At 45.7% G+C, this 144,179-nt stretch overlaps 6 protein-coding genes across 9 annotated transcripts; all 6 read left to right on the top strand.

Moving 5' to 3' along the window:
* The first annotated feature begins 5,086 nt into the window (after nucleotides 1-5,086).
* Nucleotides 5,087-6,022, top strand: LOC101734061 (olfactory receptor 51I2). The gene has a single exon (XM_004912422.2). It carries the CDS (start codon nucleotides 5,087-5,089, stop codon nucleotides 6,020-6,022), a length of 936 nt encoding a protein of 311 aa, XP_004912479.2.
* Nucleotides 6,023-13,693: 7,671 nt separating this feature from the next.
* On the top strand, nucleotides 13,694-14,299 carry or4a5 (olfactory receptor family 4 subfamily A member 5). Its single transcript, XM_012958274.2, has one exon. It carries the CDS (start codon nucleotides 13,694-13,696, stop codon nucleotides 14,297-14,299), a length of 606 nt encoding a protein of 201 aa, XP_012813728.2.
* A 1,819-nt stretch (nucleotides 14,300-16,118) lies between these two features.
* LOC100485506 (olfactory receptor 2G6) lies at nucleotides 16,119-25,233 on the top strand. The gene is made up of 2 exons (XM_012958273.1): nucleotides 16,119-16,163; nucleotides 24,259-25,233. Exons 1-2 carry the CDS (start codon nucleotides 16,119-16,121, stop codon nucleotides 25,231-25,233), a joined length of 1,020 nt encoding a protein of 339 aa, XP_012813727.1.
* An 8,800-nt stretch (nucleotides 25,234-34,033) lies between these two features.
* LOC100485649 (olfactory receptor 52D1) lies at nucleotides 34,034-35,005 on the top strand. The gene has a single exon (XM_002941561.1). It carries the CDS (start codon nucleotides 34,034-34,036, stop codon nucleotides 35,003-35,005), a length of 972 nt encoding a protein of 323 aa, XP_002941607.1.
* Nucleotides 35,006-40,459: 5,454 nt separating this feature from the next.
* On the top strand, nucleotides 40,460-41,993 carry LOC100485793 (olfactory receptor 52D1). The gene is made up of 2 exons (XM_031896247.1): nucleotides 40,460-41,328; nucleotides 41,930-41,993. The coding sequence occupies exons 1-2, from the start codon at nucleotides 40,460-40,462 to the stop codon at nucleotides 41,991-41,993; spliced, it is 933 nt and encodes a 310-aa protein (XP_031752107.1).
* An 11,123-nt stretch (nucleotides 41,994-53,116) lies between these two features.
* slco2b1 (solute carrier organic anion transporter family member 2B1) lies at nucleotides 53,117-123,666 on the top strand. 4 transcript variants are annotated; one of them, XM_031895617.1, is made up of 16 exons: nucleotides 53,117-53,206; nucleotides 60,899-61,048; nucleotides 79,560-79,663; nucleotides 96,663-96,800; nucleotides 98,835-98,997; nucleotides 101,961-102,182; nucleotides 104,064-104,162; nucleotides 105,895-106,025; nucleotides 111,668-111,770; nucleotides 113,934-114,098; nucleotides 114,894-115,092; nucleotides 118,414-118,573; nucleotides 120,489-120,649; nucleotides 120,738-120,802; nucleotides 121,580-121,700; nucleotides 123,171-123,666. In XM_031895617.1, exons 2-16 carry the CDS (start codon nucleotides 61,045-61,047, stop codon nucleotides 123,325-123,327), a joined length of 1,992 nt encoding a protein of 663 aa, XP_031751477.1. In that variant the 5' UTR covers nucleotides 53,117-53,206; nucleotides 60,899-61,044; the 3' UTR covers nucleotides 123,328-123,666. The 4 variants fall into 4 exon arrangements, with proteins under 4 accessions (XP_031751477.1, XP_031751478.1, XP_031751479.1 ...); XM_031895618.1 differs by having other exon boundaries at nucleotides 53,118-53,206; nucleotides 60,802-61,048; nucleotides 123,171-123,664; XM_031895619.1 differs by lacking the exons at nucleotides 53,117-53,206; nucleotides 60,899-61,048 and adding an exon at nucleotides 73,678-73,785 and having other exon boundaries at nucleotides 123,171-123,664.
* Nucleotides 123,667-144,179: the final 20,513 nt, after the last annotated feature.

Here is a 144,179-nt window from a genome sequence, read left to right as displayed (position 1 = left end):
AGCCCAGTGTGGTTGCTCCTCGGTCCAAAACGGTGAGTATTTTTTCAGGGTTGGGAAATTTCATGAGAATTCAATATAAATTTCTTTAGAAAAATTAAATCAAGTTTTCTAAAGATGATGTTTACTAGTGATTAGCGGATCTGTCCCATTTGCTTTGCCAAAAAATTTGCAAAACGGTGAAAAAAATTGCAAACTGTCGAAAAATTCATGATATTTCCATGGCAAATTTTTTCGGGAATTTCGCCATTGGCAGATTTTTTAGCAAAATAACCCCAGAAATTTGCGGCGAATCCATGCCTGGTGAAAAATTTCACCCATCATTAATGGTCAGTGCAAAAATAATCAGGGCACAGACCTGGTATTTATTTATAGGTAGGATGTGAAATCGAGGTTCAACTGACGTGAAGGAAATATAAGTACGACATGGCTGATAGAATCTTATTCGACCTTCTTGATTAAAATTAAATACAGGGATAACATTATGCTCGGCATCTGGGGGTTTTATGGAAAGGGATCGATAATTTGTAGCACCATACTTGAAGGGGCCAGTTACTAGCAATTTTTTTTTCAGATTCGTATTTTTAGCAGAAAAAAAAGTTGACTTTTCTGAGATTTACTATGTGTCAAAATGGCAAAAATTTTGAATCTGACAATAAGCCAGATAAAACTTACCGAGATTCTATCAGTGGCTGAAATCCCTTCCCTTTCCTGGTGGATCCTTCTTTCCTTTGAAACGTTTTTTTTTTTTTAGATTTTTTTATGCTGTTTTTTGGGCGACATTTCCAAAAAGTCACAGTTTTCATGCAACACATTGAAAAATTGGGGATTTTCGCAGATTTACTGAAACTCTAACATTTCTCATATTTTTATTTTGAAAAATTCGACTAAACTCATTTCTACGAATGTCTGACATTTACTACAAAATCCAAACTGAAAAAGTTTTTCAAATTGTTGCCCCAAAAACTCACAAAAACCAGCATAAAAAAATCCCCAACCACTTAAGTAGTGATTTTTTTTTTCGGCAGGCATGGATTTGCAGTGAATTTCCTCATTTTGCCACTGGTAAATTGTTTTGCAAAACTTCATAGAAAATCCGCCGTTTGGTGGCAAAGCTATACGGCAAAGCTATACGGGACAGATTCGCTCATCACTACTCTAAAGAAGGATCTTTCAGGAAAGGGAAGACATCGGCCTTTGGCTTCTACATGATCTCAACAAGTTTTAGCTGGCAAATTGTTGGATTTGGATAGTAAATCTTGAAAAAGTCACAACTAGTGATGGGCAAAATGTTTCGCCAGGCATGGATTCATGGCGAATTTCCGTGTTTCGCCATTGCGAAACGGATGAAAAAATTTGCTGCAGAAAAATTCGCAGAGGGTCTAAAAATTGTCGCCCATGACAACAGAATAGCCATGGGTGACAAAAGAATAGCCGTGCGACAAAAAATAGCCATGGGCGACAAAAGAATAGCCAGTGGCGACAAAAAAATAGTCGCGGGCGACAAAAGAATAGCCATGGGCGACAAAAAAATAGTCACGGGCGACAAAAGAATAGCCATGGGCGACAAAAGAATAGCCGTGCGACAAAAAAATAGCTGCGGGTGACAAAAGAATAGCCATGGGCGACAAAAAAATAGTCACGGGCGACAATTTTTTTTGACATGCGACATTTTCGCCGTTTCGCGCATTTTTCACCGTTTTGTGAATCTTTTGAAAGATTCACAAATTTTCCGGCAAAGCGAACCGGTACAGATTTGCTCATCACTAGTCACAACTTTTTTCTCCTCAACTTTTAGCACTAAAAAAAAAATCAGACGGTTAGTAAGTCTGCTAAAGATGATTTAAACACTAAATAAAGTTGTTTTGCCACCAATATGGATTCACACAGCTTAGTCAGGATCAAGTATAAACTACTGTTTTATTATTTCTGAGAATTTTTTTATTTAATCTGAATTATTTCCTTTAAATTACAAAAAAAAACAACTTCATTCAAACTGTAGATGACCATCTCCTGCAAGAAACAGGGGGGCTATTGTTCAACTTTACACTGGGGCGAGGGTCCCCCACAAATAAACCCTCTCTAATTTTATAGAAGACGAAGGAGCCAGACATTTGCAATGGCATCAAGATACGGCTTTAACATACATTGGTTTCTCCTATTCAGCATTATGTGCAGAGATTGGGAAATGATCCATATTAATCGCTGCCCCAATGGAGCTTGTAGCGCAGTTTCCCTATCCCACACAGAATTACAAGAGGAGATAACGAGGCTACGCTATGTTTCCCGCAGTGGGAATAAAGCAGAACATCAGCGGGATACCCACAGAGAAATGCAGGGAATGTCATTGGAAATGAATTAAAGGGCACCTATACCCTTTATAAAACCATCCCACTACTGTATAGTTGACCAAAAACTTAAAAAAAAAAAAACATAAATCACTAGTGATGAACGAATCTGTCCCGTTTCGCTTCGCCAAATAATTCGCAAATCTTTCAAACGATTTGCGAAACAGCAAAAATGTCACCCGCGACTATTCTTTTGATGTGCAACTATTTTTTTGGACGCGCAACTATTTATTTTGACACAAGACTTTTCTTTTGCCGCCTGCGACTATTTATTTTGACCCCCGACTATTCTTTTGCCGCTGCGACTACTTTTTTTGACCCCCGACTATTCTGTTGCCGCCGCTACTATTTATTTTGACACGCGACTATTCTTTTGCCACCTGCGACTATTTATTTTGACGCAAGACTATTCTTTTGCCACCTGCGACTATTTATTTTGACGCAAGACTATTCTTTTGATGCCCGCGACTATTTATTTTGACGCAAGACTATTCTTTTGCCACCTGCGACTACTTTTTTTGACCCCCGACTATTCTGTTGCCGCCACTACTATTTATTTTGACACGCGACTATTCTGTTGCCGCCGCTACTATTTATTTTGACACGCAACTATTCTTTTGCCACCTGCGACTATTTATTTTGATGCAAGACTATTCTTTTGATGCCCGCGACTATTTATTTTGACACAAGACTATTCTTTTGCCACCTGCGACTACTTTTTTTGACCCCCGACTATTCTGTTGCCGCCGCTACTATTTATTTTGACACGCAACTATTCTTTTGCCACCTGCGACTATTTATTTTGACGCAAGACTATTCTTTTGATTCCCGCAACTATTTATTTTGACGCAAGACTATTCTTTTGCCACCTGCGACTACTTTTTTTGACCCCCGACTATTCTGTTGCCGCCACTACTATTTATTTTGACACGTGACTATTCTGTTGCCGCCGCTACTATTTATTTTGACACGCAACTATTCTTTTGCCACCTGCGACTATTTATTTTGATGCAAGACTATTCTTTTGATGCCCACGACTATTTATTTTGACACAAGACTATTCTTTTGCCACCTGCGACTATTTATTTTGACGCAAGACTATTCTTTTGATGCCCGCGACTATTTATTTTGACACAAGACTATTCTTTTGCCACCTGCGACTATTTATTTTGATGCAAGACTATTCTTTTGATGCCCACGACTATTTATTTTGACACAAGACTATTCTTTTGCCACCTGCAACTATTTATTTTGATGCAAGACTATTCTTTTGATGCCCACGACTATTTATTTTGACACAAGACTATTCTTTTGCCACCTGCAACTATTTATTTTGATGCAAGACTATTCTTTTGATGCCCACGACTATTTATTTTGACACAAGACTATTCTTTTGCCACCTGCGACTATTTATTTTGACGCAAGACTATTCTTTTGATGCCCGCGACTATTTATTTTGACGCAAGACTATTCTTTTGCCACCTGCGACTACTTTTTTTGACCCCCGACTATTCTGTTGCCGCCGCTACTATTTATTTTGACACGCAACTATTCTGTTGCCGCCGCTACTATTTATTTTGACGCAAGACTATTCTGTTGCCGCCGCTACTATTTATTTTGACGCAAGACTATTCTGTTGCCGCCGCTACTATTTATTTTGACGCAAGACTATTCTGTTGCCGCCACTACTATTTATTTTGACGCAAGACTATTCTGTTGCCGCCGCTACTATTTATTTTGACGCAAGACTATTCTTTTGATGCCCGCGACTATTTATTTTGACGCAAGACTATTCTGTTGCCGCCGCTACTATTTTTTCCCATGGAATTTAGTTGAGTTTTCACCTGATAAATAGTTTTCCTAAATTGAATTGCGTCTCAAATTGAACCTCGTCCATGAGTTTTCACGTGATAAACCTATTTCTCACTAACTGAATTTGCCCCATTGTTAGTTACAGGGAATCTAAAGACCAGTTTAGTGAGTTTATCACGTGAAAACTCATGGACGAGATTCAACTTGAGGAGAAAAAACTTTTCTCCAAATTCCCCTTCCAGTTTTTCCCCATGGACTTCAATAGTCTTCAACTTTGAGATAAGTTTTTCTAAATTGAATTGCATCTCAAATTGAATCTCATCCATGAGTTTTCATGTGATAAACCTATTTTTCACTAACTGAATCTGCCCCATTGTTAGTTACAGGGAATCTAAAGACCAGTTTAGTGAGTTTATCACGTGAAAACTCATGGACGAGATTCAATTTGAGGAGAAGAAACTTTTCTCCAAATTCACATCCAGTTTTTCCCCACGGACTTCAATAGAGTCTTCAACTTTGAGATAAGTTTTTCTAAATTGAATTGCATCTCAAATTGAATCTCATCCATGAGTTTTCACGTGATAAACCTATTTCTCACTAACTGAATCTGCCCAATTGTTAGTTACGGGGAATCTAAAGACCAGTTTAGTGAAAAAAAGTTATCTCTAGGTTTATCATGTAAAAATTCATGGACGAGATTCAACTTGAGGAGAAAAAACTTTTCTCCAAATTCACGTCCAGTTTTTCCCCACAGACTTCAATAGAGTCTTCAACTTGTCGATAAGTTTTTCTAAATTGAATTGCATCTCAAATTGAATCTCGTCTGAGAGTTTTCATTTGTTAAACCTTTCTATCTCTTTGTGCCAGCTATGAGCAATGTTCTTCTTAATTTTGATTAAATCTTTCTGCAGGAATTAAAATCGCCAATAATGCAAAATTCCTCAGACCCCCACCCAGCGTTTTTCACCCTGGGATACGGGCAGCTTACATCCATACGGTACTTCTACTGCCTATTGGTGTCGGTGGGATTCTTGCTGAACGTTGTGCCCAATAGTCTCATTATCGTCGCTGTGATTATACACAAAACATTACATGAACCAGTTTATATATTTATTAGCGCTTTGTGCTTAAATGGAATTTTGGAAAGTGTTTACTTTTACCCCGGTATTTTTGCCGCCTTGTTCTACAAAGTCCAGACAATCTCCTACTCGTTTTGCTTGCTGCAGGCATTTCTAGTACATCTCTATGGCTGCTTTGAGATGACCACACTAACGGCGATGGCGTTTGACCGCTACGTGTGCATCTGTAACCCTCTGAGATACAACAACATTATGCTCCTCTCAAATGTGTACAAGATACTCGCAGGCAGTTGGACTTATTCCATTGTAGCCTTTGGAACTCATGTGTTATTGACATATAGACTCCCTTTGTGTGGATCAGAAATATTAAAGATCTACTGTGATAACTGGTCAATAGTCAGACTTTCTTGCATTGATACCACCATCAATAACATCTATGGACTTTTTATTGTCTCTACATTTGTCTGTTTGCTCTTAATGTTAATAATGTACTCCTATATAGAGATACTCAGGGTTTGTGCAAGATCTTCCCAAGCTGTCATTGCTAAAGCCCTACAGACCTGCACTCCCCAGCTCATAACCACCTTCAACTTAATAACTGCTTCAGGTTTTGATATATTCCTCTATAGATATATCCCTACTATTGTTCCTTATGAGTTCCGTCTTTTCATGTCATTGGAATTCCTTGTGGTGTCTCCCATTCTGAATGCTTTTGTTTATGGGCTAAAAATGTCAGAGTTGAGAGCAAAGATATTTCAACCATTTAAATTCCAGGGGACACCTTAAACCTGGTCAAGAATGAAGTAACAGGGAGAATAGGCAGAAACTAATGTAGGGGGAGTAAAATGCTTCACCAAATACACCTTGGTCAACCAGACAATCCTGATCCCAACAACCATCCAGTTCATCACTGGTTAGACCACAGATCCCATTGTCATAGGGGAACCATAAGAGTTATGACATTTATGGAAGATGTTTAGCTCAAATAATGAAATAAAATCTTCAGTATAAATCAGACTCTGTGATTGTTCTATAGTTGAGCTGTGGTAACAAGTGGCTCTTGCTGAAAGTACTGAGAAGTGGTTAAATGATGGAATGTGGTGGGTATTGGCTCATATGGAAGGGCTGAACTTGACAAGCTAATGTCCTTTTCAACACAAACTTACTATGTGACTATGGCTTTAAAACAAAACCCCAACATCAGCTTCCAAAAGGTCCATGAAATCCCTGAAATAATTGTTTCTTTCCCTATTGGGTGCTATGTTTGTTTACGTATTTCTTTTAGGTGCCCCTAAACTACTGGCATCGTCTACTCAACTTATTTAAGATGTTTGGCTGGAAAGGCTTGAGGTTAAAGACATGACATATGTTTAGTTTTAGGTTAATAGAGCTCAGCAGACCTTACAAACCAAAATGGAGATCTTCTATGACTTCCAGTTGTATGTTGGAAAACTAAATGATTTTCTTATTAATTAGATATAAGAAAAAGGGGGTGAAAATGAACTTGTGAAATGGACCAGAGTTCTGGGCTGAGACTGAGTAATGCCATTGACTGCACTGGAAACTATATGAATTGATTAGTTGGCCACTAGTTGCCGGTCCGGCGCGCTCCCTTACCTTAGCTTGCGCCAGCAGGCAGATGCTCTCCTGTAATGGCCTGCACTTCCGGGTTCGCGCAGGTTACAGGAGACACTGCGTGACATGCGCAGTTGCGCGCATTGAAGCCTTAGGTGCCGTCTTGGCATAGGTTTTTGTCCACTTCCGTTCCCTTACTGTTTTGGCTCCAAAATCTGCCTATTTAAACCCCTTCCCTCAGTCCCTCTTTGCCCAAGCTGGCTTCTGGTTGTACCGGTTCCTGCTCACGCCTGTTTTGATTATTCTGGTTTTCGACTTCGGCTTGTTTCCTGACCACGTTCATCTCTGCCCGACTCGACCTCTTGCCTGTTTCCTGACGTTGTACCTGCCTGATCCTTGTCTGTACCTTGATTCGGTTATCTGTTCTCTGAAGTTTGTAGAGCCCCAGCTAGGACCGCAGCAGAAAGTTCTGGGGCCCCAAAAGGGCGTTGGTGAAGACCGGGACTAGTTGGGTGCCTCTGCTTACTAAAGGAGTCAGATTTTCTCCAGCGGTACCATCCACTGGCTCCCCCCTAACTAGTACGTTACAAAGAGTGAGTATGCAGAGAATATTAAAAGGCCTAGGGTGGAACTTTGAGGAACCTCAACGAAGTGAGATAAGGGAGAACATGATGCCCCATCACTGAACAAGTGATTACTCTTGCCAGTTAAGAGAGAACCAGGACAGGGCAGTGTCAGGAAGACCAAGACAAAGGAGGGACTGAAGGGGCTTTTCAATCAACCCGCAGTGCAACTTCTTCAGGGGGTCAATGTCATCAATTCACCCCTTGCCATGAGAGACTGCTGATTTACTACAGTGTCTAATTAATGGATAAATAAGAAAGGGTTTTGGTTGAAACTTGCGGTCATGTCAAAAAAGTCACGTGTCAGAAAAAGTTGCACATTAGCCACATTTTCACGAATTTTTCCCCTTTTAGCAATTGTTTTTCACGGTTTCCCAACTTTTTTGGCAAAGCGTAACGGGACAGATTCGCTCATCACTATTTCTGACCCGAGAAACTGTAAGGAAGGATATCTAGACGCCACAATATCGAAAAGTTTCCATCATGTCTAAAGGAAATGATGAATTACAGTTGTAGCACATTAGAAAGGGGCTTCTCTAACAATGTAGGGCAATGTCTATTCCAGGGGTCGGGAACCTTTTTGGCTGAGAGAGCCTTAAACAGCACATATTTTAAAATGTAATTCCATGAGAGCCATACAATATGTTTGGCCGCGGATGCTGCGGGGCAAGGTAGGGTAGGTCCCAAGGATGCTGGATACGTTGCGGAGGAGGGCGTGGCCTGCGCTCGGCGGATAGAAGACGTGTTCTAAGCCTTAGAACGTCTTCTATCCGCCAAGTGCAGGCCACGCCCCCCGTTATTTTTTTTTTTATTAAAGATTTGGCAGCGAGCCAGATTCAACAAGAAAAGTTCACCCAGCACACCCTTGCCTCCTCCAACAATTCTTACTCGGTGCGCAGCCCAGAGAGTCAGCACTCCCAGTGCAGTCCAGCAAAAAATAGTTGACCGGCACAACGAGTGTAACAAGTGTAATTAAACACGCAGGGGGCCAAGCCCGCTTGCATTACACTCGTTGGGCCGGTCAACTATTTTTTGCTGAGCGAGCCAGACGCAGCCATCAAAAGAGCCACATCTGGCTCCCGAGCTGTAGGTTCCCTACCCCTGGTCTATACTATTGTAGAGCTGAAATGCCTTAACTGCGATCTTACTCTGCAAATTCGGCAAAATTTTCATTTTTTGTGATCTTTTATGTGAAGCCATATGCTCAGAGTTCCCTCATCATTACTTACTATATTTATTTACCAGCAGGGCTGACTTCAGAAATCATATGGCCTTATAACCCATGCCCTGGCCATATGGCACTATGCGCCAAATGCTCCAGGTCTACCCCAAAGTCTGCCATTCTCACTACCATCTCACTCCAGTACACATTACTCCAGGCCACCCCACTGGTACTGGGCCCCTGACAGGACTCTCACTGTAGAAAATATAAATGATGTCCCTACATACTCTTGGAAGAAGGCCTAGTGTCTAGGCTTCCGTAGCTAAATGTTAAAGAGACAAGAGGAAGAAGATCCCTGCTCCATAAAGTTTATATCTAAACATGTGGGTGACTTACATCCAGTAGTTACATAGTTACATAGGGTCGAAAAAAGACCAGAGTCCATCATGTTCAACCCTTCCACCCAGCACCCACAACTAGGGATGTAGCGAACATCGCTAAAAATGTTCGCGAACCCGTTCGCGGACTTTCGCCAAAACTCCCGAATATTCGCGAACTTTGCGAACCCCATAGACTTCAATGGGAAGGCGAACTTTAAAACCTAGAAAAGCCATTTCTGGCCAGAAAACTGATTTTAAATTTGTTTAAAGGGAGCCACGCCCTGGACAGTGACATGCAGGAGGGGGATCAAGGGCAAAAATTTTACTTTGTAAAAAAAACGCCAAAAAAAAACGCAAAAAAAAAAACGGATTAGGATTACCCAATGGCACATACTACTAAATAAGTATATTTATATGAAAATGGTTTATTTAGATGAAGCTGGGTTTTACATATGAGCTGTTTATGGGATATATTATTATATAGTTTGGGGGTATATAATAAAATACTAGTAAGTAATTCTGCAGGGGATATTATTCGAAAAATAAAGTGGATATGATTGTGTTTATGCCCAGTACCCAACATAACCAACCCAGGTGCATTGTAGTAAATCAGCATTTTACCCCCAGGGGAATATATCCCATAATGTATCATCTCCATGCAGATCTGAAATATACGCTCTCAGCAGTTATTTGGCTGAAACTTTCCATCACTGTGATTGGTCCATTGCCCCCTGTGATTTGGAAATAGTATAAATACTCTCTCGATAAACACAGGAGAGAGCGCAGCCCGGTCTGCCTGCAGTCTCACGGTGAGTATGTCTGGGGTTTTTTTTTACCATCTGGCAGTTAGAGACTCAATGAGAATTTACATTTTTCTTCAAAAATATACATTTTTCTACCAATCATGGCTACTAGCAACCCAACGTTACTCAGTTGTTACTGGGCTACAAATCCCACAATAATGTAACATATAATGAAGCTTGGGGCATGCTGGGAGCTGTAGTCCAGCAACATCAGGGCTGTATTCTTAAAGCAATATTGCCCAATAAAACTTTCCCCCAAATCCCCACAGCCAGCGACTGCTTTAACATGCGAAAAATCCTCCAATGAGAATCCCAGCTGATGTGAGTAAATCCGGCTCCCTGTTCTCTGTTCCTGCAATTGGAGTTGGGAGCAATAAGCACAGTTTCCCAGCACTGAACAAGTCTGTCCCTTTATCCCCATGTCTGATTCCTGTGCCATATAATGAGGGGAGAAAATGCCATCATTATCTCTATATGTAAGGTACCAGCAAGGGGCCTGACACAGTGCTGGGAATCAGCATTCTCATTGGGCAGTTCTTTTGCATTTATAATCAACTTATTTATCAGTACAATTCTCATTGGGGAATTTCCTTGCATCTATAATGATGGTTTTTGGCAACTTCTATAGCAACACTAGGGGGCGCCGTGGGGCAGCATCATGGCCGGGTTTGTATCCCCTTTTGAATGAAAAACTTGAATGTCTCAAATTTTTTGAGTTTAACGAGCTCTAAAAACTTTAAAAAAAACTTGAGTTTGAGAATATAACACGACTTTGCCTAGGACTCTCATTGACTTCTATAAAAACTCTGAAGCGAATTTTTATATTCAAGTTTTTGGGTTTTTCTTTGCACTTTATAAATACCAGACATTCAAGTTTTCAAACTTAAATTCAAGCTTTTTAAGTTCCAAAATTTTACAAAACTACACGGTGGCCCCAATCATTTTATGACATATTAGGGCCCTAAGGACTTCATGACTCAGTGTGGCACAAGCACCCCATGCTACATTTTGCCCCTCGGCATCTCTAATCCCCCACTGGGAATCTACCCATAAGCCAAAGTGCATAGTGCATACCAGCAGTAGCACCAGTGCCCCAACATGGCTGCCAGCTGCTTTGCACATGATTATAACTGCTCCTTGTATAAAATGAGATGCAACTGTCAGTCCAAAAAAATTTACACCCTTTATACCCCATTCAGTTCTCTATACTGTCTCTGCTGAAATCAGTTGCACTTATTTACTTGTATTTGATCACTCAGCGCTTCCCGCTGCCCATACTGCTTTGCCCTATGCACCCCCCCCCTCAGCTTTTTGACTACCCCCCTCCGTCTGGGTCCTGCCATTCCTATTCAGTGTTTCTGCCCCCTCCCTCCACTTTCATTGGTGTAAATCTTTCCTCAAGCACCTTCATACTCTAGACTTTTTTATCATCCTATCAAGCCCCCTTTCTCCGGCTCTGTTCCCCCCTACACCCTCCTCCCTCAGATTCCCAGGAGGGTTTGTCTGGTCATAGACAAAAGTGCACAATAAAGTTCCCCATAGAGGGTCGGACTGGGACACCAGGAAAATACCAAGCGGGCCCCAGCGGCACAGACCCGACCCTATCGCCGCTTCTTCTGGCCTCCGATTTCCTCCCCTGACGCATTTCACATACACGTGTTCAGGGGAAGACATTGGGCATGGGCCCCTGCGGGGGGTGGTTAGGGGTGCGCGGCGGGGGCCCCTGCCGGAGGAGGCACCTTGGGGGGTGAAGGGCCCCTGAGGCGGTAGCCCCGGTGGGCCCTGTCCAACTCTGTCCCCACTCGCTGCTCTTTTCTTTTCGAGAGGGAGCGCCAGTTTCTGCACCACATTCACCATCTCGAGAGACAAGAGTGTGGTGTAACAGTAAAAAGAGCAGCGAGTGGGGAACTTTAGAACTTAAAAAAGTGGAGCAAAGCAGGACATTTAAAAATTAATCCTGGACAGCACAACGGGGTGAAAAAATTGGGATTGTCCTGTGCAAAGCTGGACAGTTGGGAGGCAGGAGAATATCCAAGCGATGGAGATCTGAACCCTCCATAAACCATCCAACTGCTCCACAGTTCCAATAACCAGATGACGAAAACCTTGATAACTGAGAATCTGCCACCCAGGGTTTGCTTACAGGGGTCAAATAAGTCAGGGCTGCGTCAAAAGAAGATGACTTCTTTTGGCCAATTAAAAAAAGTCACGGGCTGCTTTAAAAAAGTTGCAGTCACATCGAAAGAATCGATACCTATGTGGCCGGACCATGACTTCTTTTCACGTGACCACAACTTATTTGACGGGAGGCATGGAATGGATTTGCCATGAAATTCTGCATTGTGGTATGACAAAAATTTGCAGGGTGAGGAAAAAGTCACAGTCACATCCAGTCTCAGGGGCCCACCAAAAACCTTAGACCCTAGGTGCTCTTTACAAACTATTTTTCCTCCTTTCCTCACCCACCCTTTTTATTCTCCTAGTCTCTTTTATTTACATGCTAGCATCTATTTTTCCCCTTTGTTCCCATTCAAAAATAGGGAATGACCATGAAGTAGGCCAAATGGTCAGGAGCAGAAGGGCTAGCATCTATTTCTCCCCTTTGTTCCCATTCAATAGGGAATGACCATGAAGTAGGCCAAATGGTCAGGAGCAGGGGGACTAGCATCTATTTCTCCCCTTTCTTCCCATTCAAAAATAGGGAATGACCATGAAGTAGGCCAAATGGTCAGGAGCAGGAGGGCTAGCATCTATTTCTCCCTTTTGTTCCCATTCAAAAATAGGGAATGACCATGAAGTAGGCCAAATGGCCAGGAGCAGAAGGGCTAGCATCTATTTCTCCTCTTTGTTCCCATTCAAAAATAGGGAATGACCATGAAGTAGGCCAAATGGCCAGGAGCAGAAGGGCTAGCATCTATTTCTCCCCTTTGTTCCCATTCAGAAATAGGGAATGACCATGAAGTAGGCCAAATGGTCAGGAGCAGAAGGGCTAGCATCTATTTCTCCCCTTTGTTCCCATTCAAAAATAGGGAATGACCATGAAATAGACCAAATGGTCAGGAGCAGGAGGGCTAGCATCTATTTCTCCCCTTTGTTCTTATTCAAAAATAGGGAATGACCATGAAATAGACCAAATGGTCAGTAGCAGAAGGGCTAGCATCTATTTCTCCCTTTTGTTCTTATTCCAAAATAGGGAATGACCATGAAGTAGGCCAAATGGTCAGGAGCAGGAGGGCCCACTGACACCTGGGCCCACTGGGAGTTTTTCTGGTGTCCTGGTGGGCCAGTCTGACACTGGTGGCATCAATAAAAGTTGTGATTGTGTCAAAAAAGTCATGTCTGCAAACTTTTCAACAGTTGGGCAAATTTTTCGGTGAAGCAAAACGGGACAGATTCGCTCATTGCTAAATATTCCCTTCAGAACAGGAGACACTATCTACGCTATCTTACCATCTATACTGGGATAATATAGTCAAGCAATTTTTTCTTATTTCAATGTGTTTTGCCAGAACTTCCAAATTGTCTAATACAAATGCCTCTTTCTGCAGGAACCAAAATCGCCAATAATGCAAAATTCCTCAGACCCCCACCCAGCATTTCTCACCCTGGGATACGGGCAGCTTACATCCATACGGTACTTCTACTGCCTATTGGTGTCGGTGGGATTCTTGCTGAACGTTGTGTCCAATAGTCTCATTGTCGTCTCTGTGATTATACACAAAACATTACATGAACCGGTTTATATATTTATTAGCGCTTTGTGCTTAAATGGAATTTTTGAAAGTATGTACTTTTACCCCAGTATTTTTGCCGCCTTGCTCTACAAAGTCCAGACAATCTCCTACTCGTTTTGCTTGCTGCAGGCATTTCTAATCCATCTCTATGGCTGCTTTGAGATGACCACTCTATCGGCGATGGCATTTGACCGCTACGTGTGCATCTGTAACCCTCTGAGATACAACACCATCATGTCCCACTCAACTGTGTACAAGATACTCGCGGGCAGTTGGACTTATTCCATTGTAGCCTTTGGTACTCACATACTATTGACCTATAGACTCCCTTTGTGCGGAGCAGAAATATTAAAGATCTACTGTGACAACTGGTCAATAGTCAGACTTTCTTGCATTGACACCACCATCAATAATGTTTTTGGACTTTTTATTGTCACTACATTTGTCTGTATGCTCCTAATGTTGATAATGTACTCATATTTTGAGATTCTCAGGGTTTGTGCAAGATCTTCCCAAGCTGTTATTGCTAAAGCCCTACAGACCTGCACTCCCCAGCTCATAACCACCTTCAACTTTGTGGCAGGTTCTCTTTTTGACATTTTCCTCTATAGATATATCCCTACTATTGTTCCTTATGAGTTTCGCCTGTTCATGTCATTGGAATTCCTTGTGGTGTCTCCCATTCTGAATGCCTTAGCGTATGGGCTAAAAATGTCAGAGTTGAGAGCAAAAATATTCCAGCCGTTTAATCTCAAGAGATTTGCAGGGAACACCTTGAGTGTGTAGAGCTCAGGCACGGAGCAGTAGGGAGAATAGGTGGAAACTATCCTGAAAAAGTAACTTGCTCCACCAAATGCAGCTTGGTCAACAAGGTCTTTGACCTCAACAACCACCCAGTTCATCATTGGTTAGACCACAAATCCCACAGTCATAGGGGAACCCATGTACCAAGATCATATAATAGTTTAGAGTAGGGGGGTGGTTTACCAACATTCAAATTCATATTTTTGGTTTAAAAACTCCAATTTTTGGTATTTATTGAGTGTAAAAGCTTGGGAATAAAGTTGCAGAGAACTTCAGGAAGTCTCCATAAGGGCCTGCTTGGCCTGGAGTCAGGACCAAGGAGGGATCTAAAATATAAGTAGCCCAACAGTCCAGAAACGAAATACCAGAAGAGTTACTCAGTCTCAAAAACATATTCAAGGCAGCAAAAAGGATGGTCAGAAACAGACAGGAAGGTCAAATACTGGTAGATCAATCAGAAGAAGCAATTAACAGCGCACCTAGGAGCTGACTTAGAAAGTCCCATTCTTGGGCATTGAACCTGGGTCCTTGGTGTGTATTCATTCCATAGTTCTAGACCTGGGAGGTCCTAACACAGATGTGGGCTACCCGGTTTAGATGCTCGCAGCCGAGCATTTTTGAGGAGTCATCTGAACATCTAAACAAATGACCAATAAACCCCATGAAATGTGGATTTTGTAAGAGTTTCTATCGGCTGATTTGGGTTATAACTTAAAATGGGAAAAAGTTTTTTACTTTGTATGCTAGTTTTTGTATTTCCTTTACGTGTTCCACATTAAAGTCTTCCATCCGCTTAGATGTATTTGTTTTTAGTTGTAAAGGCGCAAGGTAGAACCATAAGGGGCCGTCAGAAGAAGGTCTCGCCTGTTGAATTAATCTGGGGGTTCCCAGATCTCTGAAACCAACCTGGGAACTAGACTACAGGGCGTAGGTGCTAACTACCCTTACCAATTTTTCACAACAAAAAAATGTATGCAACTAATTTGGAAAGCCCTACTTCTCCCAAATGCGCCAATACCAAACAGGGTCGGACTGGGGGGTGCAGGGCCCACTGGCCCTGTAGGGATTTAAAGCCATGGGTGCCATTTAACCCTATGGGTCCCTACATTGTATCAAACACAGATACACCCCCTACAAAGGACTGATTTGGGGTGGTGTGGCCTCAGGTGATTTGGTTGAAAAAAATTGAAATACTTTGGCAAAAGTAAAAGTCCGGAGTAAGAATCAAAGTTGAGAAAGGCGGCAAGCTAAAGCCAAAATTCAAAGAGTTAAGAGACCTGCTGTATGCAGCGGTCTCCCTTCCAAGTACTAACCAAGATACCAATCAAGATCAGGTTCATTTGGGCCACAAAGACTTGGTTGAAAGATTTAGAAATACTTTGATAAAGTGTAAAAGTCCGGAGAAAGAATCAAAGTTGAGAAAGGCGGCAAGCTAAAGCCAAAAGGGCCATGACCAAATTCATAGAGTTAAGAGACCTGCTGTACATAGCGGTCTCCCCTCCAAGTACTAACCAAGGCCAGCCCTGCTTAGCTTTCAAGATCTATCAAGATCAGGTTTAACTGGGCCACAGGTGACTGGTTGAAATTTTTTAAAATACTTTGGCAAAGTGTAAAAGTCCGGAGAAAGAATCAAAGTTGAGAAAGGTGGCAAGCTAAAGCCAAAAGGGCCATGATAACATTCAAAGAGTTAAGAGACCAACTTGGATCCCAAGTGATCTGGGGCACCTTAGCTGCATTTACCACACATCTGGCCCCGCCCTTGTTCTGCCCCTCCCCCACTGCACCCCCTGCTTTAAACAATATGAGTGGACTCGGGGTGCAGTTTCTGTGCATTTCAGTCAGGCAGGTAAGTTCAGCTTTGGGTGCAAATGACTGACAGTGGGAGAGGGACCTGGTACTGCAGGAGACTGGGGTTTGGGTCTGAAATCAGGGAGACTCCCAGCAAATACAGGGGAGTAAACATGTCTGTGTACCTTGTGCTATAAGGGGGCTTCAGTTGCATTAGTGGGGGGGTATAAAAGCAGAGCAGGCAGTAACCCTCGGGGCAGTGGTTTATTGATTCTGTCACATTACTGGCTGCATTCAGCTGCAACTGGTTTGCTGGCACGGGTGCTTGGCAGCCAAAACACATTGTTGCTAGTTGCGGCACCCATGCAGTTGGTCTGCTTTATATTATCAGGTACTAAATCTGGCTGCAGTCTGTGCCGCTCCACTAAATACCTGCAGTCGAGACTCATTTTTATAGTGATACTGAGTAACAAATGGGGGGGGGGGGGGATATTTTACAAACAATCGTTTTGTCCCTGGCAGGTAAAGAAGCAGAGGGACCTGATGTACCTGATCCAATCGGCACAGAACTTTACCCTGTAATGTGGGTCAGTTAGAAAGAATAGGAGTTACATTCTCTCAGAGCAGCACTAGGGGGCGCAATACAGCAGCATAAAGCAAAGGAGAGAAGAATGGAAATCAGTGTAAAATATACACAACCCATATACTGAGAAACCTCTCTCTATCTGTCTCTCTCTTTCTGTCTGTCTGTCTGTCTCAAATCAAATGAGCTTTATTGGCAGGACCAAATACATTTAGCATTGCCAAAGCAGGTATAGGGTGTAATGGGTGGGGTTAGGGGGTCAGTATATGGCAATGGGGGGGTTTAAGGGGTGGGGTTATGGGGTCAGTATATGGGGACAGGGGAAAGTCCTCGCAGTCTATGGCAGTCAGTTGCGTTAAAAAAAACCGTGCGATTCACTACAGTATTATTGTCTGCGTTAATTAGCGCGCAACCACATGCGTTAATTCGAACACCGAAATAACACTAACGCATAATTCACAAATACATATGAAGCGTTAGATGAGCTAAATATCGCATTAATCTGTGTGAAAATTAACCCCTACTTGGGGCAGGCGGTAATTATAGAAAAGTACAGTTAATGAGTTTTTGGCAACACAATAAGGACTTTGCAGTGTTATTCAGTCTGTGTTGGCCCCAGAGTGACGCAGCCGCCAGTTTGTAGGGAAATGGGCATTTTTAATACAGTAATTTTCCGCAAATATTGGCGTGTATGGCTAACATGGCGTGCGTTTATTCACACAGCTATTTATACGTGGCGACTATTTATACGTGGGCGACTATTTATACGTGGCGACTATTTATACGTGGCGACTATTTATACGTGGGCGACTATTTATACGTGGGCGACTATTTATACGTGGCGACTATTTATACGTGGCGACTATTTATATGCGGGCGACTATTTATACGCGGGCGACTATTTATACGCGGGCGACTATTTATACGCGGGCGACTATTTATACGCGGGCGACTATTTATACGCGGGCGACTATTTATACGTGGCGACTATTTATACGTGGCGACTATTTATACGTGGCGACTATTTATACGTGGGCGACTATTTATACGTGGCGACTATTTATACGTGGCGACTATTTATACGTGGCGACTATTTATACGCGGGCGACTATTTATACGCGGGCGACTATTTATACGCGGGCGACTATTTATACGTGGTGACTATTTATACGCGGGCGACTATTTATACGTGGTGACTATTTATATGCGGTGCGTTGATTAGCGAATGTACCATCAAATACCGCGCGAAAATAGTCTTTGCGACTAAAATAACGCATGCAGTATTGCGTGTAAATTAATGCAATGATGCTTTTGGTGAATCGTGTGTTAAATCACAAAAATTTTTACCGCATGCTATAAATAGCGCACATTTTAATGCACTTTAGTGAATCGGCCCTTATGCCTGATACCCTTGTCACTACTGCGGTCACTATGGGCCAGGGCTACACAGCTTATCTGCCCATGTATGGGGCACCCCCCTACCCAACCGATATCTGGCCTAAACTTGAGTAGATTTCGATTGGGCAGGTTTGATTTTCTGATCAGATCAAGGACCATATCATAATGTTGATGTGGTCCTCGGCCTGCTGGTGCCTATGGCCACTGGTTTAATTCAATTGTTTGGCCCTAGGGAATCGAATTAGCCTGATATCCCCCACCTTAGGTGCGCGTATTGGGAGAAGATCTTACAGTGTATGGCCACCCTAAGGCAGCAGAGCCTGTAAGGAGAACACTCCCTCCTGTCCCTCCTGGTTGGAGCAAAGAAGCTGCTCTTCTAAATCTGATCTGATTCCCTTTCCTAGAAACTACTATAACATATATGCACCAGCTAATCCTCATTCTAGGGGTCCCCACTTTCCGACTTCACTAAGGGTGATGGTTTCCCTCAGGCCCGAAGACTTCTGGGCCGTGTAGCTCCCAGGCACATCCAAACAGATGAAGTGCTGAAGGCCAAAATGGAAGATCCCGCCCCCCAACCAAACACTATATTATATTGTGGCAGGAAGTGGTCATAATCTATAGGCCAATAATACACAGATATGTAAATCTGATAATAGATACAAGGGCATCTGCCTAGCAACAGAGAAATAAGCAAGTGGTAGGGTCCAAAGCCACAGGGGATGTTAACCCCATAAGTCCCTATACCCCATAGAACAGAATGGGGTTTGGCTGCTCAAGGCACAAATATTGATTGAAATTTTCCCGGACAACCTGGAAAGTGTTGGTAAATACGATTGTTAAATCTGACCTGACTCCATTTGGATTCTCCCATTCCAACATTAAAAGGGTGGTTTACCTTTAAGTTAACTTAAAAAATGGTTCATTCTAAGCAACTTTTCAATTGGTCTTCATTTTTTTATAGTTTTTTTTAAGTATTTGCTTTCTTCTTCTGCCTCTCTCCAGCTTTCAAATGGGGGTCACTGACCCCAACATCCAAAATACAAATGCTCTATAAGGCTACAGTTGTAAAGTAAAGTCATTGCTACTTTTTAACACTCATTTTTATATTAGAGCCGTCTCCTATTTGCATTCCAGCCCCCTCATTTAAATCGGTGCCTGGTTGCTAAGGTCATTTGCACCCTGGAAACCAAATTGCTGCTGGAGAGCTGCTGAGTATAAAGCTCAATAACTCAAAAACCACAAATAATAAAAAATGAAAACCAATTACAAATTTTCACAGAATAAACCTCTCTACATTATGCTAAAAAGTAATATAAAGGTGCACTATCCCTTTAAGAAATGTCCCCTCCCCCACCCCAGCAGACTGCCTTGAAATAACTAATCCTGCTCTGAAGGACTCAATCATCTTGCTGTCCTCATTCCAGGGTTGGACTGGGCCACCGGGACACTGGGAAAAAACCTGGTGGGCCCCGGTGGCCCAGACCCGATCCCTGTTGCCCCTCCCCTGCCCGCACTTGCCCCTCCCCTGATGCAACCAGGGGAGGGCGTCGGCCAGTGACTGGGGCCCCTGTTGTGGGACATGACTGATGGGGGCACCTTGGCCGGCAGCCCCAGTGGGCCCTTCACCCCCCATTCCGACCCTGCCTCCTTCCCTTCTACGAATCCCGCCCCCTGGAATGAACTTTTTGGAGAGAAAATATCCCCCCATTTTGACATGGGCTCATCCAGTTGGATCTTGCACAAAGGGGACATAAACATTGACCTGCCTGAGAGAAATATAAATGTAGAATATGAGAGTCTGACTGTGCTTGTTGGGACCAGGTCTCCACCCCCTTAGGCTCACTGAGGGATCAGACTCCTCCTCCCTTACCTTATTCCATGGTGAAGTGATGGATTCTGGGACTTCAAGTCCTTCTACTTTCCATTTCTGGGACGCGGAGGGACTTGAAGCCCCAGAATTTTAGTGGTTGAGTAAATATATAAAATCCTCAAAACATTTATAGTGATTTCCCTTCTTCTTCTGCCTCTTTGCAGCTTTCAAATGGGGGTCACTGACCCCGGCAGCCAAACCCTATTGCTCTGTGAGGCTCCAGTTTTATTGTTATTGTTACTTTTTATTCCTTATCTTTCTTTTCAGCCCCTCCCCTATTCATATTCCTGTCTCTCACCCAAACCACTCCCTGGTTACTAAGGTAACTTGGACCCTAGCAACCAAAAACCTATTGCTCTGTGATGCTCCAGTTTTATTGTTATTGTTACTTTTTATTCCTTATCTTTCTTTTCAGCCCCTCCCCTATTCATATTCCTGTCTCTCACCCAAACCACTCCCTGGTTACTAAGGTAACTTGGACCCTAGCAACCAAAAACCTATTGCTCTGTGATGCTCCAGTTTTATTGTTATTGTTACTTTTTATTCCCTATCTTTCTATTCAGCCCCTCCCCTATTCATATTCCCGTCTCTCATTCAAACCACTAACTGGTTACTAAGGGAATTTGGACCCTAGAAACTCTTTCCTGCTCTCAAATGGGGGTCACTGACCCCGGCAGCCAAACCCTATTGCTCTGTGAGGCTCCAGTTTTATTGTTATTGTTACTTTTTATTCCTTATCTTTCTATTCAGCCCCTCCCCTATTCATATATCACTTTCTCATTCAAGCCAATGTCTGGTCGCTAAGGTAATTTGAACCCTAGCAACCAGATAGCTTCTGAAACTCCAAACTGCAGAGCTGCTGAACAAAAAATTAAATAATTACAAAACTACAAATAATAAAAAATGAAGACCAATTGCAAATTGTCTCAGAATATCACTCTCTACATCATACTAACAGTTAAATCAAAGGTGAAATTCCCCTTTATGTTACCTATGACCTCTGGTTGAGATACCCTAGTGCCTCTTGCAGAGTTAACCCATTAGAAGTATTTCCTGGTACAACTTGACCTATTATATTCCAGTCATGTGACCATAGCTCATTCTGATCATTGGTCAGAAATAACTCTCCTATATCCCAACCCTATAGATTAGATGGACTTAAATAAATAATTAGTGATGTGAATTTCCCCTGTACAGCAGTTAGAATTCCGTGAATGGAAGGAGCTGGAACGTTTATATATATATTTCCTTATGTGAGTAGGAAAACAATTGTGTCTATATTTAAATGAAAAGCTTTCCGTATTAGTGTAATGAATAAACCATGGCTGGGAAAGTGATGCCAATTCCCCCCTAGAACTGTATAACCTGCTTTATTCCTCTCACTATCAGAGCAATGGGGAGTCCTCTCAAAGGGTTAGTTCCCTTTTAAATTAACTATTAATATAATAATAATAAGGGGTAATTATATCTTAGTTGGGATCAAGTACAGGTACTGTTTTATTATTACAGAGAAAAGGGAATCATTTAACCATGAAATAAACCCAATAGGGCTGTTCTGCCCCCAATAAGGGGTAATTATATCTTAGTTGGGATCAAGTACAGGTACTGTTTTATTATTACAGAGAAAAGGGAATCATTTAACCATTAAATAAACCCAATAGGGCTGTTCTGCCCCAATAAGGGGTAATTATATCTTAGTTGGGATCAAGTACAGGTACTGTTTTATTATTACAGAGAAAAGGGAATCATTTAACCATGAAATAAACCCAATAGGGCTGTTCTGCCCCAATAAGGGGTAATTATATCTTAGTTGGGATCAAGTACAGGTACTCTTTTATTATTACAGAGAAAAGGGAATCATTTAACCATGAAATAAACCCAATAGGGCTGTTCTGCCCCAATAAGGGGTAATTATATCTTAGTTGGGATCAAGTACAGGTACTGTTTTATTATTACAGAGAAAAGGGAATCATTTAACCATGAAATAAACCCAATAGGGCTGTTCTGCCCCCAATAAGGGGTAATTATATCTTAGTTGGGATCAAGTACAGGTACTGTTTTATTATTACAGAGAAAAGGGAATCATTTAACCATTAAATAAACCCAATAGGGCTGTTCTGCCCCCAATAAGGGGTAATTATATCTTAGTTGGGATCAAGTACAGGTACTGTTTTATTATTACAGAGAAAAGGGAATCATTTAACCATGAAATAAACCCAATAGGGCTGTTCTGCCCCAATAAGGGGTAATTATATCTTAGTTGGGATCAAGTACAGGTACTGTTTTATTATTACAGAGAAAAGGGAATCATTTAACCATGAAATAAACCCAATAGGGCTGTTCTGCCCCAATAAGGGGTAATTATATCTTAGTTGGGATCAAGTACAGGTACTGTTTTATTATTACAGAGAAAAGGGAATCATTTAACCATTAAATAAACCCAATAGGGCTGTTCTGCCCCAATAAGGGGTAATTATATCTTAGTTGGGATCAAGTACAGGTACTGTTTTATTATTACAGAGAAAAGGGAATCATTTAACCATTAAATAAACCCAATAGGGCTGTTCTGCCCCAATAAGGGGTAATTATATCTTAGTTGGGATCAAGTACAGGTACTGTTTTATTATTACAGAGAAAAGGGAATCATTTAACCATTAAATAAACCCAATAGGGCTGTTCTGCCCCAATAAGGGGTAATTATATCTTAGTTGGGATCAAGTACAGGTACTGTTTTATTATTACAGAGAAAAGGGAATCATTTAACCATTAAATAAACCCAATAGGGCTGTTCTGCCCCAATAAGGGGTAATTATATCTTAGTTGGGATCAAGTACAGGTACTGTTTTATTATTACAGAGAAAAGGGAATCATTTAACCATTAAATAAACCCAATAGGGCTGTTCTGCCCCAATAAGGGGTAATTATATCTTAGTTGAGATCAAGTACAGGTACTGTTTTATTATTACAGAGAAAAGGGAATCATTTAACCATGAAATAAACCCAATAGGGCTGTTCTGCCCCAATAAGGGGTAATTATATCTTAGTTGGGATCAAGTACAGGTACTGTTTTATTATTACAGGGAAAAAGGCAAAATTATTTGATTAAAATGGAGTCTATAGGAGATGGGCTTTCCGTAAGGATAAGGGGTCCCATTCCTTTACATTGTTTAGGGGGTATAGTTTCCTTTTAATGAGATTATATTCGCATGAAATATATTCCACATACAATTAATAAATATTCCATGGACAATAAGGAATATTACATCAGGGAATACACATTTTTTGACCTTGTTTTTGCATTTTTTTTCTAATTTATGACTATAATTATCTTTCTCCAAATGCATTAATTAGCCTTAATGACTTACAAGCTGAGAACTGGGTTTTGTCTCAAGGGGACCAAGCTCCATGGGTATATAATGCTCTCGGGTCGGAATGTGCCATTGGCACCCAAGCGGGAGGTGAGAGATGTGCAGATTATATGTACATAGGGGGTGATGGGAAGAGACAGTCTCGCAATGTAAGGTAAGAACAAGTCTTAATAACAATGTACATTCTGCAATTTTACCCTGATTGGGACAAAAAAAATCTTTGCAGCATTTATTACCCATTCTGCTATATAATTAATAAGTTAGTTAAATTTAAAGGGGATACAAACCCTGCTGCCCAGCGCGGCTCAACCCAACGTTACTCAGTTGTTACTGGGCTACAAATCCCACAATAATGTAACATATAATGAAGCTTGGGGCATGCTGGGAGCTGTAGTCCAGCAACATCAGGGCTGTATTCTTAAAGCAATATTGCCCAATAAAACTTTCCCCCAAATCCCCACAGCCAGCGACTGCTTTAACATGCGAAAAATCCTCCAATGAGAATCCCAGCTGATGTGAGTAAATCCGGCTCCCTGTTCTCTGTTCCTGCAATTGGAGTTGGGAGCAATAAGCACAGTTTCCCAGCACTGAACAAGTCTGTCCCTTTATCCCCATGTCTGATTCCTGTGCCATATAATGACGGGAAAATGCCATCATTATCTCTATATGTAAGGTACCAGCAAGGGGCCTGACACAGTGCTGGGAATCAGCATTCTCATTGGGCAGTTCTTTTGCATTTATAATCAACTTATTTATCAGTACAATTCTCATTGGGGAATTTCCTTGCATCTATAATGATGTTTTGGCAACTTCTATAGCAACACTAGGGGGCGCCGTGGGGCAGCATCATGGCTGGGTTTATATCCCCTTTAATAACTATTGTTAAACCAAGACATTACTTTACCAATCCTGTTTTCTTCTGTCCTTTCAGGAAACACAAGGAGAGGATACAATGCAGAATTCTACTCCTCACCCCGCGGTGTTACTGTTGGGCTTTGGTGAAATGACATCAGTGAAATATCTATACTGTTCCCTCATTCTCATTGGCTACTCGGTCATAATTCTGTTAAACAGCGCTGTTATCGCCGTTACCGTATTGCACGAGACGCTACAGAGGCCGATGTACATTTTCATTTCTGCCTTTTGTATAAATGGCCTGTATGGCAGCACCGCTTTCTTCCCCAGCGTCTTCATAAACCTTTTTAAAGAGGCCCAAACCATTTCCTATGGCGCTTGCATTCTGCAGGACTTTGCTGTCAATACCTATGGGGGGTCGGAGATGACTCTTCTGGCGGTGATGGCGTTTGATCGCTATGTCAGTATCTGCCACCCCCTGAGGTATAACAGTATCATGTCCCTACCGACCGTATTCAGACTCATTGGCGCGGCCTGGTTGTATCCATTTATCTTGGTTTCCATTCTGGTTCTGTTGACCGTTCGGCTTCCTCTGTGTGATTGGGTCATTCTAAAGATCTACTGCGACAACTGGTCGGTGGTGAGACTCTCCTGTGTTGATACGTCCACCAACAATGCCTATGGGATTCTGTGCACCGTGGCAATACTGGTGGTGATGCCAATCCTGATAGTCATCTCTTACATTGCCATTTTGAGAGTCTGTGCCAAGTCTTCAAAGGATTTCCAGGCCAAAGCCTTGCAGACCTGCGCTCCTCATCTTCTCGCCATCGCCACCTATCTTGTTGACGTCCTGTTTGAGATATTTCTCTACCGATACTCCCCTACGTCCCTCCCTCCTGCGCTGAGGGTCTTCATGTCGATACATTTCCTGGTGGTGCCTCCGCTTCTTAATCCTCTGATCTATGGTTTGAAAATAAGAGAACTTAGAGTAAAAATAAATAAACTTCTTCAGAAACAGTCTATTCCTCTTCGGGAGCCAAAGCACCCTTGAAAAGGGTGTAGAAATGTAGGTCCATTGTAAGAGTCACAAAAGTGTCGGGCTGGAAACCCAAGGGGCCCACCAGAAAACCTTAGAACATAGGCCCACTCTCCAAACTATTTTTCCACCCTTTGCTCAATCAACCTCTTTATTTACATTCTAGTATCCATTCTTCCATCTGTTCCCACTCAGAAATAGGGAATGACCATGAAGTAGGCCAAATGGTCAGGAGCAGAAGGGCTAGCATCTATTTCTCCCCTTAGTTCCCATTCAAAAATAGGGAATGACCATGAAGTAGGCCAAATGGTCGGGAGCAGAAGGGCTAGCATCTATTTCTCCCCTTTGTTCCCATTCAAAAATAGGGAATGACCATGAAGTAGGCCAAATGGTCAGGAGCAGAAGGTCTAGTATCTATTTCTCCCCTTTGTTCCCATTCCAAAATAGGGAATGACCATGAAGTAGGCCAAATGGTCGGGAACAGAAGGGCTAGCATCAATTTCTCCCCTTTGTTCCCATTCCAAAATAGGGAATGACCATGAAGTAGGTCAAATGGTCTGGAGCAGAAGGGCTAGCATCTATTTCTCCCCTTTGTTCCCATTCAAAAATAGGGAATGACCATGAAGTAGGCCAAATGGTTGGGAACAGAAGGGCTAGCATCTATTTCTCCCCTTTGTTCCCATTCAAAAATAGGGAATGACCATGAAGTAGGCCAAATGGTCTGGAGCAGAAGGGGCTAGCATCAATTTCTCTCCTTTGTTCCCATTCAAAATAGGGAATGACCATGAAGTAGGTCAAATGGTCAGGAGCAGAAGGGCTGTAGAAATGTAGGTACATTGTAAGAGTCACAAAAGTGTCGGGCTGGAAACCCAAGGGGCCCACCAGAAAACCTTAGAACATAGGCCCACTCTCCAAACTATTTTTCCACCCTTTGCTCAATCAACCTCTTTATTTACATTCTAGTATCCATTCTTCCATCTATTTCTCCCCTTTGTTCCCACTCAGAAATAGGGAATGACCATGAAGTAGGCCAAATGGTCAGGAGCAGAAGGGCTAGCATCTATTTCTCCCCTTAGTTCCCATTCAAAAATAGGGAATGACCATGAAGTAGGCCAAATGGTCGGGAGCAGAAGGGCTAGCATCTATTTCTCCCCTTTGTTCCCATTCAAAAATAGGGAATGACCATGAAGTAGGCCAAATGGTCAGGAGCAGAAGGTCTAGTATCTATTTCTCCCCTTTGTTCCCATTCCAAAATAGGGAATGACCATGAAGTAGGCCAAATGGTCGGGAACAGAAGGGCTAGCATCAATTTCTCCCCTTTGTTCCCATTCCAAAATAGGGAATGACCATGAAGTAGGTCAAATGGTCTGGAGCAGAAGGGCTAGCATCTATTTCTCCCCTTTGTTCCCATTCAAAAATAGGGAATGACCATGAAGTAGGCCAAATGGTTGGGAACAGAAGGGCTAGCATCTATTTCTCCCCTTTGTTCCCATTCAAAAATAGGGAATGACCATGAAGTAGGCCAAATGGTCTGGAGCAGAAGGGCTAGCATCAATTTCTCTCCTTTGTTCCCATTCAAAAATAGGGAATGACCATGAAGTAGGTCAAATGGTCAGGAGCAGAAGGGCTGTAGAAATGTAGGTACATTGTAAGAGTCACAAAAGTGTCGGGCTGGAAACCCAAGGGGCCCACCAGAAAACCTTAGAACATAGGCCCACTCTCCAAACTATTTTTCCACCCTTTGCTCAATCAACCTCTTTATTTACATTCTAGTATCCATTCTTCCATCTATTTCTCCCCTTTGTTCCCACTCAGAAATAGGGAATGACCATGAAGTAGGCCAAATGGTCAGGAGCAGAAGGGCTAGCATCTATTTCTCCCCTTAGTTCCCATTCAAAAATAGGGAATGACCATGAAGTAGGCCAAATGGTCGGGAGCAGAAGGGCTAGCATCTATTTCTCCCCTTTGTTCCCATTCAAAAATAGGGAATGACCATGAAGTAGGCCAAATGGTCAGGAGCAGAAGGTCTAGTATCTATTTCTCCCCTTTGTTCCCATTCCAAAATAGGGAATGACCATGAAGTAGGCCAAATGGTCGGGAACAGAAGGGCTAGCATCAATTTCTCCCCTTTGTTCCCATTCCAAAATAGGGAATGACCATGAAGTAGGTCAAATGGTCTGGAGCAGAAGGGCTAGCATCTATTTCTCCCCTTTGTTCCCATTCAAAAATAGGGAATGACCATGAAGTAGGCCAAATGGTTGGGAACAGAAGGGCTAGCATCTATTTCTCCCCTTTGTTCCCATTCAAAAATAGGGAATGACCATGAAGTAGGCCAAATGGTCTGGAGCAGAAGGGCTAGCATCAATTTCTCTCCTTTGTTCCCATTCAAAAATAGGGAATGACCATGAAGTAGGTCAAATGGTCAGGAGCAGAAGGGCTAGCATCAATTTCTCTCCTTTGTTCCCATTCAAAAATAGGGAATGACCATGAAGTAGGCCAAATGGTCAATAGCAGAAGGGCTAGCATCTATTTCTCCCCTTTGTTCCCATTCAAAAATAGGGAATGACCATGAAGTAGGCCAAATGGTCAGGAGCAGGAGGGCCCACTGACAAATGGGCCCACCAGGAGTTTGTCTAGTATCCTGGTGGGCCAGTCCAACACTGTTTGGAAAGACAGATTAACTCAAAAAAGAGGAAATTTGGTGGTTGGGTGTTTTAACCTGAGCCCCTACTTGGTTTTGGGGCAACTGGAATGGAATCATTAATATGTATTAATAATGTATAAAATTTGCCCTGGTTGTATTGGGGAAGGACCCATCATGAAATGCAGTCTAATAGCGATGAAGATCTCAAGGATCTCTAATTATTCATTCGTTTATCTATCTTTTTTTTTTCATTTCCTGGAGCAAATAGATTTCTTATTGGGTCTAGAAAAGCAACTGTTCAGTAGGCTTTTAGGACCACCCTTTCTATTTAACCAGTAATTTTGTGAGACTGTCAGGGAGACATTTAAACATAAACTTCAGAGTAAATTACAGACCTCAAGAGAAATCAAGAGCTGCCCGAGTGTTGGAGACCATATTCCCACCAGGAGCCACAAGAACTAACTGCATAGGGCACTCACATCCCACCAACCAACAGACAGTATGGAACACCCCAATAACAAGATCCTACAATTGATCTCAACACAGTTTGGGGTATTTATTCTGGACCCATAGTTGTGACATTGCATTTCATGTATTATATTCAGAGCTCATTTATTATATTGATTTGCCTACTCCCAGTTGTACATTGATTTCCTACCAACTATGGACAGATATGTGATTTCAGAGGTAGGTGGGGATAAGAAATAGAACTAGTTGAAGGCTAGAGAGAGAGAGAGATAGAGAGATATCGACTGCTGGCCACAGTTAGTAGAGATGGCTGTTCAAACTCACAGTGTTATCTCAACACCATCTTGTACAATGATCTTCAGCCTTGACCAATTGGGCATTTTATTGATTTCAGTATAGGCCTCAGAATGTTGCAGAACAAACCACAATTTGATTAAGTCTTGATGAGATATTGATCAGACTGTGGATATACATTGATCTGTGGATATATTCTGTGGTCCATAACTCTGTATAGGTCCATGTGCTTTGATCTTTGGCTTTATGGCTGGATGTTTGGATCAGTCCAGTTTGGCAAAAATTAGCCAAAGATCTTCTTGTCCGATGAGTTGGTCAAACCAACAAGTCTTCTTGTATATGGCTCACTCTAAACCAGGGGTCCCCAACTTTTTTTACCCATGAGCAATGGTTAACTATAATAAAGTTCGGGAGCAACACAAGCATAAAACAAGTTCCTAGGGGGTGCCCAATAAGGGCTATGATTGGTTATTTGGTAGCCCAATGTGGACTGGCAGACTACAGGAGGCTCTCTTTGGCAGTCTTTAGGCCTCCAAAACTTGACTCCAGGTCAGAAATTCAAAAATAAGCCCCTGCTTTGAGGCCACTGGGAGCAACATCCAAGGGGATGGGGAGCAACATGTTGCCCCTGAGCCACTGGTTGGGGATCACTGCTCTAAACCATTGATATCTTATCTATGCCCCGAACTAAAAAAAAAAAATAACAATTATTATAAGTACGGGTCAGTTTCCAGCTGTGTAAAAAATTCAGCAGCTGAAACCTGTCAAGCTTCTTTAGAAGTCAATGGGGAATGGAAGCAAGCTCATGGGTGCAAGAAGTTGCAAAGCAGCCTGGGAGCCATCAACAGGAAAAGGAAGCTGGAAAGCCTGGCAGAGGAAGCCAGGAGGGGGAAGAAAGAAGGCTTCAGAGGGCTGGGCGCCCAACAAGAAGATGTCCTACAGGGAAGGCAGATCCTGGAGAACCTGGAGAGACAGAGATCCTGTGAGGAGTCCTAACTGGAGGAACAACTAATGGCAGTGGGATCCCCAACTGAGTATCTAGAAGGAGCTAGTAGTTGCACTGCATGTCTGTAGGTGCTGGACTTACCTGAAGTTTCCGTGACTTGTACCCAAAGAGGTTTTGGGAGTATTAAAGTGACAGTAACAAGATTTATATAGACCAGTGGTTCCCAACCTTCCTAATGCCACGACCCTTTAATACAATTCCTCATGTTTGTGACCCCAAACCATAGAGGAGCGGTGTCTCAGTTCCTAAGACCATTTTCCGATGGTCTTAGGTTTACCCCTGTGAAAGGGTTGAACCCCAAAGGGTTCCCGACCCACAGGTTGAGAACCACTGATATAGACAATCTTTCTTTTAGACTGGTCTAAAGGACTTTACCCTGTTAGTTAGTGAGAAGGCAAAGGTGCAGTAGCTAGTGAGGCCCCATTGCCACCTTGTTAGGAGTGTTATATGTGTTAGGTTCCCCTTTTATTCCAGATAAAAACTTATTTTGTTTATCAAGTACTGCGTGTGCATTATTATTGTTCCTAGTGGGGCCCCCGTAGGTGCACTCCCAGATCCCACTAGGTGGAGGCACTGCCCCAATAAGTACCAGGTACCCAGTCTCTCCCAATAACCCTGCCGAGTGATTCAGGTTTGCCCCGTGCCATTGGGTAAGCACCACACATGGAGTGTAACATAAGAGTGGTGGGGAACTGTGCCTCCATACTGTGTAGAACAGGTTATGGCTGGAAGGGAAGGGGTTCCTGTATGTCTGGCAATGCCCATTGTCCCATGTAATAGTGCCCTGTAGGCCCCCCATGACTTCAGAGGGTAAATAAGCAATGGGGAGTGTTCCAGATCTCTCTCATTAACCCCTCTTGGGTTTCAGGCAACTGCTTATTCCAGAGCATGAGGTCAGGGTTGGGTTGGATCCCAGTGTAGAATTAGCCAATTAGGGGATAGCTTGCTAAGCAGCCTTAAAGGAAAACTATACCCCTGAACAATGTTGGTCTCTAAAAAAATATATTGCATAAACCGCTCCTTGCTTTATCTAAATTAGGGCCCCCCAACCTTTCTTACTCGGGAGCCAAAGTCAAATGTAAAAAGACTTGGGGAGCAACACAAGCACCATAAAAGTTCATGGAGGAGCCAAATAAGGGCTGTGATTGGCTATTAGGGGCCTCTATGCACCCTATCAGCTTACAGGGGCTTTATTTGGTAGGAAATCTTGTTTTTATTCAACCAAAACTTGCCCCCAAGTCAGGAATTCAAAAATAACTCCCTGGTTTGGGGGCACTGAGAGCAACACCCAAGGGGTTGGGGGGGCAACATGTTACCCCCAAAGTCACTAATCTAAATAACCCATTTTCATATAAATATACTTATTTAGCAGTATGTGCCATTGGGTAATCCTAAATAGGAAACTGCCATTTTAAGTACTAAGCCCCGCCCCCTGGGATCATAGGAGTCACAGTGCACACAAACAAGCCAAGGCACACATACATGCTAGGCCCCATCAGCCAATGAATGGGCAGAGTTATAGTAAATAGTCATCACCTTTATTGAACAGTAATTATATGTACAAGGGACATTCATTAAGGAAAGAGAGAAACATGGCTACATTGGGTCTGAACCCTCCCTGTTTGGGTTTAAGGCCACAACTTGTTAAACATGAATGCCTGGGGTCACCACCAGGGGGTGCATTTCATGTCATTTTGGGTAGAGTTTTGGTATTAGGTCGGGGTTGATCAGATGCATATTTTGTATATTGGGGCCCCATTCTACTTGCTGGCAAGGACCACTGTCCATGGACCCAGGCAACAGTTCCCCCTGGGGTCGGGCCATACAGGAGATCACTGACCAATCCATCCTCTGGCCGATCCATGTAGATTGCTAAATGGCATTGTTTCCCGATCTGGTAGGGAGTAACGAGACTCCGTGGCCCCTCTCCCCTGATTGGCCCATTCCCTACCCAACTGGTGGGCTATCAGCAGGTAACTTGTCCTTATGGACCTCATGAGAAATCATTGGATTGGGCCCTATCTGTACATCCCATATCTATAGTTATATATAGCGTGAATTCCTACCAATCCTGCCCATTGGAAGGTGCTGGATCCATGGGGAAACTGTCTCATTGGGCAAACAATTGCCCCCAGCATCCATTGTTCATTATTTCCCTAATACCCAAGATTCATTAAGTCACAATATAAATATAACCTGTAGCCTGGACCAATTCCCTGGGCAACTGGAATCCCATTCAGGCATCACTTAATGAGCAACATGGAAACCCAACTCCCAGACTGATCTGTGCCCTGTTGTGATTGGCTGGTGGTTTCCTTCAGTGCAATAGGAAAGAGATAAAAACGTATGAGAAACACATGTGTGAGTGAGAAGAACACAGCCCAGTCTCCTACTCCGTCCCACCTACACGGTGAGTAGGTCTCGCTCAGCTACTTGTTCCTCTGGGGGTGGGGGCTTCTATACATGGGAAGCTATGAGAAATGGAGATGGGATTAAATCAGTATCTTACATACAGTGCAGTTATATATTTTCTATGTACGACCAGATAGGTGCTTAGTTATTGTCCAACGTTGGGTTTGAGGTTCTTTGGGCAGCAGATCAAGGTGTAATACAACTAGTACCCTGTAGGGCGGGGGCACTGAGCTTGTGTTTTGTGTCTCTGTTGAACTCACCACTGTTACTGCCATATCCCCATTACTGGGCCTCATTTAGATGTTCCAGAACTTCCAAATTGTTCACAAACTCCAAAAATGGAAATCGGGGTATGGCCGTCTCATCAACAGCATCAAATCTATACCCCCCGGCTTCATCTAAATAAACCATTTTCTTAAAAATATACTTTTTTTAGTAGTATGTGCCATTGGGTAATCCTAAATAGAAATAGGCCTGAAGCCTTGTGCCTTTATATGGGCACAAAACCCCTCAGTGACTGCTAATATCCTTATCATTTACAGTAGGGGGTACATTATCCCTTATAATACATGAGTGATACTCAGAGTTCCCTGTATAACTCAGCCTGCAGCCTTGTGCCTTTATATGGGGGGCACAGAACCCCTCAGTGACTGCTAATATCCTTATCATTTACAGTAGGGGGTACATTATCCCTTATAATACATGAGTGATACTCAGAGTTCCCTGTATAACTCAGCCTGCAGCCTTGTGCCTTTATATGGGCACAGAACCCCTCAGTGACTGCTAATATCCTTATCATTTACAGTAGGGGGTACATTATCCCTTATAATACATGAGTGATACTCAGAGTTCCCTGTATAACTCAGCCTGCAGCCTTGTGCCTTTATATGGGCACAGAACCCCTCAGTGACTGCTAATATCCTTATCATTTACAGTAGGGGGTACATTATCCCTTATAATACATGAGTGATACTCAGAGTTCCCTGTATAACTCAGCCTGCAGCCTTGTGCCTTTATATGGGGGGCACAGAACCCCTCAGTGACTGCTAATATCCTTATCATTTACAGTAGGGGGTACATTATCCCTTATAATACATGAGTGATACTCAGAGTTCCCTGTATAACTCAGCCTGCAGCCTTGTGCCTTTATATGGACACAGAACCCCTCAGTGACTGCTAATATCCTTATCAGTTACAGTAGGGGGTACATTATCCCTTATAATACATGAGTGATACTCAGAGTTCCCTGTATAACTCAGCCTGCAGCCTTGTGCCTTTATATGGGCACAGAACCCCTCAGTGACTGCTAATATCCTTATCATTTACAGTAGGGGGTACATTATCCCTTATAATACATGAGTGATACTCAGAGTTCCCTGTATAACTCAGCCTGCAGCCTTGTGCCTTTATATGGGGGGCACAGAACCCCTCAGTGACTGCTAATATCCTTATCATTTACAGTAGGGGGTACATTATCCCTTATAATACATGAGTGATACTCAGAGTTCCCTGTATAACTCAGCCTGCAGCCTTGTGCCTTTATATGGGGGGCACAGAACCCCTCAGTGACTGCTAATATCCTTATCATTTACAGTAGGGGGTACAGTATCCCTTATAATACATGAGTGATACTCAGGGTTCCCTGTATAACTCAGCCTGCAGCCTTGTGCCTTTATATGGGGGGCACAGAACCCCTCAGTGACTGCTAATATCCTTATCATTTACAGTAGGGGGTACATTATCCCTTATAATACATGAGTGATACTCAGAGTTCCCTGTATAACTCAGCCTGCAGCCTTGTGCCTTTATATGGGCACAGAACCCCTCAGTGACTGCTAATATCCTTATCAGTTACAGTAGGGGGTACATTATCCCTTATAATACTCAGAGTTCCCTTTATATGGTCACAAACCCCAAAACAAAGCTGTAATATAAGGACAAAAGGATTCCGGTATTTCTTGACTGTTTCTTTATTTCCTATAGGAGGAACAATGATCAATGTGACGGCCGCGCACCCCGAGTTCCTGACCCTTGGATTTGGGGAACTGACATCAATAAAATATCTATACAGTTTATTGGTGTTTTTAGGCTTTGCCCTGACCCTGCTGTTGAACAGTCTGGTGGTGGCGGCTGTGGCGTTGCACCGGAGCCTACAGGAACCCGTCTATATGTTCATCTGCGCATTGTCTATCAATGGAATCTATGGGAGTGTTGTTTTCTACCCGGGTATTTTTGTAACGTTGCTCTACCAAGTCCAAAAAATCTCCTATGGCAGTTGCTTGGCCCAAGTCTTTTTCATTCACACCTACGGAAGCTTTGAGTTGGCGACGCTGGCGGGCATGGCCATTGACCGCTACATCTGCATCTGCAACCCTCTGAGATACACTAGCCTCATGTCCCACTCGACGGTTCTCAAAATAATTGCGGTAGGTTGGGTGAACTCCATTGTAGCCATTGGCACAAACCTCGTCTTGACTTACAGACTTCCCCTGTGTGACTCGGTCATACTCAAGATCTACTGTGACAACTGGTCAGTAGTCAGACTCTCCTGCGTTGATACCACCATCAACAATATTTTTGGAAATCTTGTTTCCACCAGTGTCATTTATGTCCCTATATTAATCATAGTTTTCTCCTACGTTGAGATTCTAAGAGTGTGCGTCCGGTCTTCCAAAGAGGTCATCTCCAAAGCTTTGCAGACCTGTAGCCCTCAACTCATCATTTCATTCAACTTTGTGACTGGGGCTCTCTTTGATATATTTCTCTACAGGTACATGCCCACCAGCGTCCCCTATCAGATACGGCTCTTCATGTCACTGGAGTTCCTTGTGATATCCCCCATTCTTAATTCTTTTATATATGGGTTGAAAATGAAGGAAATGAGATCAAGGATATTAAAGCTTCTTCATCTGGAGACCAGTAAAGTTCATGAAAAGCACAGAAGGAGTTTGTGGTACGGGTAATTTTCTTATGGTTCAAGAAGTTGTAGGGATGCAGAGGTCCCCAAGTTGGTTCCCCAAGAAAAGCATGGAATGGAACCTACCTGTCAGTCAGTGTTTAGTAACACTGCCTACATCAGGGACAGTGAACTTCATCTTTGAAAGTATGGGCCTAGAATGTAGCCCATGTTCTGCTGGAGTAATCCCCAAAATATGGGGCTTGGACCACTGGTAGTTGCTTTATGAGATAAACCAGCTTGAAGGTTAGTGAGGGTAAGATCTAGGCTCTTTTTGTCATGACCCTGAGCGATGACTCTTGATTGCCATAAAAGACGTTCTTCCAGACTTACCCTCCATATCATTCCTATGGGCACCACTAGAACATCCAAGAGAAACTTAGTGAGATCAAGGATGAGATCAAGGATATTTAAGCTTCTACATCTAGAGACCAGTAAAGTTCATGAAAACCACAAGCACAGAAGGAGTTTGTGGTACGGGTAATTTTCTTATGGTTCAAGAAGTTGTAGGGATGCAGAGGTCCCCAAGTTGGTTCCCCAAGAAAAGCATGGAATGGAACCTACCTGTCAGTCAGTGTTTACCTGGGGTAGAAGTGGGGGATGTGTAGGAGGGTCACTCAGGTGTTTTATATGTCAGGTCAGGTGTATAAAAGGAAGGGGATTAGTCACAATTGGTACCCTGGAGGTTCATCCTGGATGGATCAAGAGACAGAGGCATAAGGCCCCAGTAATACCTAAATCAGGGACAGTGAACTTCATCTTTGAAAGTATGGGCCTAGAACATAGATCATGTTCTGCTGGAGTAAGCCCCAAAAGATGGGGCTTGGACCACTGGTAGGTGCTCTATGAGATAAACCAGCTTGAAGGTTAGTGAGGGTAAGATCTAGGCTCTTTTTGTCAGGACCCTGAGCGATGACTCTTGAGTGCCATAAAAGATGTTCTTTCAGACTTGCCCTCCATATTGTTCCTAAGGGCACCACTAGAACATCCAAGAGAAGCTGTCAGGATCAGCCAGGATTCGAACACCACTTGGGGTGTTCCTGGCGGCATGCATTTGCCTCTGTAGCCACTGGAGGCATTTTGGGCTGTCTGTCTGATTCTTCTCTTGTCTGTCTCCTACTTTCTGTCTGCTCCCTTTCTTCCGCCCACCTCATTAACCTCATGTGTTTCCCATCTCCTAATCTTCACCCTTTATAAGCCTTTCCCTAACCATTGCCCCTTGCTTGGTCATTAATTGTTTATTGTGACCCTGCCTCCGTGTTCCCTGTTCCTGTGACTGTTCTTGTTTTCGTGCTGGTTCCAAGCTCCAGATTTCCTTGTCCTGTTCTTGCTTTGTTTCTTCCTTGTCCCCAAGTTGGTTCCCCAAGAAAAGCATGGAATGGAACCTACCCTCAGTGAGTGTTTACCTGGGGTAGATGTGGGGGATGTGTAGGAGGGTCACTCAGGTGTTTTATATGTCAGGTCAGGTGTATAAAAGGAAGGGGATTGGTCACAATTGGTACCCTAGAGGTTCATCCTGGATGGATCAAGAGCCAGAGGCATAAGGCCCCAGTAAAGCCTACATCAGGGACAGTGAACTTCATCTTTGAAAGTATGGGCCTAGAATGTAGCCCATGTTCTGCTGGAGTAATCCCCAAAATATGGGGCTTGGACCACTGGTAGTTGCTTTATGAGATAAACCAGCTTGAAGGTTAGTGAGGGTAAGATCTAGGCTCTTTTTGTCATGACCCTGAGCGATGACTCTTGATTGCCATAAAAGACGTTCTTCCAGACTTACCCTCCATATCATTCCTATGGGCACCACTAGAACATCCAAGAGAAACTTAGTGAGATCAAGGATGAGATCAAGGATATTTAAGCTTCTACATCTGGAGACCAGTAAAGTTCATGAAAACCACAAGCACAGAAGGAGTTTGTGGTATGGGTAATTCTCTTATGGTTCAAGAAGTTGTAGGGTTGCAGAGGTCCCCAAGTTGGTTCCCCAAGAAAAGCATGGAATGGAACCTACCTATCAGTGAGTGTTTACCTGGGGTAGAGGTGTGGGATGTGTAGGAGGGTCACTCAGGTGTTTTATATGTCAGGTCAGGTGTATAAAAGGAAGGGGATTGGTCACAATTGGTACCCTGGAGGTTCATCCTGGATGGATCAAGAGCCAGAAGCATAAGGCCCCAGTAAAGGCTACATCAGGGACAGTGAACTCAGCTTTAGCTTTGTATTTGCCCATGTCTGTTCTTCCATTAGGTGCAAGGTCTGAGCTTACTTCAGGTCTTCAGCATACTGAAAGTATGGGCCTAGAATGTAGCCCATGTTCTGCTGGAGTAAGCCCCAAAATATGAGGCTTGAACCATTGGTAGTTGCTCTATGAGATACACCTGAAAGTCCACCTTGAAGGTTAGTGAGGGTAAGGTTTAGGCTCTTTTTGTGCCATAAAAGATGTTCTTCCAGACCCTCCATATCGTTCCCATGGGCACCACTAGAACATTCAAGTGAAACTTAGTGATTTGGGTCCTTGGAACTCTCATTAGGGGCAGGAACTGCTCTTGGAAGACTGTCCTTTTACTCAGTACTTTTGACTTTTCACTGTGTGACACTTGTAATAAATACATAATTTACCTCCTATTGGTGCTTCTTGCTTCTTCACCTTGTTGAGATCCTCAGCTATGGATGCACAAACCCAAAACAGAACTGTAAATACCCGAATCCTGATGGCTGTATTCAAATAGTTCTATATTAATATTATATGAAATCTACATAGACACAATGGGTCATTTATCAACAGTGGGTAAATTTGCCTGTGGGCAGTAACTCTTGACAATCAATCAAATAAAAAATATCACCTGGGGCTAGCCATATTCTTCATTTCCCAGGGTGCCATAGCCATGTGACCTGTGCTCTGATAAACTTCACTCACACTTTACTGCTGCGCTGCAAGTTGGAGTGATATCCCCCCCCCCTCCCCCCCAGCAGCCGATCAGCAGAACAATGGGAAGGGAGCAAGATAGCAGCTCCCAGTAGGTATCAGAATAGCACTCAATAGTAAGAAATCCAAGTCCGGCTTGGGACTCCTCCAGTTACATGGGAGTAGGAGAAACAATAGGTTAGCTGAAAGCAGTTCTAATGTGTAGCGCTGGCTGAAAGCTCAGACTCAGGCACACTTTACTGCTGCGCTGTACCATTATTTTTTGCACTGGTGTTCAAGTCACAGTGATTTTGGAAAAGTTTTATTGTGCAATATTGCTTTAAGAATACAGCCCTGATGTTGCTGGACTACAGCTCCCAGCATGCCCCAAGCTTCATTATATGTTACATTATTGTGGGATTTGTAGCCCAGTAACAACTGAGTAACGTTGGGTTGAGCCGCGCTGGGCAGCAGGGTTTGTATCCCCTTTAACCCAAGTGCTGATTTGCTCAATGCCGATCGTCCTTTTCGGGCACAAATGTAACACAAAGACAGAAAGGCATCATTGGCTAAACTGATTGGTCTGAATCAAACTGCAGAATTAACATTAAAATAATGAGGCAAATGATTCCCTGTAGATTAAAGCAGACAGAAAACATAATAATGACAGGGCTCATTGCTGGGGTGGGACGGGCTCCCTGGCATGAACGGGTGGGTATAAATAGGGTGCAGCAGTGCCACACACACCGGCAGAAGGAGCACATTCCCGGAGTGAGTAGGGGTGAGTAGGTGTGAGTAGGGGAGAGTAGTGAGAAGGGGTGAGTAGTGAGTAGGGGTGAGTAGGGGTTAGTAGGGGTGAGTAGGGGTTAGTAGGGGTGAGTAGGGGTGAGTAGGGGTGAGTAGGTGTGAGTAGGGGAGAGTAGTGAGAAGGGTTGAGTAGTGAGTAGGGGTGAGTAGGGGTTAGTAGGGGTGAGTAGTGAGTAGGGGTGAGTAGGGGTGAGTAGTGAGTAGGGGTGAGTAGGGGTGAGTAGTGAGTAGGGGTGAGTAGGTTTGAGTAGTGAGTAGGGGTTAGTAGGGGTGAGTAGTGAGTAGGGGTGAGTAGTGAGTAGGGGTGAGTGGTGAGTAGGGGTGAGTAGTGAGTAGGGGTGAGTGGTGAGTAGGGGTGAGTAGTGAGTAGGGGTTACTAGGGGTGAGTAGGGGAGAGAAGGGGTGAGTAGGGGTGAGTAGGGGTGAGTAGGGGTGAGAAGGGGTGAGTAGGGGTGAGTGGGGGTGGGTAGGGGGTGAGTAGGGGTGAGTAGGGGTGAGAAGGGGTGAGTAGGGGTGAGTAGGGGTGAGAAGGGGTGAGAAGGGGTGAGTAGGGGTGAGTAGGGGTGAGAAGGGGTGAGTAGGGGTGAGTAGGGGTGAGTAGGGGTGAGAAGGGGTGAGAAGGGGTGAGTAGGGGTGAGTAGGGGTGAGAAGGGGTGAGTAGGGGTGAGTAGGGGTGAGTAGGGGTGAGAAGGGGTGAGAAGGGGTGAGTAGGGGTGAGTAGGGGTGAGAAGGGGTGAGTAGGGGTGAGTAGGGGTGAGAAGGGGTGAGAAGGGGTGAGTAGGGGTGAGTAGGGGTGAGTAGGGGTGAGTCTCCTTTCTAATCTCCTGGAAGGATAGCTGGCAGTAGGTGCCAGGGCAGGGGGCTGGGTGCCAGTTCTGTGTTGCTGTGTAACCCAACCCACGGGCACGGAGTATGTATCATGCCAGGATTATGATCTGTGTCATTTACATTCATTCAGTGGGTGTTAAACTCTTACTAAGTTATAGACTGCCCTATTCCCAGCAACTTTGTGACTGGTCATCATTATTTCTTCTACTTCTACATCTTTGCAGCTTTTAAATGGGGGTCACTGACCCCGGCAGCCAAACCCTATTGCTCTGTGAGCTTAAAATGTTATTATTATTGTTACCTTTTATTACTCATCTCTCTATTCAGCCCCTCCCCTATTCATATTCCTGTCTCTCATTCACAACACTGCCTGGTTGCTAAGGTTAACAATACCCTAGCAACCATATAGCTGCTGAAATTCCAAAACGTCAAGCTCAATAACTGAAAAAAAACCTAAAAAATCAAAAATGAAAACCAGTTGCAAATTGTCTCAGAATATCAATGTCTACACCATACTAAAAGTTAATTTAAAGGGGAACTAAACCCTGCTGCCCAGCGCGGCTCAACCCAACGTTACTCAGTTGTTACTGGGCTACAAATCCCACAATAATGTAACATATAATGAAGCTTGGGGCATGCTGGGAGCTGTAGTCCAGCAACATCAGGGCTGTATTCTTAAAGCAATATTGCCCAATAAAACTTTCCCCCAAATCCCCACAGCCAGCGACTGCTTTAACATGCGAAAAATCCTCCAATGAGAAGAAGCCAAAAACATAGTGTGATGCTGGCAACATCTCCCCAGGACCCAACGTACGGTGGAACCTCCTATAGAAATGATTGTTTCCAACAGTAGCTCAGACCTGATTTATATTTCTTTCCAACACAGAGACAGTTATGCAAAACTCCACCCATTTCAGCCCTTCGATGATGATCCTCGGATTTGGGGAATTGACCTCAATGAGATATGTGTACTTGGCCTTGGGGGTATGGGGATACCTCACAACCGTTCTATCCAATGTCTCGGTCATCACTGTTATCCTGATACATAAAGCCCTACAGGAGCCCATGTATATCTTTATATGCGCTTTGTGTTTCAACGGACTCTACGGCAGCCTTGCCTTCTACCCCGGTCTCTTCATCAATCTACTGCAGAAGGTCCAAACCATCTCCTACACCAGTTGTATATTACAAGTGTTTGCCATTCACACCTACGGAGGGTGCGAGATGACCTTGCTGGCGGTCATGGCATTGGATCGGTATGTGTGCATCTGTGACCCCCTGAGATATAACAGTATTATGTCTTTGGCCGTGGTCTACAGACTCATTGTAGCTGCATGGTTCTACTCATTCATCTTTATTACTATACATATTATACTGACAGTCAGGCTTACGCTGTGCGACTCAGCCATCCTGAAGATCTATTGTGACAACTGGTCGGTGGTGAGGCTCTCCTGCATCGACACCACTGTGAACAACACATTTGGAATGGTGGTGGTGCTCGCACTAATGGTGGCGATGCCATCGCTTATCTTTATCTCCTACATGGCCATTCTAAGAGTATGTGTGAAGTCTTCACAGGACTTCAGAGCCAAAGCTTTGAAGACCTGCACCCCCCATCTCATTACCATCACAAACTTCATTGTTGATGTCCTCTTTGAGATATTCCTCTACCGATTTACACCGACCGCCATACCTTATGCTCTGAGGGTCTTCATGTCAGTGCATTTTCTGGTGGCACCGCCACTTCTGAACCCTCTGATTTATGGTTTAAAAATCAGGGAAATAAGGGTAAAAATAATTCAGCAGGTAAGGGGGACATTTCAGAGAAGTTGTTAAACCAACAGGTCATGAGAAATCTGGGGTATAAACAAAAGCAGGGGCAGTTCTCCAGAGAAAGGTCTTCTGTTGGTTGTCATTGGTCATAGACCTTCTAAATGTGCTGAAATGGTTCATTACTCTCCATCTGCCTAGCAGAGCCTTACCATTCATATAAGAACCTGTCCTCCTCTTGATTTCATACAGCCCCTGTTTATAAGACCTAAAATATGTCAGTTAATTGGGACCTTGGACCTTCTCTCTTAGAGTTGTTCTTTTAACAATTGACCACACATGCTGAGGTTCTCATTTCAGGTTGATTCCAAGACATCCAAGACTTCCCTAGGAAGAGACTGGTAGAACATTAGTAAGATTTGGCCAGGATCCTATGGGTGTAGATGCTCTGGAGAAGTTTAGGGTTTGCACCCTCACTTGCTGCTGCCTGCAGCTGATTGGTCCGTACTAATTGCTGTTTGGTTGCCCTAGGTTACTTTATTTTGAGCTTGGGACAACAGGGCCAAACCAACAGCATATCCCATAAGACATAAACCTGCCTTAATCAGATTTATTTGGAATTTGGAATATATATATATATATGAAGATTCAAGTGGCCAATCTTGTTTTTTCATGTCTGAAGTTGAATTAATTTAGGGGATTTTTTGCTTGTACTAAACTAACACTAATATGAATGGCTTTCTGTGTCTATGCTTGTTGGTTTAGCCAAAGGTAATTTGCCAATCAATACATTTTGTGGGAGTTTCCTGCAAACAGTTGGGCAAAGGACCAACTCAGGAACTCTTGAAGAGCTACTTCACTGTTGAGAACATCAAAAAGTAAACATGAAACCAGGTCCATATTTTTTGGTTCTATAATTAGTATAATTAACAATAACTTGCCATTTTGTATAAATATTGCATCCGTAAGTTGAGGTGCCTACATGTAGCTGCCCGTGAAAGTGCAGAAGAAAGGTCTTACTTTTGGACAAAGGATGAAGAAAAAATAAAGAAGCCTAAAGAACCTAAAACTCTAAAGACCTGGACCTTGTGATACTAATTGGGGCTCATAGAAAGAAGATGCACAGAGAGCTTATGGGTAATCCTATAGACCAATAGGGGTAATGGCTACCTCTCTAGCACTCTAACCCACCCTACTGGAACAACTAAATCCATCATCTTCATCTACACAGAGTAGGGTTTGTGGCCACCAAACATCTATTCAGCGGCAAATTCTCTTATCCGGTTAAGATAATGAGGCTTCTGCTCGTGTTGTGATGGGCAACTATCATTCTTGACCTTTTTTAGAGAGATTTGCCCTGAGGTATCTTGTAACCAGTTCAACTTGGCCATAGAACCATTCAACAACTATAATATACCAGGAAGTGGTTGGGAAGTAGCCAAGAGTCCGGTTGGGAGGCATCCATCATAGTTGTCTACAGACAATCACCGATCTATCCACTACGTTTAGGTAAATTGAGCCTCATATGGGCCATGGTTAAAGGGGATATAAACCCAGCCATGATGCTGCCCCACGGCGCCCCCTAGTTTTGCTATAGAAGTTGCCAAAAACCATAATTATAGATGCAAGGAAATTCCCCAATGAGAATTGTACTGATAAATAAGTTGATTATAAATGCAAAAGAACTGCCCAGTGAGAATGCTGATTCCCAGCACTGTGTCAGGCCCCTTGCTGGTACCTTACATATAGAGATAATGATGGCATTTTCTCCCCTCATTATATGGCACAGGAATCAGACATGGGGATAAAGGGACAGACTTGTTCAGTGCTGGGAAACTGTGCTTATTGCTCCCAACTCCAATTGCAGGAACAGAGAACAGGGAGCCGGATTTACTCACATCAGCTGGGATTCTCATTGGAGGATTTTTCGCATGTTAAAGCAGTCGCTGGCTGTGGGGATTTGGGGGAAAGTTTTATTGGGCAATATTGCTTTAAGAATACAGCCCTGATGTTGCTGGACTACAGCTCCCAGCATGCCCCAAGCTTCATTATATGTTACATTATTGTGGGATTTGTAGCCCAGTAACAACTGAGTAACGTTGGGTTGAGCCGCGCTGGGCAGCAGGGTTTTCCCGAGGGTTCAGTTCCCCTTTAATATATCAGGGCACCACTGTAAACAAAATTGTACAACTATTGCTGTTCTTTATTTTATAGATAATGACACAGTTTATAAATCCTGTAAAACATTTAATAAAATGTGACACATAATAAATATCTGGGGGTCCAAGTGCCGGGAAATGGGGCGTAAACTCTGCCCCCCCCCTTGTGCATTATCAGAATGCTATAAACACGACGCGGCTGAATTATTCCCCAAATCATTCTTCCTGCCTCGCCGTCCAAAACGCGTGGGGGAATAATTGAGCTATAAAGACGGAGAGGCGCTGAGAGCGGCGCATAACTTTGCCTTTTTCTGCAGAACTCAGCGGAACATAAATCCTGCCGACGGCTGTAAGTGGCAAATGGCTTCGTTCTCATTCGCTCGGGATCCGGCGGCGGCAGAAAGCGAAAGGCTGTAATTGAGCTCCTCGGGGTGCAGAACCGCGGCCTCGGAATTCATTACACACCATGGGCCATTAGAGTCTTATTGTTACAAGTCTGTCCCTTTATCCCCATGTCTGATTCCTGTGCCATATAATGAGGGGAGAAAATGCCATCATTATCTCTATATGTAAGGTACCAGCAAGGGGCCTGACACAGTGCTGGGAATCAGCATTCTCACTGGGCAGTTCTTTTGCATTTATAATCAACTTATTTATCAGTACAATTCTCATTGGGGAATTTCCTTGCATCTATAATGATGGTTTTTGGCAACTTCTATAGCAACACTAGGGGGCGCAGACTCTCCGTCTGTTCGACCCGTGGGCTCGGGGTTCAGGGTTCAAATCCCCCAAGTGCCAGTCCCAGTATGGCCGCCATTGCCCGAGGGAGGAGAGAGACCTACAAACTGAGACGCGTGAGAAGCCGTCGGCGTAACTAAAGCGCTGGGGTGAAATGAAATAGAGAAACCTGTCTAACCAGATCCCTGTTATGTTTTTAGCTCGGGATCCATTGTCAAAGTAGAGAAACCAGTTAGACCAGTGGGAAATGATTGTAAAGAAAATCACATAGGAAAGAGAGACATTAGAAGGGTTAATAATAATAATAATGGTTTGATCCAGTGCTGAGAAGTGGCTCTACTTATTGGGTTCCCTATTGGGTTCCCTACATCACCTCATTATAACTCCCACCAGTTGTCTATGGCAACCAGGGCTTGGGCTCAGGGGCGCCCCCTAGTGACAGGTGTAAGTGCCAGGCAGGGGAAGATGGAGGCAGAAAAGGGGTCAGGGGTCATGAGTAGGGACAATCAGGCCAGAAGGTCGGGGTAGGCAGCGGCACCATGGAACCAGGACCAACCATTCGAGAACTAGAAGGGGGGGGGGGGGGGGGGGTTCAGCTTTAAGTAAACTTTATATATGTTATAGAATTGCCAAATTTAAGCAACTTTTCAATTGGTCTTCATTATTTGTTTTTCATAGTTTTTGAATTATTTGCCTTCTTCTGCCTCTTTGCAGCTTTCAAATGGGGGTCACTGACCCCGGCAGCCAAACACTATTGCTCTGTGAGGCTCCAGTTTTATTGTTATTGTTACTTTTTATTCCATATCTTTCTATTCAGCCCCTCCCCTATTCATATACCAGCCTCTCATTCAAACCACTCCCTGGTTACTAAGGTAACTTGGACCCTAGCAACCAAATAGCTGCTGAAAAAGAGCTCCGGAACTGAAAATGAAATAACTAAAAAACTAAAAATAATAAAAAATGAAGACCAATTGCAAATTGTCTCAGAATATTACTCTCTACATCATACTAAAAGAGCTTATAATGGGTACAATGAGTGGGAGATGGAGCAGATGTGTCTGCCAGTTTATATTGGTATTGTAGGGGTTAATATGGTCAAATCTACCCCATATGAGCTTCCCCCATACACACATATACACATATATATTATATACATTAATCTCCCTGTTTCTATCAGTCGTTGAGGTTGAAACCTCAGGGCCGAGTAGGAGCCACAGATCTAATAAACTGTATATAATCTAATAAACTATATTTAATCTAAAAAGCCGTGTAGCCGAGGGGATGCTGAAGGGAAGGGGTTAAAGGGTTATAAGGAAGATAAATGAACGTAGGGACACAGAGGGAGGAGGATTAGGAGAAAGGAACAGATACAAATGAGTGGGGTTCAGGCGCCCCCCCATAATGGGGATAGAAGTGCTCTTCAGGGAACTCTATGAATCATGAGAGAAACAGCGAAGGAGCCGACGGGACGTCATTGAGGGAAAAGTGAATCCAACAAGGTCAGAAAAGTCTAGAAATAAAATAGAAAAGCCCCATGGGATTCTGGGAAAAGTCACCTCTTTGTGCTGCAGCTCAGGTTCTGGGGGGGGGGGGATTCCCTCTCCTTAAAGGGCAACAACCGGCAAAGAGGGGTATTTGTATTGTTGCACCCCACTAAGGGCAGATATAGGAACAGGGAAGGGGTTGTTTATTCCGGTGCAGCTCCGGGAATGTCTAGGGGAACAAATATATGTTCAGTCTCACCCCTCTGGGGCTTTTAGCTGCATCTAGGGGGGCAAATGGGTATTTCAACCAATTCTTACCCTCTTCAGGCTGGGAGTTTGATCCCACAGATTGGAAACCAATGCGGGAAAGGGCTGGATTGGATTGGGGTGTGCAAAGCCTATTAAGGTCCCCCACATCCCCAGGGGCCCCAGATTGCCCATTCATCCAACACAATCCCCCCCACCCCCACCTTATACCATGATCAAGGGAGGGGTCAGCTGGGATTGGGTCTAGGTCAGTGGGGTCCATTGGGTTCTAGTGGATTCATAAATGAGCACTAAAGTGTCTTAATTGGTTCTAAGGGTTTGGAATGGGGGTTTCACATTCATTATCTTCCGCAGCTGGATCTGTTTTGGAGTAAAGTTGCAATACCTCTTTTATTCACTAGGTGGTGCTCTCTCTCACGCACTTACTGCATGTATCTGAACACCGTTACACTATTTACTGATTTAATTTCCTGGTATTTATACACTGCCGACATGTTTCTCCTGCACTGCACCCAGTGAGAATGAGGAATGAATGGATATTGGGGAGTTGTATCAGGAGTCAGAACCAGCAGTGCAGGGAAGGGAAAGGGACAGACACAGTGACAGTTACACATAACTATAAACCCAGTGAGAATGAGGAATGAATGGATATTGGGGAGTTGTATCAGGAGTCAGAACCAGCAGTGCAGGGAAGGGAAAGGGACAGACACAGTGACAGTTACACATAACTATAAACCCAGTGAGAATGAGGAATGAATGGATATTGGGGAGTTGTATCAGGAGTCAGAACCAGCAGTGCAGGGAAGGGAAAGGGACAGACACAGTGACAGTTACACATAACTATAAACCCAGTGAGAATGAGGAATGAATGGGTATTGGGGAGTTGTATCAGGAGTCAGAACCAGCAGTGCAGGGAAGGGAAAGGGACAGACACAGTGACAGTTACACATAACTATAAACCCAGTGAGAATGAGGAATGAATGGGTATTGGGGAGTTGTATCAGGAGTCAGAACCAGCAGTGCAGAGGAGGGAAAGGGACAGACACAGTGACAGTTACACATAACTATAAACCCAGTGAGAATGAGGAATGAATGGATATTGGGGAGTTGTATCAGGAGTCAGAACCAGCAGTGCAGGGAAGGGAAAGGGACAGACACAGTGACAGTTACACATAACTATAAACCCAGTGAGAATGAGGAATGAATGGGTATTGGGGAGTTGTATCAGGAGTCAGAATCAGCAGTGCAGAGGAGGGAAAGGGACAGACACAGTGACAGTTACACATAACTATAAACCCAGTGAGAATGAGGAATGAATGGGTATTGGGGAGTTGTATCAGGAGTCAGAACCAGCAGTGCAGGGAAGGGAAAGGGACAGACACAGTGACAGTTACACATAACTATAAACCCAGTGAGAATGAGGGATGAATGGATATTGGAGAGTTGTATCAGGAGTCAGAACCAGCAGTGCAGAGAAGGGAAAGGGACAGACACAGTGACAGTTACACATAACTATAAACCCAGTGAGAATGAGGGATGAATGGATATTGGGGAGTTGTATCAGGAGTCAGAACCAGCAGTGCAGGGAAGGGAAAGGGACAGACACAGTGACAGTTACACATAACTATAAACCCAGTGAGAATGAGGGATGAATGGATATTGGAGAGTTGTATCAGGAGTCAGAACCAGCAGTGCAGAGAAGGGAAAGGGACAGACACAGTGACAGTTACACATAACTATAAACCCAGTGAGAATGAGGAATGAATGGGTATTGGGGAGTTGTATCAGGAGTCAGAACCAGCAGTGCAGGGAAGGGAAAGGGACAGACACAGTGACAGTTACACATAACTATAAACCCAGTGAGAATGAGGAATGAATGGATATTGGGGAGTTGTATCAGGAGTCAGAACCAGCAGTGCAGAGAAGGGAAAGGGACAGACACAGTGACAGTTACACATAACTATAAACCCAGTGAGAATGAGGAATGAATGGATATTGGGGAGTTGTATCAGGAGTCAGAACCAGCAGTGCAGGGAAGGGAAAGGGACAGACACAGTGACAGTTACACATAACTATAAACCCAGTGAGAATGAGGAATGAATGGATATTGGGGAGTTGTATCAGGAGTCAGAACCAGCAGTGCAGGGAAGGGAAAGGGACAGACACAGTGACAGTTACACATAACTATAAACCCAGTGAGAATGAGGAATGAATGGATATTGGGGAGTTGTATCAGGAGTCAGAACCAGCAGTGCAGGGAAGGGAAAGGGACAGACACAGTGACAGTTACACATAACTATAAACCCAGTGAGAATGAGGGATGAATGGATATTGGGGAGTTGTATCAGGAGTCAGAACCAGCAGTGCAGGGAAGGGAAAGGGACAGACACAGTGACAGTTACACATAACTATAAACCCAGTGAGAATGAGGAATGAATGGATATTGGGGAGTTGTATCAGGAGTCAGAACCAGCAGTGCAGGGAAGGGAAAGGGACAGACACAGTGACAGTTACACATAACTATAAACCCAGTGAGAATGAGGAATGAATGGGTATTGGGGAGTTGTATCAGGAGTCAGAACCAGCAGTGCAGGGAAGGGAAAGGGACAGACACAGTGACAGTTACACATAACTATAAACCAATGAGAATGAGGAATGAATGGATATTGGGGAGTTGTATCAGGAGTCAGAACCAGCAGTGCAGGGAAGGGAAAGGGACAGACACAGTGACAGTTACACATAACTATAAACCCAGTGAGAATGAGGAATGAATGGATATTGGGGAGTTGTATCAGGAGTCAGAACCAGCAGTGCAGGGAAGGGAAAGGGACAGACACAGTGACAGTTACACATAACTATAAACCCAGTAAGAATGAGGAATGAATGGGTATTGGGGAGTTGTATCAGGAGTCAGAACCATCAGTGCAGGGAAGGGAAAGGGACAGACACAGTGACAGTTACACATAACTATAAACCCAGTGAGAATGAGGAATGAATGGATATTGGGGAGTTGTATCAGGAGTCGGAACCAGCAGTGCAGGGAAGGGAAAGGGACAGACACAGTGACAGTTACACATAACTATAAACCCAGTGAGAATGAGGAATGAATGGGTATTGGGGAGTTGTATCAGGAGTCAGAACCAGCAGTGCAGGGAAGGGAAAGGGACAGACACAGTGACAGTTACACATAACTATAAACCCAGTGAGAATGAGGGATGAATGGGTATTGGGGGGAGTTATTGAGGAATTAGATGGCCGGTGGCCATGGGTGGGGGTCAGTGGCAGTAGCAATAGTGCAGGGCAGGACTGCTGCTTACAATGGGGGGATCAGATAGGATCTGTGCCACTGTGACAGAATGCTCTGTTATACAGATAGCTAGAATCTCAGCCATAAAGCAGGGCAGGACTGCTGCTTACAATGGGGGGGATCAGATAGGATCTGTGCCACTGTGACAGAATGCTCTGTTATACAGATAGCTAGAATCTCAGCCATAAAGCAGGGCAGGACTGCTGCTTACAATGGGGGGGATCAGATAGGATCTGTGCCACTGTGACAGAATGCTCTGTTATACAGATAGCTAGAATCTCAGCCATAAAGCAGGGCAGGACTGCTGCTTACAATGGGGGGATCAGATAGGATCTGTGCCACTGTGACAGAATGCTCTGTTATACAGATAGCTAGAATCTCAGCCATAAAGCAGGGCAGGACTGCTGCTTACAATGGGGGGGATCAGATAGGATCTGTGCCACTGTGACAGAATGCTCTGTTATACAGATAGCTAGAATCTCAGCCATAAAGCAGGGCAGGACTGCTGCTTACAATGGGGGGGATCAGATAGGATCTGTGCCACTGTGACAGAATGCTCTGTTATACAGATAGCTAGAATCTCAGCCATAAAGCAGGGCAGGACTGCTGCTTACAATGGGGGGATCAGATAGGATCTGTGCCACTGTGACAGAATGCTCTGTTATACAGATAGCTAGAATCTCAGCCATAAAGCAGGGCAGGACTGCTGCTTACAATGGGGGGGGGATCAGATAGGATCTGTGCCACTGTGACAGAATGCTCTGTTATACAGATAGCTAGAATCTCAGCCATAAAGCAGGGCAGGACTGCTGCTTACAATGGGGGGATCAGATAGGATCTGTGCCACTGTGACAGAATGCTCTGTTATACAGATAGCTAGAATCTCAGCCATAAAGCAGGGCAGGACTGCTGCTTACAATGGGGGGGGGATCAGATAGGATCTGTGCCACTGTGACAGAATGCTCTGTTATACAGATAGCTAGAATCTCAGCCATAAAGCAGGGCAGGACTGCTGCTTACAATGGGGGGATCAGATAGGATCTGTGCCACTGTGACAGAATGCTCTGTTATACAGATAGCTAGAATCTCAGCCATAAAGCAGGGCAGGACTGCTGCTTACAATGGGGGGGATCAGATAGGGTCTGTGACGCCATGGCACCCAGTGTGGCACAAGTGATTAACACCCATGGGTTAGTGCCGCTCTGGGAATTCACAACAGTACAATAAAGTGCTGATTTGGGAAGAATATGATTTGGAATATGAGCATTTTCTGGTTTCTTTGGATCACAACACCCCCCCCAAGTCTTTATTTCTCCCCCTTTGTGAATAAGCCCCATTGCTCAATCACTTTCCTTTGCCCGGGTTTGGGTGCCCGGTTCCTATGGCAACAAGAAGTGATGCCAATTACACTCACTCAGATATAACGGCACCAGTTATGCAGGGAGGCACCCAACCCACAAGGATTAAAGAGTGAAAAATTTTCAACTTGTTTATGTGACAAAAAGTCACGTGATTTTAAGCATTCGGATTCGGTTCGGCCAGGAGCGGGGATTTGGCCGAATCCGAATCCTGCTGAAAAAGGATGAATCCCGAACTGAATCCCGAACTGAATCCCGAACTGAATCCCGAACTGAATCCTGAACTGAATCCCGAACTGAATCCCGAACTGAATCCCGAACTGAATCCCGGACTGAATCCCGAACTGAATCCCGAACTGAATCCCGAACTGAATCCCGAACTGAATCCCGAACTGAATCCCGAACTGAATCCCGAACTGAATCCCGAACTGAATCCCGAACTGAATCCCGAACTGAATCCCGAACTGAATCCCGAACTGAATCCTGAACTGAATCCCGAACTGAATCCCGAACTGAATCCCGAACTGAATCCCGAACTGAATTCTGAACTGAATTCTGAACTGAATCCCGAACTGAATCCCGAACTGAATCCTGAACTGAATCCCGAACTGAATCCTGAACTGAATCCCGAACTGAATCCCGAACTGAATCCTGGACTGAATCCCGAACTGAATCCTGAACTGAATCCCGAACTGAATCCCGAACTGAATCCCGAACTCAATCCTGAACTGAATCCCGAACTGAATCCCGAACTGAATCCCGAACTGAATCCCGAATTGAATCCTGAACTCAATCCTGAACTCAATCCCGAACTCAATCCCGAACTCAATCCCGAACTCAATCCTGAACTCAATCCTGAACTCAATCCTGAACTCAATCCTGAACTCAATCCTGAACTGAATCCCGAACTGAATCCCGAACTCAATGCTGAACTCAATCCTGAACTGAATCCTGAACTCAATCTTGAACTCAATCCCGAACTCAATCCCGAACTCAATCCCGAACTCAATCCCGAACTCAATCCCGAACTCAATCCCGAACTCAATCCCGAACTCAATCCCGAACTCAATCCCGAACTCAATCCCGAACTCAATCCCGAACTGAATCCCGAACTGAATCCCGAACTCAATCCTGAACTCAATCCTGAACTCAATCCTGAACTCAGTCCTTAACTCAATCCTGAACTCAATCCTGAACTCAATCCCGAACTGAATCCCGAACTGAATCCCGAACTCAATCCCGAACTGAATCCCGAACTCAATCCTGAACTCAATCCTGAACTCAATCCTGAACTCAATCCTGAACTCAATCCTGAACTCAATCCTGAACTCAGTCCTGAACTCAATCCTGAACTCAATCCTGAACTCAGTCCTGAACTCAATCCTGAACTGAATCCCGAACTGAATCCCGAACTGAATCCCGAACTCAATCCTGAACTGAATCCTGAACTGAATCCTGAACTGAATCCTGAACTGAATCCCGAACTGAATCCTGAACTGAATCCCGAACTCAATCCTGAACTCAATCCTGAACTGAATCCTGAACTCAATCCTGAACTCAATCCTGAACTGAATCCCGAACTGAATCCCGAACTGAATCCCGAACTCAATCCTGAACTCAATCCTGAACTGAATCCTGAACTCAATCCTGAACTCAATCCTGAACTGAATCCCGAACTGAATCCCGAACTGAATCCCGAACTCAATCCTGAACTGAATCCTGAACTGAATCCTGAACTGAATCCTGAACTGAATCCTGAACTCAATCCTGAACTCAATCCTGAACTCAATCCTGAACTGAATCCTGAACTCAATCCTGAACTCAATCCTGAACTGAATCCTGAACTCAATCCTGAACTCAATCCTGAACTGAATCCCGAACTGAATCCTGAACTGAATCCTGAACTCAATCCTGAACTCAATCCTGAACTCAATCCTGAACTGAATCCTGAACTGAATCCTGAACTCAATCCTGAACTCAATCCTGAACTGAATCCCGAACTGAATCCTGAACTCAATCCTGAACTCAATCCTGAACTCAATCCTGAACTCAATCCTGAACTCAGTCCTGAACTGAATCCTGAACTGAATCCTGAACTGAATCCTGAACTGAATCCTGAACTGAATCCTGAACTGAATCCTGAACTCAATCCTGAACTGAATCCTGGATTGGGCGCATCACTACTTTTATGTGACAGAGGGCTCAATAATGAAAGGAAAGATCCTATTGGCTGCTGTGGGGTAACAGAAATCGTGCAGTTTAGCCCCTATAATAATAATAATAACATATTGGCCCCTTCCTGACCATAGGGAGAGTGTCAGCCCCCGGGCTGAAGGCTCCGCACAAAGTCTCTGCTTGTTCCATATTCAGACTCAGTCGCACCACAAATAAACACAGATATAAAAATAAAATCAAAGAGTTTCATTCTGTGGCCACACCCACATGTGCCGTGTAATTAGCCGCCCCGGTGCTGCCCAGCCGGCTCCGCCCACTGAGGGAAAAGGGAAACTTAACTCTCAGCTCAGAGTCCAGGGCAGCAGGGAGTTATATAGCCGGAGAGAGAACAGGAGCCTCCGAGGAACCTACTGACTGTGAGTATCCCCTGCACCGACACAGAACCAGAACTGTCACATGTGGACTAACAGCAGAACCTGGGTCCCGGGTCAGTCTCATGTTTGTACTGAAAGCAGTGACTGTTTCTCTTCCCTGCAACAATGTAGCAGCAGCCAGCTGATTGGCAGACCTGAAATTGGACTGAGCTGCTACATTGTTTCAGTAGTCAGAACAAGAGACAGTTACACATAACTATAAACCCAGTGAGAATGAGGGATGAATGGATATTGGGGAGTTGTATCAGGAGTCAGAACCAGCAGTGCAGGGAAGGGAAAGGGACAGACACAGTGACAGTTACACATAACTATAAACCCAGTGAGAATGAGGAATGAATGGATATTGGGGAGTTGTATCAGGAGTCAGAACCAGCAGTGCAGGGAAGGGAAAGGGACAGACACAGTGACAGTTACACATAACTATAAACCCAGTGAGAATGAGGAATGAATGGGTATTGGGGAGTTGTATCAGGAGTCAGAACCAGCAGTGCAGGGAAGGGAAAGGGACAGACACAGTGACAGTTACACATAACTATAAACCCAGTGAGAATGAGGAATGAATGGATATTGGGGAGTTGTATCAGGAGTCAGAACCAGCAGTGCAGAGAAGGGAAAGGGACAGGGACAGTGACAGTTACACATAACTATAAACCCAGTGAGAATGAGGGATGAATGGGTATTGGGGAGTTGTATCAGGAGTCAGAACCAGCAGTGCAGAGAAGGGAAAGGGACAGACACAGTGACAGTTACACATAACTATAAACCCAGTGAGAATGAGGGATGAATGGGTATTGGGGAGTTGTATCAGGAGTCAGAACCAGCAGTGCAGGGAAGGGAAAGGGACAGACACAGTGACAGTTACACATAACTATAAACCCAGTGAGAATGAGGAATGAATGGGTATTGGGGAGTTGTATCAGGAGTCAGAACCAGCAGTGCAGGGAAGGGAAAGGGACAGACACAGTGACAGTTACACATAACTATAAACCCAGTGAGAATGAGGAATGAATGGGTATTGGGGAGTTGTATCAGGAGTCAGAACCAGCAGTGCAGGGAAGGGAAAGGGACAGACACAGTGACAGTTACACATAACTATAAACCCAGTGAGAATGAGGAATGAATGGGTATTGGGGAGTTGTATCAGGAGTCAGAACCAGCAGTGCAGGGAAGGGAAAGGGACAGACACAGTGACAGTTACACATAACTATAAACCCAGTGAGAATGAGGGATGAATGGATATTGGGGAGTTGTATCAGGAGTCAGAACCAGCAGTGCAGAGAAGGGAAAGGGGCAGACAAAGTGACAGTTACACATAACTATAAACCCAGTGAGAATGAGGAATGAATGGGTATTGGGGAGTTGTATCAGGAGTCAGAACCAGCAGTGCAGGGAAGGGAAAGGGACAGACACAGTGACAGTTACACATAACTATAAACCCAGTGAGAATGAGGAATGAATGGGTATTGGGGAGTTGTATCAGGAGTCAGAACCAGCAGTGCAGGGAAGGGAAAGGGACAGACAGACACAATGAATGGATATTTATTAGGCAAAAAGTGTTACTTTTTTATTGATATCTGTGTGCGTTTTTCTACTAATCCACTTATTTTGATTTCATATAATCTGACAAATAAAGGGAAAGTACACTGACCAATAAATTGCTTTTTTGGTTGACAGCAAGGTCCTGCATCCCTGGGAATTATCTTTATTAATGACCTTTGTTTTACAATAATAACCTTAGATTACAAAGTCCTATTCACATTCCCATCAGCCCCTGCCCCAGTGAGCTTACAATCTAAGGTCCCTATCCCATTCCCATCAGTCCCTGCCCCAGTGAGCTTACACTCTAAGGCCCCTATCCCATTCCCATCAGCCCCTGCCCCAGTGAGCTTACAATCTAAGGTCCCTATCACATTCCCATCAGTCCCTGCCCCAGTGAGCTTACAATCTAAGGTCCCTATCACATTCCCATCAGTCCCTGCCCCAGTGAGCTTACAATCTAAGGTCCCTATCACATTCCCATCAGTCCCTGCCCCAGTGAGCTTACAATCTAAGGTCCCTATCCTATTCCCATCAGCCCCTGCCCCAGTGAGTTTACAATCTAAGGTCCCTATCCCATTCCCATCAGCCCCTGCCCCAGTGAGCTTACAATCTAAGGCCCCTATCCCATTCCCATCAGCCCCTGCCCCAGTGAGCTTACAATCTAAGGTCCCTATCCCATTCCCATCAGTCCCTGCCCCAGTGAGCTTACAATCTAAGGTCCCTATCCCATTCCCATCAGCCCCTGCCCCAGTGAGCTTACAATCTAAGGCCCCTATCCCATTCCCATCAGCCCCTGCCCCAGTGAGCTTACAATCTAAGGTCCCTATCCCATTCCCATCAGCCCCTGCCCCAGTGAGCTTACAATCTAAGGTCCCTATCCCATTCCCATCAGTCCCTGCCCCAGTGAGCTTACAATCTAAGGTCCCTATCCCATTCCCATCAGCCCCTGCCCCAGTGAGCTTACAATCTAAGGCCCCTATCCCATTCCCATCAGCCCCTGCCCCAGTGAGCTTACAATCTAAGGTCCCTATCCCATTCCCATCAGTCCCTGCCCCAGTGAGCTTACAATCTAAGGTCCCTATCCCATTCCCATCAGTCCCTGCCCCAGTGAGCTTACAATCTAAGGTCCCTATCACATTCCCATCAGTCCCCGTCCCAGTGAGCTTACAATCTAAGGTCCCTATCACATTCCCATCAGCCCCTGCCCCAGTGAGTTTACAATCTAAGGTCCCTATCCCATTCCCATCAGCCCCTGCCCCAGTGAGCTTACAATCTAAGGTCCCTATCACATTCCCATCAGCCCCTGCCCCAGTGAGTTTACAATCTAAGGTCCCTATCACATTCCCATCAGCCCCTGCCCCAGTGAGCTTACAATCTAAGGTCCCTATCACATTCCCATCAGCCCCTGCCCCAGTGAGTTTACAATCTAAGGTCCCTATCCCATTCCCATCAGTCCCTGCCCCAGTGAGCTTACAATCTAAGGTCCCTATCACATTCCCATCAGTCCCTGCCCCAGTGATCTTACAGTCTAAGGTCCCTATCACATTCCCATCAGCCCCTGCCCCAGTGAGCTTACAATCTAAGGTCCCTATCACATTCCCATCAGTCTCTGCCCCAGTGAGCTTACAATCTAAGGTCCCTATCCCATTCCCATCAGCCCCTGCCCCAGTGAGCTTACAATCTAAGGTCCCTATCACATTCCCATCAGTCTCTGCCCCAGTGAGCTTACAATCTAAGGTCCCTATCCCATTCCCATCAGCCCCTGCCCCAGTGAGCTTACAATCTAAGGTCCCTATCCCATTCCCATCAGTCCCTGCCCCAGTGAGCTTACAATCTAAGGTCCCTATCCCATTCCCATCAGTCCCTGCCCCAGTGAGCTTACAATCTAAGGTCCCTATCCCATTCCCATCAGCCCTTGCCCCAGTGAGCTTACAATCTAAGGTCCCTATCCCATTCCCATCAGCCCCTGCCCCAGTGAGCTTACAATCTAAGGTCCCTATCCCATTCCCATCAGCCCCTGCCCCAGTGAGCTTACAATCTAAGGTCCCTATCCCATTCCCATCAGCCCCTGCCCCAGTGAGCTTACAATCTAAGGTCCCTATCCCATTCCCATCAGCCCCTGCCCCAGTGAGCTTCCAATCTAAGGTCCCTATCACATTCCCATCAGCCCCTGCCCCAGTGAGCTTACAATCTAAGGTCCCTATCTCATTCCCATCAGTCCCTGCCCCAGTGAGCTTACAATCTAAGGTCCCTATCCCATTCCCATCAGTCCCTGCTCCAGTGAGCTTACACTCTAAGGTCTCTATCCCATTCCCATCAGCCCCTGCCCCAGTGAGCTTACAATCTAAGGTCCCTATCACATTCCCATCAGTCCCTGCCCCAGTGAGCTTACACTCTAAGGCCCCTATCCCATTCCCATCAGCCCCTGCCCCAGTGAGCTTCCAATCTAAGGTCCCTATCCCATTCCCATCAGCCCCTGCCCCAGTGAGCTTACAATCTAAGGTCCCTATCCCATTCCCATCAGCCCCTGCCCCAGTGAGCTTACAATCTAAGGTCCCTATCCCATTCCCATCAGTCCCTGCCCCAGTGAGCTTACAATCTAAGGTCCCTATCACATTCCCATCAGCCCCTGCCCCAGTGAGCTTACAATCTAAGGTCCCTATCCCATTCCCATCAGCCCCTGCCCCAGTGAGCTTACAATCTACGGTTCCTATCACATTCAAAACCCAAATAATTGGTTCTGAACCAAAGCCTGTCTGTCACCGGCGGGCAAAGTATTACTGGTGCCCCAATTAGTTCTACTGGGCCTGGCACACCTGCGCCCTCCTATTCTCCTCTCTCTCTGCCCACTAAGCCCCTCCCCACTATGGCTCCCCTTTCAATTTCACCCATCTTAATTGCCCCTTAGTCACGTGCCCCTCCTACTTACCCCCAGTTCCAGCTTTGCCAATACATTTCCCATAGATTAATATGGGAATCAGGGGCTGGCAGAGAATATTGCTCTTGTCGGCAGTCGGGGCTGCCATCAGAAATGTTGGGGCCCCGTACTATTTATTTACATGGGCCCCCCATGAACACAAGAGCAGTATGAAAATATTGGCCCCGCCCCCTATGTGCGCAATATAAACAGCTGATGTGGCTCTATAATAAGCAGTTCATATTAAGAGTTCCATTGATTAATATGCTAATTAACAGTCAGTTTATTGGGGGTCAGTGGGGTTTGCCCTAAGTTTAACCCTTTCCCACCTACCTGCCCCTGCTCTGCACTGTCATTGCTTGATATGGAAGTTACGTAAGTTTTTGCACAAGTTACGTAAACGGCGTAAGTTTAGGGGCCCAATGTTCTTACTGTGGGGCCCAATAACCAGTCAGTAGTAGTTCATATAAACAGTAAAAATAATGAATGTGCTAATAAGTCAGTATTTTAATTGGGGGGGTCAGTGGAGTTTATATATAAGTTTTTGCACAAGTTACGTAAATTGCATAAGTTGCCGTTCTTTCTATGTAACTTTAGCAACGCCACTGGGCCCTCTTACGAAAGAAGATTTTTTTACAGGGGCCCAGCACAATTGTACCCCCTCTACCCCCCAATGGCGACCCTGTCAGCCACGCCCACACTCGGCTTATTTTTGACCTACCGATAAAGTGGGGGTCATTTACCTGTTGGTAGTAACCCATGGCAACCAATCAAATTGTTGCATTCATTATTCTACCTGCTAGTTAGCTGAAAAACACCACTTGCTGATTGGTTGCTAATGGTTACTGTCTCATGGGTAGTGATGAGCGAATCTGTCCCTTTTCACTTCCCCGAAACTTCCGCGAATCTTCGGTGAAAAATTGTCACGTGCGTCAAAAAATGACACGCACAACTTTCTTTTTACATGTGTTATTTTTTTTACGTGCGTGACTTTTTTTTTTTTTTGCGCCATTTTGCCACGAATCCATGCCTGGCAAAAAGCCTCACTAATGGGCACCCCCAATCTATATCTGTCCCAAAAATCTGGCAGGTATCGATTCCCATTGGATCGGCTGATTGATGAGGTCCAATGGCTCCAATGCCCATTGTAATTCGATTGTTTGGCCCTAGGGACGAATGATCAAACTAGCCCAATATCGGCATCACCTAAATAAAAAAGTTGCGACATAAAAGTGGTAGTTGCTTAGAATCCACGCCTGGTGAAAAAATTCAGCCCTCCCTATTGACCATCATTAGTGATGAGCGAATTTTTTTGCCAGGCGTGGATTCGCAGCAAATTTCCACATGTCACCATTGGCGAATTGTTTCACGAAACTTCTGTGTAAATACGCCACTAAAAAATTTGTCACACGTCAAATTGGGCAAAACGACACGGGCGACAAAAAAGACACAGGGGTGACAAAAAAGACACAGGGGTGACAAAAAAGACACAGGGGCGACAAAAAAGACACAGGGGTGACAAAAAAGACACAGGGGCGACCAAAAAAGACACAGGGGCGACCAAAAAAGACACAGGGGCAACCAAAAAAGACACGGGCAACAAAAAAGACACAGGGGTGACAAAAAAAGACACAGGGGTGACAAAAAAGACACAGGGGTGACAAAAAAGACACAGGGGCGACCAAAAAAGACACGGGGCGACAAAAAAGACACAGGGGCGACAAAAAAAGACACAGGGGCGACAAAAAAAGACACGGGGCAACAAAAAAGACACAGGGGCGACCAAAAAAGACACAGGGGCGACAAAAAAAGACACGGGGCGGCAAAAAAGACATAGGGGTGACAAAAAAGACACAGGGGCGACCAAAAAAGACACAGGGGCGACAAATAAAGACACAGGGCGACAAAAAAGACACAGGGGTGACAAAAAAGACACAGGGGCAACAAAAAAGACACGGGGGCGACCAAAAAAGACAATGGGTGACAAAAAAGACACAGGGGCGACAAAAAAGATACAGGGGCGACAAAAAAGACACAGGGGCGACAAAAAAGACACAGGGGTGACCAAAGAGACACAAGGGTGACAAAAAAGACATAGGGGCGACAAAAAAGACACAGGGGCGACCAAAAAGACACAGGGGCGACAAAAAAGACATAGGGGCGACAAAAAAGACACAGGGGCGACCAAAAAGACACAGGGGCAACAAAAAAGACATAGGGGCGACAAAAAAAGACACAGGGGTGACCAAGAAAGACGCAGGCGACAAAAAAGACACGGGCGACCAAAAAAGACACAGGGGCGACAAAAAAAGACACGGGGACGACAAAAAAGACACAGGGGTGACCAAGAAAGACGCAGGCGACAAAAAAGACACAGGCGACAAAAAAAGACGTGGGCGACAAAAAAGACACGGATGGCAAAAAAGACGCGGGCAACCAAAAAAGACACAGGGGCGACCAAAGAAGACACAGGGGCAACCAAAAAAATGCGGGCGACCAAAAAAAATTGGGCGCCAAATGCGTTTTGTGAATTTTCCACTGTTTTGTGAATTTCCTGCCGTTTCGTGAATTTTATGTTGAAATGGGACAGATTCGCTCATCACTAGCCTCCATTATAGGGGCAGATTGCTGAGCCCAATATGCCCTGCAGTAGCCCCAGTTGTGTCGGTGCCGCTCAGCGAATGAGACGGGGAAGTGAGAGCCCCTCGCGTATCACATGTTTCCTCTTCGGACGTTTCCTTCTTTTTTTTTCTTTTTCTTCTATTTTCTTATTTTTCTGAATGTTATTTAGGAACAAAAAAAAGTGAGAGCAAAGCGAAACGTCTGATTTTTAAGGAAGAGTAAAAATATAAATTCCCAGCAAATTGTTTCAGTTAAAAGAGGAATAAACCCAAAATGAGATGTAATTGGCCGGCCCTAATAATAATAATAATAATGGCGCCACGATGGGCCAATCAGCAGCAGGATGGTCAGCTCTCTGGGAAGGGATTCCATGAATTCCCTATGGAGCAGCTGTGTAACTTGGCACAGGGGATTCTGGGAGTTGTAGTCCAACAACACGTTAGGGGAAAGTTGCCCCAATTGCTGCCGTTTCAGCTGAACGTTTGTTCTGTTTACATAGGGAAATGCTTACGTCTGACAGAATCGGAGCAGAGGTCATTAACTATCGCTGGCTCAGTATCTGTTCCCATTCTAACCATCTGGTTATGAACCTTCAGGGCCCCGGCGGCAATATCCGAGTGCCTGCTCCGCGGCCAACATCTCCAGCCACTCGTCTCCTGGGAAACATGAGGGCTCCGACCATAAGGGCATAAAGCACCTCCCGGAACAGCGCCCCCAGCAGGACATTCCGTAGATACCAGACATGGGTAAGTAAGTGTTAATAAAGTACAGCACTTATAGTGTTATAGAATTACCTATTCTAAGCAACTTTTTAATTGGTCTTCATTATTTATTTGTTACAGTTTTTGAATTATTTGCCTTCTTCTAACAAATGGGGGTCACTGACCCCGGCAGCCAAACCCTATTGCTCTGTGAGGCTCCAGTTTTATTGTTATTGTTACTTTTTATAACTTTCTTTTCTATTCAGCCCCTCACCTATTCATATACCAGTCTCTTATGCAAGCCACTCCCTAGTTGCTAAGGTAACTTGGACCCTGGCAACCAAATAACTGCTGAAACTTCAGACTGGAGAGCTCCGGAACCAAAAATGAAATACCGTATATACTCGAGTATAAGCTGATCGGAATATAAGCCGAGGGACCTAATTCTACCTAAGAAAACTGGAAAAACTTATTGACTCGAGTATAAGCCTAGGGTGGTAGTGAGTTTTTTTTTTACTTCTATACCGTACTGAACTGTATGTGTGTAACTTTAAATGATGGTAATTAATAATAATTAACAGTATTCACCTGTATTAGTAATGCTGATTACATGTTATGGATATACCTGATCAGCATTGCTAATAATGGGAAATACTATAATTAGCTACTAATTATAGGTAATTAATGATTGATTGAAGTTCAACACACATGATATGTGTCAATTATGATTAACTATAATTAGGATCTATAGGCATCTAATATAATGTGAATATTATATTAAATATACTGCATATATATATATATCCTTATGGCAAGTACCATGGAAGATGAGTAACTGAAGGCATCACTGTTGCCCAAATCCATATTATTATTATTATTAACATTTATTTATAAAGCGCCAACATATCTTATTTCCCATCTGTCTATACATCTGAGGAGCCAGATAATGAAGGCTTCCCTTGTAATATGCCCAGTGCTAGTAATTTAGCTACTGGCGCGTGGGTCACTCGGGGGGGAATTCAAAAGAGACTTGAACATGTAAAGGGAAACAAAGGTCCAGGGCCGGATGGGATTCATCCCAGGGTATTAAATGAGCTGAGCGCTGTGATTGCCAAACCTCTTCACTTAATTTCCCAGGATTCATTGAGGCCTGGCATGGTGCCGAGAGACTGGCGGATTGCTAATGTGGTGCCGTTATTTAAAAAGGGATCCCGTTCTCAGCCTGGAAACTATAGGCCTGTTAGTCTGACATCAGTAGTAGGAAAACTTCTGGAAGGGGTAATAAGGGATAGGATAGTTGAATACATTGCAGTTCACAATACTATTAGTTTGTGCCACATGGTTTTATGCGTAACAGATCTTGCCAGACTAATTTAGTCGCATTTTATGAGGAGGTGAGCAGGAACCTTGATGCTGGAATGGCAGTTGATGTCATCTACTTGGACTTTGCTAAAGCGTTTGATACAGTACCTCACAGAAGGTTAATGATCAAATTAAGGAATATTGGCCTAGAACATAATATTTGTAATTGGATAGAGAACTGGCTGAAGGATAGATTACACAGAGTGGTTGTAAATGGAACATTTTCTAATTGGACCAGTGTGGTTAGTGGGTACCGCAGGGGTCAGTCCTTGGGCCTTTGCTGTTTAACTTGTTTATTAATGCCCTGGGGGGGGGCATAGACAGTATTGTTTCTATTTTTGCTGATGACACTAAATTGTGCAAAACTATAAGTTCCATGCAGGATGCTGCCGCTTTGCAGAGCGATTTGACAAAATTAGATAACTGGGCAGCAAACTGGGAAATGAGGTTCAATGTTGATAAGTGCAAAGTTATGCACTTTGGTAGAAATAATATAAACGCAAACTATCTACTGAATGGTAGTGTGTTGGGGGGATCCTTAATGGAGAAGGATCTAGGGGTTTTTGTTGATAACAAGTTGTCTAATTCCAGGCAGTGTCATTCTGTGGCTACTAAAGCACCAGAGGTCACCCCTTTAGATTAGAGGAAAGGAGCTTCCATTTGAAGCAGCGTAGGGGGTTCCTCACGGTGAGGGCAGTGAGGGGGTTGGGGAATGCCCTTCCTAGTGATGGGGTAATGGCAGATTCTGTTAATGCCTTTAAGAGGGGCCTGGATGAGTTCTTGATCAATCAGAATATCCAAGGCTATTGTGATACTAATACCTACAGTTAGTACTAGTGGTTGTATATATAGTGTATGTATGTGAGTGTATAGATTGGTAGGTGTGGGTTAAGTGTGCTGGGTTTACTTGGATGGGTTGAACTTGATGGACACTGGTCTTTTTTCAACCCTATGTAACTATGTAACTATGTAACTATATCCCGCAGCGCTGTACAATAAGTATCACAGCACCTATGTATTTGGGCGGGTGGATTGATGGGTGGAAAGATGCATGAATGGACAAGGTGTCCCATGAGCAATCTATTTAAAGAAAAAAGTTCCATCCCACGGGGGGTCAGTTGGGTTGGAGTCAGGGTTCCTGACCCCACATGGGGTGTCCACATACTTTTGGCCACACAGTCTCAGCCATCGCCTTTAGTAAAACATTGTACAAATGGACATGAAAATTGGAGTACTTGCTTAGTTTGTATTATGTACAAGGGTGAAGACACACTGAGCTACTTAGTAGCAGCTACTTGTCACGGCTACTAAACTCCAGAAAATCCCCTGCCATAGACAGTACTGAGAATTGCCTCTGTTAAACACACGTAGGGACAATTATCATTAAATGATCAGCATTGTCTGTTTTAGTAGCCATGACAAGTAACTGCTACTAAGTAGCTCCGTGTGTCTTCCCCCCAAGGCCCATAGGGGTTGACTGGCAGGGAGAGCCGGCAGTGATGGGTGGGGGGGTTAAGCTCAGCAAACAGATATGTCAGAAACAAGAAGATGTAGCTGTTTGCCATTCCGACTCATGTACCCACAAGATGACTGTATACAGCTATAATTCTGCTCCAAGGCTCCATTTATAGAGCGGACCACAAACTGCTGCTTTCCCGCAGGAAAAGCCCCCCCAGAATTACAGTAGGGGGGGCTCTGTAATGTTCTGTCGGTCCCAACTTCAAAGCTACATTAGACCCTGTGGGGTTATATAGAAACAATTGGCAGTGGTTCTGACTGAAGGTTTTTGGGCCATAAATTAACTTTATAAACATTTCTATCCATTTCCAAAAACGTTGGATTATATATAACGTTGCATTATAAGTCTGTTCTAAGGTGGAGACGCAAAGCCATTGGCTGTTGATTCCCCACCCTGCAGCTCATTGGGGCTAAAGCGATCAATACACAATTAATGATTAATATATAATTAAGTGCTACTATTGGGGCAGGCTGGGAAATCTTATTGGCTAATGATTGGTTGGGGCTATTGATAGATTCTCTATGTGGTCCCGTTACACACAGCTCAGCCTGGCCCGCTGGCCAATGAGGAGACCTTTAGCCACACGGGGCTCATTCACAGCTTGTGTAGAAACTGCCCCCCAGCGCAGACCCAAAGCCATCGGATTGGCTGATACACAGGCTGTCAATCAGCCCCATGGGGCAATAACATTACTGGGCTGATTTTGGGGCTCAGCACCCTATGGCCTACCCTCTCCCTCCCACCCTTCCTCTGTGGAACCAGGGAAGAGTAATTCTGCTCTCAGCTGCACAGTAAGAACTGAGCGTCAGCTCTTGGGGATACAGAGACGAAGAGAAATATGCTTCCTCCTTTCCCAGGCTGTGCAGGGGGGCGGCGGCACTGTAGGATAGGAACCAATCAGCAGCTAGGCTGACCTGATAGGGAAATGAAACCTGTCTGTGCTTGTGTGACTGCAGGGCTGTGATTGGCTCTCCCCCTCCTACTGTGCTTCTGGCAGGGACCGTTAGGACACGCCCACCCCTCATGTGAAACCCAGACAGGGACCTGAGAGGATCTATAGGGAGCTCCAATAAAGGGGCCATTGTTACAGATAGGGTTAATGTTTAGCCCAAACCAGCACTGGATATTATTCATAACTGCCTACAGGATTGGGGGGGGGGGGGTTGTTTATCCTATATGTCTCCTTTAATTCTGAGTGTTTCTATTGAGGACAGGGTTCCTGCCAGGCCCATGACACCCCCTACAGACCCAGCCCAGAGCCCCCCCACTGCCCCCCCACTGTCCCCCACTGCCAAACACTCAATTCACTTGAACAAAACAACTGCGGTTGCAAAACTCTCTCTAAACCAGAAGCAGTTCCTCTAAATCTGCTGATGGGAAAGTCTGAGCGACACCCACGACCTCCGACAAGAACCGACCTGTGTGTACGGAACGGACCTGGGGCCAAACCTTTATCCCTCGTACGGCCATTAACCCTTCCAGCCCTGGGGCAGATACTTCATGAAACAATATATTACAATTTTAATTGTTTTTAAAGGGGATACAAACCCTGCTGCCCAGCGCGGCTCAACCCAACGTTACTCAGTTGTTACTGGGCTACAAATCCCACAATAATGTAACATATAATGAAGCTTGGGGCATGCTGGGAGCTGTAGTCCAGCAACATCAGGGCTGTATTCTTAAAGCAATATTGCCCAATAAAACTTTCCCCCAAATCCCCACAGCCAGCGACTGCTTTAACATGCGAAAAATCCTCCAATGAGAATCCCAGCTGGTGTGAGTAAATCCGGCTCCCTGTTCTCTGTTCCTGCAATTGGAGTTGGGAGCAATAAGCACAGTTTCCCAGCACTGAACAAGTCTGTCCCTTTATCCCCATGTCTGATTCCTGTGCCATATAATGAGGGGAGAAAATGCCATCATTATCTCTATATGTAAGGTACCAGCAAGGGGCCTGACACAGTGCTGGGAATCAGCATTCTCATTGGGCAGTTCTTTTGCATTTATAATCAACTTATTTATCAATTCTCATTGGGGAATTTCCTTGCATCTATAATGATGGTTTTTGGCAACTTCTATAGCAAAACGGCAGTACATATATATATATATACATGTGGGAATAAATACAGGAAGAAGCTGAATGTACTTTTATTTTTTATACAAGGTCCCTTTTTTGTTCCTATTTGTGGCTTTGCCTTTAAATCTCAGCCAGGAACTTCCTGTTATCGGGCCGTGACTAAGTGTCAGACCGCACAAAACGCATAAGGCTTCCTTTTTGGATATGTTTTCATCTTTACATTATTTACTTGAGTCTGTTCCAATGCGTCTGCACTTTTCTAAACAAAGTAGGGAGCACGGAATTGCCAGGAATGTCATTGTACCCTGTGGCTTTAAAGGGGAAGTTCACCTTTGAGTTCATTTTTAGTAGGATGTAGAGAGTGATATTATGGGACAATTTGCAATTGGTCTTCATTTTTATTTTTTGCAGTTATTTTGCTTTTTGTTCAGCAGCTCTTCAGTTTGGAGTTTCAGCTGCTATCTGGTTGCTAGGGTCCAAGTTACCTTAGCAACCAGGGAGTGGTTTGAATGAGAGACTGGTATATGAATAGGAGAGGGGCTGAATAGAAAGATAAGGAATAAAAAGTAACAATAACAATAAAACTGGAGCCTCACAGAGCAATAGGGTTTGGCTGCCGGGGTCAGTGACCCCCATTTGGAAGCTACAGGAGTATGAAGAAGGAGGTAAATAGTTCAAAAACTATAAAATAAAGACCAATTGAAAAGTTGCTTAGAATTGGCCATTCTATAACATACTTAAAGTTTACATACAGTAAAAGTGACCCCCCCCCCCACCCCAGATGCAACACCGCCTCAGCTTGGTCCTTCCTGGTCCCCCTGTTGGTCTCTTGTTTCTCCACCAGTTGCTCCCTCACTGGAACTAGGGGCCCAAACCATGGCAACAGGCCCAGATCCAGACCAAACTCTATGGTTGGCATTGTTTCTGGGTAATTAGCGTTCTCCTGGCCTCTTCCCAACCCAGACTTCTCGAAATGCCATTTATCCCTCCAGGGACCATATATTCCCTTCTCCAGGGTCTAATGGCAACAAACCTTACGCCCCTTCAGCCAAAGCCTGGCACTGGGGATGGGTATCGCCCACACAAAACCCAAGATCCTTTGTGCTAATGTTGCTCCAGAAACAGACTGGTGTGGAACTCAGTGGGAAGTGTTGCAATTGAGGACATGTGATTTTAGGAGGGGTTCCCAGAAGGTCCAAACAAATATTTTTGGTTTTATAGTATAATAAGGAATATTCTAGTAATAGTTCTGTACGGCAAATAGAAAACAGAGCAGGCTGTATCAATTCCAACAGTCACTCACTGCCCATATTACAGAAAGGAATGATGGTTCCTTGTAGAAGACAAGTTTGGGTTGTCTGGTCTGAATGATTTGTCTGGTCTCCAATCAAATAATCATTCAGGATAAAAGTTTTGTTGCACAATATCTGGATAAATAAAGGTGCCCATAGATAGATGGTGATTAGTGATGTGCGGGCCGGCCCAATACCTGTTGGACCCGTTGGGCAAGTTTGGGCCAACCTCATTGCATCATTTCTGGGTCGATGTGGGGGTTTGGATTTAGCTTTTCTACCTACTCTCCCCATCCATAACCTTACACTTCAAGCTTGCACTTCTGGTTTCTGGATTTATAGACCCCACTCAGCCCCTTTAGTGATTAGCGGGCCGGGGGAAAAGCGGGTCAATAAATAGAGGAGAGAAGTCAGGTCAAGTAGGGTTCGGGTTGGGAGCTGGCAGGTTAGGATCGGGTGCGGCCTTTTGGCTAAGATCAAGTGTAGTATCTGTTCTTGGCATGGGGTGGGGGAGGCTTCCTAGCTAAAGGATGTATATTGGGACCCCCCTCATTGTCCGGGCAGAGAGGCACTTGACCCTCTGGCCAAAGGGCTGGCACTAGAATGGGTCCACAGGTGGAGCACTGGCACTTTTCTTTTACACACTGCTCTTTAGCCCCAGACCTTTTGGTAGGGGCAAGAGAATTTTTATAATCCGGCCGAAAGGCTGGGGATTTTTAAGCCAACTTTTTTATTAATTTTACCGTGCATTTTATGCATCTATTTATTCTCTTAAAGCACTTATGGGCACTTTTTTAGCACTTTTTGGATTTCGGTGCAATAGACTCCGGGTTTTTTTTAGCTCGATTTCCTGGCCCCAGAGAGGGCCCATACCGCTCCGGGACCTCTTTGGAGATACACTTGCACCCTGACCCCTTCTCTGCTGGGAGGGAAATGGATAAAGGGACTTGCGGCGAAGGGGATTCGAAGATCCTTGCCTCCTGCAGGCCTTTTGGCCGGGGATGTCGGGGATAAAGGGGTTCCTCTGAACTTCGACAAAGGGGTTCACGAAGATTCGGGATCATTTTGTGCCTTTTGGCCAGATGGACCTGGATGTTTTGGACTTAGCCTCTTTTGAGGCTAAGTCACTGCACCCTTATGCACTGTGTGGCACTTTTTTGCACTTGGGTGACCGAAGCACATGGGCTTCAATAAAAAAAAAAAAAAAAAATTAAGTTTTTCTAGACCCAAACCATAACTTATGATGATGGTTTGGAAGGCCATCAAGCCATTTATGGTAAGAAAAGGATTGCTAGAGGGCCCATCACTCCTGGTTTTGCTCTACACATGAAGGGCCAAATCAGCCAAAGAAAACATATTTCCATGAATGGTCAGCTTTAGCCCAAAACTTTCAAATCAGAAAGCCAAATCTGACCATACACTGGTAGACCATCTTCTTTGGTAAGGTCATCTGACTGTTTCTTCAACCACAAGGGAGGGACCAATTGAGTCTTATCGATTAATGTGCACTCAGGTCAAGAGTCCAATCCCATGGGTCAGCTAGAGGGTTTGCAGGTCCATCAGAAGATGGAATTTTCCATTCTTAATCAATATCTGGTCACTCAGAGCAGCCATGTCCCATATGATCAATAGGTCATGAGGCTATATGGCTACTTGGATGGGCAGCTTCATTCAAACACATCTTTGCTGATCATCATTTCACTGGTGGGGGATCTGAGAGGGTTCCCCCACCCTGTATGCACCAAACAAACAGTAACTGCTGCCATTGATCTATTGACACACTCTCGCTAATGGAATTCCTCTTTGTCTTTACTAATGCTAAGCCTTCAGCATTCAATGAAAGCAACACAATGGGCGGGGGGGGGGGGGTGATCACTCATGGAAACTCCATTTGGGTTGACAAGACTTTTCTTTATTGACTGTGGGACATTGTGTCTTGGGATCACCTGGGGTGTTAATCTCTCCCACATGGGCCTTCAGTCAACTGAACATTTACACATCTTCTCTAAGCTGGAGAGGAATTAATAGGCTAATGGAATACACTCGGGGTCTGGCACCACTGTGTGTGAGCTGCGCCAATCCCAACCCTGTGTTTAAAATCATCATCGGAATTATGTGAAAATGAGAATACAGACATATTTTCCATAGTATCACCTTAATTTCCTAGTGAGAAACTGGTTAAATGAGCCCTATACAGCCCTAATGGCTTTCTCCCACTGACCCCTCTACAGGTGTGTTCCAATTCCCAAGTACAGGCTTGCTCCCATTGGCTCCTGTACAGGATTTTTCCAATTGGCCCCTTTACAGACTTGCTCCCATTGGCTCCTGTATCCCTCAATTGGCCTCAATTGCTTCCATAGTTGTGTCTATAGACTTGCTCCTATTGACCCTTTCTATAGGCCTCTATAGGCTTGGTCCCATTGAGCCCTGTACAGGCTAGCTCCCATTGGCCCCTGTTCAGGCTAGATCCCATTCGCTAGATTCCTTTAACCCCTTGACAATAGTGGTTCCCAAGAGAAAGGCCAATTGTTCTCCCATTGACCCCTCTACAAGTGTGTTCCCATTGGCCTTTGTACAGGGTTGCTCCCCTTGGCTCTTGTACAGGATATTTCTTCCAATTGGCCACTTTACAGACTTGCTACCATTGGCTCCTGTATCCCTCAATTGGCCTCAATTGCTTCCATGGTTGTGTCTATAGACTTGCTCCTACTGACCCCATCTATAGGCCTCTATAGGCTAGCTCCCATTGAGTCCAGTACAGACTTGATATTATGTATCACTTTACAGGCTAGCTCCCATTGACCCCTGTTCAGGCTAGCTACCATTGGTCCCTCTACAGGCTAGCTCCCATTGGCTAGATTCCTTTAACCCCTTGACAATAGTGGTTCCCAAGAGAAAGGCCAATTGCTCTCCTCGATACATCTGAAAGCCCGGCCTGAAGGCCAGTTAGGGCCCTAGATATTTTTGGAACTGTGACTGAATGACTGATACACCTATATCTGAACCCATTTTAATAGTTGAGTGGGGGCCCTGGACCTTCACGTGGCTTGAACTGGTACAACCTCTGCTCTAAAGGCGTGGCTACTACACAGCTGTGATCCCATTGGCTGTCATTTCGCTCCCAGGCTCCTTCTAAGAATGTGTTATCTCGATCCTGCCCTGTTATAAAACACCTTAGGTAACTGCCATAAAACATCACTGGAATGTGAAGAACTTTCCTGTTACTTAAACCCTCCCTCCTCCTCCACATGACAAATATATATTTTTTTTAAAAATACCAACAAATAGGAATGGTTACATGTAATAAAAATGTAATATGATATGTTTTTATTAATTCTGACCTTTATAGAGAATGAATAAAAGGTGCCAGGGATTCAGGGATAGATAGGAATAATGGAAGTTGCATTGGAGAGAATCCAGGTAGAATTCCCAGGCTAAGGTTAATATTATAGGGGTTGTTCAACTTTATATTTTATTATCATGTATAGAGTGATATTCAACGTTTGCAATTGGTCTTCATTTTCTATTATTTGTAGTTTCTGAATGATTTAGCTTTTTTGCTCAGCAGCTGTATAGTTTGCAATTGCAGCAGCTATCTTGTTGCTAGGGTCTAAATTCACCTAGCAACCAGGCACTGATTTGAATGAGAGAGATCAGAATATGAATAGGACAGTGCCGGAATAGAAAGATAAGTAATTAAACATGACAATAGCAATAACATTATTGTTTCACAGAGCAGTAGTTTATGGGCGGTTGGTAGTGATGCGCGAATCTGTTTCGTTTCGCTTCGCCGAAAAGATTCTCAAAACGGCGAAAAATTCACGAAACGGTGAAAATGTCGTGCGGCAAAAAAAATTCTCGCCCGCGGCTATTATTTTGTTGCACGGTTATTATTTTGTCGCCCGCAGCTATTATTTTGTCGCCTGTGGCTATTATTTTGTCGCATGGCTATTCTTTTGTCGCCCCCGCAGCTATTCTTTTGTCGCCCGTGGCTATTATTTTGTTGCGCGGCTATTATTTTGTTGCCCGCAGCTATTATTTTGTTGCCCGCGGCTATTATTTAGTCGCACGGCTATTCTTTTGTCGCCCGCGGCTATTATTTTGTTGCGCGGCTATTATTTTGTCGCCCACGGATATTATTTTGTTGCACGGCTATTCTTTTGTCGCCCGCGGCTATTATCTTGTTGCGCGGCTATTATTTTGTCGTCCGCAGCTATTATTTTGTCGCACGCGGCTATTATTTAGTCGCATGGCTATTCTTTTGACGCCCGTGAATATTCTTTTTTGACGCCGGTGACAATTTATGGACGTGCGGCAAATTTTTCCACAGCCAATTTTTTCATCCGTTTTGTGAAACAATCCGCCAATGGCGAAACGCGGAAATTCGCCGACTGGGCCGCCCCGTGGGTCCTTCAGGTCCCCATACATGGGCCGATAGTAGCTGCTGATATGGGTCCCTTGTACCGATTCGGCAGCTAATCTGCCCGTGTAGGGGCACAAACGACGGCCATACCCGACCGATATCTGGCCTGAAATAGGGCAGATATGGATCGGGCAGGTTAAAAGATTAAAGGTGGCCATACACGCACTGATAATATCGTACGAAACCTCGTTTCATATGATATTCGGTGCGTGTATGGTATGTCGGCGAGTCGACCGATATCGCAGGAAACTGCTGATATCGGCCGACTCGCCGATCGGACCAGTTTGAAAATTTTGATCGGGCGCCATAGAAGGCGCCTGACCAAAATCTCCCTTCAGCGCTGAATCGGCAGAAGGAGGTAGAAATCCTATTGTTTCTACCTCCTTACCTGCCGATTCAGCCCTGAATGGTGTGTGGTGGATCTGACGATGTTTCATGTGACCGCCACGTGTATGGCCAGCTTTAGTCGGATAGGACCAAGCAACTGGATTCTAACGGCAGCAGTGGGGCAGTCGGTGGACCACATCAACGAGCCGAGGCCGTACCCGAAACTGACTGCCCCATTGCTGCTGTTAGAATTTCGATTGTTTGGCCCCAGGGCCTACATTTGCCCGATATCGCCCACCCGTAGGAGAGAAGATTACTCACTCAGAGAGGTCGCCAAAGGGTGGGTGATATTGGGCAAATGTAGGCTAATTCGATCGTTCTTTACTAGTGATGAGCGAATCTGCCCCCTTTCGCTTCGTCGAAAAATTCGCAAATCTTTCAAAAGATTTGTGAAATGGCAAAAATGTTGCACGTCGCGGCTATTCTTTCGTCGTGCGGCTATTATTTTGTCGCACGGCTACTATATTGTCGCCCGCGGCTATTCTTTCGTCGCACGGCTATTATTTTGTCGCCCGCGGCTATTCTTTCGTTGTGCAGCTATTATTTTGTCGCACAGCTATTATATTGTCGCCCGCGGCTATTCTTTCGTCGTGCGGCTATTATTTTGTCGCACGGCTACTATATTGTCGCCCGCGGCTATTCTTTCGTCGCACGGCTATTATTTTGTCGCCCGCGGCTATTCTTTCGTCGCACGGCTATTATTTTGTCGCCCGCGGCTATTCTTTCGTCGTGCGGCTATTATTTTGTCGCACGGCTACTATATTGTCGCCCGCGGCTATTCTTTCGTCGCACGGCTATTATTTTGTCGCCCGCGGCTATTCTTTCGTTGTGCGGCTATTATTTTGTCGCCCGTGGCTATTCTTTCGTCACACGGCTATTATTTTGTCGCCCGCGGCTATTCTTTCGATGCGCTGCTATTATTTTGCTGCACGGCTATTATTTTGTCACGAGTGGCTATTATTTTGTCGCACTGCAAATTTTTTCATCCGTTTCACAAAACAATCCGCCAATGGCAAAACACGGAAATTCGCCGAGAATCCATGCCTGACGAAACATTTCGCCCATCACTATTCTTTACATGTATTACCTTTACCTGCTCACCTGAGATATTTATGTTGGGTTACTTTCCCTTTGTTCCCCACTTGTTGTACAACTTTGCTTTGTTCCCATTATCTCAGTTTCAATTCCCCCGGAATGGGATACTTACCCTTTAGCTGATTAGTTCCACAGATACAATCTGCATATGATAAACTGCCCCAATCACCATAACAATGGACTCTGCCCTCCCTGCCCCGGACCTTAAATATCGATCCCCCCCCCTCTCCTGACTGCAGAGCTGTGAATCCAACTGTCAACTGTGTGTGACTGTCATTCTGTCCCCCCCGGTGGCGGTGGCACCGCTGGCATTGCACCCTGTACCCGTGCCCGAGCCTCATATTCAGATTTATTGGCCTCAGGCAGCAAATATCCAGCCATTCTATTGATTGGTAACAGTAACAAAGTAACAGGGCCCCCCCCCCCCAGGCCGGGCTGGTGCCCCGGGGCCACACGCATGGGTCGGGAATGCAGGTTTGAATGCGGTGGGTCTGGTTTAGTCTCTGTCTAAAGGTTACAAACCCTCAAACAAATGACGAGGGGCAGAGCTGGGAGGTTTCATACGAGGAGTCGGCTGCCTCCCGGTCTCCCCGCTCTGGGTAACGGGGACTGATACTGAGTGGCTGCCCGGTAAGGCTCTTATTTCATTTGCCCCCTTGGCACGTGGGTCTGTTGTGATCTAATGGGATTGTAGGCAAAGTGGGGGGGGGGGGGGCGGGTCAGAGCCAGGGAAGCTGTCTTTTCTATAATATAAATTTTCTTTCTAATGTAACAGTGCAGCAGCCCTGCCTTGCTTTATGGCTGAGATTCTAGCTATCTGTATAACAGAGCATTCTGTCACAGTGGCACAGATCCTATCTGATCCCCCCATTGTAAGCAGCAGTCCTGCCCTGCTTTATGGCTGAGATTCTAGCTATCTGTATAACAGAGCATTCTGTCACAGTGGCACAGATCCTATCTGATCCCCCCATTGTAAGCAGCAGTCCTGCCCTGCTTTATGGCTGAGATTCTAGCTATCTGTATAACAGAGCATTCTGTCACAGTGGCACAGATCCTATCTGATCCCCCCATTGTAAGCAGCAGTCCTGCCCTGCTTTATGGCTGAGATTCTAGCTATCTGTATAACAGAGCATTCTGTCACAGTGGCACAGATCCTATCTGATCCCCCCCATTGTAAGCAGCAGTCCTGCCCTGCTTTATGGCAGAGATTCTAGCTATCTGTATAACAGAGCATTCTGTCACAGTGGCACAGATCCTATCTGATCCCCCCATTGTAAGCAGCAGTCCTGCCCTGCTTTATGGCTGAGATTCTAGCTATCTGTATAACAGAGCATTCTGTCACAGTGGCACAGATCCTATCTGATCCCCCCATTGTAAGCAGCAGTCCTGCCCTGCTTTATGGCTGAGATTCTAGCTATCTGTATAACAGAGCATTCTGTCACAGTGGCACAGATCCTATCTGATCCCCCCATTGTAAGCAGCAGTCCTGCCCTGCTTTATGGCTGAGATTCTAGCTATCTGTATAACAGAGCATTCTGTCACAGTGGCACAGATCCTATCTGATCCCCCCCATTGTAAGCAGCAGTCCTGCCCTGCTTTATGGCTGAGATTCTAGCTATCTGTATAACAGAGCATTCTGTCACAGTGGCACAGATCCTATCTGATCCCCCCATTGTAAGCAGCAGTCCTGCCCTGCTTTATGGCTGAGATTCTAGCTATCTGTATAACAGAGCATTCTGTCACAGTGGCACAGATCCTATCTGATCCCCCCATTGTAAGCAGCAGTCCTGCCCTGCTTTATGGCTGAGATTCTAGGAAAGTTATATATATTATAATAGGTGTTCCAACCCTATAAATAACCATTTGCTCTGCTAGTAAATCCCATTCGCTGCCTCTCTAGCTGAATAACAATGACTCCTATTTACATACAAGGTGCAGGCTGTTGAAGCAATATATATACATAAATGTATAAATATAATCTCGTATTCTTCGGAGATACATATTTACACAATTAATAAGCACCACGGGGCCATCTGGGCATTTTCCAAACAACCCGCGAGACTTTGCAGGATCATTTTGTTCCGGGATTTTCTATGTTTTATTAAAGAAACGTTTGTTCCCTCGGTCTCTGCCAGTTGCACAATATATGGGAATAGAAGCTCCACGGCTGTCTGAGCAGTTTTGCTTGTAACTTCCCTGCTTACCCTCAGTACAGTGGGAATAAATTATATGTACTGTGTTACTGCCCTGCGGGAAACGGACATGTGCCTTGTGGGATTGTTCTACTGGTTGCAAAGTTTCTTCTAGCCATCTCCGTCTCATCCTTCTGTCTCTATCTTGCCCTACTGTCTCCATCTTGCCCTACTGTCTCCATCTTGCCCTACTGTCTCCATCTTGTCCTACTGTCTCCATCTTGCCCTACTGTCTCCATCTTGCCCTACTGTCTCCATCTTGCCCTACTGAGTCCATCTTGCCCTACTGTCTCCATCTTGTCCTACTGTCCCCATCTTGTCCTACTGTCTCCATCTTGCCCTACTGTCCCCATCTTGCCCTATTGTCTCCATCTTGCCCTACTGTCTCCATCTGATCCATCTGTCTCCATCTTGTCCTTCTGTCTCCATCTTGCCCTACTGTCTCCATCTGATCCTTCTGTCTCCATCTTGCCCTACTGTCTCCATCTGATCCTTCTGTCTCCATCTTGCCCTACTGTCTCCATCTGATCCTTCTGTCTCCATCTTGCCCTACTGTCTCCATCTCATCCTTCATCATCTTTATCTTGCCCTACTGAGTTCATCTTGCCCTACTGTCTCCATCTTGCCCTACTGTCTCCATCTGATCCTTCTGTCTCCATCTTGCCCTACTGTCTCCATCTTGCCCCACTTTGTCCATCTTGCCCTACTACCTCCATCTTGCCCTACTGTGTCCATCTTGTCCTTTTGTCTTCACCTTGCTCTACTGTGTCCATCTTGCTTTACTGTCTCCATCTTGCCCTACTGTCTCCATCTTGCCCTACTGTGTTCATCTTGCCCTACTGTGTCCATCTTGCCCTACTGTCTCCATCTTGCCCTACTGTCTCCATCTTGGCTTACAGTGTCCATCTTGTCCTTCTGTCTTCATCTTGGCCTCCTGTCTCCATCTTGTCCTTCTGTCTCCATCTTGCCCTACTGTCTCCATCTTGCCCTACAGTCACCATGTTGCCTTAGTGTCTTATTCTAGTTCTAGCTCATCTCTAACTTTTTAGACCGACTGTTTCTATCTTGCCCTACTGTCTCCATCTTGCCATACTGTCTTCATCTTGCCCTACTGTCTCCATCTTGGCTTACAGTGTCCATCTTGTCCTTCTGTCTTCATCTTGCCCTACTGTCTCCATCTTGCCCTACTGTCTCCATCTTGCCCTACAGTCACCATGTTGCCTTAGAGTCTTATTCTAGTTCTAGCTCATCCCTAACTTTTTAGACCGACTGTTTCAATTTGGTCCTACTGTCTCAGCTTGCCCTTCTGTCACCACCTTAACCTACTTTTTTCAAATTGTCCTCCTGCCTGGATCTTGCCTTACTTTCTTATTCTTATTAATTATTTATCCCTACTGTCTCATCTTACACCACCTTGCCCTACTGTTTCTATCTTACCCTACTGTCTCCATCTTGTCCTACTGTTTCTATCTTACCCTACTGTCTCCATCTTGTCCTACTGTCTCCATCTTGCCCTACTGTCTCCATCTTGCCCTACTGTCTCCATCTTGCCCTACTATCTCCATCTTGTCCTACTGTCTCCATCTTGCCCTACTGTCTCCATTTTGCCCTAATGTCTCCATCTTGCCCTACTGTCTCCATCTTGCCCTACTGTCCCCATTTTGCCCTACTGTCTCCATCTTGCCCTACTGTCTCCATCTTGCCCTACTGTCTCTATCTTGCCCTACTGTCTCCATCTTGCCCTACTGTCTCCATCTTGCCCCAATGTCTCCATCTTGTCCTACTGTCCCCATCTTACCCTACTGTCTCCATCTTGTCCTACTGTCTCCATCTTGCCCTACTGTCTCTATCTTGCCCTACTGTCTCCATCTTGCCCTACTGTCTCTATCTTGCCCTACTGTCTCCATCTTGTCCTACTGTCTCCATCTTGCCCTAATGTCTCCATCTTGCCCTACTGTCTCCATCTTGCCCTACTGTCTCCATCTTGTCCTACTGTCTCCATCTTGCCCTACTGTCTCCATCTTGCCCTACTGTCCCCATCTTGCCCTACTGTCTCCATCTTGCCCTACTGTTTCCCCAGAATAGTAACCCTTATAGTTGGTGCGGCTTTTGAATAAACACACGGGCACCCTTCTGCAGGTGGAACACCACATTTCTCAAGTGGAAGTCACATAATATGGTTATAGATTGGATATATATTAATGAAATCCGAGCCTCTTAATTGATTATAAAGTGATATTTTGTATAAATACCTGGAATCTAAAGAATCAGATTACAAGACTTTTGTTTCTCAGAAAGACTGGAGGTTGATCCTATCGGTACAAATAGTTCGGTGGAACTGATAAGGCCTTTCTCAAGCTCCATATAAACATTCTCTCCCAGAACCTTTATTGTCCCATTAATCATCCTGAGTTTTATGGTGAAACCCTGTCTGGGGTCAATATTTCACAGGTGATAAACCAGAGATACGGACGTAAAGCACTTTTTGTTGGCAGATAGTCATTTCCCTGTCCCCGAACAGAAAACCGTGTGTGGGAGACTCGATAATGAATAGAAATCGGTCACTCAGTGATTCCGACAGCTTCATTGTTAGATAAGGAACAATTGAGGAAAGCACCTTACGGCCCTGTATTATATGTGTTGTCTTAAAGCCCCACCGCGGCTACTGAGTTCTATAGAGCCTTAAAGAGACAGTAAATCTTCTTCTTCATTAGTGCAATGAATAGGGCTTGTGCCGGATATACATGTGTCTGTTCTTTTAATTCGGAAATATCTATGGTTTGTGTTGTTTTTTTGTGTTAAACATTTTACTTCATGGTTCGTATGAGCACAATAAAAAAAATTATCAGTCTGCTAAGAAACACTCTTTACATTGAGCTGATTTCTAAAGGCTTCAACTAGGGGTGAAAGCTTCCATGGAAATTCAGAAATGCAGGTTTTTTTTCAATTTTGGATAAATATAATAATCATTTCCTGGTGCTTCATTGGGTAAAACTACTCTAGGGCAGTGCTTCCAAAACTCTTGGTGCACTGGATACACCTTGGGCTATAATGGGGTGACTGGTGCCCTGGGTACCCCTGGAACTATAGCGGGGTGACTGTTACCCCAATGTTTCTATATATCTGTAACCTTGTTATGGGCTAAGGGGGCCCAGCCTGAAGGCCAGTTAGGGGGGGATTTGGGGTGAGTGCTTATTTGTGCCCTGGGTACCCCTGGAACTATAGCGGGGTGACTGTTACCCCAATGTTTCTATATATCTGTAACCTTGTTATGGGCTAAGGGGGCCCAGCCTGAAGGCCAGTTAGGGGGGGATTTGGGGTGAGTGCTTATTTGTGCCCTGGGTACCCCTGGAACTATAGCGGGGTGACTGTTACCCCAATGTTTCTATATATCTGTAACCTTGTTATGGGCTAAGGGGGCCCAGCCTGAAGGCCAGTTAGGGGGGATTTGGGGTGAGTGCTTATTTGTGCCCTGGGTACCCCTGGAACTATAGCAGGGTGACTGTTACCCCAATGTTTCTATATATCTGTAACCTTGTTATGGGCTAAGGGGGCCCAGCCTGAAGGCCAGTTAGGGGGGATTTGGGGTGAGTGCTTATTTGTGCCCTGGGTACCCCTGGAACTATAGCGGGGTGACTGTTACCCCAATGTTTCTATATATCTGTAACCTTGTTATGGGCTAAGGGGGCCCAGCCTGAAGGCCAGTTAGGGGGGGATTTGGGGTGAGTGCTTATTTGTGCCCTGGGTACCCCTGGAACCAAAACAGGGTGATACTTATGTCTGTATATTTGTAATTCAATTCATGAACAAACCCCTTTTAATTTCTCACACAATGCAGACTGAGCAGAACTAGAAAAGGAGAGGAAAATAGAACCATAAATACATTAGACTGTACGGGAAGTGATGGTTAATAAAGAGGTAGTGAAATCTGAAGAGGATGTAAAAGACAAAAACATTCAGAAAGATCTGAGAGAATCCAAAATAAACACAAGGCAAATGTCGTATGTTGAGGTATCAGCTGTTTTGTTGAAGAGACAAATTAAAACTGCTACTAATCACTGATAGGAATGGGTTCCAGTGTAACTTGACTGACGACCCACCAAGAATCCTAACATTGCTGAACTCCATCTGTGCATTGGAGATACCTTGGCAAGGAACTTCTGTAATGTGTCTCGTTGTCATTGTCTAATCTTCCCTTTACCCTTCTTATAGGGATCTACCGAGAGATCACCATGACGGCAACAAGTGCAGAAAACAAGAGCGAGGGTCTACATCAGAAATCTACACGCTGCTGTCATCCATTCAATAACATTAAGGTAAGAGTAATTGCCCTTTGTTAGCAAATGGTGAACAGAAGACTTTGCTTTGGGGCCTCTCATGATGCACAGAATCAAAATGTTGAGATGTCAATTCTATATTTTCCATGGGCCTCTGTAAAGGGCTTGGGGAGAGTGGGCACATCCTTGTAGCAATATATTTGGGGTATAATAGAGCATGATGGCCATGGTAGGGGGCATCTTCTCAAAATAGCTCCTAGAACATTGATGTCTTTGCAAATGTATCTTGCAGTAGAGTTGAGAGGAACCACCTCAGCTTTGGCTTCCAGTTCTTCTTGGGAGATTTTATATGAGACTGTTGGACATGACCCCTGATATCCCCACTTGAAGCTTTATTGTCCAGAGCTTTGCCAACAACAAAGACTAAAAGACCTGTATCTGTAGTTGAGATATAAAGTCTCCATTCCCCTTTACACCATCATGACATGAATAGGCCACAGGGATAGGAAGACCATGAAATCAGAATCAGGACAGATAGGCACCAAATTTAGTCAACCAGACCATCAGATCACACATAGCAGGTCATGGAAACACATTAGGAGAGGAGCACGTTGGAAACATTGGAAAATCCTGCCAAGGTTTCTGTCATTCAATAATATTAAGGTAAGGTAATTGCCCTTTGTTAGCAAATGGTGAACAGAAGACTTTGCTTTGGGACCTCTCATGATGCACAGAGAGTAAAAATGTTGAGATGTCAATTTCCCATTTTCCATGGGCCTCCCTTATTTCTTTACAGGGCTTGGGAAGAGTGGGCACATCCTTGTGGCACTATATTTGGGGTATAATAGAGCATGATGGCTATGGCAGGGGGCATCTTCTCAAAAAAGCTCCAAGAAGATTGATGTCTTTGCAAATGTATCTTGCGGTAGAGTTGAGAGGAACCACCTCTAGGCAAGTTAGAGAGATATAAAGAGTTGATGTCAAGTGTCCCAGCTTTGGCTTCCAGTTCTCATTCTATAGGAGACTGTTGGACATGATCCCTGAGAGCCCCACTCAAAGCTTTATTGTCCAGAGTTTTGCCAACAACAAAGACTTGTATCTGTAGTTGAGATAATGATAATGAGATAATCTCCATTCCCCTTTACACCATCATGACACGAATAGGCCACAGGGATAGGAAGACCATGAAAATGGCATCGGGACCAAATTAAGTCAACCAGACCATCAGATCACCCATAGCAGGTCATGGAAACACATTAGGAGAGGATCACGTTGGAAACGTTGGGGAATCCTGCCAAGGTTGCAGTAGACTGGGCTCAAAATGATGGTTGTGTGTAGCTTTGCCTCAACAAGGTTGGCCAACTTGATCAACATCAAACTCCAATCAGACATCGGTTGGGGCGCCATTAAGCTACAAACTTGGTCAAGAGTGTTTTCAGCATTTGCTCAGGTTGGGTCAGGGCTCATTATAAATAAAATTAATTGCATTAATTCATGCTGACTACAACAAAGCTTTATAAGCACAGCATTGATTTTATATCAACATTTAATCCTTGTTTTAGGCAAAGCATTTTCTGCAGCTTTATAGCAATGCCCCCGGGAAACATTTAGAGACGTATCTGCATATTAAATAATATCCGTTGGCTCTGAGCAAATACAACGACAGTCGTTTTACAAACCTGCGTGTAAATATTATCCCTTGGGTACGAGAGCGAGTGACTCAGCACTGTTTGAACTTGAAAACCATTCTATTGGCCTATAAAAACATAACTCTATTCAAGGGCAAGTCATAAAGGAATGTGTTTGTGCACTTTGCCTATAGTGGCGGAGTCGCTTAGAACAACATGGTTTCTTGGTTTAAAGAACCCGTTACTAAAGCTAAAGCTCCCACAAATTCCTATTCAGTACCCGTGAGAAGGTTTTCTTTGGAGCTCTAGATGGTGGTGGTTTGGGCTCAACGTTTATCAGTTATTATGCTGGGGTTTTATTTGCCATTTAGTTTTGCTGTGAGTACTTCGTCCATAACATTTCCTGTAGGAAAGATATATAAAGTGAAGGTAAAGAGGAGCTTGGCAGTGGAGCATAGAGAGCTGTCTAGGATGGGATAGGAAGGTCAAGAGTTGTAGATTCAAAGGGCAAAGTATGACCACCCCAAAGTGTTCCTAGAGAAAGACTTGAGAGAAGATTTAAACTATGAGGTGAGACTGTCGAGGTTGGGGTTGTTTTCTCTGGAAAAGAGGCGCTTGCGAGGGGACATGATTACTCTGTACAAGTACATTAGAGGGGATTATAGGCAGTTGGGGGATGTTCTTTTTTCCCATAAAAACAATCAACGCACCAGAGGTCACCCCTATAGATTAGAGGAAAGGAGCTTCCATTTGAAGCAGCGTAGGGGGTTCCTCACGGTGAGGGCAGTGAGGTTGGGGAATGCCCTTCCTAGTGATGGGGTAATGGCAGATTCTGTTAATGCCTATAAGAGGGGCCTGGATGAGTTCTTGATCAATCAGAATATCCAAGGCTATTGTGATACTAATATCTACAGTTAGTACTAGTGGTTGTATATATAGTGTATGTATGTGAGTGTATAGATTGGTAGGTGTGGGTTAGGTGTGTTGGGTTTACTTGGATGGGTTGAACTTGATGAACTCTGGTCTTTTTTCAACCCTATGTAACTATGTAACTATGAGTGCTTCTATTCACAGATAGGACAGGTATGGGATCCCTTATCCGGAAACCTGGATAATAAAACAGTACTTGTACTTGATCCCAACTAAGATATAATTACCCCTTATTGGGGCAGAACAGCCCTATTGGGTTTATTTCATGGTTAAATGATTCCCTTTTCTCTGTAATAATAAAACAGTACCTGTACTTGATCCCAACTAAGATATAATTACCCCTTATTGGGGGCAGAACAGCCCTATTGGGTTTATTTAATGGTTAAATGGTTCCCTTTTCTCTGTAATAATAAAACAGTACCTGTACTTGATCCCAACTAAGATATAATTACCCCTTATTGGGGGCAGAACAGCCCTATTGGGTTTATTTAATGGTTAAATGATTCCCTTTTCTCTGTAATAATAAAACAGTACCTGTACTTGATCCCAACTAAGATATAATTACCCCTTATTGGGGGCAGAACAGCCCTATTGGGTTTATTTAATGGTTAAATGATTCCCTTTTCTCTGTAATAATAAAACAGTACCTGTACTTGATCCCAACTAAGATATAATTACCCCTTATTGGGGCAGAACAGCCCTATTGGGTTTATTTCATGGTTAAATGATTCCCTTTTCTCTGTAATAATAAAACAGTACCTGTACTTGATCCCAACTAAGATATAATTACCCCTTATTGGGGCAGAACAGCCCTATTGGGTTTATTTCATGGTTAAATGATTCCCTTTTCTCTGTAATAATAAAACAGTACCTGTACTTGATCCCAACTAAGATATAATTACCCCTTATTGGGGGCAGAACAGCCCTATTGGGTTTATTTCATGGTTAAATGATTCCCTTTTCTCTGTAATAATAAAACAGTACCTGTACTTGATCCCAACTAAGATATAATTACCCCTTATTGGATGCAAAACAATCCTATTGGGTTTAATTAATGTTTTATTGATTTTTTAGTAGACTTAAGGTATGGAGATCCAAACTACGGAAAGACTCCTTATCCAGAAAGCCCTTGGTCCCAAGCATTCTGGATAACGGGTCCTATACCTGTACCATCTCAGAATACTTGAAAGTGGCTCTATGATCATCAGGGCAATATAATTGGTTGGATTGTTTAGTCATACCTTAGCTCTCAGACGTTGGGGTTCTGCATCAATACAATACATGGCTTATATATCAAACTATGTTCATTAAAAGCTAATAAGAATAAATGTGGGAATGTGGAAAGTGGAGTTGGGTACCCAGGAGGCCTAGCTGGTAACTCACCAAACACCACTCTCAACCAATAGGTCTGATGTGTTGGGCTTTAGCTAGACAGTGAGAGGTTCTCCCTGGTTGGACCCACATGAACTCTATGCTGTTGAATTACTAGGTGTGTCTGATTCAAGGCTTTTGGTATGTTGGATGGAATTGCACCTATGGACAGGCTCTGTGCTATAGTAAATGAGCCTTAACATCTCTTAACCTGTCATTTCACCTCCTCTCACGCATGTTATCTCAACCTGCTTGACTGGTTGGGGCCCTGAAGTACAGTTTAGAGCAATGGCTTCCAATTCTTTGCTTGTAGAGTGCTGAATCTACAGAACTACAGAATGTGGTCACTCTAATTATACCCCTTCCCCATGTATCATGTACATTCTTAGGCAGATATCTCATATATTTCCAATTTTTCGTGACTGGAGTTATTATTGATGGCTCAGTTAAATATAACTATACCCACAGCTAAACTTATCAGTATAACTGGCTACATTGAAATACACCCAAGATCGATACAAAGAACGACTCTTAATTATTGCTGTTATTTTCTTATCATTATCATGCGTTTTCCTTTTTTCCAAATGCCAACTGCTTAAGCTGGCCATACACGTGGCGATCTGATGAAACATCGTCAGATCCACCACACACCATTCAGGGCTGAATCGGCAGGTAAGGAGGTAGAAACAATAGGATTTCTACCTCCTTCTGCCGATTCAGCGCTGAAGGGAGAATTTTGGTCAGGCGCCTTCTATGGCTCCCGGTCAAAATTTTCAAACTGGTCCGATCGGCGAGTCGGCCGATATCAGCAGCTTCTTGCGATATCGGTCGGCTCGCCGACATACCATACACGCACCGAATATCATATGAAACGAGGTTTTGTACGATATTATCGGTGTGTGTATGGCCACCTTTAGTCTGTGAAGGTTCTTATTCATCCAGGTCTTGTTTTATCTGCAGTAAACGTATGAATCTCTGGAGATACACTATCCATATGGTCATCAGGAGTCAAAATTCACTTGAGAAGAACTTTGGTGTTGTCAAAAGTCTTGTGAGTATATCATGGATGTCAAGAAATTGGACCAAGGACCAAGGAATCCTTGACTGTGTCAAACTTGGCCTTCCACTTGAAGCACAATGACCAGACTGAACCTGTCTTATTTTGGACATATTATAAGAAGACCAAGTTCACTGGGAAAGACAAAGACAAATCAAAAGAGCTAGAGAGAAAAGAGCCAGACAGCAAGCAACAATATGGATGGAACATGCCATTGGGGGGCCAGAAGACGTATGAATCTCTGGACATACACTATCCATATGGTCATCAGGAGTCAAAATTGACTTGAGAAGAAGAAGATGAAAAAGAACAAATCTTTTGGGATTTGTGAAATTATAAAGCTTTATCTTTATTGGATGTACTTTTAGTTAAGTTTTAGCAGTTGGTCCATTTGCAGTAATGAGTCAAATCAACTGGACTTGCTGTCTTTTTTTAAGATGTTTTTTCAAGACGGATGACTATTGAAACATCTCAAGAAAAACACAGCAAGCCCAGTTGATTTGACTCATTACTACAGATAGACCTAACTAAACTTAACTAAAAGAATATCCAATAAAAAGATAAAGCTTCATAATTTCACAAATCCCAAAAGATTTGTTCTTTTTCATCTTCTTATTTTCAAGTGAATTTTGACTCCTGATGACCATATGGATAGTGTATCTCCAGAGATTCATGTCTTTGGGCCTCCCAATGGCATGTTCCATCCATATTGTTGCTTACCTTTCTCTCTAGCTCTTTTGATCCTCCTTGTCTTTCCCAGTGAAATGGGTCTCCTTATAATATGTCCGAGATAAGACAGGTTCAATCTGGTCATTGTGCTTCAAGTGGAAGTTTGACACAGTCAAGGATTCCTTGGTCCTTGGTCCAATTCCTTGACATCCATGTCTTTTGACAACACCAAAGTTCAAAGGCATCTAAACATTTTTTGGTCTTCTGCATTTGTCTTATTGCTACCACTTGACTGCTTCCTAAGCCTTATTGTCTATTCCAGTTAACTGGGTCTTCTTAATATATATCCAAAGTAAGATTAGTCTGGTGCTTGTACTTCAAGTGAAAGGTCAGGTTTGATCTGGTCAAGGATCCCTTGGTTTATTTTCCAAACTTTTGGTGTCCTTTTTCTCCATTGATCCCCAACCACTGGCACATGTGCAACATGTTTCTCAACACCCATTTTAATGTTGCTCCCAATACCATCAAATTTTTGGCTTGGAGGCAAGTTTTGGAAGCCCAGAGACACAGTTTTACTCCAAGCAGAGCCTCCTGCAGGCCAGCAGTCCTCATGGGGCTACTATATAACAAATCACAGCCCTTATTTGGCACCTCCAATGAACTTTTTTCATGCGTGTGTGGCTCCCCAACACTTTTTACATCTGAGTGTGGCTCACAAGTAAAAAAGGTTGAGGATTCCTGGTCTACAGGGTCGGACTGGGCTGCTGGGACATCGGGAAAAATCCCATTGGGACCCAACCCTTGGCGGCGCTCCCCCTGCCTGACCGCTCCTCCACTGACGCGTTAGATTTACACGTTCGGGGTAGGACAGTGGGAGGGGGGCCTGCGAGGGGGACTCCTACGGGGGGGGTTAGGGGACGTGGTCGGGGGGGCACCTGCAGGGCCCCTGGGGCGGGAGCCCCGGTGGGCCCTTCACCCCCCCCAGTCCGACCCTACTGGTCTAGACATTGTCTTATTGCTACTTATGCATACTAATATTCCCAAGATTCTTTTTATGAGCCAACACAAGTTCTGAAGAATTTATAAATGAAGAAGAGAATAAGCCAATGCCCAACTAATGCTGAAAATAAACTACGTGAGGATACATTGTAAACTGTGTATTCAAAAGATATTTAATCCGCAATGGGTTATAAATTTCCAAAATCCAATTACAGAATTACCTGTGGCTTTTTATATTCGTGTGCGAAAGCAAAATGGATATTGATTTGTACAAGGAATAGGCCTAATTACAAGTTTAACAATCACAGATGAAAAATATAGAAGAAACAGAAGTACGGAGTTGGCAAATTCAAGATTGGTATCACAGCGGATAAAGCAGCCTGGGAGTTAGGAGGAGCAATAGGAAGGATATTTCTAAAGCATTGCAGTTATATTTATGGAAGAGTTGTGCACGTTTTTGGGCTGAAAACTGGCTGTGAAAGGCGGTATTTGTTCATCTGAAGGGGTGTTGGGTAAAACTACAACATGGGGCAAAACACTGTCCAAAAACATCTGTTTGTCTAATGAGATCAGTAAACGAAGACTTGGTATTGGGCCAAATTGGTCTGATTCAGCCGTTTCACAATTATCCAATGCAAAGATCTTAATAGAGACCTACTAAAGGTGCCCATACACGTGAAGATCCGTTCGTTTGGCGAGGTCGCCAAGCGAGCGGATCTTCTACCGATATCCCCACCTACGGGTGGGCGATATAGGGAAAATGTAGGCCCTGAGGCGAAACGATTGAATTCTAGTGGCGGCAATGGCACAGTCGGTTCGGGGACCGCATCAACGAGCCAATGTGGTCCCCGATCCGACTAAATTTTTTAACCTGCCCGATCGATATCTGGCCAATTTCAAGCCAGATGATATCGGTTGGGCATGGCCGCCATTTCTGCCCCTAAAGCTGCCGAAATGGTCCGAGGGACCAATATCAGCAGCTACAATCGGCCCATGTATGGCCACCTTAGGACTTGTAGGGATAGGAGGGTCTCAACAGCCTGATAGGTTTCTCAAACCTGCCCAACAGATAAATGGCTGATGATTTGTCATTAAGATGCCAAAACAGTTTGGATTTGCCCAGTCAGCATGTGTAGAGTTTCACCCAGTAAACGTTGACTTAATTATTATCAGACTGGCCCTTATCTTTAGGAAATCTTTTCTTCCTATTGTTGGAACAGTAGGACATTCCTAAGGTTTCAGGCATAAAACCCGACAGGTTCCTCAAGTGCTCAGGCAGCAAACAGATTATTAGCCTTTGCAATCGCCCATGTTTTATTGGTTTAAAAATTAAAAACCACTTACATTGTAAATGTAATATATTTCTTGTGCGACGTTATATTGGCTTTGGCTTGCTCCAAAAAAAACATGGGCGACGTTCCAGACTTATTACTGGAGATGAACCTTTGCATAATACGGAGGCTCCAGGAAATTCATATTCAGGTTTGGAGCTCAGCAGCAACAGGGCACACAAAATAGAACCTGGTTCCAGTGGGCAAACACGGTGCCACCATCAGCAGCTGAGGACACAATCTCAAGAACATTAGTGGCAATAAGCTGTACCTTCAGTCGAAACACTTGGACCACTAGGATTCCTTGATCTTATGACTTTCTCAAAAAAAAAATGGGCTATGTTCTAGACTTATTACTTTTATGTCATGGAGACTTCAGAAAATTCATATTCAGGATCAGAGCTCAGCGGCAACAGGGCACACAAAATAGAACCTGGTTCCAGTTGGCAAACATGGTGCCACCATCAGCAGCTGAGGACACAATCTCAAGCACATTAGTGGCAATAAGCTGTACCTTCAGTCGAAACACTTGGACCACCAAGATTCCTTGATCTTAAGGCTTTCTCAAAAAAAAAATGGGCTATGTTCTAGACTTATTACTTTTATGTCATGGAGACTTCAGAAAATTCATATTCAGGATCAGAGCTCAGCAGCAACAGGGCACACAAAATAGAACCTGGTTCCAGTAGGCAAACATGGTGCCACCATCAGCAGCTGAGGACACAATCTCAAGAACATTAGTGGCAATAAGCTGTACCTTCAGTCGAAACACTTGGACCACCAAGATTCCTTGATCTTAAGGCTTTCTCAAAAAAAAATGGGCTATGTTCTAGCCTTATTACTTTTATGTCATGGAGACTTCAGAAAATGCATATTCAGGACCAGAGCTCAGCAGCAACAGGGCACACAAAATAGAACCTGGTTCTAGTTGGCAAACATGGTGCCACCATCAGCAGTTGAGGACACAACCTCAAGCACATTAGTGGCAATAAGCTGTTCCTTCAGTCTAAACACTAGGACTCTTTGGTGGAGCTTCAGACCACCCAGTCTACAAAGAGATTGTGATATTTTTGGTTTATGCTCCGCTAGAAGGTCCAGTTTAGTGCCTCCAAGCCCTTAGCAAAGTTAAAGATGTATGAAAACATTGCCCTCATCGGCCATTGAGCCCTAAACTCAAGAATATGTAGGATAGTAAAAAAATGTTCACCCCAAAGCTCACTCAATCAAGTTGAGTTTCTTGCTGTATCTTGGCAAACATCAAGGTTGTACTCAATGCTAATCCTATCTTGTCTTCAGACTGGGCCACCCAGACACTGCTCCAAAACCCAAGAGGGATCCAGTCAAACAGTTCGAGAACCTCTTATTGTGTAATGGATGAGCCTTGCCCTGGGAGAACCACCTTCGCGATCATGGTATCTCCATGGTATCAGGTGCTCCTAAATCTAGGGTGTAACTGAGCCTGGCCTAAATGAGGCGCTGAACGAGCGAATCTGCCCCGTTTTGATTCACCATAAAATTTGCGTAACGGCAAGAAAATTTGCAAAACAGGGAAATATTCATGAAACGCATCTGTTGCGCAATTTTTTTTTGTCACCAACTTCTATTTTTTTGTTGCCCGCGCCTTTTTCTGACACAGCCACGCCCAATTTGACGCACCCAGGCCCTTTTTTTTACGCGTCCACGCCCGAATTGACGCAACCGTTTTTTTTCCTGTCACCCATGTCTTTTTTGTCACCAGCATTTATTTTCTGTCACCTGTGTCTATTTTTTTGATTTGATGTGTCCACGCCCTTATTTTATGTGCCCCAATTTGACGCGTAACAATTAAAATTCCGTGTGACGAAGTTTCATGCTCCAATATTTTCCAATGGCAAAATGTGAAAATTTGCTGAGAATCCATGCCTGGCAAAAAATTCGTTCATCACTACCCAACACCTATTTCCATCTTCGATGGTTAATCCAACAGATGAGCCTACCAACAGAGGAACGGGTTAATGTTTTGTCCAACCCCTTCAGTTTCCACGTATAGAATATCAGGAGGTCGAAATAAAATTTATTAGGCTTATTCTGTCCCAGAGAGACAATCATTCTGTGTCCCAAGCTTTTCCATTCTGTTGTTTTTCCAAATCACCGAAAGTTGAAATTGCCTTGAAAAAAATCGATAGTTCCCTGGTGAAATAGAATTGCTAAATGTACGACATGATCTGCCCCGCGGCCTGCTGGGATGTCTGTCCTGTCTCTTCCCTAAAGTGTATCATTTAATTAGCCAGGGAGCGCAATCCCTATGTGCTGGCTGCAATTAATATCATTTGTTCCATTCATAGACATAACGGTAACGACGTGGCAATTAGACTGTAATGGGAATAAACAAATAATGAGCAATAGGAAAACTGAGATGTATGGGGCGTATTGGCTTCAGTAATTCAGTTATACCATGTGACACTGAATGATGGGTAAGTGGGTGGGGACTGTAAATGGTAGTTAAAGGGGAACTCCGGCCCCACACTAGTGATGAGAGAATCTCTCCTGTTTCGCTTCGCTGAAAGATTTGCGAATCTTTCGAAAGATTCGCGGAATGCCGGAAAATTCACAAAATGGCGAAAATGTTTCGCTCGCAACTATTCTTTTGTCGCCCGCAGCTATTCTTTAGTCGCCCATGGCTATTCTTTAGTCGCCTGTGGCTATTCTTTTGTTGCGTGGCTATTCTTTAGTCGCCCGTGGCTATTCTTTCGTCGCCCACGGTTTTTTTTTTTGTTGCGCGGCTATTCTTTTGTTGCGCGGCTATTCTTTTGTTGCATGGCTATTCTTTTGTCGCCTGTGGCTATTCTTTTGTCGCCCCTGGCTATTCTTTTGTCGCCCGTGGCTATTCTTTTGTCGCCCGCGGCTATTCTTTTGTCGCCCGCGGCTATTCTTTTGTTGCGCGGCTATTCTTTCGTCGCGCGGCTATTCTTTCGTTGTCCACAGCTATTCTTTCGTCGCCCGAGGCTATTCTTTTGTCGCGCAGCTATTCTTTTGTCGCATCGCTATTCTTTTGACGCCCGCTACTATTCTTTTGACACGGGCGACAGTTTTTGGACGCTCTGCGAATTTTTCCGCGGCGAATCCATGCCTGGCGAAACATTTCGCCCATCACTACCCCACACCTCACAGAGACCCCTAATATCCCTATCACTGTAATCTGTCCCTTCAAATAAATCCCATTTGTATTTGCTGAAATCCAGCTGCAAAACAGTTCCTATCTTTCTGCATCATTTAAAATCCTGGCAGGGGAGGAGAGACTAAAACACTGATGTTACCTTTTTTTTTTTTTGCCTATTAATCACATTGGCAGCAGGGAGCATTTATACCGGCCAGGTAGCACCATTACTGACATATACCAACCTGGAACATATCCCCGTGAAGGAACCCCCAGACTGCCCTACAGGCCAACTCCCAATCCCCAGACCAAAGCAGAGTCAGAAACAGCTCAGTCTCGCCCAGCCACCCAGGGACTCGGCGTGCCGCGCAGTTGGGGCGTATCATGTAGCATCAGACACTTAGCTGGAAGCTCATTAGAGGAACGATCCGTATCCAGAAGCCAAACCTAGAATTACATCACATTGGGTCTATTCTTTCCAACCCTTTGTGATCCAGGTACCGGCACAGCCCAGAGCAGTCTCTTTTGGGGCAATGATACATGGCTCCTTTCTTGGCTAATCAGAAATATTACCGGGCCTGGGTGTTACTGTAGCCCAGGGGTCCCCAAACTTTTTATTAAATGTACCTGACTGGCAAGTCCACATAGGGGCTACTGAATAGCCAATCACAGCCCCCAGTTATAGGAGGTCCTATTTGTCAGTACAGCTGGTATTTATTCAACCAAAACTTGCCCCTAAGTCAGGAATTCAAAAATAACTCCCTGGTTTGGGGCCATTGGGAGAAACACCCAAGGGGTTGGGGAGCAGCATGTTGCCCCGAGCCACTGGTTGGGGATCCCTGCAGTAGCCTACTGGGCAAGTCAGTTTGGGGGGGTGGGGATGCTGAGGGCTGAATGGGGTGCCGGAATAGATCCGGGGGCTTTCACCATTGAGCGACTTATTAACAAACACGGCACTAAGTGCGAAGTAGTTTCCCCCCAGGCTAAGTAGTGAACATTGCAACCTGTTGGTGAGCCTGTGGCACCACTATGGGCACAATAGGGGGCAAGGGGATGATTTCAGAATTTGATTTGCTGGGCGCAAACCAGTTGCTTCCATAGACACAGCCTGGTAGGGGGAGCCTGGAATTACCCCCAGACCCAGGGTGACAGCAGCTCTATGGCCCCCCGGTGTTTCAGAACAGGCTGAAGGGGTGCAATGGAACCCATGTTGCCAGAATTGTGTATGGGTGTATGTACTGGTTTCTTTGGTCCATTCTGCACAGGGTCGGACTGGGGTGTGTTAGACCCACTGGGGCTGCTACCCCTGGGGCCCCTGTTGTCTGGCCACTTAGCCACCGCCAGCCCCTCCCCCCCACATGCAACGTATTCTTACTTTTGCTGCGATTGGTGGGAGGCAGTGGAGCGACGGGGGAAGCCAAGCCAACTGAGCTCCCTAGGCAACCCTCCCCCAAAACATTGGCGCGCATGGGTGCCAGGGGGGGAGGGGCAAGGGCTGTCACCCTGGGGGCCCCACACACACCCCCTGCAGGGGCCCCCGTAGCATGCATCCCTCCCCCCGAGCGTGCATAAATAGATACAATTGGGGGAGGGAGGCCAACTTGGATTGGGTCCCACAGCGGGTCAGGGCCCACCAGTTTTTTCCCAGTGTCCCACAGGCCCAGTCCGACCCCCGTTCCATACACTAGTGATACAGTGCCAGGTTCTATGGGTATTTGCACGTGTGTGTGTAAGGGTTACACGAGCCACATCCATCCGGAACCAACTGGTATTTAAACTCTGTTGCACCCCAATGGGGAGTAAATGGGCTGATCGTTAGCAGAACGTCTTCATTTCTGAGTGACAGGCCCTTCCCTGTGCAAGGGATACTTGTGAGCTCACTATACACACGCGCTGGTGTAAGTTACATATCTGCCCCCAACATCAGTTCCACTTGAGCCCAATGACAGGGGAGGCTGACGGGCCACATTCCGGAGATATCGTGCATTACCGGCAGGCAGATGGGCCAATGAAAACAAAATTCTGTGGTTTCCCCTGGAATTCAGTGAGTTTGGGGCCCAAGTCGGGCACTTTGCTAGAGGGAGGTTGTAATCATAGGTCCTAATTCTCCATACTTTAAAGTTTCCTCCTAAGGGGCCCCCTCTGCCATGGGTTCCCTGACTGCAAGTATCTCCTCTACCCCTGAGCATGGTCATGGTTAACTGCCCCACAGGTCGGATTAGGTCAAACAGTAAATAGTCACTGGTTAGTCTTTTGTCATTGGTCAAACATTGGTCATTGCTGAGTCCCTGGTCAGTCTTTTGTCGTTAGTCAAGCATTGGTCATTGGTTAGTCACTGGTCAGTCTTTTGTCATTGGTTAGTCACTAATCAGTCTTTTGTCATTGGTTAGTCACTGGTCAGTCTTTTGTCATTGGTCATTGATTAGTCACTGGTCAGTCTTTTGTCATTGGTCATTGGTTAGTCACTGGTCAGTCTTTTGTCATTGGTTAGTCACTGGTCAGTCTTTTGTCATTGGTTAGTCACTGGTCAGTCTTTTGTCATTGGTCATTGGTTAGTCACTGGTCAGTCTTTTGTCATTGGTTAGTCACTGGTCAGTCTTTTGTCATTGGTCATTGGTTAGTCACTGGTCAGTCTTTTGTCATTGCTGAGTCCCTGGTCAGTCTTTTGTCGTTAGTCAAGCATTGGTCATTGGTTAGTCACTGGTCAGTCTTTTGTCATTGGTTAGTCACTAATCAGTCTTTTGTCATTGGTTAGTCACTGGTCAGTCTTTTGTCATTGGTCATTGATTAGTCACTGGTCAGTCTTTTGTCATTGGTCATTGGTTAGTCACTGGTCAGTCTTTTGTCATTGGTTAGTCACTGGTCAGTCTTTTGTCATTGGTTAGTCACTGGTCAGTCTTTTGTCATTGGTCATTGGTTAGTCACTGGTCAGTCTTTTGTCATTGGTTAGTCACTGGTCAGTCTTTTGTCATTGGTCATTGGTTAGTCACTGGTCAGTCTTTTGTCATTTGTCATTGGTTAGTCACTGGTCAGTCTTTTGTCATTGGTTAGTCACTGGTCAGTCTTTTGTCATTGGTTAGTCACTGGTCAGTCTTTTGTCATTGGTCATTGGTTAGTCACTGGTCAGTCTTTTGTCATTGGTCATTGGTTAGTCACTGGTCAGTCTTTTGTCATTGGTTAGTCACTGGTCAGTCTTTTGTCATTGGTTAGTCACTGGTCAGTCTTTTGTCATTGGTCATTGGTTAGTCACTGGTCAGTCTTTGTCATTGGTTAGTCACTGGTCATTGGTTAGTCACTGGTCAGTCTTTTGTCATTGGTTAGTCACTGGTCAGTCTTTTTGTCATTGGTTAGTCACTGGTCAGTCTTTTGTCATTGGTTAGTCACTGGTCAGTCTTTTGTCATTGGTTAGTCACTGGTCAGTCTTTTGTCATTGGTTAGTCACTGGTCAGTCTTTTGTCATTGGTCATTGGTTAGTCACTGGTCAGTCTTTTGTCATTAGTTAGTCACTGGTCAGTCTTTTGTCGTTAGTCAAGCATTGGTCATTGGTGAGTCACTGGATGATCTGGAGGTGAATCTGTTCATTTGTTGTACAGAATGTTTAGATCTATGGGTTTTCTGGATAAGGGGGGCTCCCTGGATAGTTTCCATATAAAAGATCCCACAGTTTCACATGGGATGTACTAAACTTCCAGAACAGTTCCAGCAATAACAATTTCGAAGGCAACAAAAACATTGGGCCTCGCGGATCTGACGGCCTAGAGGGGGTTAGTTGCTCAGAACTTATTGCTGTCCAGCGGTACCCACTGGTCTCCATGTATCAGTCATGTTAATGGAACTCGTAGCAACTGAGAGCCCCGCGCGGGGGAACCAACATCATTTCTGCCGTCGGCCGCTAATAAAGAATTTCTGCTCTAAACAAGTCAAAATGATTTCCCTCGAGAACCCGAGATTATTAGCAACTTGCACGGACTCTCTGCACAGAAAGATTGTATGTTGCAAAGTTTGCCCGAGTCTAGTAACCCATAGCAACCAGTAAGATGTTTGCTTTCAAAATATGCCGCCAGCTGACTGGTTGCTGGGGGTTACTAGATTGGGTTACTATTATTATTACATTGCCCCTAATGCCCAGACGGGCCTGCCCGGGTCCCGGGGAACACCCTGGTGGGTCCCATTATACAGTAAAGCACTTCCTATCAGATCTATGTTGTGGAATACGGCGGCTTTATATAAATCTAGGCTAATAATAAGTACCTAGTTCCTGACTGAGCAGTTGGGCTTTACAGAGGAGATCAATTAAATAATATATAATAAATAACGATTAATAAAATAACAAGCAGATCATGTGACTAATCAGGGGGCGGGCCTCTGTCTGGACTCCACTAACCTTATATTAAAATGCCAAATTCATGGCTCAGCCGAGGGTCCCGGAGATAATTCTGTGGGTTTCATAATCATGTTCTTTCTATTTCATCAGATTAAAAGAACCATAGAAACTCCAACAGAACAGCACGGTGATTCTGTTATTATTGCCTCTGTAACATAACGGCCCAATATATTTAATAACTAGCACCAAAAAGATATTAGGGACTGTTACACAATTTGGGAAAGTTGGCCTTTGTTACACCAGCACTTCAACATAATTGCCCCACTACTTACTGGTGCAGATTGGCTCAGGGCAGTCACTAGGGCAGATATGTTGTAATTCACTCTAATAGGTGCAAGATAGAGTGGCACCTTGATTTGCTAATAAGCAACATATGGACTAAAGTATGGGGCCCCTGCCTGCCCAACATCTCATTGCCAGGGAGTTAATATGAAGTTGCCCCCCCCCTTGCTGCTATAACTGCCCCTGCCCTTCTGGGAGGGTTCCCACTAGATGGTGGAACAGTGTTGCTGGGAGTTGCTCCCATTCAGCCACAAGGGCATTAGTGAGGTTGGGCAGTGATGTTGGGGGTCAGGCTCACAGTCGGGGTTCTATCCCACAGGGGGTCAGTTGGGTTGCCCCTCCCCTTGCTGCTATAACTGCCCCTGCCCTTCTGGGAAGGTTCCCACTAGATGGTGGGACAGTGTGGCTGGGAGTTGCTCCCATTCAGCCACAAGGGCATTAGTGAGGTTGGGCAGTGATGTTGGGGGTCAGGCTCACAGTCGGGGTTCTATCCCACAGGGGGTCAGTTGGGTTACCCCTCCCCTTGCTGCTATAACTGCCCCTGCCCTTCTGGGAAGGTTCCCACTAGATGGTGGGACAGTGTGGCTGGGAGTTGCTCCCATTCAGCCACAAGGGCATTAGTGAGGTTGGGCAGTGATGTTGGGGGTCAGGCTCACAGTCGGGGTTCTATCCCACAGGGGGTCAGTTGGGTTACCCCTCCCCTTGCTGCTATAACTGCCCCTGCCCTTCTGGGAAGGTTCCCACTAGATGGTGGGACAGTGTTGCTGGGAGTTGCTCCCATTCAGCCACAAGGGCATTAGTGAGGTTGGGCAGTGATGTTGGGGGTCAGTCTCACAGTCGGGGTTCAGTTGGGTTGGGGGTCAGGGTCCTGTGCACTCAGGTTCTTCCCATCCCAGCAAACCCATTCTATATGGTGCTGCAGCAGAAAGTTGGGGCAAGGTTGCTATAGACACCCCCAGAGGAAGGCAAGGGACATGGGGCTAGACCTTGGGAGTGGAGGAAAGGCAATTTAAACAACAGCAAAGGAAGGGGCTATGGTCCATAGCATTAAAGGGGAAGTTACATTATACCCCAAAAGGGTCACATTTGGATTATTAATGTCTTTTCAGCCTTGGCGACTGTGTGACAGTATCAGTTAGGGGTGTTGGGGGTATTTCCCTCCCTGGGCCATATACTGGGGTATGTTTTGGGGGACACAGGGAATGGGGCGCCCCCAGAATAATCAGAAGTCTCTATACCCCCCCATTGCAGGTGTTCGTGCTGTGCCACGGGTTCCTGCAGCTCTCGCAGCTCCTCCTCTCCGGATACCTGCGCAGCTCCATCTCCACCATCGAGAAACGTTTCGGGATTTCCAGCCAGACGTCGGGAATTCTCTCGTCCTTCAATGAGGTACAAAGGGAGAGTGGGCGTCGGCTTCCTAGGGGGGGCTTCCTATTGTCAGGCAATAATGTTTATTCAGGCCCCCCTCCCCTGCAGCGACCAAAAAAAAGTTGCATGTGTCCAAAATTGCAGGGCAAATATGTTCACTGTGCAAATAATGTATAAATGACCCCCACTGATTTACAAAATACCCCCCCCCCCCCGGGGCAGCCTGTGAGATTCTGGGGTCAGACTGCTGCACTATTACTTATAGCCCCCGGGCACTCAAATGGTTAATGGTTGGCAGCCGACAAGGGCACAGGTGAGATTGGGTCCCAGGAGGAGTGCGGAAGGTTAATGGGGGGGGGGGGGGATCTGCAGGAAACTGGAGGATAGAAAAATGAGGCCAAGGATAAACAGAGACTGTTACAAGAAATCTGAGGGGGGGGGGAGACTCTGCGGCACGAGGGATTCTTACTTATTATATTATATTTATACCCACTGATGTAACAGCACAGGGTGAAAAGGGGGTTCCAGAATGCACTGGGATTCCCCTGTACTAAGCACAATTCAGCAGGAACAGCCCCTAAGTTTGCCCATAGCCTGTACAGAGAGATACCATAAAACTATGGCACATAGGGATTCCCCTGTACTAAGCACAATTCAGCAGGAACAGCCCCCTAAGTTTGCCCATAGCCTGTACAGAGAGATACCATAAAACTATGGCACATAGGGATTCCCCTGTACTAAGCACAATTCAGCAGGAACAGCCCCCTAAGTTTGCTCATAGCCTGTACAGAGAGATACCATAAAACTATGGCACATAGGGATTCCCCTGTACTAAGCACAATTCAGCAGGAACAGCCCCCTAAGTTTGCTCATAGTCTGTACAGAGAGATCCCATAAAACTATGGCACATAGGGATTCCCCTGTACTAAGCACAATTCAGCAGGAACAGCCCCCTAAGTTTGCTCATAGCCTGTACAGAGAGATACCATAAAACTATGGCACATAGTGATTCCCCTGTACTAAGCACAATTCAGCAGGAACAGCCCCCTAAGTTTGCCCATAGCCTGTACAGAGAGATACCATAACACTATGGCACATAGGGATTCCCCTGTACTAAGCACAATTCAGCAGGAACAGCCCCCTAAGTTTGCCCATAGCCTGTACAGAGAGATACCATAAAACTATGGCACATAGGGATTCCCCTGTACTAAGCACAATTCAGCAGGAACAGCCCCCTAAGTTTGCTCATAGTCTGTACAGAGAGATCCCATAAAACTATGGCACATAGGGATTCCCCTGTACTAAGCACAATTCAGCAGGAACAGCCCCCTAAGTTTAGCCCCCTAAAAGCCTACTCAGAATATCTTAGAAACCACTAAAAATACATAATTTATTGATACTGCAAACGTGCTCAGAGAGCACCCAGAATACAAATATAACAATTCCTTATTGGGTTCAGATCTCCTTTCAGATTCTTATTTCCCCACGGTTGGAGATTATACGTAAGACCATGTGTAGGGGGCAGGACAAGCAATGTCAGGGGCGGGGCCGCAATGGTTTGTGGGTGGGATGGGGCGGTGCCATCAGGGGGTGGCACTTGGATGTTTGAGATGTTTTATGCAATATTTCAGTTTTCACTTGGAGAGCCATTCCATTGGAATGACTCTTTCCCTTGAGCCGCCATTTAGTGATGGGCTGTGTGCTCCCTCAGAGATCAGCTGACAGGAAGTGATGCAGCTCTAACTGTAACAGGAAGCAGTGTGGGAGCAAAAGGCAGAACTCTGCCCATTCATTGGCTGATGGGGCCTAGCATGTATGTGTGCCTTGGCTTGTTTGTGTGCACTGTGACGCCTATGATCCCAGGGGGCGGCCCTTAGTACATAAAATGGCAGTTTCCTATTTAGGATTACCCAATGGCACATACTGCTAAATAAGTATATTTATATGAAAATGGTTTATTTAGATATGAGCTGTTTATGCAATATATTTTTATAGAGACCTACAATATAATAAAATCCAATATATATGTAACGCTCCCCCTGCTTCTCCCCACAGATCGGGAACACGGTGCTGATTGTGTTCGTCAGTTACTTCGGGAGTCGGGTGCACCGGCCGCGCTTTATTGGCTGTGGCGCTATTATCGTCTGCGCCGCCGGGTTCCTCATGTCTCTGCCGCACTTCATTATGGGCCCTTACGAGTATGACAAGTCCGTGGCAAGTACGTCCCTTTATTCATGCGCAGGGGTGGAGCTATGGCCTGAATGGGGGCGGGGCATGAAGTCAGGGGGGCTGGATTTGAGGGCAAATAGTTTGAGGGCAGGGTAGAAAGGGAACTGGGAGGGGGGCTGGGGTGGATCAGAGGTGGGCGGGGTAGGATCAGAGGTGGGCTGTGGCAGATAAGAGGTGGGCGGGGTAGGATCAGAGGTGGGCTGGGGTGGATCAGAGGTGGGCTGGGGTGGATCAGAGGTGGGCTGGGGTGGATCAGAGGTGGGCTGGGGTGGATCAGAGGTGGGCTGGGGCAGATAAGAGGTGGGCTGGGGCAGATAAGAGGTGGGCGGGGTAGGATCAGAGGTGGGCTGGGGCAGATAAGAGGTGGGCTGGGGTGGATCAGAGGTGGGCTGTGGCAGATAAGAGGTGGGCTGGGGTAGGATCAGAGGTGGGCTGGGGCAGATAAGAGGTGGGCTGGGGTGGATCAGAGGTGGGCTGGGGCAGATAAGAGGTGGGCTGGGGTGGATCAGAGGTGGGCTGTGGCAGATAAGAGGTGGGCTGGGGTGGATCAGAGGTGGGCTGGGGTGGATCAGAGGTGGGCTGGGGTGGATCAGAGGTGGGCTGTGGCAGATAAGAGGTGGGCTGGGGTGGATCAGAGGTGGGCTGTGGCAGATAAGAGGTGGGCGGGGTAGGATCAGAGGTGGGCTGTGGCAGATAAGAGGTGGGCTGGGGTGGATCAGAGGTGGGCTGGGGCAGATAAGAGGTGGGCTGGGGCAGATAAGAGGTGGGCGGGGTAGGATCAGAGGTGGGCTGGGGCAGATAAGAGGTGGGCTGGGGTGGATCAGAGGTGGGCTGTGGCAGATAAGAGGTGGGCTGGGGTAGGATCAGAGGTGGGCTGGGGCAGATAAGAGGTGGGCTGGGGTGGATCAGAGGTGGGCTGGGGCAGATAAGAGGTGGGCTGGGGTGGATCAGAGGTGGGCTGGGGCAGATAAGAGGTGGGCTGGGGTGGATCAGAGGTGGGCTGGGGTGGATCAGAGGTGGGCTGGGGTGGATCAGAGGTGGGCTGTGGCAGATAAGAGGTGGGCTGGGGTGGATCAGAGGTGGGCTGTGGCAGATAAGAGGTGGGCGGGGTAGGATCAGAGGTGGGCTGTGGCAGATAAGAGGTGGGCGGGGTAGGATCAGAGGTGGGCTGTGGCAGATAAGAGGTGGGCGGGGTAGGATCAGAGGTGGGCTGTGGCAGATAAGAGGTGGGCGGGGTAGGATCAGAGGTGGGCTGTGGCAGATAAGAGGTGGGCTGGGGTGGATCAGAGGTGGGCTGTGGCAGATAAGAGGTGGGCTGGGGTGGATCAGAGGTGGGCTGGGGCAGATAAGAGGTGGGCTGGGGTGGATCAGAGGTGGGCTGGGGCAGATAAGAGGTGGGCTGGGGTGGATCAGAGGTGGGCTGTGGCAGATAAGAGGTGGGCTGGGGTGGATCAGAGGTGGGCTGGGGCAGATAAGAGGTGGGCTGGGGTGGATCAGAGGTGGGCTGGGGCAGATAAGAGGTGGGCGGGGTAGGATCAGAGGTGGGCTGTGGCAGATAAGAGGTGGGCTGGGGTGGATCAGAGGTGGGCTGTGGCAGATAAGAGGTGGGCGGGGTAGGATCAGAGGTGGGCTGTGGCAGATAAGAGGTGGGCTGGGGTGGATCAGAGGTGGGCTGTGGCAGATAAGAGGTGGGCTGGGGTGGATCAGAGGTGGGCTGTGGCAGATAAGAGGTGGGCGGGGTAGGATCAGAGGTGGGCTGGGGTGGATCAGAGGTGGGCTGTGGCAGATAAGAGGTGGGCTGGGGTGGATCAGAGGTGGGCTGGGGTGGATCAGAGGTGGGCTGGGGTGGATCAGAGGTGGGCTGGGGTGGATCAGAGGTGGGCTGGGGTGGATCAGAGGTGGGCTGGGGCAGATAAGAGGTGGGCTGGGGTGGATCAGAGGTGGGCTGGGGCAGATAAGAGGTGGGCTGGGGTGGATCAGAGGTGGGCTGGGGCAGATAAGAGGTGGGCTGGGGTGGAGAACAAGGTATTACAAATGTACCACCAACTACATTGCCAGTAAAGTTGTAATACTGCCCCAGCCAGGGGAGATAATGACCAGGTAGCATCCCTGTACCCTAACGAAGGAATATTGGCCCAAACAGGTGGGGCCTAGAAGGTACTTCAGTCAGGGCCCCATAATGGAACCTGGAACCTGTGATGACAAGGGGCTTACAATGTAGGGGGTGGGTCTTACAGTGTAGGGGCAGGGCTTACAGTGTAGGGGTGGGGCTTACAGTGTAGGGAGTGGGACTTACAGTGTAGGAGGTGGGGCTTACAATGTAGGGGTGGGGCTTACAGTGTATGGGTTGGGGCTTACAATGTAGGGGTGGGGCTTACAGTGTATGGGTTGGGGCTTATTATATTATATTTATACCCACTGATGTAACAGCACAGGGTGAAAAGGGGGTTCCAGAATGCACTGGGATTCCCCTGTACTAAGCACAATTCAGCAGGAACAGCCCCCTATATGGGTTGGGGCTTACAATGTAGGGGTGGGGCTTACAGTGTATGGGTTGGGGCTTACAGTGTAGGGGGTGGGACTTACAGTGTAGGAAGTGGGGCTTATAGTGTAGGGGTGGGGCTTACAGTGTAGTGGGGTTATGGGAGGAGTTTGTTGTTGTTAGGAACCAACAGCACATAGAGGGGATATTTACATCTGCCCGGGCCAACAGGCCTGGACTGGGATTCAAAATAGGGTTAGGGTTCAAAATAGGCCCTGGCATTCCAATTACCCAGAGGCCCAATCAGCCCCCCCCCCCAGCCCAATAAATAATGAGTGTCTATAGCATGTTAGCAGTGCAGGGAATATAAATAAGCCACATATATATATATATATATTTAGCAGGTGTATCTGTATAACTATGTGCCAATTGGCATCAGCAGCGACCAGATAACCCTTTTCTATACCCAGGTCTTCTCAGCAACGTCACCGACATCTGCCAGCCTAACGGACCAATCAAAAGCTCTGATAATGACCAATGTGTGGAGGGCGTCCAGAAGGCGAATAAGAATGTTCTGTTCATTCTGTTCCTGGGACAGATCCTGCTTGGCATCGGCAGCGTGCCCATCCAGCCCTTTGGCATCTCCTACATCGACGACTTCGCCAGTAAAAGAAACTCTCCCCTTTATATCGGTAGGAACCCAAACTGCTGCAGAACCTCTTCTGAGACTGCCGACCCAAAGCTGCCAAACCTGGGTTGTGGGGTGGGCGGCTTAGGCAAAGACTGGGGTGTGGGGGGGTATATCAACTGGATTGTGCCATGTACAGCATAGAGACCCTGTGGGGGTGCCCTGGTACAGTCAGAGTGAAATGGGGGGGGTGAGCAGGCAGTAACATGTCAGCAATGGAAGTACCTGCCCGGACTGGGGTGATATTATATCATTATTATTATTATTAACATTTATTTATAAAGCGCCAACATACCCCGCAGCGCTGTACAATAAGTGGGTTTCATACATTGGGCATACAGAGTAACATATACAGCAATCAGTAACCGATACAGGAGGGGAAGGGAGCCCTGCCCAAAAGAGCTTACACTCTACAAGGAGTAACATATACAGCAATCAGTAACCGATACAGGAGGGGAAGGGAGCCCTGCCCAAAAGAGCTTACACTCTACAAGGAGTAACATATACAGCAATCAGTAACCGATACAGGAGGGGAAGGGAGCCCTGCCCAAAAGAGCTTACACTCTACAAGGAGTAACATATACAGCAATCAGTAACCGATACAGGAGGGGAAGGGAGCCCTGCCCAAAAGAGCTTACACTCTACAAGGAGTAACATATAAAGCAATCAGTAACCGATACAGGAGGGGAAGGGAGCCCTGCCCAAAAGAGCTTACACTCTACAAGGAGTAACATATAAAGCAATCAGTAACCGATACAGGAGGGGAAGGGAGCCCTGCCCAAAAGAGCTTACACTCTACAAGGAGTAACATATACAGCAATCAGTAACCAATACAGGAGGGGAAGGGAGCCCTGCCCAAAAGAGCTTACAATCTACAAGGAGTAACATATAAAGCAATCAGTAACCGATACAGGAGGGGAAGGGAGCCCTGCCCAAAAGAGCTTACACTCTACAAGGAGTAACATATACAGCAATCAGTAACCGATACAGGAGGGGAATGGAGCCCTGCCCAAAAGAGCTTACACTCTACAAGGAGTAACATATAAAGCAATCAGTAACCGATACAGGAGGGGAAGGGAGCCCTGCCCAAAAGAGCTTACAATCTACAAGGAGTAACATATAAAGCAATCAGTAACCGATACAGGAGGGGAAGAGAGCCCTGCCCAAAAGAGCTTACACTCTACAAGGAGTAACATATACAGCAATCAGTAACCGATACAGGAGGGGAAGGGAGCCCTGCCCAAAAGAGCTTACACTCTACAAGGAGTAACATATAAAGCAATCAGTAACCGATACAGGAGGGGAAGGGAGCCCTGCCCAAAAGAGCTTACACTCTACAAGGAGTAACATATAAAGCAATCAGTAACCGATACAGGAGGGGAAGGGAGCCCTGCCCAAAAGAGCTTACACTCTACAAGGAGTAACATATACAGCAATCAGTAACCGATACAGGAGAGGAAGGGAGCCCTGCCCAAAAGAGCTTACACTCTACAAGGAGTAACATATAAAGCAATCAGTAACCGATACAGGAGGGGAAGAGAGCCCTGCCCAAAAGAGCTTACACTCTACAAGGAGAAAGGGTTGAGACACATTTCTCCCTCTCCCAGCATGCATTTCAGCCCAGTCGTTTGAAATTAACATCCCTCCTTGCAAACTACAACTCCCAGCATCCTTTGAAGGGAGCTGAACTTAAAGCCCTCAGGGGGCTTTGCCTTTAACACTGTTCCCTGGATGAAATGATGTACTTTCTCAGCGTTTTATGCGCAATCCCTGCTTGTTGCTAAGGCCCGTGACCTTAGCAACAAGACGGTTGAATGCCAGAAAAATGTCAATAAATGAAATGGAATTGGAACTAAAGTGTGACTGCAAGTTGCCTTTGTTGCAGGGATCCTGTTTGCTGTGACCGTGATGGGGCCGGGAGTGGCGTTTATTCTCGGTTCCGCCATGTTGCGCTTCTATGTTGACATTGACAAGCTTTCTGCCGGTGAGTCTGACCCAGTGAACTTTCCGCTTGAGCAGCAGGTTTGTGCCCCCACATTCTCACCCAGCGGGGCCCCTGTACCGCCCGCATCCTCCCCTGGCTAAACCCCCCTGCCCGGCCCATTGCTATTCTTAGCCCAGCACTGAGATGGGGGCCGCACTGGCTTCCAACCTTCCCTGCAGGATTCCCCCCGATAATGTGTTGTATATCCAGCAGCTTGGGAGCTCTCTGGAAAAGCAGATATATATATACAGTATATATATATATATATATATACATATATATAAAAGAACAAAGAGGATCATTACCCTTAACTGTAGGACCAACTGGCCTGGGTGCAGGTAAAGAAAATTATATCTAAATTATATCTCTTTATATATATATATATTTCTGCCTTTCCTGAGAGCTTCCCCAGGAACCAAGCAATATATATATATATATCTGTAATAAGCTTAGATTTACACATAGAGACTACAATTAATTGGTCAAATTATGGTTAAAGGGGTTTATTCACCTTTGAGTAGTATGATGTAGAGAGTAATATCCTGAGACAGTTTGCAATTGGTCTTTATTTTTTATTATTTGTAGTTTTTTGTTTTTTTTCAGAAGCTCTGCAGTTGGAGTTTTAGCAGCTATCTTGTTGCTGGGGTCCAAATTGCCTTAGCAACCAAGGTGTGGCTTGAACAAGAGACTGGTATACGAATAGGAGAGGGGCTGGATGCAAAAATAAGTTATGGGTAGAACTTATGGCTTTGCACATTAGAGAGCTCACTGGCCGGTAAAGGGTTAAGGCAATTTAGGATAATTCGCCTCAGATGTCGCCGGGTTCAGACCCCGGGGAAACAGATGGCGGAAGCGCCGGAGCGGATTCCGCCAACACATGAAACAAACAGAAGTAGAAATATTTGGGTGAATTTCCCTGCAACTCCGAGAATAACAATTGGCTGGTTTCCTGTTCCTGTGTGTTTTACTATTGGCTGCCAGATCCCCCCCCGCAGAGAGGGTAGTTACCATGGCAACCTATGGCCAAACAGGAGCACATCCTACCAGTCCCAGTATTATAGAATGGCCTATTCCTAGCAACTTTGCAATTGGTCTTCATTATTTCCTTTTTATAGTTTTTGAACTATTTGGCTTCTCCTGACTCTTTGCAGCTTTCAAATGGGGGTCACTGACCCCGGCAGCCAAACCCTATTGCTCTGTGAGGCTCCAGTTTTATTGTTACGGTTACTTTTTATTCCTTATCTTTCTGTTTAGGCCTCTCCTATAAATATTCCAGTCTCTCATTCAAACCAATGCCTGGTCACTAAGGTAATTAGTACCCTAGCAACCAGAGAGCAGCTGAAATTCCAAACTAGAGAGCTGCTGAACAAAAAGCTTGAGTGGTAAAGGGTTAAAATGGCAAAATGGCTGTTTTCTACCCCTATGGTCTCTGCTTTCAGTAGGTATCCCTTCTTTTTGCTATTAGCTAATGTGCTCCGACATAGTGATTGGCCATCCCTTCTGGTCACGTGACTGTTCCTCCTCTCTGGCAACCTGATGCCCGGCATTATGGCGATTGCCTGAATGGCCAGGGTAGGACTGGGGGATGCAGGGCCCACTTTGGCTGCCGCCCCAGGGGCCCCTACTGCCCCCCCCCACAACCCCCTGTAGGGGTCCCCACCTCTTGCCTGACCCCAAGTTGACATTTTTATTTGCCAGTGGGCAGTCATGTGACCCTCCCATCTCTCTGCAGATGAAATCACGCTTACACCCAAAGACCCCCGCTGGATTGGCGCTTGGTGGCTCGGCTACTTGGTGGCAGGGAGCGTCGTCGCCATCGCTTCGATACCCTACTTTATATTTCCAAGGGAAATGCCAAAACAGGTGAGAGGAGCCTTCTGTACAATGTAGCTATGGATTGTGTAAGGATCTTACCCACACTCACCAGCAGCCCAGAGCTCCACCGGGGAGGGAAAGTGGGGTCATCTTGATTTGTCTCCCTTGATGTCCCCCTCCTGGAACATTGTATAACAGTAGCCATCCTATCACTTACTGCAACCGCTCATCCATGGGGGTGACTCCCACTAAGGTGTCCTGCCCACCCTAGGCTCCTCCTTCCACCCTAGGCTCCTCCTTCCACCCTAGGCGCCTTCTTCCACCCTAGGCTCCTCCTTCCACCCTAGGCTCCTCCTTCCACCCTAGGCTCTTCCTTCCACCCTAGGCTCCTTCTTCCACCCTAAGCTCCTCCTTCCACCCTAGGCTCCTCCTTCCACCCTAGGCGCCTTCTTCCACCCTAGGCTCCTCCTTCCACCCTAGGCTCCTCCTTCCACCCTAGGCTCCTTCTTCCACCCTAAGCTCCTCCTTCCACCCTAGGCTCCTTCTTCTACCCTAGGCTCCTCCTGCCCACCCTAGGCTCCTCCTTCCACCCTAGGCTCCTCCTTCCACCCTAGGCGCCTTCTTCCACCCTAGGCTCCTTCTTCCACCCTAAGCTCCTTCTTCCACCCTAGGCTCCTTCTTCCACCCTAGGCTCCTCCTGCCCACCCTAGGCTCCTCCTTCCACCCTAGGCTCCTCCTTCCACCCTAGGCGCCTTCTTCCACCCTAGGCTCCTCCTTCTACCCTAGGCTCCTCCTTCCACCCTAGGCTCCTCCTTCCACCCTAGGCTCCTTCTTCCACCCTAGGCTCCTCCTTCCACCCTAGCCTCCTCCTTCCACCCTAGGCTCCTCCTTCCACCCTAGGCTCCTTCTTCCACCCGAGGCTCCTCCTTCCACCCTAGGCTCCTCCTTCCACCCTAGGCTCCTCCTTCCACCCTATGCTCCTCCTTCCACCCTAGGCTCCTTCTTCCACCCTAGGCTCCTTCTTCCACCCTAGGCTCCTCCTTCCACCCTAGGCTCCTTCTTCCACCCTAGGCTCCTCCTTCCACCCTAGGCTCCTCCTTCTCCTTACTGAAGCCTCCTGTTTTAGGTCCTCCAATAACGTCTAGCCCTTCCATAGAAGGACAACTATGGGATCCATTCCCTTGAGAGACTGGGGCAGTTCTACTGATATAGTGCCCCAATTAATTCTCTATATAATACAGATATGGGGGAGGGGTAAATTAGAATGAAATGATGATGTCATCTAAAATGGAATTCTTGAGCCGTTTTTGGGGGCCGTAAAAATCTCTAAAAAGGGCCGCATCCTTTCCATAAACCTCCAGCCGGACGGTACTGGTCACAATAGGGGAGATTAACTCCTTACATTCCTCATAGTAGCATTCAAGTAGATAAAATAAGAGTGCAAGCTCTGCGCCGTGGGAGTTTCCCTGCCGGTAAATAGATTAAGCTGTAAGTTGTCGGGGGTTGTCCAACCTCTCCATCCCCAGCGCTGGATCGATTATCGGGGGCAGAGACCCTCGGTGACATAATAGTCTATTTTCAAGCAATGTTTAAGTTGTTAGATTTATAGTAAGGAAGAATCGGTCTCACAAATCAATAGATCATTAGGGATTCTCTCCAATAAACTGCTTCTTACATGAAAAGAACCTCCAACCCCCACACTGTGCTCTTTAGTGTAAATCTCTAATAAATACTAAATATATCCTCCCCCTTCTATTTACTCACATAGATTTGTATCTAGTTACATACAGAATAGGATTTGTCTTTAATTTCTCTGTAATCTCTTTCTCTGGAACAGAGAGGTTTTTTTTTTCATTTTATGGTCCAAGGCCCCCCTTAGCCCAACAGTCACCCCGCTATAGTTCCAGGGGTACCCAGGGCACAAATAAGCACTCACCCCAAATCCCCCCCTAACTGGCCTTCAGGCTGGGCCCCCTTAGCCCATAACAAGGTTACAGATATATAGAAACATTGGGGTAACAGTCACCCTGCTATAGTTCCAGGGGTACCCAGGGTACAAATAAGCACTCACCCCAAATCCCCCCCTAACTGGCCTTCAGGCTGGGCCCCCTTAGCCCATAACAAGGTTACAGATATATAGAAACATTGGGGTAACAGTCACCCCGCTATAGTTCCAGGGGTACCCAGGGCACAAATAAGCACTCACCCCAAATCCCCCCCTAACTGGCCTTCAGGCTGGGCCCCCTTAGCCCATAACAAGGTTACAGATATATAGAAACATTGGGGTAACAGTCACCCTGCTATAGTTCCAGGGGTACCCAGGGCACAAATAAGCACTCACCCCAAATCCCCCCCTAACTGGCCTTCAGGCTGGGCCCCCTTAGCCCATAACAAGGTTACAGATATATAGAAACATTGGGGTAACAGTCACCCCGCTATAGTTCCAGGGGTACCCAGGGCACAAAAAAGTACTCACCCCCAAATCCCCCCCCTAACTGGCCTTCAGGCTGCCCCGGGGGTACAGACTATAGAGGATACTGTGCCAGGAAGTTGGGAGGCTGCTGGGAGTTACACGGTTCTAGTGGGCTCATCAGTTATTATTATTAGGATATTATTAGATCCAGGGGAGCGTGACTGGGGGGCAGTGGGTTCCAGATGCTATTAGGGAACTGGCTATTTACAATCTGCTGATGTCGGTGCTTTCACCACCCGGCATGATCCGCTTGCACAGTCAGAATAACAATGTAAACAGGCTCAGTTTAAAGGGCCAGAGTAATGTCATTGGCCCCCAAAATAACACTGAACTGCCCAGTGAGCCTTCATTATGAACATCAGCACTGGGCAACTTATTACATGTATTGGGCCGGTCATCTCCTGGTATATGGAGCTTGGGCAGATTGTGGCCCATAAAAATCCTTTTAAAGCTGATATTCAGCTCACTGGCCTTCACTCTGACTCCCTGTAGGACCATTTATGCAATCAAGTCCCTATTCTGCTGTGGGTTCTGGGGTATTATACATGGAATTGGCACTGTATTTATCCCGCTGTGGGTTCTGGGGTATTATACATGGAATTGGCACTGTATTTATCCTGCTGTGGGTTCTGGGGTATTATACATGGAATTGGCACTGTATTTATCTGCTGTGGGTTCTGGGGTATTATACATGGAATTGGCACTGTATTTATCTGCTGTGGGTTCTGGGGTATTATACATGGAATTGGCACTGTATTTATCCTGCTGTGGGTTCTGGGGTATTATACATGGAATTGGCACTGTATTTATCTGCTGTGGGTTCTGGGGTATTATACATGGAATTGGCACTGTATTTATCCTGCTGTGGGTTCTGGGGTATTATACATGGAATTGGCACTGTATTTATCCCGCTGTGGGCTCTGGGGTATTATACATGGAATTGGCACTGTATTTATCTGCTGTGGGTTCTGGGGTATTATACATGGAATTGGCCCTGTATTTATCCTGCTGTGGGCTCTGGGGTATTATACATGGAATTGGCACTGTATTTATCCTGCTGTGGGTTCTGGGGTATTATACATGGAATTGGCACTGTATTTATCCCGCTGGGGGTTCTGGGGTATTATACATGGAATTGGCACTGTATTTATCCTACTGTGGGTTCTGGGGTATTATACATGGAATTGGCACTGTATTTATCTGCTGTGGGTTCTGGGGTATTATACATGGAATTGGCACTGTATTTATCTGCTGTGGGTTCTGGGGTATTATACATGGAATTGGCACTGTATTTATCCGCTGTGGGTTCTGGGGTATTATACATGGAATTGGCACTGTATTTATCCCGCTGTGGGTTCTGGGGTATTATACATGGAATTGGCACTGTATTTATCCCGCTGTGGGTTCTGGGGTATTATACATGGAATTGGCACTGTATTTATCCCGCTGTGGGTTCTGGGGTATTATAGATGGAATTGGCCCTGTATTTATCCTGCTGTGGGTTCTGGGGTATTATACATGGAATTGGCACTGTATTTATCCCGCTGTGGGTTCTGGGGTATTATACATGGAATTGGCACTGTATTTATCCCGCTGTGGGTTCTGGGGGTATTATACATGGAATTGGCACTGTATTTATCCCGCTGTGGGTTCTGGGGTATTATACATGGAATTGGCACTGTATTTATCTGCTGTGGGTTCTGGGGTATTATACATGGAATTGGCACTGTATTTATCCCGCTGTGGGTTCTGGGGTATTATACATGGAATTGGCACTGTATTTATCTGCTGTGGGTTCTGGGGTATTATACATGGAATTGGCACTGTATTTATCCTGCTGTGGGTTCTGGGGTATTATACATGGAATTGGCACTGTATTTATCCCGCTGTGGGTTCTGGGGTATTATACATGGAATTGGCACTGTATTTATCCTGCTGTGGGTTCTGGGGTATTATACATGGAATTGGCACTGTATTTATCCCGCTGTGGGTTCTGGGGTATTATACATGGAATTGGCACTGTATTTATCCCGCTGTGGGTTCTGGGGGTATTATACATGGAATTGGCACTGTATTTATCCCGCTGTGGGTTCTGGGGTATTATACATGGAATTGGCACTGTATTTATCCCGCTGTGGGTTCTGGGGTATTATACATGGAATTGGCACTGTATTTATCCTGCTGTGGGTTCTGGGGTATTATACATGGAATTGGCACTGTATTTATCTGCTGTGGGTTCTGGGGTATTATACATGGAATTGGCACTGTATTTATCCCGCTGTGGGTTCTGGGGTATTATACATGGAATTGGCACTGTATTTATCCTGCTGTGGGTTCTGGGGTATTATACATGGAATTGGCACTGTATTTATCCTGCTGTGGGCTCTGGGGTATTATACAATGTAACTTTTAGTCTGGAACCCTTTGCTTTCCCATAGGAAGTGCTGGCACCTTGGAGTTATCTGTATTTCTCAGTCTCCCGGGGGCGCAGCCTCCCCAGCCTCTCTATATATTTTATTCCTTCCTGTGCTGAAGGCAAATCCTTTTTCCAATAATCTGACGGGAGACTCTATTCTCTCAGTACAAACCTGGGACTGATGAATAATTTATAGTGACAGCGGTGTTTGTACATTCGGCGTTAGGCTTTTTGCACCGACCTTGTCTCACTACAGACTCGCGTCTGGGCCCCCGGGGTTTGTTTTACTCTGCTTTTCCCTGAGTTTCTGGAGGTCAGAATGGAACTTTCTACTCCGAGATTTCATTTACACAAATAGCACAGTTATATATATATATATTTCTCCTTTGACGTACAAGGCCAGTACTTTTCACTCTATTTTGGCTCAAGTTCCCCCATAACCACATAAAATATTGGCGGAACTGCAGCTGCAGTTAAAGGAGCAGAGGACATTAATACAGCTGTACTGCTCCTATGGGGAATAAATGGTGGTGGTTATACGTCCCCTTTAATTGGGGATTGGTGTTTCCATCCTGATGGAACTGTTTATTTCCGTGGGGTGAAACAAGGACACGGATCTTTCTGGCAGCTCTCCCTGCTCTCGGCTGCCTGGTAGTTAAATGGAAGGTTCCGTGGAGGATCCGACTCACCAACACAATGGAAATGTGCCCTGGGCACTTTATTTAATGTACATTTTATACAACGGGGATTGGCTCAGAATTCCTTCCATTGACTTAATGTTTGCATTTTATTTCCCTCCAGGGCCCCAGTGAGAAGCCGGAGGAGCCAAAGCCCAGCCTGATGGATGAGATCAAAAGTAAAACTGAAGAAAATGAAAAGCTGACCCTGTCGCAGTTCATTAAAGGTAGAACCTGAGCGGAGATTCCATCCAGTAGGTGGTGCTAGACCAGCGGTTCCCAACCTTCCTAATGCCGCGCCCCTTTAATACAGTTCCTCATGTTTGGGTGACCCCCAACCATAAAATTATTCCTAAGACCATCGGAAATATGTGTTTTCGAATGGTCTTAGGCAGCCCCTGTCAAAGGGCCATTCGACCCCCCAAAGGGGTCCCGAGTAGTGATGAGCGAATCTGTTCCGTTTCGCTTCGCCAAAAAAATTGTGAATCTTTTAAAAGATCCGCGAAATGGTGAAAAACTCGGGAAACGGCGAAAATGTTGTGTGGCTATTCTTTTGTCGCTCACGGCTATTATTTTGTTGCCCGGCTATCCTTTTGTCGCCCGTGGCTATTCTTTTTTGACACCGGCTGCAATTTTTGGACTTGCGGCGAATTTTTCTGCTGCAAATTTTTTCATCCGTGTGGAGAAGGGCGGAGGGGGAGAGTGGCCTTGGGGCACTCCAGTTCAAAATGAGGCTCTGCAAAAATCAACCAACACTATGAAGGGACCAAGTAGTCCTGGGAGTTACTGGGAGTTACTGGGAGTCCTGGGAGTTACTGGGAGTCCTGGGAGTTACTGGGAGTCCTGGGAGTTACTGGGAGTTACTGGGAATCCTGGGAGTTACTGGGAGTTACTGGGGGTCCTGGGAGTTACTGGGAGTTACTGGGAATCCTGGGAGTTACTGGGAGTTACTGGGAGTCCTGGGAGTTACTGGGAGTTACTGGGAGTTACTGGGAATCCTGGGAGTTACTGGGAGTTACTGGGGGTCCTGGGAGTTACTGGGAGTTACTGGGAGTTACTGGGGGTCCTGGGAGTTACAGGCAAGTGGGTCGGTCTCATTGCCAGAACTTTACTGCACAGCCCAATGGGAACGTCACTCTCAGCACAATCCCATTTATCTCTCAATAACGCAGATACGAGGGAGGAAAGTCCCTGTGATGCACAAACACCTTATATATCAGTCTGATTTGGCAGCAAATAAATTCCTCTTCTCTCTGAAATCCCCATGGGACGGCGCCAGCAAACTGACAATTCACCAATAGCCTTACTTGTTTCTTGGGGGGGGGGGGTAAAACTTGGCCGGCACCTGGGTAACCAGCCAACAAAAATATTGAATTTGCTGCACTGCCAAAACTATTCATAGAGCAGATAATACAGATATATTGTAAGGTGTATTATTAGGTACCTACCTAGTGCTACCAACCCCTATTTCTGTAGGGAAATGAGAGCAGGGCAGGCAGTAACCCTTCCAACACTTTCCCCTGTCTCTGCCCCTATATATTAGGTACCTACCTAGTGCTACCAACCCCTATTTCTGTAGGGAAATGAGAGCAGGGCAGGCAGTAACCCTTCCAACACTTTCCCCTGTCTCTGTCCCTATATATTAGGTACCTACCTAGTGCTACCAACCCCTATTTCTGTAGGGAAATGAGAGCAGGGCAGGCAGTAACCCTTCCAACACTTTCCCCTGTCTCTGCCCCTATATATTAGGTACCTACCTAGTGCTACCAACCCCTATTTCTGTAGGGAATGAGAGCAGGGCAGGCAGTAACCCTTCCAACACTTTCCCCTGTCTCTGCCCCTATATATTAGGTACCTACCTAGTGTCCCTACTGTATATGCCATAGAGCAGGCAAGCTGAAGGTTACTACTGAATGTCCTTGTGTCGCATCCCAAAACCATTTTATGTGCCGGGCTCATCTGGGTTCTGACACTTCACGGCTGATATTTACTGAAGCCCCTTGGGGAGAGACGTGAGAACACACTGTGATTGTTTTAGCAACTTTAGCGCCTGCTAATGGGTATCCGTGGGGTTGGCTTTGATACAGAGTCCGTCACCGGAAAAATTCCACTTCACACCTTCTTTGTGCCAACTGGGGGCAGGGGGGCGCAGAGATAGGAAGGCTCGCAGCTCTGGGCATTGGTCCCTTGGCAAATCATCCTCCCTCTGTAGCGATGGGCGACTTGAGGGCCACAAAGGGGTCACCCAAATGCTGGGACCTCTGAACCCTCAGACTTAGGAATCCCACATCAATCAATGAGTGTTCTAGGCAAAAGTTCTCCGGTTCCCTCAGCCCAACACCAGTCAGGGGCCGTATCAGTTATACATGTTCTCTGCTCTTCTCTTTCAGTGTTTCCTAAGGTTCTGTTCCGGACGGTGAAAAATCCAGTCTTCATCCTTATAGTTCTTGCTCAAGGCAACATGTCAGCCATGGTGTGTGGGCTGGCGACATTCATGGCTAAGTTCCTGGAGAGGCAGTTCTCTATCACAGCCTCCTTGGCCAACCTGCTAATAGGTAAGTGCTTTAGCCACACCAAGGGTCATGGCTTTCCTTAATGGCACCATTAAAGACCACCTATCCCTACAATTACAAGTGGTCCAATCAATAGTCAATGAAGCTGGTCATGAATTTGTCTACATCTCCTGCCTTTTTCCAGCTTTCAAATGGGGGTCACTGACCCCAGGAGATTAAGTGACTTGTCCAAGGAGTCACAAGGAGTTGCCTAAGGGCATTGAACCAGGGTCCCTCGCATAAGATCCCTTATCAAAGGCCAATCACTTAGCCTGTAGGCCAAGTCCTCCACCTTCATAAGGATCCCATAAGGTCCCCTTTTCCTGTCCTACCATTCAATAACAGATATTGAGGTAACACCATAAAGGAAATATCTGTGCATGAAAGCAGGTCCTTCCACCCATGACTCCTGAGTTGATGAAGCATTAAACATCCCATCATATTTAGGGTCATTAATACAAATACTGGACTGGCCAAGATGACCAATAGTTTGTCTACCATGGAAAAAATAACTCTTGGTGACTGCAGAAAATGGGACTTGGTGGGTGTAGGTCTGGATTGAGATACAGTGAGGAAGGGTCAATGGACAAAGGCTATGGGTAGAAGAAGGTTTGGAAGGCAGTAGAGTGAAGATGATGCCCAACGTGGTGATGGAAGCCTGACTCAAAGGCATCTCAAGCTACAGTAGATATAAGATCTGCCCTGCTGATCTGGTGATGTTGGAATCCATAGGGTTCCAGCAGAGGACAAGTATAAATGGATGAACTTGCCACGTAACATTTTATGTCTTGTTGTTAGGTTCTGCCAACATTCCGGCCGCCATGTCTGGCATCGTGTTGGGAGGGATAATAATGAAGAGGCATCGCTTGACTCCCAAACAAAGCGCATTGATGTGCGTCATTGGGTTGATCATCTGTATTTTCACCGCCATTCCTTTAGTTTTCCTTGGATGCTCCACACAGCAGTTTGCAAGTCCTCGTATGGACCACCAGGGCAGGTAACTATGGCCCCACCTAGAGATATGCTCCTCATAGTCATTCCCTAGAGGTACAGCAGGGCTTTGTTAAATCGTAACCCAATGGAGTAAATGTTTGTACGTCCTATAGTAACCATAATCTTATTAGTATGGATAATAATGAATAAATGGGGCAAATAGCAACCCCTTGGAACTGCAACGCTTCCTGTTCCTGTGGGACATTTTCCCTCCATTAGCCGGATGCACGTTTTGCCAATATTTCCTCAAGGTACAAATCCAACTGGTCCAATTGCTTCTTAAATAATGTCCCTAAGTCTGGAAATGTTTTGTGCCAAATGGTGTTTGTCCATTATTCCAATTACACCACAGTTAGCCGAGCGAACACCCGCCCATGTAATTCTCAAGAAGAGACCTCACGTGAAGTCTAGTGAGAAATCACACATCCGCCATCTTTCATTTGTACTCACTGAAACTCCAATGTAGGGGCCATCTTGGTACACCTATTGACTCACTGAAACTCCAATGTAGGGGCCATCTTGTTACACCTATTGACTCACTGAAACTCCAATGTAGGGGCCATCTTGGTACACCTATCGACTCACTGAATTGCCAATGTAGGGGCCATCTTGGTACACCTATTGACTCACTGGAACTCCAATGTAGGGGCCATCTTGTTACACCTATTGACTCACTGAAACTCCAATGTAGGGGCCATCTTGGTACACCTATCGACTCACTGAATTGCCAATGTAGGGGCCATCTTGGTACACCTATCGACTCACTGAATTGCCAATGTAGGGGCCATCTTGGTACACCTATTGACTCACTGAATTGCCAATGTAGGGGCCATCTTGTTACACCTATTGACTCACTGGAACTCCAATGTAGGGGCCATCTTGGTACACCTATTGACTCACTGAATTGCCAATGTAGGGGCCATCTTGTTACACCTATTGACTCAATGAAACTCCAATGTAGGGGCCATCTTGTTACACCTATTGACTCACTGAAACTCCAATGTAGGGGCCATCTTGTTACACCTATTGACTCACTGAATTGCCAATGTAGGGGCCATCTTGATACACCTATCGACTCACTGAATTGCCAATGTAGGGGCCATCTTGATACACCTATCGACTCACTGAAACTCCAATATAGGGGCCATCATGGTACACCTATTGACTCACTGAAACTCCAATATAGGGGCCATCTTGGTACACCTATCGACTCACTGAAACTCCAATGTAGGAGCCATCTTGGTACACCTATTGACTCACTGAATTGCCAATGTAGGGGCCATCTTGATACACCTATCGACTCACTGAAACTCCAATATAGGGGCCATCTTGGTACACCTATTGACTCACTGAAACTCCAATGTAGGGGCCATCTTGGTACACCTATCGACTCACTGAAACGCCAATGTAGGGGCCATCTTGGTACACCTATCGACTCACTGAATTGCCAATGTAGGGGCCATCTTGGTACACCTATCGACTCACTGAAACTCCAATGTAGGGGCCATCTTGTTACACCTATTGACTCACTGAAACTCCAATGTAGGGGCCATCTTGGTACACCTATTGAATCACTGAATTGCCAATGTAGGGGCCATCTTGATACACCTATTGACTCACTGAAACTTTAATGTAGGGGCCATCTTGGTACACCTATCGACTCACTGAAACTCCAATGTAGGGGCCATCTTGGTACACCTATCGACTCACTGAATTGCCAATGTAGGGGCCATCTTGTTACACCTATTGACTCACTGAAACTCCAATGTAGGGGCCATCTTGGTACACCTATCGACTCACTGAATTGCCAATGTAGGGGCCATCTTGTTACACCTATCGACTCACTGAAACTCCAATGTAGGGGCCATCTTGGTACACCTATCGACTCACTGAAACTCCAATGTAGGGGCCATCTTGGTACACCTATTGACTCACTGAATTGCCAATGTAGGGGCCATCTTGGTACACCTATCAACTCGCTGAAACTCCAATGTAGGGGCCATCTTGTTACACCTATTGACTCACTGAAACTCCAATGTAGGGGCCATCTTGGTACACCTATTGAATCACTGAATTGCCAATGTAGAGGCCATCTTGATACACCTATCGACTCACTGAAACTCCAATGTAGGGGCCATCTTGGTACACCTATCGACTCACTGAAACTCCAATGTAGGGGCCATCTTGGTACACCTATCGACTCACTGAAACTCCAATGTAGGGGCCATCTTGGTACACCTATCGACTCACTGAAACTCCAATGTAGGGGCCATCTTGGTACACCTATTGACTCACTGAAACTCCAATGTAGGGGCCATCTTGGTACACCCCAAACAATCTGTATTCGCCCAGGGCAGATACACCATATACCTCCTTATTTTTAGAGGGACCCAGCGCACAATACAAGCACTAACCATCCACCCCTCCTGTTCTGCACACACCCACCCATCACGGCCCCCTTCCCTACCCACCCCTCATGTCTCACTTTCCTGCCTGTCCCTCTCTCATGTCTCATCTCCCCACCCGCTAGCTCTCAGGTAGGAGAGTGGTGTGTAGGGGGCTTGGCTAAAGTAGGCCTGCGTCTGTGTCCCCCCGTCCCCTGTCCCCCCCAGGTGGCACATCAAACATTCCAGTATCATTTCTCATAACAGTTATGTCCAATAGTCCAAGTTTCTGAAAGACACATGGGAGCAAAGGCATATGTGCCTTTAAAGGAAAAACTATACCCCAAACAATGTAGGTCTCTATAATAATATATCCCATAAACAGCTCATATGTAAAACCCTGCTTCATCTAAATAAACCATTTTCATATAAATATACTTATTTAGCAGTATGTGCCATTGGGTAATCCTAAATAGGAAACTGCCATTTTAGGTACTAAGGGCCGCCCCCTGGGATCATAGGAGTCACAGTGCACACAAACAAGCCAAGGCACCCATACATGCTAGGCCCCATCAGCCAATGAATGGGCAGAGTTCTGCCTTTTGCTCCCACACTACTTCCTGTTACAGTTAGAGCTGCATCACTTCCTGTCAGCTGATCTCTGAGGGAGCACACAGCCCATCACTAAATGGCGGCTCAAGGGAAAGGATGTAAAAGGGCAATATTTACTGATATATATATTCCAGTTTGGCTAGATTCTATGGCATATGAGAGGGCACATTAAGCCCCCCCCATTGCCGTCCATGTCAACAGCAGGAAAAAAAACCCTCCAATCCAAATATCAGGAGCCCCTAAATAAATCCCCCCCCCCTAAGTCCGGCCGAGTCCCATTCCCAACTCCCAGAATGCTCATAATGATGTTCTGTATTGTCGGTTGTCAGTTCGGGAATCTGGCAGAACGTGAGCGAATGTAGCGGCGGCTGCCAATGTTCCAGCGCGGCCTTTAACCCCGTGTGTGGCACCGACGGCGTAGAGTACATCTCCCCGTGCTACGCCGGCTGCGGGGCTGTACAATTTGGGGAGTCGCCGACAGAAGTGCTGGTAAGTAGCATATTATAAAGGTAAACACCATATTCTGGTTTTAACCTTATTGGTAAATGCTATTGAAACTCGTTATCCCTCTCAGCATGGCTGGTTCCGACTCTTGAATGAATGTAGCAGAATTGACTGTTCTGTTAACCAGCTAGTTTCTTCTACATTTGTACAGGAGTCTGAACCAGCCATGCAGAGAATATATATACAGTCCTGCCCTGCTTTATGGCTGAGATTCTAGCTATCTGTATAACAGAGCATTCTGTCACAGTGGCACAGATCCTATCTGATCCCCCCATTGTAAGCAGCAGTCCTGCCCTGCTTTATGGCTGAGATTCTAGCTATCTGTATAACAGAGCATTCTGTCACAGTGGCACAGATCCTATCTGATCCCCCCCCCCCATTGTAAGCAGCAGTCCTGCCCTGCTTTATGGCTGAGATTCTAGCTATCTGTATAACAGAGCATTCTGTCACAGTGGCACAGACCCTATCTGATCCCCCCATTGTAAGTAGCAGTCCTGCCCTGCTTTATGGCTGAGATTCTAGCTATCTGTATAACAGAGCATTCTGTCACAGTGGCACAGATCCTATCTGATCCCCCCCCCCCATTGTAAGCAGCAGTCCTGCCCTGCTTTATGGCTGAGATTCTAGCTATCTGTATAACAGAGCATTCTGTCACAGTGGCACAGATCCTATCTGATCCCCCCCATTGTAAGCAGCAGTCCTGCCCTGCTTTATGGCTGAGATTCTAGCTATCTGTATAACAGAGCATTCTGTCACAGTGGCACAGATCCTATCTGATCCCCCCATTGTAAGCAGCAGTCCTGCCCTGCTTTATGGCTGAGATTCTAGCTATCTGTATAACAGAGCATTCTGTCACAGTGGCACAGATCCTATCTGATCCCCCATTGTAAGCAGCAGTCCTGCCCTGCTTTATGGCTGAGATTCTAGCTATCTGTATAACAGAGCATTCTGTCACAGTGGCACAGATCCTATCTGATCCCCCCATTGTAAGCAGCAGTCCTGCCCTGCTTTATGGCTGAGATTCTAGCTATCTGTATAACAGAGAATTCTGTCACAGTGGCACAGATCCTATCTGATCCCCCCATTGTAAGCAGCAGTCCTGCCCTGCTTTATGGCTGAGATTCTAGCTATCTGTATAACAGAGCATTCTGTCACAGTGGCACAGATCCTATCCCCCCCCCCCCCATTGTAAGCAGCAGTCCTGCCCTGCTTTATGGCTGAGATTCTAGCTATCTGTATAACAGAGCATTCTGTCACAGTGGCACAGATCCTATCTGATCCCCCCATTGTAAGCAGCAGTCCTGCCCTGCTTTATGGCTGAGATTCTAGCTATCTGTATAACAGAGCATTCTGTCACAGTGGCACAGATCCTATCCCCCCCCCCCCCCCCATTGTAAGCAGCAGTCCTGCCCTGCTTTATGGCTGAGATTCTAGCTATCTGTATAACAGAGCATTCTGTCACAGTGGCACAGATCCTATCTGATCCCCCCATTGTAAGCAGCAGTCCTGCCCTGCTTTATGGCTGAGATTCTAGCTATCTGTATAACAGAGCATTCTGTCACAGTGGCACAGATCCTATCTGATCCCCCCATTGTAAGCAGCAGTCCTGCCCTGCTTTATGGCTGAGATTCTAGCTATCTGTATAACAGAGCATTCTGTCACAGTGGCACAGATCCTATCTGATCCCCCCATTGTAAGCAGCAGTCCTGCCCTGCTTTATGGCTGAGATTCTAGCTATCTGTATAACAGAGCATTCTGTCACAGTGGCACAGACCCTATCTGATCCCCCCATTGTAAGCAGCAGTCCTGCCCTGCTTTATGGCTGAGATTCTAGATATGGTACTGTATATAGCAAATATAGTGGTAAAAACTCTCAATAATGATTATTTATTCCCGGCAGAACTACACGAGGTGCACCTGTATCCCTGCAGCCGGTTCGGCCAAACCTGGCTCATGTGGCACTGTCTGCGGCCAACTGTTAGTGCCATTTATGGTGCTGTCCTGCCTGGCTGGGGGCCTGGCTAGTATGGCTCAGACTCCATCCTTCATGCTCATCCTCAGGTAATGGCAGAACAAGCAGTAAATCAGTACTGGGTACCTGAGTATTGTAGTATTAACCCCCCCCTCACAGTTTCCCTTCTGTTCCTAGGAGTGTGAAACCTACAGACAAGTCACTGGCTATTGGAATACAGTTTATGTTGCTGAGGATTCTGGGTAAGACTTGATATTATCTTTATTTTCATGGTATTTAAAGGGGATACAAACCCTGCTGCCCAGCGCGGCTCAACCCAACGTTACTCAGTTGTTACTGGGCTACAAATCCCACAATAATGTAACATATAATGAAGCTTGGGGCATGCTGGGAGCTGTAGTCCAGCAACATCAGGGCTGTATTCTTAAAGCAATATTGCCCAATAAAACTTTCCTCCAAATCCCCACAGCCAGCGACTGCTTTAACATGCGAAAAATCCTCCAATGAGAATCCCAGCTGATGTGAGTAAATCCGGCTCCCTGTTCTCTGTTCCTGCAATTGGAGTTGGGAGCAATAAGCACAGTTTCCCAGCACTGAACAAGTCTGTCCCTTTATCCCCATGTCTGATTCCTGTGCCATATAATGAGGGGAGAAAATGCCATCATTATCTCTATATGTAAGGTACCAGCAAGGGGCCTGACACAGTGCTGGGAATCAGCATTCTCACTGGGCAGTTCTTTTGCATTTATAATCAACTTATTTATCAGTACAATTCTCATTGGGGAATTTCCTTGCATCTATAATGATGGTTTTTGGCAACTTCTATAGCAAAACTAGGGGGCGCCGTGGGGCAGCATCATGGCTGGGCTGGGGCAGGGCTTACCAGAACAATTACAATTGCTTACAATCCAGCCCCTCCTCCATTCCCAGAGAAACATATTTCTACCAGATCATTTTGAATCTATATGGATCTACATTTGATATGAGAATTCACTAACTGTTCCTTCCCCCCCCCCCAGCTTGGCTCCCGGGCCCCGTAATGTACGGCAGCGTGATTGACAGCACCTGTATCCTCTGGGGGCAGAAGTGTGGGAAGAAAACCTCCTGCCAGTATTATGACAATAATCTCCTGAGACAAAGGTAATTGGCTATTTGTTGTCATGTCTTTATATTTACATCAGGTGGGAGCTGCCATATTGTTTCCCTTAGACAGTACAGTATGGGGGTACAGCTTATTGTGTGCCCAGAACATTCCTTCTCTGTATATTTGTATTTATACATATGGGTAGGAGGTGCCATAGTGTTTCCCTTAGACAGTACAGTATGGGGGTACAGCTTATTGTGTGCCCAGAACATTCCTTCTCTGTATATTTGTATTTATACATATGGGTAGGAGGTGCCATAGTGTTTCCCTTAGACAGTACAGTATGGGGGTACAGCTTATTGTGTGCCCAGAACATTCCCTCTCTGTATATTTGTATTTATACATATGGGTAGGGGGTGCCATAGTGTTTCCCTTAGACAGTACAGTATGGGGGTACTGCTTATTGTGTCCCAGAACATTCCTTCTCTGTATATTTGTATTTATACATATGGGTAGGGGGTGCCATAGTGTTTCCCTTAGACAGTACAGTATGGGGGTACAGCTTATTGTGTGCCCAGAACATTCCCTCTCTGTATATTTGTATTTATACATATGGGTAGGAGGTGCCATAGTGTTTCCCTTAGACAGTACAGTATGGGGGTACAGCTTATTGTATGCCCAGAACATTCCTTCTCTGTATATTTGTATTTATACATATGGGTAGGAGGTGCCATAGAGTTTCCCTTAGACAGTACAGTATGGGGGTACAGCTTATTGTGTACCCAGAACATTCCTTCTCTGTATATTTGTATTTATACATATGGGTAGGGGGTGCCATAGTGTTTCCCTTAGACAGTACAGTATGGGGGTACAGCTTATTGTGTGCCCAGAACATTCCTTCTCTGTATATTTGTATTTATACATATGGGTAGGGGGTGCCATAGTGTTTCCCTTAGACAGTACAGTATGGGGGTACAGCTTATTGTGTGCCCAGAACATTCCCTCTCTGTATATTTGTATTTATACATATGGGTAGGGGTGCCATAGTGTTTCCCTTAGACAGTACAGTATGGGGGTACAGCTTATTGTGTGCCCAGAACATTCCCTCTCTGTATATTTGTATTTATACATATGGGTAGGGGGTGCCATAGTGTTTCCCTTAGACAGTACAGTATGGGGGTACAGCTTATTGTGTGCCCAGAACATTCCCTCTCTGTATATTTGTATTTATACATATGGGTAGGGGGTGCCATAGTGTTTCCCTTAGACAGTACAGTATGGGGGTACAGCTTATTGTGTGCCCAGAACATTCCTTCTCTGTATATTTGTATTTATACATATGGGTAGGGGGTGCCATAGTGTTTCCCTTAGACAGTACAGTATGGGGGTACAGCTTATTGTGTGCCCAGAACATTCCTTCTCTGTATATTTGTATTTATACATATGGGTAGGGGGTGCCATAGTGTTTCCCACAGTACAGTATGGGGGTACAGCTCCCCAATAACCTGCTTTTTCTCCCACTACAGGTTCATCGGGCTGCAAATCCTCTTTGAAATTGGGGGGCTCATATTCTTCACTGCAGTTTTCTTCGTGTTACGGCGGAGAGAAAAAGTAAGTGCAGAGAAATCAATGAGAGAGAACCCGGAGACGCACGCCCTGACGCAAGAAGGCGCCAAATACTGAGATGGGGGGCTCGGCGGGATGCAAATGCACAATCACAAGATGGCTTCTTCCGTTAACCGCCATTTTGTGCCTCTCGCTTAAGGAGACACGGACTCGCCAAGTTCCGTTCATTCATAGTGGCTGGGGCCCCTGAGCGGCCAATGACATTCCCTTATAATGTGACCCAATGAGCCCCTTTGTAACAGGGCCACGGACTTCTATTGGCTATTGGTGGAAGGATGCACTTCTTTTGTATAACGAGCAGGATCTTTTTTTTTTTTTTTAAATATTTTGTCTTTAAACGTCTTGGTGTAACGAGTAAATATTTGTAAATAAGTCGATAAAACCCGAGCGAGTTCTGGCGGGTCATGTGTTCATTCTGTACGGACCAGTTATATCCGCGCAGCGCCTGTGTCAAATGCACCCCCACCTCAATAACGGGCACTTATATCCCATGTCGGACTGGGGTGCTGGGGGCCCACCCGGGCTGCCAACTGTGAGCCCCCCACCCCAGCCACGAGGTCCTTCTTTGATGCTCTCCCCATACCGCATACACACTTGCACCTAAGATGGGGGGTGAGAAGTGCCGCCGCCCACATTTGTTGGTGGGGGGTGCAGGCCTGGGTCAGTGGGGGCCCACAAGGGCTAGGTTTTTTCCTGGTGCCCCACCAGCCCAGTCCAACCCTGCCTTCTTCCCACTGGGCTAATAAAGGAAGGAATGTGGCACAGAGTATTCTGGAATAAGTGTAACCTGATGAAGGTCAAAAACCTTGATGTCCCCAGGGTCTCCTCTGCTCCTTTATGCCCAGGCCTGAACTACTGCCAAAGCTCAAAGCTGACCAAGATCCATGGACACCAATGGGCACTTGCCCAATGGGGGGGAGGCAAAGTTGAAGAAAACTTATTTGATGAATAATAGTAGAAATAAGTAGAAAAAAAGGTCAGTAGGACAAGATTCAGCCCAAGAAATTGAGAACAATTTTCAAATTTTGTTAAACTTGCCCTTATGGACATGTAACCCCCCCCCCCCCCCCCCCACACAAAAATACAATCAGTGGGCAACCTCTTAATGAAGCTGCAACATTCTCTTAATCACTGGGATTCCTTCTCCTCCTCTTACCCTCTCAGTCCCCTCCCTCAGAATTTACATTGGCTGTTGGCTACTGGGCATGCTCAGTTGTTCTTAGGTCAGATTACAAACCACACCTACCAGTTAGCGGCCAATGAAGTGACGGCATTGTTGGTTCACACAAACTATTTTTTACTCCTTACCTCATCTCCTGAGCTCAGCTTAACCAGGATGCCCTTGGGTGCTGAGCCCCACACTACATCAGAGTTTCTGACCTGGGTGGGGTGACTGGGGGTGATGGGAAAGTCAATATCATATTGTGCAGGTCCAGTTCTTCAGATTCCCAATACAAAATGGCAGATTTTTGTCCTGCTCCGCCCACCATAGAGAAAGAACTAAGAGTTCCTGGCAGTCTACGAGCTCAATGCCAGGCAGTGGCTGCAAAGGCCAATAATATTTGTTACTATAGCAGAATAAAAGCGGCCTCGACTCGGGGGGGTTCATTTTGGGGGTACAAGCATTCAGTAACACCATTCTAAAAGGGCAACTACGCTTAATCAATGGGGGCTTCCAAAAAGCTTTGCCATAATGATTAATAAGAAGGAACCTTCTGGAATGAGTATAAATATATCCAAGGCTGCTGTTTGGGAGCTTTTTATTCCCAGAATGCACTCACAGGGTCACCTTGGCCTCATTGGTCGGAACTACCATCAAATACTCCTGACCTATTGACCGCTGTCCCATAATGCACCACCGACCTTGTGGCCATCACACAATGATAATGTTAGTTTAGCAATAATCATTTATTTATTCTGCCCCTCTGTGTATCCTGCTCTAGGCTCCCCCCCCGGGGCGGCCAATGAAGATTAGTCGTTGCAGCTTTAAAGAAACCCAAACGCTTTCCCTTTGATCTGAAACCTCCCGAGCAATTGGGCCGGGGGAAGTCACTGAATGATTTAAAAGATTGATTTTAGTTATTACCTTTTCTCTCCTTTAATCTATTTCCCCATGGATCTTCCCCCCGCCGCCCTGTGTTTTATGCCTTTCATTTGTTATTTTCCTAAAGCCTCATCCATCCTCTCCGGGGGCTCTCATTGATTTTTGTGTTCTCCTTCAGCGCTTTGTATCCGCCGTCTGGGCAGGAAGAGCCTTCCATTCTATCCCAGGGCTCTCGTCTATGAGTTTTCTAGGTAATAAGAACATGGAGGGACGGAATGAATATCTGTTTCTGGGTTGTGACGGCTCTTTAACAAATTTTGGTTTGGAGGACAGAGATCCCCTTTAAGGTGCTTTTATACATGGATATTGGGTGCTGCTTGGGTGCCCTTTCTGGACCCTTATATACTGTAAGCCTGAAATGACCTTTCTATTATTAATGGTTCATCTGGACTTGTTCAAATACCAACTGGCCCCAAAGAACATCACAGAGACTGAGGGTCACATCAGGCCCAGGAGGCATCTGCCACTCATATCTCTGACTGATAGTACTCTAATTGGTGGGCAACCTTGGCAAACAAGGAACTGTATTCATGTATGGACATGTGGGGACATTAGGGCAAGATGGAGACAGTAGGACAAGATGGAGACAGTAGGGCAAGATGGAGACAGTAGGGCAAGATGGAGACAGTATTGCAAGATGGAGACATTGGGGCAAGATGGAGACATTAGGGCAAGATGGAGACAGTAGGGTAAGATGGAAACAGTAGGGCAAGATGGAGACAGTAGGGCAAGATGGGGACAGTAGGGCAAGATGGAGACAGTAGGGTAAGATGGAAACAGTAGGGCAAGATGGAGACAGTAGGGCAAGATGGAGACAGTAGGGCAAGATGGAGACAGCAGAACAATATGGAGACAGTAGGGCAAGATGGAGACAGTAGGACAAGATGGGACAGTAGGGCAAGATGGAGACTGTAGGGCAAGATGGAGGCAGTAGGGTAAGATGGAGACAGTAGGGCAAGATGGAGGCAGTAGGGCAAGATGGAGGCAGTAGGGTAAGATGGAGACAGTAGGGCAAGATGGAGACAGTAGGGCAAGATGGAGACAGTAGGGCAAGATGGAGACAGTAGGGCAAGATGGGGACAGTAGGGCAAGATGGGGACAGTAGGGCAAGATGGGGACAGTAGGACAAGATGGAGACAGCAGGGCAAGATGGAGGCAGTAGGGTAAGATGGAGACAGTAGGACAAGATGGAACAGTAGGGTAAGATGGGGACAGTAGGGCAAGATGGAGACAGTAGGGCAAGATGGAGACAGTAGGGTAAGATGGAGACAGTAGGACAAGATGGGACAGTAGGGCAAGATGGGGACAGTAGGGCAAGATGGAGACAGCAGGGCAAGATGGAGGCAGTAGGGTAAGATGGAGACAGTAGGGTAAGATGGAGACAGTAGGGTAAGATGGAGACAGTAGGACAAGATGGGACAGTAGGGTAAGATGGGGACAGTAGGGCAAGATGGAGGCAGTAGGGTAAGATGGAGACAGTAGGACAAGATGGGACAGTGGGGTAAGATGGGGACAGTAGGGGAAAGTGGATACAGCAGTTATGGAAGACAAACTGATGGTGACAATAACACTGTACATGAGTTGCCTGATCTGTGGCCCTTTGGCATTTGGTGCTAAGTCTCAGGCCGGACACCCCCACTTCACATTGCCAAAGGGGCCCCCACAAACTCCATTTTGCCCCAGGCACTGCTGTCCCTTTAACCCCTACTCTGCGCCTGTATCATGGGGAGGTGGCTTCCCTAACGAGGAGTCAATCACCTTACAATATGAGCTCATTATAAATCCAAGCTCGTTAGGTGCCGCCGCTTCTCTTTCATCAGGAGTCGCTTCCTGGCAGGCTGTTAGGAACTGGCAGAATTAATTGGGAGCTCGTTAGCGGCTGCTTCTCCTGCTTCATTCTCATTTAGGGAAGCCATTTGGCCCTTGTTCCTCGGCTCATTATGATTCAACGTCCCACGAATTGGAACTGGGTTTAATGATAAAGTAGTAACTGAGTCCCAGGCCTCTGCTTACCCTGCCTCTGCCGAGCCTCCTTCCCCCTAGCACCCCCCCGCTGCTGAATGGTGCAGGGGGTGTATAAAGCAATGGGCAGGGGGGCAAAGCCGGTGGGTGCACCCCAATGCTATGAATACAGGGCTTCCTCTATGTGGCACCACTGTACTCACAGGGGGACGGATATAAGGGGGGCACATTGGCATCTCCAAGTAGAGTCCTGGCAGAACCAATTTTTGAAACCCAAACCTGACCCAGACCTGCAACCTGGACCCACAGCCCAATCAGCAATCTGCTGACCGCCATTAAACAGGAAGTGCTGTTGCTGCAAACCGGAAGTGACATCATCATGAGTGGGCCGGGTAGAAAAGGAGTCAAATACAGATAATATAGGGAGAGCTGTCAACCCCCGAGTTTAGAGAGCCCAGGGGTCTCTGTGACCGCCATTAAACAGGAAGTGATGTTGCTGCAAACCGGAAGTGACATCATCAGGAGTGGGCGGGGTAGAAAAGGAGTCAAATATAGATAATATAGGTAGAGCTTTCAGCCCGGAGACTAGAGAATCCACGGGACTCTGTGGCGCCACCACAATGTATTCTTCGTAGCAGGAAGTGACGTCATGACCCTACATGCAATACAGGAAGTGACGTAACATGGTAAGAAATACGGATAAGACCCGACCTGTGACCTACCCCATCTGAAAATCCTACCCACAACCTACAGGGTACCCGCTTTTCTTGTGGGTAACCCCCAGGTACCTGCCCCGCTCAGGGTCGGACTGGGGGGTGCATGGCCCACCAGGGCTTCTGCCTCAGGGGCCCCTGCACCCCCCAGTGGCACCCTCCCTTACCCTGTAGAGGCCCCCAACACCCTCTGACCCCCGGTGCGTCGGGTGAGGGAGACGGCGGATCGCAGCAATGCCCTGGGGGGATCGGATCTGGGCCACCGGGGCCCATTAGGCCCAGTCCGACACTGGCCCCATTGCAGGACTTTATCCCAACTATGGGCCTGTATCCACATCAGGTTATAGATGCCCCAGTCTTTGTTGGGCAGAAGGTAAGGGCAACCCACCAATGTTAGTAAATATGCCCCATGTGACTACAGAATGGGTTCTTCAATGGGAAATTCCCCTTTAAAGCAATCTGCATAAAGTCTGGACTTATCCCCAACCCACGCACGGGCCGGATCAGCACCATGAAGTTATTGCCAGCGCTGCAGTTCCTTGGTTCCGGAGGGAGAACCTCGTTAGTTTACAGAATCTCAATGAGCGCTGCAGGCTGCACCGTCTGTTCCCACTCACTGATCCCTCTGGCAGCTGCTTCTGATTATTTCATGAAGGAACCAGAACCAATGACAAGGTACTGACCCAGTTTGGTACTTACACATTCCAGGTACCAAGCCGGCATCACTGGGTATTACCATTTCATAGAGTCGGTGAGGTTGGCAGAACGTTCCTCTCAAGCTCGGTTTATGGTGCAATAAAGCACCGAAATGGACTTGTCCCATTACTCTGTAATTAGAACAAAAAACAAAACCAGTTAATTATACATCATAATGGCACTCGGGCTCGTTAGGGCTCATTTATCTGCCTGTTCCTCAGCGTACTGTTCTTACACTACTCTTTTAATTAAAAGTTTGTGGAAATTGGACTTTGGTGCTTTAGAAAGTCCCATTATAGCCATTGTGTTTGTGTTAAACCAATTCAGCAGGAACAGCCCCCTAAGTTTGCTCATAGCCTGTACAGAGAGATACCATAAAACTATGGCACATAGGGATTCCCCTGTACTAAGCGCAATTCAGCAGGAACAGCCCCCTAAGTTTGCCCATAGCCTGTACAGAGAGATACCATAAAACTATGGCACATAGGGATTCCCCTGTACTAAGCACAATTCAGCAGGAACAGCCCCCTAAGTTTGCTCATAGCCTGTACAGAGAGATACCATTAAACTATGGCACATAGGGATTCCCCTGTACTAAGCACAATTCAGCAGGAACAGCCCCCTACGTTTGCTGATAGCCTGTACAGAGAGATACCATAAAGTTATGGCACATAGGGATTCACCTGTACTAAGCACAATCCAGCAGGAACAGCCCCCTAAGTTTGCTTATAGCCTGTACAGAGAGATACCATAAAGTTATGGCACATAGGGATTCACCTGTACTAAGCACAATTCAGCAGGAACAGCCCCTAAGTTTGCCCATAGCCTGTACAGAGAGATACCATAAAACTATGGCACATAGGGATTCCCCTGTACTAAGCACAATTCAGCAGGAACAGCCCCCTAAGTTTGCCCATAGCCTGTACAGAGAGATACCATAAAACTATGGCACATAGGGATTCCCCTGTACTAAGCACAATTCAGCAGGAACAGCCCCCTAAGTTTGCCCATAGCCTGTACAGAGAGATACCATAAAACAATGGCACATAGGGATTCCCCTGTACTAAGCACAATTCAGCAGGAACAGCCCCCTAAGTTTGCTCATAGCCTGTACAGAGAGATACCATAAAACTATGGCACATAGGGATTCCCCTGTACTAAGCACAATTCAGCAGGAACAGCCGCCTAAGTTTGCTCATAGCCTGTACAGAGAGATACCATAAAACTATGGCACATAGGGATTCCCCTGTACTAAGCACAATTCAGCAGGAACAGCCCCCTAAGTTTGCTCATAGCCTGTACAGAGAGATACCATAAAACTATGGCACATAGGGATTCCCCTGTACTAAGCACAATTCAGCAGGAACAGCCCCCTAAGTTTGCCCATAGCCTGTACAGAGAGATACCATAAAACTATGGCACATAGGGATTCCCCTGTACTAAGCACAATTCAGCAGGAACAGCCCCCTAAGTTTGCTCATAGCCTGTACAGAGAGATACCATAAAACTATGGCACATAGGGATTCCCCTGTACTAAGCACAATTCAGCAGGAACAGCCCCTAAGTTTGCTCATAGAGGGCACAGCAGCTTTTAAGACTGAGATTCCCTTTCCAGTTTTACAAGGAGAAAAGGATGCGAAAAAAACTCAATTTCTGATTGTAACAAAACACTTACCAGCGCGGCGGGGACGCCCACCGCGCTGCCATCGGCGGGGACGCCCGCCGCGCCGTTCTTCCCCTGTGCCGGCTCCTTCCTAGTGTGCGCGCGCGCGCATTTTTCGCAATTTAAAGGCGCACGCACGCTGGCGTCATGACGTCATCGCGCAATGGCGCGAAATTTAAACTATTTAAAGGGACTTTTGTTTACATTCATTGCCCGTGATAGGATTCGATTCCTGGTGCCTTCCTGAGCCTTGTGCATTCTTGTTCCTGTAATTCTGATAGTATTTCTCCTGTTTTGACCCGGCTTGTTCCTGACTATTCTGATCATCCATATCTGACCTCGGCTTATACCTTGACTACGATTTCGTCTCATCCTGTTGTATTGATTACCCGGTTTGACCCTTGCCTGTCCGACTCTCCTTGATTGCTGCCCGCCCCGACCTAGCCTGCCTGAAGACGACCTTGTTTAACCCTATTTGTACCGTGATCTTTGGCCTAACTGACTTTCTACAGTCGTGCCCCATTGCTAGCCAGAACTCCTGCTTTGCACCTCTCGTATAAGTCCAGGTGGCATCCGAGTAGCTGAGGGCTCCTCCCGAAGCCAAAGGCGGTCACGCTACTGGTGAAGCACGAGCCGAGACCAGGGTGCTTGGCACTAGCTCTGGTATTGGGTGCCGACCGTGACATTATCACGGGCCATGGAGGATCAAGATCACGTTGAGCCTGCTGCTGCTTCTCCCGCTCCATCTGCTACTACTGAAGCGCTTCTTACTGCCCTGCTACAGCGCTTGGAGGATCAGGAGCAAAAGCAAAATTATCTCCTGCAGGGTTTTCACAATTTAACCCGCCAGCTGGAGACCCCGCAAGCTTCACAGCAGCAGCCAATTCCTAGTTCTTCCCCTCCTGTGGGTTCATACGCTTTGGGGGGTAACACTTTCAGGCCCCAAGAACCCAAAATTGCTTTTCCAGAGAAATTCTCTGGAGACAGGTCCAAATTTTTCGTCTTCAAAGAGGCATGTAAACTGTATCTTAGCTTTTTCCCTCATTCTTTCCCTTCGGGTGTGGAAAAAGTAAGATTTGTTATGACTCTTCTTGTGGGGGATCCCCAAGTTTGGGCCCTTAGACTGCCTCCCTCTGATCCTGCCCGTTTTTCCCTTGATGTATTCTTTGATACTATGGCAGTTCTTTACGATGACCCAGATCGTGCATCATCAGCCGATTCAGCGATTCGTAAACTGCGCCAAGGGAGGCGGGAGGTAGAGGTATACTGCACAGAGTTCCGCCGGTGGGCAGGAGAAACTGAGTGGAACGATGCGGCCCTGCGCAGTCAGTTCCGTGTCGGGTTATCTGACTCTATTAAAGATAGTCTGGTGAATTACCCCTTGTCATCCAGTCTAGATGATCTCATGTCCCTAGTCATCCAGATCGATAGGAGACAGAGGGAGAGAAGGAGTGAGAGGGGTCATGCTAATTTTTCTGGGGTTTCTTATATGGGACCTGACTTGGTGCCCAATGTCAAGTCTTTGGTTTCCCCTGTGTCTCCACCTCAGGAGGAGCCTATGCAACTAGGCCTATTCCATCTCTCTCCTGAGGAAAAGACACGCAGGCGGACCCTTGGGTTATGTATATATTGCGGGGACAAGGGTCATTTTCTGAAGCAATGCACTAAGAGGCCGGGAAACGCCCCAGCCTAAATGAAGAAGGGGAGCTTCATTTGGGTGCAGGCGTTTCCTCTCCCCAATTTGCCTCCAAGGTTCAGCTACCAGTCAAATTGACCTGGCCTTCGGGCTCTATTAATTTGTCCGCTTTTGTGGACTCTGGGGCCGAGGGTAACTTTTTAGATGCCACGTTTGCAGCCAGACACGGCATTCCTGTGGTTCCTCTAGATGTTCCCATGAGAATTTTAGCGGTGGACAGAAGACCTCTAGGCTCAGGGGTGGTAAATAAGAAAACCATCTTCTTATCATTAAGTACAAATGATGTTCATAGTGAGGAGATAGCCTTTTTCCTCATCGAAGGTGCTTCTTCTCCTCTCATTTTGGGGTTACCCTGGCTCCAGGCTCATAATCCCCTGATTAACTGGGTTACGGGGGAGGTCACTCAATGGGGTGATGGTTGTAGGGGTGTTTGTATTCCTCCTGTTATTGCGAACACCTTACTAGAGGGTTTACCTGCAGCCTATTCGGCTTTCGCTGATGTTTTTTCCAAAAGGGCTGCCGAGACCTTACCTCCGCACAGACAGTATGACTGTCCCATTGACCTGGTTCCAGGCGCCTCACTTCCTCGGGGTCGTACATATCCTCTTTCCCTACCTGAATCTCGGTCTATGAGGGAATATATCCAGGAAAACCTCGAAAGGGGTTTTATTCGGCCCTCTAGTTCCCCTGCAGGTGCGGGCTTTTTCTTTGTGGGTAAGAAGGATGGTAGTCTTCGCCCTTGTATTGACTACAGAGGTTTAAATAAGGTCACAGTTAAAAACCGCTACCCCCTTCCTCTAATTTCTGAGTTGTTCGACCAGGTCAAGGGGGCTAAAATCTATACCAAGCTCGATCTGAGAGGGGCATACAATCTCATTCGTATTAGAGAAGGGGATGAGTGGAAAACTGCTTTTAACACCAGAGACGGCCACTACGAATATTTAGTAATGCCCTTCGGGCTCTGTAACGCCCCCGCAGTTTTTCAGGAATTTGTCAATGACATTTTCCGTGATTTACTAGGGTTATTTGTAGTGGTCTACCTAGACGATATTCTTATTTTCTCGTCTAATCTCAATGAACATCGTATCCATGTTTGTAAAGTCTTAAAAAGGCTAAGGGAGAATAACCTGTATGCGAAACTTGAAAAATGTATCTTTGAGGTCTCTTCGGTCCAGTTTTTGGGGTTTATTATTACCAGCAAAGGTCTAGAGATGGATCCTGGTAAGGTGAAAGCGGTCCTGGACTGGGCACAACCTCTTTCTTTACGTGCAGTACAAAGGTTTCTTGGGTTTGCCAATTATTATCGTCAATTTATTAAGAATTTTTCCCTTATTGTAGCCCCCATCACGAATCTAACTAAGAAGGGCGCTGATCCCAGTATGTGGTCCCCTGAGGCTGTTCAAGCTTTTGAAACTCTTAAGAAAGAGTTCAGTTCTGCCTCTTTCCTTAAATACCCCGATTCTGCACTCCCTTTCATTGTGGAGGTAGATGCATCTGAGGTGGGAGCTGGGGCAGTCCTTTCTCAAAGACACCCGATGACCAACAAGTTACATCCCTGTGCTTTTTTTCCAAGAAGTTTTTACCCGCGGAGGTAAATTACGATATAGGGAACAGGGAGTTGTTGGCGGTCAAATTGGCCTTTGAGGAATGGCGTCATCTCTTAGAGGGGGCTAAGCATCCGGTGACGGTCTATACGGACCATAAAAATTTACTTTACATTGAGTCTGCTAAGCGCTTGAACCCAAGACAAGCCAGATGGGCTTTATTTTTTTCTAGGTTCAATTTTGTTTTAACTTTTAGGCCTGGTTCAAAAAATACCAAGGCAGATGCACTCTCTAGGAGTTTCAATTCTGTTTCCTCCGACTCTAGTGAATGTACTCCCATCATTCCCAGGGAGATTGTTGTTGCAACCTTGGAGTCCGATCTCTCTTCCTTATTGTCTCCTTTACAATCTTCTGCCCCTGTTGAAACCCCATCTGGTAAATGGTTTGTTCCTGAAGAGCTTAGGGAACAAGTTTTAAGAGAGGTCCATGATTCTAAAATAGCAGGCCATCCAGGTATTGCAAAAACTGTTTCTTTATTGTCCCGTCATGTTTGGTGGCCTTCCTTTAAACAGGACGCTAAAACTTTTGTCAATTCCTGTGCAGTCTGCCAACGCTCTAAGCCATCTCATCATCTGTCCCAGGGTCTCTTAAATCCCTTACCCATCCCAGTGAAACCATGGTCTCACATTTCTATGGATTTTATTGTGGAATTGCCTCCTTCCCAGGGTAAGACAGTGATTTGGGTGGTGGTTGATAGGTTCAGTAAGATGGCTCACTTTATGTCTTTACCACAACTCCCTTCTGCTAAGGTCCTGGCGGACTTATTCATCACACACATTTTTAAGTTTCATGGGTTTCCTGAAAATATTATTTCTGACAGGGGGGTTCAGTTTGTTTCTAAATTTTGGCGTGCTTTCTGTTCTTTGGTTGGTACAGAATTGTCTTTTTCCTCTGCCTATCACCCCCAAACGAATGGTCAAACCGAAAGGGTGAATCAGTCCCTTGAGCAGTATCTCAGGTGCTATGTATCCGATAACCAGTCCACATGGTCTGAACTGCTTCCTTGGGCAGAATTTGCTTACAATAATGCTACCCATTCCTCCTCAGGGAGGTCTCCTTTTTTTGTCGTTTATGGGTTGCACCCCAAAGCATTTTCTTTTTCTGGCTCTAATTCCCCGGTACCCTCTGCCAATTCCTCTGTCTTAAAATGTTCTGAAATATGGTCGTCAGTTCATGATTCATTGTCGGCAGCTTCCCTAGCCCAGAAAAAAGCTGCTGACAAATCCCGTAGGGAGGCGCCCCAGTACAAGGTGGGGGATTTGGTATGGTTATCTACCAAAAATATTAAGTTGAAGGTTCCCTCTCCCAAACTGGGTCCCAGGTTCATTGGTCCATATCCCATCATTGCTATAATTAACTCATCTTCTGTCCGTCTTCAGTTACCTCCTAATTTCAAGATTACTAATACCTTTCACGTTTCTCTCCTAAAACCTGCTTCTAATACTCGTTGTCTGTCTGTTCCTCCCCCGGTGTTGGTTGAAGGTCAGCCTGAGTACGAGATCCAGGAGTTCCTCGACTCCCGTCTGGTGAGAGGTAAGTTACAATATCTCACCAGGTGGAAAGGCTTTGGTCCTGAAGAGAACTCTTGGGTCTCAGTGGATGACATCAAGGCTGATCGTCTCAGGAAGCAATTCCATTCAAAATTTCCTGAGAGGCCTGGGGGTCCGGTGGCCCCCCCTAGAGAGGGGGGTAATGTAACAAAACACTTACCAGCGCGGCGGGGACGCCCACCGCGCTGCCATCGGCGGGGACGCCCGCCGCGCCGTTCTTCCCCTGTGCCGGCTCCTTCCTAGTGTGCGCGCGCGCGCATTTTTCGCAATTTAAAGGCGCACGCACGCTGGCGTCATGACGTCATCGCGCAATGGCGCGAAATTTAAACTATTTAAAGGGACTTTTGTTTACATTCATTGCCCGTGATAGGATTCGATTCCTGGTGCCTTCCTGAGCCTTGTGCATTCTTGTTCCTGTAATTCTGATAGTATTTCTCCTGTTTTGACCCGGCTTGTTCCTGACTATTCTGATCATCCATATCTGACCTCGGCTTATACCTTGACTACGATTTCGTCTCATCCTGTTGTATTGATTACCCGGTTTGACCCTTGCCTGTCCGACTCTCCTTGATTGCTGCCCGCCCCGACCTAGCCTGCCTGAAGACGACCTTGTTTAACCCTATTTGTACCGTGATCTTTGGCCTAACTGACTTTCTACAGTCGTGCCCCATTGCTAGCCAGAACTCCTGCTTTGCACCTCTCGTATAAGTCCAGGTGGCATCCGAGTAGCTGAGGGCTCCTCCCGAAGCCAAAGGCGGTCACGCTACTGGTGAAGCACGAGCCGAGACCAGGGTGCTTGGCACTAGCTCTGGTATTGGGTGCCGACCGTGACACTGATTATCTGTCATTGAATTGATATAAAAAGCTCCCCAAACACAGTGAAAGCCTGAAACAGTCCAATCTCGTTCCATCAATCCATCCCCCGCTGCTCGGCGCCAGTTCCAATTATTTCCAGGCGTTGGGTTTATGGTTCCGAGTGACTGCCTTTATTTCCCCAGTACATCAGCTCGTCCCTCGCAGCCGGTGGTGCAATTGTGCCTGATGGGCGCGTTCCGTATTCTGACTCCGAAGGGCAAGGCCGCTGGCACAGTAATGTAAGTAGGGCCCAAGTACTGCCAATGCTGCTGGTACTGACTGGGCTGGTACCCCGGCACCCAGACACTTGGGCAGTGAAATGTACGTACCAGCCCAGAGGTTCAGTGGTAACGTAAACAGTAATGATTCAGGTCTTCATAGTTGCCCCCAAGAAGCTCCTCCTCTCTGATCGTGTTAAGCGGTTATTTGTGTCAGTGGCACTGCACATGCTCAGTGGGCTCTGGGCTGCTGGGGAGGAGCTAAGCTTCAGAAGCTGATGCTCAAGGGCTGGCTATGAATCAATTCTAACGCAAACTGCACTGACTTCTATGTTGCCATGTAAATTGCTAATCAGCCTTTTATTGTGAGTGTTATATTGTATATATACTGTATATTATGACTGTTAAATACAGTGCCAATTCCATGTATAATACCCCAGAACCCACAGCAGGATAAATACAGTGCCAATTCCATGTATAATAATACCCCAGAACCCACAGCCAGTGCCAATTCCATGTATAATACCCCAGAACCCTATACAGTGCCAATTCCATGTATAATACCCCCCCAGAACCCACAGCAGGATAAATACAGTGCCAATTCCATGTATAATACCCCAGAACCCAGCGGGATAAATACAGTGCCAATTCCATGTATAATACCCCCCACCAGCGGGATAAATACAGTGCCAATTCCATGTATAATACCCAGAACCCACAGCAGGATAAATACAGTGCCAATTCCATGTATAATACCCCAGAACCCACGGGATAAATACAGTGCCAATTCCATGTATAATACCCCAGAACCCACAGCAGGATAAATACAGTGCCAATTCCATGTATAATACCCCAGAACCCACAGCGGATAAATACAGTGCCAATTCCATGTATAATACCCCAGAACCCACAGCAGGATAAATACAGTGCCAATTCCATGTATAATACCCCAGAACCCACAGCGGGATAAATACAGTGCCAATTCCATGTATAATACCCCAGAACCCACAGCAGGATAAATACAGTGCCAATTCCATGTATAATACCCAGAACCCACAGCAGGATAAATACAGTGCCAATTCCATGTATAATACCCCAGAACCCACAGCAGGATAAATACAGTGCCAATTCCATGTATAATACCCCAGAACCCACAGCAGGATAAATACAGTGAACCACAGCAGGATAAATACAGTGCCAATTCCACGTATAATACCCCAGGAACCCACGCAGGATAAATACAGTGCCAATTCCTTGTATAATACCCCAGAACCCACAGCGGGATAAATACAGTGCCAGTTCCATGTATAATACCCCAGAACCCACAGCAGGATAAATACAGTGCCAATTCCATGTATAATACCCCAGAACCCACAGCAGGATAAATACAGTGCCAATTCCATGTATAATACCCCCAGAACCCACAGCAGGATAAATACAGTGCCAATTCCATGTATAATACCCCAGAACCCACAGCGGGATAAATACAGTGCCAATTCCATGTATAATACCCCAGAACCCACAGCAGGATAAATACAGTGCCAATTCCATGTATAATACCCCAGAACCCACAGCAGGATAAATACAGTGCCAATTCCATGTATAATACCCAGAACCCACAGCGGGATAAATACAGTGCCAATTCCATGTATAATACCCCAGAACCCACAGCAGGATAAATACAGTGCCAATTCCATGTATAATACCCCAGAACCCACAGCGGGATAAATACAGTGCCAATTCCATGTATAATACCCCAGAACCCACAGCGGGATAAATACAGTGCCAATTCCATGTATAATACCCCAGAACCCACAGCAGGATAAATACAGTGCCAATTCCATGTATAATACCCCAGAACCCACAGCAGGATAAAATACAGTGCCAATTCCATGTATAATACCCCAGAACCCACAGCGGGATAAATACAGTGCCAATTCCATGTATAAATACCCAGAACCCACAGCGGGATAAATACAGTGCCAATTCCATGTATAATACCCCCAGAACCCACAGCGGGATAAATACAGTGCCAATTCCATGTATAATACCCCAGAACCCCCAGCAGGATAAATACAGTGCCAATTCCATGTATAATACCCCAGAACCCACAGCAGGATAAATACAGTGCAAATTCCATGTATAATACCCCAGAACCCACAGCGGGATAAATACAGTGCCAATTCCATGTATAATACCCCAGAACCCACAGCAGGATAAATACAGTGCCAATTCCATGTATAATACCCCAGAACCCACAGCGGGATAAATACAGTGCCAATTCCATGTATAATACCCCAGAACCCCCAGCAGGATAAATACAGTGCCAATACCATGTATAATACCCCAGAACCCACAGCAGGATAAATACAGTGCAAATTCCATGTATAATACCCCAGAACCCATAGCGGGATAAATACAGTGCCAATTCCATGTATAATACCCCAGAACCCACAACGGGATAAATACAGTGCCAATTCCATGTATAATACCCCAGAACCCACAGCAGGATAAATACAGTGCCAATTCCATGTATAATTCCCCAGAACCCACAACGGGATAAATACAGTGCCAATTCCATGTATAATACCCCAGAACCCACAGCAGATAAATACAGTGCCAATTCCATGTATAATACCCCAGAACCCCCAGCAGGATAAATACAGTGCCAATTCCATGTATAATACCCCAGAACCCACAGCAGGATAAATACAGTGCCAATTCCATGTATAATACCCCAGAACCCACAGCGGGATAAATACAGTGCCAATTCCATGTATAATACCCCAGAACCCACAGCAGGATAAATACAGTGCCAATTCCATATATAATACCCCAGAACCCACAGCAGGATAAATACAGTGCCAATTCCACGTATAATACCCCAGAACCCACAGCAGGATAAATACAGTGCCAATTCCTTGTATAATACCCCAGAACCCACAGCGGGATAAATACAGTGCCAGTTCCATGTATAATACCCCAGAACCCACAGCAGGATAAATACAGTGCCAATTCCATGTATAATACCCCAGAACCCACAGCAGGATAAATACAGTGCCAATTCCATATATAATACCCCAGAACCCACAGCGGGATAAATACAGTGCCAATTCCACGTATAATACCCCAGAACCCACAGCAGGATAAATACAGTGCCAATTCCTTGTATAATACCCCAGAACCCACAGCGGGATAAATACAGTGCCAGTTCCATGTATAATACCCCAGAACCCACAGCAGATAAATACAGTGCCAATTCCATGTATAATACCCCAGAACCCACAGCAGATAAATACAGTGCCAATTCCATGTATAATACCCCAGAACCCACAGCAGGATATATACAGTGCCAATTCCATGTATAATACCCCAGAACCCACAGCGGGATAAATACAGTGCCAATTGTGCTGAAAGTGGAAAAGATCATTTAAAGACGAGGCCATTGAAGAGTTATAGTTGGTTCTAAAATTTCTCCGCATCATTAAAATCATTTTTGGTCACCGACCTTCCAAATATTCCAAATATAGGAATATATTCCGTTTTTTTTGTTCCCAATTCGAAGTCCTTTCAAGGTCCGGCCGCGGTCCCCCCATATAAATCAGACTTATCGTGACACCTCCGGACAGGGTGACTAATGGGAACTCGTTTATGTGAATATTCCATTATGAGCTCATCTCCTTAATGTTCTGTATGAGTGAGAATCTGGAGCCGGGTCGGACCTGGAAATAGAAAAACCGGCATTTGTCATCGGTCGCCCCCCGGCGCAGGAGCCCGTGATTAAGGATAATGGATTGTGCTTTTAATTAAACTCATAATAACGTAATTAAAAACCTAATTGGGTAATTCTGATTCATGAAGATAAAAAATAATAACTGTCACTTCTATCAGGGAATAAAGTGCTTGATTTTATCCACAGAGGTGCAGATATATCCCTATCTATATGTAACCTGCCAATAATAAGGGAAAGGTTGGGCGATACCATTCATTAACGGGGGGGGGGATGGAGGTTCGTCCTTTAGTTAACTTCTAGTATGTTACAGAATGGCCAATTATAAGCAACTTTTCAATTGGTCTTCATTATTAGTGATGAGCTAATCTGTCCCTTTTTGCTTCCCCAAAAAAATTGTGAAACGTAAGAAAAATGTGCAACTTTGCGCCTATTTTGCTGGGGATGTGCCCAATTTGACACACCCACATCTATTTTTACATGACCGCAACTTTTTTGACGTGACCGATTTTTTTTGACGCAACCACAAATTTTCCGTGGCAAAATTTTGTGGGCGTTTCACGGAACAATTTGCCGATGGCGAAATGCGGAGTTTCACTGCGAATTCATGCCTGCTGAAAAAATTCACTCATCAGTATTATTATATATTTATAGTTTTTTTATTATTTGCCTTCTTCTTGTTCACCTTTCAAATGGGGGTCACTGACCCCGGCAGCCAAACCCTATTGCTCTGTGAGGCTCCAGTTTTATTGTTATTGTTACTCTTTATTACTTATCTTTCTATTCAGCCCCTCCCCTATTCATATACCAGTCTCTCATTCAAACCACTCCCTGGTTGCTAAGGTAATTTGGACCCTAGCAACCAGATAGTTCCAAGCTGCAGAGCTGCTGAACAAAAACAAATATAATTAAAAAACTACACATAATAAAAAATCAAGACCAATTGCAAATTGTCTCAGAATATTACTCTCTACGTCATACTAAAAGTTAACTGAGAAGTGGACAAACCCTTTGACACTTTCTCACCGCCTCCTCCCTGAGATAATATTGCCGGGTATGGATAATGGCAGATACTAGATTTAAGAACATACAATTCATATTCAAGAAAAAAATAAAATTATATTTGAGAAAATAAAAGAATAAAATCTACGTTTAGGAAAGTGCCATTGTGACATCATCTCTTATATATCCAAAATATAATCATTCTATTTTGCTGGAATTTTGGCCAAAAACATCATCCTGCTATAGGGTCGGCCTGTGTGGGGGATCAGTACTAGCCCTAGGCTGAGGTATTGGGGCCATGGAAGCCCCGCGCTTACCTCCCAGCATTCCTCCTGCTCCTGAGAGATGAGACAGTGACGTCACTAGGGTTGTCACCTGTCCAGTTTTGACTCAGACAGCCCGGTTTCTGGAAGAGCTGTCTGGTCAAAACCCAATTAGGAAAACCGGGCAGGACTCATTGAGATACCGATTGCCGCATCATAGCCCCTCCCCACCAATCCTCTTCCCCGCCCCTTGACATCACCCCCTGTCCCCTGCCCAAAGACTAAAGCCAGAAGAGGTGGCAACCCTAGACATCACCCCCTTCCCCCTATTATATAAACTGTCTGGAGATTAGATATTGACCGATCGCTGTGTCAAAGCCCCTCCCCATGATGTCACTGTCACGCCTCTTCCCCACCCCATGACATCACCGCCTGCCCCCTGTGATGACACCGCCCACCCCCTTCCCGAAGACTAATATATAAATTGCAACTATATACAGTATAATAGATATTTTGGGGGGCACCAAATGCTGGGGGTCAAAGCAACAAGGTGGAGAGGTGAACAGACAGCATTACAGGGGCAGCCAATAGGAGGAGAGTAGGGAATGAGGCCCAATTTGCCCATCCAGCCCTGGGTCTGTGAGCCCAGTCTTGGGCACCAAATGGTCCATATTGGATCCCTGTTGTGCCTCTTTGCAGCTTTGCCTTTGTAATTACCTTGAGTTCCCCCACAGTCACAGCACAATGTAAGCTGCTCCTGTCCTCCAACTGTAACGCTACTACTTCCGAGATACAACGAATATTCCTCTTTGTCACTGATACTCCTCATGATTTCCACCAGGTCCGTCTGAAACTGTAACACAAAGTACCCAAAAAAATACAAAAAAAGGGAACACTGCCCCTTTAAGAAGAGCCCCGTGCATATGGCGCCTCTCCATCCTGCAGAATATTCCCATTTTAATGAGCACAAACCTGTTATGAAACAACCTTGCAATCCGCTCTGCAGAGTTAATTAGGCAGACTTAAGGCAATTATAAAGCAATATTCAGATTTGGATCGGAGCATTATGCCTTACAGCCGGGGGGGGGGGCACGTTACTCAAAAAGCAAATAGGAGAAGCGCAGCTCTTACTTACAGAGCCAATAAATAATGTAGAGGAGACACGGGAAGAAAGATGCTGAGTGCTGAGAATATTTCAGATGGAATTACACAAGGTAGCAGGGATCAGGCTGAGTGAATGTGTATTGGCTGAAATGCACACGGAATGGCTACTTAGAAGCCAGTGCAGCCTGTAATGTAATGGTTGTGCCAACCAGCCTAAGATTCTATATGTGCCCAGTGGCAAAATAAGGGACTTTTAATTTACCCTATATTTATTCTGCAGAAAGCTTTACCATACCTGAGTAACAGCCCCAGAAGCTCCCTCCGTTTGTTTAAGATAGCGGCTGCCATTTTAGCTCGGTCTCAGTAGCTTCCTGCTGCAGCTCTGGCTGCTGGTAGCTCACATTACACAGCACAGTTGGGAGGGGGAGAGAGTTGAGATGGGAGGGGGAGCAGGAAAAGGGAGGGGGAGAGGAGTAAACTGAGCAGACTCGTGCCCATGCCCTGAAGGATATTTCTGAGAGAGGAAGTCTGACACAGAAGAACATGTGACACAAAAGGAGACAAGGAATCCAGTGTTTCTTTTGATAGAGGACTCAGTGCAGCGTTTCTGTGAGTGCTTATGGCTGTATTTACATAGACCTTTCTGATGAAGCTACTGAGTTTGTACCTTTCCTTCTCCTTTAATATAAGGACAGGCTGGGGGGGGGAGGGGCTCAGTGAGTAGCTCAGTTACTTAGTGGGTTTCATAACAGGTTAAAAATTTGTTTTTGACATCACATGATGCACAACGTGTCATGAATTTCAGCAAATGAAAATGATCTACGAAATCGGCTTCACCAGGTCATGGGGGGAGCAGGGTGGAGGGATGTTGCACCCAGCCTAGGTTTTTCGTGTTCGGCCAAAACCCCCGAATCCATCTCAGATACCCCCCTAGTCTCTGTATATTTTGGTTCCTCTAGAACTGCCATTAGCTTATTCTCCAATATACCACAAGCGTAATAGTGGAATAATGATGTCCTACAAAGAAGACCCCAGGGCCCTTGGAAAGACTGGGGGCCATTAGAATGACTTCCATTCTGGTGATGGAGCTTGACTTGGACCTCCCAAGGTTCTTCAGCCCAACAGCTTCTCAGCGAAACAATCTCTTCATTAGATTCCATTTCCCTTCGGCTCAGTAATGACTGTCGGGTGATAACGAAGCTTTTCTCTTGGCAGGAAGTTTGATGATGTTAATTTATTGGCAGATTCAGTCTCAGAGGCTCAGTAAGTAGTTATTAAATCTCGCTCACTCGCCCGGGATGTGATTTATGACACCGCGCTCTCTTGGCTGAGCTCTAACTGGAAATCTCGACGCTCTTTTATTGTATCCGGGATTTTATGTTTGACCTCAGCAAAAGAAAACGAGCCCAGAGATTTCAGCCTCGAATGTAACTAATCTGTGGGTCACATGCCCCCCCCCATTCTGTTCCATGGGGTGTTATAGTTCAGCAGCAGCACTGAGTTCTAAAAAAAGTAATAAAAATATGGATCCAATCAAAACTTGGCCCCTAAGTTAAAAATGTTATTAAATTCCAATGATTTCAACAGGGTTTTGAACTGAATAATAGTAAAATACTGACATGTTCTCTCTCCTGGAATCTGCCCAACCCAGGCTTTCCCATTACACTGCCAGATGGTTAGGCTTCCAGAGGGGATGTTGTGCCTGATAAACGGGGATAAAACATTCCTGTCCAACTGGTGTTTTTTAAA

The sequence above is a fragment of the Xenopus tropicalis genome, chromosome 2, assembly GCF_000004195.4.
Source record: "Xenopus tropicalis strain Nigerian chromosome 2, UCB_Xtro_10.0, whole genome shotgun sequence".
Taxonomy (NCBI): Eukaryota; Metazoa; Chordata; class Amphibia; order Anura; family Pipidae; genus Xenopus; species Xenopus tropicalis.
The sequence above is the reverse complement of the archived record's forward strand: the minus strand, read 5'-3'. Positions and strand labels throughout refer to the sequence as shown.

Bases quoted from the DNA above. Each gene is read 5' to 3' on its own strand.
- LOC101734061 (XM_004912422.2), top strand. From the start codon at position 5,087: ATGCAAAATTCCTCAGACCCCCACCCAGCGTTTTTCACCCTGGGATAC.
- or4a5 (XM_012958274.2), top strand. From the start codon at position 13,694: ATGGCATTTGACCGCTACGTGTGCATCTGTAACCCTCTGAGATACAAC.
- LOC100485506 (XM_012958273.1), top strand. From the start codon at position 16,119: ATGAGTGGACTCGGGGTGCAGTTTCTGTGCATTTCAGTCAGGCAG. The intron at 16,164-24,258 runs GTAAGTTCAGCT...CTGTCCTTTCAG, and splicing joins TGTGCATTTCAGTCAGGCAG to GAAACACAAGGAGAGGATAC.
- LOC100485649 (XM_002941561.1), top strand. From the start codon at position 34,034: ATGATCAATGTGACGGCCGCGCACCCCGAGTTCCTGACCCTTGGATTT.
- LOC100485793 (XM_031896247.1), top strand. From the start codon at position 40,460: ATGATCCTCGGATTTGGGGAATTGACCTCAATGAGATATGTGTACTTG. The intron at 41,329-41,929 runs AATTCAGCAGGT...TGGAATTTGGAA, and splicing joins AGGGAAATAAGGGTAAAAAT to TATATATATATATATGAAGA.
- slco2b1 (XM_031895617.1), top strand. The intron at 114,099-114,893 runs GTAAGTGCTTTA...TCTTGTTGTTAG, and splicing joins CTTGGCCAACCTGCTAATAG to GTTCTGCCAACATTCCGGCC. The intron at 118,574-120,488 runs GTAAGTAGCATA...TATTCCCGGCAG, and splicing joins AGTCGCCGACAGAAGTGCTG to AACTACACGAGGTGCACCTG.